The sequence below is a fragment of the Dendropsophus ebraccatus genome, chromosome 9 (assembly GCF_027789765.1).
Source record: "Dendropsophus ebraccatus isolate aDenEbr1 chromosome 9, aDenEbr1.pat, whole genome shotgun sequence".
NCBI lineage: Eukaryota > Metazoa > Chordata > Amphibia > Anura > Hylidae > Dendropsophus > Dendropsophus ebraccatus.
The window spans coordinates 112,978,280-113,104,397 of NC_091462.1; the positions used below are offsets into that span (position 1 = coordinate 112,978,280).

Genomic DNA, 126,118 nt, shown 5'->3' on the forward strand with positions numbered 1-126,118 from the left:
GTCCCCTGTGCGCTCTTCCCCAGTAGTATATAGCCCCCCTGTGTGCTCCCCCTCCCATACAGCATATAAAATAAAAAAACAAACACTTATACTCACCTGGGTCTGGGCGTCTCTTCTTTTCCTTTCTGGGGCCGCACTGCAGCAGTCACTAGAGGCCGCACTCCCCTTGCCATAGTTACTGTTAGTAACACTAAACACAACTATAGAAATATAATCGACCCCCCCCCCCCTTCCCAACTGTTATATATGTGACCTTATTACTTTTTGAATTTTTATCTGGGGAGTCATTTCACTAATCAGCAAATTTGAACTTGGCAAGATTGGGAATGTGATCATTTTATAGTTCTGACAATAACACTTCAGATAACATGGTATGCTGGGGGGGTAGTAGTTATGCACTGTTTCAGCTGTTGGGGTATGCTGGGGGCAGTAGTTATGCACTGTTTCAGCTATGAGGGATGCTGGGACATGGATAGGAGATGGAGGACAGGATAGGATCCTGGGAGGATGCACACGGCTGGGCAGGTCACCTCACTGATGGGGAAGCACGGAGAAAGCCGCCGCAGCTGACACACACACACACACACACACACACACACACACACACACACACACACACACACACACACACACACACACACACACACACACACACACACACACACACACACACACACAGCAGACTGATTCATGTCTGGATGACCTGTCCGGCACACAGTTCAGCAGTTTCTCTTCACAGACCCTGCTTCCCTGTCAATGCGGTAAGAATCGCATGTTACCCTTAGTATGACTGATCTCCGCACCGGCAGGGTCCTGACAGTCCTGGCCTCCCCCACTTCACAGCTGCATCCCCTCCCCCGCTCTCTGCACGTCCATCCTTCTCCAGAGATCTCCTCTCCCAGCCGCCCCGCTCTTCCTCTTCTCTCACGGCAGTCGGGGTCCGGACAGCTGGCCTCCGCGGTCCGCCAGTTGAGGACCCCTGATATAATGTATAGGGATCTGCTGACCAGTTATTAGGATGAAGAACTGTATAGGAGCGCTGGAATTACTGATGCTTTCCTGATACACATCAGTAATTCGTCCGGAATTGGTTGAGAACGCTCCAGACCACAGCGGAGCTACTTGCCACTGTACTGACAGCAACCCCCCCCCCCCCCAAGGGCCCTGGTCGCCTGCCACCCGAACCCCACCCCCGGGACCTCGCCAGCACTACCAGGGTCCCGAAATAGGGGACAAGTTCATTTTTCTTGGAATACCCCTTTTTAAGCATAATTTTCGTTTTAACCTACAAAATTACAAAGAAAAGAGAGGTACGGCCAAGGGGAGCACTTTTGCTCGAAGTTCTGCAAACCTGTTTGTGGGGATTTTGAAAATAAGATCATTTCCTCATATCCCCTTTTCTCTAAGTGTACATTATATCGTCGCTATATAGACAACATTCTTATTAGACACAGGAAGAATTCAAGAGATTTGTAAACGACATAAACACCAATAAATTAATAACTTAAATCTGCCGTCTAACCTTGGGTGCTTATCAAGGAAACCTGGATAGGAAGTGGCTTCGCGAAGAGGCAAGATGGATCTTTCGTCTCCACATTGGGCCCCAATTAAGACATTTTATATACTGCAGTTCCGTAAATAGTAATTTTTGGATGTCATGTTAATGATACCTTTTTTAATATGTGTCTTTTATAACTGGTTTATAGTTTGATATTAGGTACGTGATTTTTAACCTCATGCCCTATGACGGCACCCCTGAAGAGCACCTCCCACTGCAGGACAGGAAACCTGAGAAGACAAGCTTCACCCACCTCTCCAAATCTCAGTTCAGGTTTCCTGTCCTGTGGATAGGAGGCCCGGGAACAGTCCTCCTGTGAAACTGTGGATGAAGAGCATACCTCTCCGGGGCTGCAGGTCCTCCGTTTGCACGCGGCACAGTGGGGCTCTCTGTCCTCCTTGGAGCAGCCGGGAAACCTGGTGGGGGAGCTAATCGGAAGCTGCGGGGCTGCGTTCTGGGCGTCATTTTGGTGACTGGGGCCGCAGGGAAGTCAGGCATTTGTGCGCGTCTATTCTGGCTTGCGTCCTCTGACGTCGGGTGCGCATGCGTTTGCTTACTGGTGACTAGAGATGAGTGGACTTCTCAAAAGTTCATTCCGACCAGATTTTTTTTTTTTTTTTTAAAGTTCGGACCGACCGAATTTCGGATTTCTTTAGATTTCATAGTTTAAAGCATCTATATGATACTGGGGTAGTGTATTTGGTTGAATTTAGGGCTCTACATGTCAGTAACATCGTTATCTTTTCAATATCTCAGTCAATTTTTTTTTTTTATTTTTTTTTTTTAAGACTTCATTATTCACCATTACAGGGTCTATGCAGGAAAAAGGTCACAAATGCAGTGGAGGTCCAGCAATAGTCATTGGAGGCCAGTACAGGAGCAGCAATAGTCATTGGAGTCCAGTGGAGGTCCAGCAATAGTCATTTGAGCCCATTACAGGAGCAGCAATAGTCATTGGAGGCCAGTGGAGGTCCAGCAATAGTCATTGGAGCCCAGTACAGGAGCAGCAATAGTCATTGGAGGCCAGTGGAGGTCCAGCAATAGTCATTTGAGCCCATTACAGGAGCAGCAATAGTCATTGGAGGCCAGTGGAGGTCCAGCAATAGTCATTGGAGCCCAGTACAGTAGCAGCAATAGTCATTGGAGGCCAGTGGAGGTCCAGCAATAGTCATTGGAGCCCAGTACAGAGCAGCAGTAGTCATTGAATACCAGCGAAGGACCAGCAGTGGTATTGTAGGGATCAGCTCAGCCGTGAGCAGTGATACTGTGGGGATGAGCAGATGTTTCATGGGGATAAGCAGTGGTATCGGAGGGATCCGCAGGGTCTGTTCAGCAACCTGCAGTGGTACCGTAGGGATCAGCAGGGTCAGTTCAGCGACCTGCAGTGGTACCGTAGGGATCAGCAGTGGTAGCTCAGCAATGGTATCATAGGTCTATTCAGGATCATTAGTGCTATCATAGGCTTTATCAGAAACAGCGGTAGTCACGTAGGCCTTATGATCAGCAGTGGGCAAGGAGGCCATATTAGGAACAACCGTAGTCATGGAGGGCAGTGCAGGAGCGGTAGTAGTCACAAAGGCTAGGGTAGAAGCAGCAGTAGTCAACATGGAGGCCAGGGCAGGAGTAACAGTTGTAATGGGGTGATGTGAGCAGCAGAATAATGAGGTCCATGGACAGGCGAGAGGTAGCAGGGCAGCAGCAGGAATGGTGGAATGACCAGTAACGTCTAGTTCACATATAGGCCATAATCTAAACAGAAAAGGTCCTACATCTTGGTGACAACACAACCAAATCCTACTCTGTGGAGCAGGTGTCACAAAGTCCTTATCTATCCATGTGGCGTTCATTTTGATGAAAGTCGGACGTTCCACACTATCCCAGGACAATCTGGTTCTCCTGGGACTGACAATATGACCTGCTGCGCTGAAAACTCGCTCGGATGACACACTGCTGGCCGGACAGGAGAGTATGTCCAAAGCAAATTCAGCCAGTTGTGGGCAGACATCTAATTTTCCCACTCAGTAGTCCAGGGGTTCGGGGACGTTAGGTGGCAACGTAGAGTCCAAAACCACCTGGACTTGCTGTTTGAGGTGTGCCGCCATGTCCTGCTGCTGTGCGGGTGCTCCTGTTACCCCGGCCTGTGGCTGCATGAAAGCGTGCATCATGGACATCAGGCTCAGACTGGTGCCACTGCTCATGCCACCCAAGCTGCTAGAGGAGGATGTGGAGGAGGCAGCGCTGCTGGTGTGGCCCTGGTGGGAATGGCGTGAATGAGAGCGCCGTGTTCCAAAGGCTGCCACTAACTGTGCACCCAGCTCCTCTCTATAATAATTAATTTTTTCCTCCTGTTGGGAAGGATGAATGAATTCACACAGCTTGTTGTGATACCGTGGGTCCAGTAGTGTGGCCAGCCAGAAGTCGTCCCGTTGAAGAATCCTTTGCAAGCGTGGGTCGGGCCCGAAAGCATATCTACATGCGCTTAGCCATTTCCACCAAGGAGTGGGAAGGAGTCCCAGCCTCCATCTCCACAGCATACTGCCAATGGGTACTGCCTCCATCCTCCTCATAGCCCTGCATATCCTCCTCTGACCCCCCCTCTGGTCTGGCAGGAAGGCTCATCTCCTCCTCAACTTCCTCTCCCTCCTCCTCCGCCAAGCCTTTCTCCAGCGACCCAGGCTGTGACAGTGGCAAGACCTCTTCCCCCTCGCCACTGAGTCGCATCAGCATCAGCTCCAGTACATGAAGCATGGGTATAAAGGCGCTCAGTCATGTGTCTTGCCCACTGACCAGAAGGGTGGCCTTCTCAAAGGGTCGTATCAAGCAGCAGGTGTCACGCATGACACAGGTTTAAAACATGTGCCATACACGGGGCGTGCCTCATACCTCCTCAACGCAGCGCGGAGAGAATGTTGCTCCCATTGTCACTCACCAATGTCCCATCTTTCAGATGGCGTCGATGGCCACAAGAGGATTTCCCACTCGAGCAGGCGGTGTAGCTCTTCCCCGTGTGTCTCCTTTCACCCAGGCAGGCTAGGTGAAGCACAGCATGACACCGTATGTGGAAAGAGGGACAGAAAGGAACTAGGGTAACCAGGCCAGACGCACACCAAAGATAAAGTGAAGGAAAAATAAACTTTATTGGTACCAGCTACACAAAACATGTTAAAAACATTTAAAATCCCCAAAAAGGGGGAAACATACTGCAGGACCTGTGAATAAAGGTACCACTGCACTGCTACAATGTTCCGGGCCAAAAGGGAACCCCAAGCATGGGACTCAAGAGAGAGAAAAATGACAATACAATCATAAGCAATAATCAAAAAAAAAATTCTATTTTTTTCCATGAATCAAAAACAGGTCATACCCTGAGATCGTATCACGTCCCCATGTAGCAGACAAAAGAAATACCCCACGCGTATCGCCGCTACGTTGCAGCTTCGTCAGGACAGCGTGACACCTCCGTGCTACACCCAAGTGGTAGAAGGGAGGAACACTGGCGGTTGTGGAGGCTTTGGACCTACTGGAGGAGGTGGAGGAGGACCGCAACACAGAAACCCTGCTGTGACAACGGGGTGGTGTCATCGCCCTTCCCTGGCCAAGTTGCTGGGGGTCCGCCACCCATATTACATTTACCCACTGAGCAGTAATGGACATATACTGCCCTTGCCCGTATTTACAGCTCCAGATATCTGTGGTTAAATGTACATGTCTGCTCACTGAATGGCTCAGCGAGTGAGCAACCTTTTCGCGAACATAGCTATACATGGCCGGGATAGCTGTTTTGGAAAAGTAGTGTCGGCACCTTCCACCGTGGCTCCGCACACAACATCAGTTCACGGAAAGGTGCAGAGTCGTCAACTTTAAACGGCAGAGCCTGGAGCATCAGCAACTTGGCCAGGTGGGCTTCAGCTTGACTGCTGCGGGATGGCTGGGTGCATATGTCTGCCTCCGGTATAGGGACTCCATGATGCCTGGCTGCCTACTGCTAGCAACACAGGGGCCACCAGCTGAAGAAGGGAGTGAAGCCAAATCCTTCCGTGGATCCCATGTAACATCCGATGTAACATCATCTGGTTCCAGAATGATGCTATCATCCTCATCAGGCTCCTGCCCAGCCCTCTCTTGTCTACTGCCTACTGCTCTCCTGCCAGGCCTAACATGGGCCTGCTCTGATATCGCCTCCGACACAGCTATGCCCTGCACTTGATTGTCCCCTGTCTCTTCCCCCACGTGCTCATCGTCATCAAAGAGCAGTTGGATGCTCATAGACGCCAACAGTTCCCTTGCAGGAAAAGTTGTTCAAAAGTTAGCGGGATGTTGCTGATGATGTCAGATGGAGGAGGTGGGGGAATTGCTGCGTGCCCGTGCCAAGTCAGGGTCGTGTCCGAGTTACCCACAGATACCTGGCTGCCTGTCTCACTACTCATCCTTGTGGACGTCGAAGTGTGAGCCAGCCACTCCAGGACTGTGGAATTAGACGTGTGGACACGACCCTGGTGTGACAAAGGAAGCTCCGGCCTGCCACTGGACCCTCTTCCTGCGCTACTTCCTCTTCTGCCCCTTGAGCCAGGCTCTCTGCCCTGCCCTCTGCCTGAAACACTTTGTGAGGTTTCCTGCTGCCGCTGTGCCATGACTTTATATTCCAATTATGATTTCTACACTTGGTAGATGAGAACAGTATTTTCTGTAATACAGTCTAGCAGGCGTCCCACTTTAGTACTTATATATCTGTATAGCAGTTTTTTTTTAGTTTTATTCTACAGACATGCACAAGAGATATATATTTGTGTCTCAGGAAACCACGTATGTCATATACACTCTCGCAAGTGTGTCACTATAGTACTTGGATATCTGTATAGCAGTTTTTTTGTATTTTTATTCTACAGACATGCACTAGAGGCAGGGCCGCCATCAGGGCAGTATTGGCGGTACAGCTGTCAGAGGCCCGGTGTAGCAGGCCAGATTAACCCCCGTCCAGATTATACCTGGGTATAAAATGGCCTAGGCCAGAGTATACCCCGGGGTATAAAATAGCCTAGGCCAGAGTATACCCCGGGGTATAAAATAGCCTAGGCCAGAGTATACCCCGGGGTATAAAATAACGTAGGCCAGAGTATACCCCGGGGTATAAAATAGCCTAGACCAAACTATACCCCTGTGTGTAACATAGCCTAGACCAGAGTATACCCATCCAGGCCTGAATATATCCATCTAATTTCGAACCAGGCCACAGTATACCCTGGGGGATAAACTCTATACCTGGGGGTGTAAAACAGCCTAGGCCATGCTATATCTCTCTGGGCCATACTGTTATTACCTCACTGGTTTTCTCACCCCTGGCCCAGGCCACAGTATACACCAGGGCATATATTTTCATATCCAGGGGTGTACTATAGCCTAGGCCATACTATAAACCTGGGGACAGTCTAGCCCAGGCCACAATATACCCCGCCAGACTATATCCCTCCAAGTTATTATGTCACTGTTTTTCTCAGTTCTGACCCAGGCTACAGTATAACCCAGGGTATATATTCTATACCAGGGGGTGTAAAGTAGCCTAGGCCAGAATATATCCCTCCAGGTCATAATGTTATCACTTCACTGTTTTTTTCACTTAATTTCTTGAAAAGTGCGCAGATTTTTTTGATCATACTCGGACACACAGCTGCTTCCTCTTGTTGAGAAATATAGTACAGTGCTTACATTGAACTGACAGTAGGTGGCGTTGTCCCATCATCTGCAAAATTTTACGGTTGTTGCGCAAATATCATTAGACGCAAAGTGCCTTGATACATCTTGCCAAATTTATTGCAGAATTTATGCGTTTTTTGCAGTCCGTTTTTTTTTCATCCTTTTTTGAAACAAAAAAAAAATGGATTGAAAAATTTATCTTTTTTTAGTGTACACAAAAATGCGGTCAACCACAGTATTTGTGTATGCTAAAAAAAGGATGCAAAAAACGAATGGGAAAAAAATGGACTGCAATAACACAGTGTGAACCCAGTCTAAAACAGCTTGGCTACAAAGCTATGCTAAGGTAGGATTTTGCGCAAAAAAATGAATATTTGCACCTGACAAATCTAATGAAAACTAGTTAATAGAACAACCCCCCTCCCCTTGCATACATTGAAAAAAGGTGCAGGCATTGAAAACTGATGTAAAATAGCACAAAAGCCTCAATAAGTCTTGGACAGGTATTTATGAAGTCACAAAATCTCCTTATTAGCCAAAAAAAACATAATGATAAATGTCCCCTATGGCCCCGTTCACACTGAGCAAGAATGTCGTAATTCCCGCCCTGCTCAGTGTACTGCTTTGAGTGAAGTTTAGGGCACGCGCTCCTCCGCTGCCGCCGCTCAAGGAGATGACATGTCATTTCTTTGAGCAGAGAGGGGAGTAAGGGGAACGCGCGCGTACCCTCTCCTTCACTCACAGTGAGACGCTGAGCACATCGGGATTTCACGCCGGAGCACTCCACCGCGGAATTCTGACGTTGTTGCTCAGTGTGAACGGGGCCTATGGGGGAGGCAACCAATCAGATTCCACCTTTTATTCCTCACAGACTCTTTGGAAAATGAAAGGTGAATTGGTTGCTAGGGGCAACTGAGCCAGTCTCACTTTACACCATGGGGGAGATTTATCAAAGTTGGTGTAAAGTGAAACTGGCTCTGTTGCCCCTAACAAATAATCAGATTCCACCTTTCATTTTCCAAAGAGTCTGTGAGGAATGAAAATTGGAATCTGATTGGTTGCTAGGGGCAACTGAGCCAGTTTCACTTTACACCAGGTTTGATAAATCTCCCCCATTGTGTTTAGATTTTTAAGATTTACATCAGTAGCTTCTCACTTATCTCAGCAGACAAGGCCGAATCCCCAATAAAATGTTGAAAACTTAAAGGGGTTGTCCAGGGAAATTTTTTTTCTTTTAAATCAACTGGTGTCAGAAAGTTATATGGATTTATAATTTACTTCTATTTAAAAATCTCATGTCTTCCCATACTTATTACCTCCTATATGTCCTGCAGGAAATGTTGTTTATTTATATCATAAACAGTGCTCTCTGCTGACATCTCTGGCCGAGTCAGGAACTGTCCTGAGCAGGAGAGGTTTTGTATGGGGATTTGCTCCTGTTCTGGACAGTTCCTGACTCAGCCAGAGATGGCAGCAGAGAGCACTGTTTCTGAATGTAAATAAACAACACTTCCTGCAGGACATACAGTAGCTTATAAATATGGGAAGACTTGAGATTTTTAAATGGAAGTAAATTACAAATCTATATAACTTTCTGACACCAGTTGATTTGAAAGAAATTTTTTTTGGCTGGACAACCCCTTTAAGTATTTCTTGTGTATATCACTCAATGCTACCGATTTCATGGGGGTTTAAATTGGCTGAGGGGGTATGAATTGGCCTAGGCCGAAATATACCCAGGGTATAATCTAGCCTAGGCCGTTTTAACCCTGGGTATAGTCTGGGCTGGGGATATACTCTGGCCTGTTACACCGGGCCAAAACTACAATCCATGGGGGCCCGCTGAAGCTCCTGACAGCTATACCGCACACTGCTCTTTCCTGTCATAGCTGATGGGCAGGGTCACAGGACAGAAGCAGGGCCCCCTCCTCACTCCCTCCTCACTCCCTCCCCCACCTTCTTACTAGCTTCTCTGGCTGCTTTCTATCATGTCAGGACAGAAGAGGAGGGGCCTAGAGCCGGCTGTGTGAGGAAGACCGGAAGATAAGGACACACCACATGGCCCCTGGAGTTTCCCTAAGAAGTGTGTGTGTGTGTGTGTGTGTGTGTAATTCTGCATGTTTGTGTCTCTGTGTGTTTGTGTAATTGTGCATATTACAGCTAAAAGATAATGTAAGAGGCTTATGAGGTTCTGCATGAGCTAAGATGTATGATGTTCTGCAGCAGCTGGGGTGTATGAGGAGGTTCTGCATCAGCTAAGGTGTATGATGTTCTGCAGCAGCTAAGGTGTATGAGGAGGTTCTGCATCAGCTAAGGTGAATGATGTTCTGCAGCAGCAGCTGAGGTGTATGAGGAGGTTCTGTATCAGCTAAGGTGTATGGTGAGGTTCTGCAGCAGCTGAGGTGTATGAGGAGGTTCTGCATCAGCTGAGGTGTAGTATGAGGTTCTGCAGCAGCTGAGGTGTATTATGAGGTTCTGCAGCAGCTGAGGTGTATGATGAGGTTCTGCAGCAACTGAAGTGTATGATGTTCTGCAGCAGCAGCTGGGGTGTGTGCTATGATGTTCTGCGGCAGCTGTGGTGTATAATGAAGTTCTATGTGTATCTTTATAAGCAACAGCCTCTTACCAGACAACTTTTAGCTGTAATTGTTGTAAGTTCCAGCATATAGCCCAGCTGCTGCAGAACCTCATAATACACCTCAGCTGCTGCAGAACGTCATAATACACCTCAGCTGCTGCAGAACCTCATAATACACCTTAGCTGCTGCAGAACCTCATAATACACCTCAGCTGCTGCAGAACCTCATAATACACCTCAGCTGCTGCAGAACCTCATAATACACCTCAGCTGCTGCAGAACGTCATAATACACCTCAGCTGCTGCAGAACCTCATAATACACCTTAGCTGCTGCAGAACCTCATAATACACCTTAGCTGCTGCAGAACCTCATAATACACCTCAGCTGCTGCAGAACCTCATAATACACCTCAGCTGCTGCAGAACCTCATAATACACCTTAGCTGCTGCAGAACCTCATAATACACCTCAGCTGCTGCAGAACCTCATAATACACCTCAGCTGCTGCAGAACCTTATAACACACTTCAGTTGTTTTAGAACATCATACACCTCAGCTGCTGCAGAACCTCATAATACACTTCAGCTGCTGCAGAACCTCATAATACACCTTAGCTGCTGCAGAACCTTATAACACACTTCAGTTCCTGCAGAACCTTATACTACACCTCAGCTGCTGCAGAACCTCATAATACACTTCAGCTGCTGCAGAACCTCATAATACACCTTAGCTGCTGCAGAACCTTATAACACACTTCAGTTGCTGCAGAACCTTATACTAAACCTCAGCTGCTGCAGAACCTCATAATACACTTCAGTTGCTGCAGAACCTTATTATACACCTCAGCTGCTGCAGAACCTCATAATACACTTCAGTTGCTGCAGAACCTCATAATACACCTCAGCTGCTGCAGAACATTTTAACACACTTCAGTTGCTGCAGAACCTTATAATACACCACAGCTGCTGCAGAACCTCATCATACACCTCAGCTGCTGCAGAACCTTATAACACACTTCAGTTGCTGCAGAACCTTATAATACACCTCAGCTGCTGCATAACCTCATACACCTCAGCTGCTGCAGAACCTCATAATACACACCTCAGCTGCTGCAGAACCTTATAATACACCTCAGCTGCTGCATAACCTCATACACCTCAGCTGCTGCAGAACCTCATAATACACACCTCAGCTGCTGCAGAACCTTATAATACATCTCAGCTGCTGCAGAACCTCATCATACACCTCAGCTGCTGCAGAACCTCATAATACACCACAGCTGCTGCAGAACCTCATCATACACCTCAGCTGCTGCATAACCTCATACACCTCAGCTGCTGCAGAACCTCATAATACACACCTCAGCTGCTGCAGAACCTTATAATACATCTCAGCTGCTGCAGAACCTCATCATAGACCTCAGCTGCTGCAGAACCTTATAATACAGCTCAGCTGCTGCAGAACCTCATCATAATACACCTCTGCTGCTGCAAAACCTCATCATACACCTCAGCTGCTGCAGAACCTCATCATACACCTCAGCTGCTGCAGAACCTGATCATACACCTCAGAGTCGTGTGTTAGTAGTATGGATGCAAATATATAATTTACATACGTGTATATAGCTGTTTAAAGTGTGACGGCATGTAATGTATACAGTATGTGTGTTGTGTGTATATGATGTATGTAATGTATACAGTATATGTTGTGTGTATATGATGTATGTAATGTATACAGTATGTGTGTTGTGTGTACAGTATATGATGTATGTAATGTATACAGTATGTGTGTTGTGTGTATATGATGTATGTAATGTATACAGTATGTGTGTTGTGTGTATATGATGTATGTAATGTATACAGTATGTGTGTCGTGTGTGTATATGATGTATGTAATGTATACAGTATGTGTGTTGTGTGTATATGATGTATGTAATGTATACAGTATGTGTTGTGTGTATATGATGTATGTAATGTATACAGTATGTGTGTTGTGTGTACAGTATATGATGTATGTAATGTATACAGTATGTGTGTTGTGTGTATTTGATATATGTAATGTATACAGTATGTGTGTTGTGTGTGTATATGATGTATGTAATGTATACAGTATGTGTGTTGTGTGTGTATATGATGTATGTAATGTATACAGTATGTGTGTTGTGTGTATATGATGTATGTAATGTATACAGTATGTGTGTTGTGTGTATATGATGTATGTGTGTTATTTTAATGAGGTCAAAGTGTTCGGCATGGCCTTAAAGTGTCACTGTCGTTTTAAACAACATTTGACATGTCACAGAGACATGTCAAAAGTTTTGATCGGTCCGGGTCTGAGTGTTCACACCTGTACTGGTCAAAAGAACGAGCGGGGAAAGGACTATGGGGGAGATTAACAAACATGGTGTAAAGTGAGACTGGCTCAGTTGCCCCTAGCAACCAATCAGATTCCACCTTTCATCCCTCACAGACTCTTTAAAAATGAAAGGTGGAATCTGATTGGTTGCTAGGGGAAACTGAGCCAGTCTCACTTTACACCATGTTTGATAAATCTCCTCCTATAGGTCTATGGAGCGTGTCTCTTTTTTTCTTATCAGTACAGGTGTGAACACTCAGACTCGGACAGATCAAAACTTTCGACATGCCTCTGTGACGTGTCAGTTTTTTTTTTTTTTAAAACAACAGGTACGTTTTAAAGGTTACCTGTCACAAAGTTGATGTCTCTGGAGTGATGTTCAGACGCACATCCTGCTGGGAGGTTGGGTTACTATGTTTTTTTAAAAATATGGATCGTGCATGGAACTGGTCTGGCGTGCGACGTATCCAAAGCAACCCAATCTTCTACAGACAGCTGTGTCTGCACGGCGCTCCAGTCAAAGATATGTCACAGATTTTTTGTTAATGGGGGGGCCCAGACACTTCAGGCCTGTCACTTGCGCACTTCTGTGGCTAGATAGCTGCAGTTTTTGTATTTTTATTCTACAGACATGCACTACACATATATTTGTGTCTCAGGAAACCACGTATGTCATATACAGTATTTTAGGCCTGTCACTTTAAGACTTCTCTAGCTGTAAAGCTGTTTTTTTTACTATTATACAGACATGTACAAGTGGTATATTTGACACTTAAGGGGACATTTATTAAGTCCGGCGTTTTTTACGCTGGACTTAAAAATGTCCCCGCATCTCCAGCGCTACGGGGATTTATGTAGAGGCGGACTAGAGGCATAAGACCACTTGGAAGAGACCCTGAAGGACTCCCATTAGTTTATGGGCATCACCATAGGAGAGACAAAAATAGTACTATATGTTTTATTGAAAGTTATAGATGGCGGAACAAACTTTCTGCAGATGTGGTAGGAAGATCTGCAATAACCGAAAGAAAATACTAAACAATGGGTGAGTCTGTACGGTATACATCAATATACAGCTTAGTTACAACAAAACAAATAAAAGCTTATTATCAATACCAAAACCAATATATATGTATATATATATATATATATAACAAATACCTCTCCGGATTTGATCAAAATAACCAAACCTTATTGTCTTATCACTGCATATAACAGACGTGACTCTATCATAAGGACTCTACCACTTCAGCATCATGTAGGGATTGGAAAGTCGCAACAACTAACTTTAAAAAGTTTCTGAAAAGGAAAAGTTTTGATGTGAGCAAATCTTATCTCATGGCAAAAGCAAAAATAAAAAGTTGATTGACACATAAACCAAAAACAGCACAACAGATAAATGCAATAAAATCTCCAGAATGTGACCTACTATGTAACCACTAGATTCACTTATAATAACCAATTAGTGAATTCACAATCTTCAGTACCGGATTCTCAGAATTTCCACTTCTTTTTAGTCTTTTTACTTCATTTTGTACCTAGAAAACGTCTTTCCCTTACGTCCCATTGGCATCACAACGATAGGGGGGTATTTTCGCCCCTGCGAGCCCCTGGGACGAAGGAATTTTTAATGAAAACAATAGCAAAGCTTTTATTAACCCCTCCTACAGGAAGTATAAATAAGCCCCTCCCCATAGATACATCAGTCTTTTTTCTTCGTCCTAGTGACTAGCCCCAAGGGACCTTGCTCCCTCCTTCTATTGTGTATTTTACTATTCTATCCTTCTTTAGGTTACCTTAGGTTGCAGGACCTGTGTGCAGGATCCTGCATAGCAATTCCGGGTCTCCGATGTCCGGACCGGTGGTTTCAGGTAAGCTGGACCCTTCTGAGGTGCAGGAGACCGGGTTTGCGGGCGCCATCTTGGCGCGTCATCATTCGGAGACAGGTGGACGTCTGCGCATGCGCATGCGCATGCGTTCCACATGCGTTCCAGCGCCGCCATTTTCTTCGGGCGAGTATTAGTGACGTCATCAGAGCGCCGGAAGTGCGCGCGCGGACGGCAGCGGCGTCGGCCTCGCTGTCAGCCTCCGGCTCATTTAAAGGAGAGCCTCTCTACAGGTAGGACTAGGTCTGACTTCCTGAAGTCCTACCTAGGAGCTGTATAGTACCTTCACCTGTACTCTGCACGCTGTGTCATACCAGGCTTCTGCTGTATACTTAAATGTAAGTAGGACTCTACTGCCATCCAGTGGTCTGGTTTTAGTATGACACTGCATAATTCAGGCTAGGCCTGTTCATATATATGGAGACTTATTATGTTCATGGAACTTTTTTTATTAGATGTCCGCCATGGAAACCAGCCCATCGGGGAAGAGAACTGCCAAGCGTAAACATCTAGCTTGTGTGGATTGCGAGAATCCGTTACCGGATGGATATGAATATCGTACGACTATCTAGCAATTATAAGGTTCAATTTTCTTAATAAGTTTCATATATTTATTATCATTATATATATATTACAGTACGTTGTACTTCATGCCGCCCTAAAAATTCCGGAGAACCGGATACGCAGGATGTTGTCATATGGGTGAAGGATTATGTTGAGAAATCCCTTGCCAATAGAGATTACCGCCATAAGAAGAAATCTAAACGTAGCATTTCTCCTTCTGCCTCCCATCCTGTGAGTATATAATATTTGGGTACATAGCTCAGATAGTACCCTAGCTAAGTTTATGTTTTTCTACCCTAGGGGTCAGAATTTAAAGTGATAGATGAGGTTGGTTCTTCCTCCTCGTCTGACTCATCTTCACCATCTGAGGATGAAAAAGAGAGCTTCAAGGGGTATTTCCCTATGGACAGCATTTATAAACTTAGAAGAGCTGTTCAGGCTGAAATTCACCCTGAAGAGATGGAGGATGGACCCTCCGCTTCGAGAAAGCCTAGGGCTTTTTCAATCGGTGAAACATCCATGTCCATGCTGTATACCGAGTGGAAGAAACCGGAAAAAGCTCCGGTTTTAAGCAAAAAATTCAAGACCTTGTATGTCCTCAAGGAGGATCAATGCAAGGATTGGGCTGATCCTCCCAGAGTAGATACTGCCATAGCCAAACTATCCAAGAATACGGTCTTGCCGGCTGAGGATGGGTCAAATCTCAAGGACCCAATGGATAGGAGAATTGAGGTAGCTTTTAAAAGATCATACACGGCTGCAGCTGCCCAAGGGGCAGTTGCTATATCTGCCTTTGAGGTGTCCAGGAGTCTTAGGAGATGGTTGGCTAAAGTGCAGGAGGATCTTGAGTCCGGAGTGAACCGGGACAAGGTCCTCCGTTCATTCAAAAAGATCAATATGGGTGTTGATTTTTTGTGCGATGCAGCCTCACAGGAGACTCGGTTAGCAGCCAAGAGTATGGCTCTCTCTACGGCTGGTCGCCGGGCCTTATGGTTAAGACCTTGGGCTGGTGACTCTAACTCTAAGTTCCAGCTGTGTAATTTAGAGTATCAACCAGGACGGCTGTTTGGCTCAGAATTGGATAAGATCATGGAGGAGATGTCGGACAAGAAGGGTAAGTCCCTACCCCTTTCTTATGTGAGTGGATCCTACAAGAAACCTCGGGGATCCTTTCGTAGAGGCAGATCACCTCAACGAGGAAAGAGCCGTTATCAGTCCAGAGGAAGAGGAAAATATTATAACAGAAGAGGTGCAGGCAAGCAGCAGAGGGATGCTACTAAGAAGCCGGACTTCTGACGCCAGAAGCGTACCTGTGGGGGGTCGTCTTACTCTGTTTCTTCCCGCCTGGAAGAAACTAATAAAGGATGTGTGGGTGATAAGCATTATTCAAAGTGGTTATGCGCTTCCTTTGTTTCTCCTTCCCCCCCCAAGGTTTCTGGTGTCTCATTATTTAGGTCCGGTAAAACATCCCATTATAGAAGAAGAAATTCTTCACCTGTTGAAAATCGAAGCTCTAGAAGAGGTTCCTCTGCCAGACGTCGGTCTGGGAGTATACTCTCCGACTTTTCTCGTGCCAAAGCCGTCCGGAAAGTGGAGACTTATTATCGATCTGCGATACTTGAACGGATTCATGGTAAGAAAGAAATTTCGTATGTAAAGTATCAAATCCGTAAAGACCGTCCTCCAGGAGGGCGACTTTATGGTATCCATAGACCTCCAGGACGCATATCTGCACATTCCCATTCTGCCAGAGCACAGGAAATATCTGCGGATCGCCATTCAGCTGCAGGGGAAGGTAAGACATCTTCAATTCAAGGTCCTTCCCTTCGGCATAACTTCGGCCCCCTTTGTGTTCACAAAGGTGGTGTCGGCAATGATGGTTGTCTTCAGACTTCAGGGAATAAAGATCATTCCCTATCTAGACGACTGGTTGATTATGGCTCAGACTCAGACTCTTCTGAGCTCTCAGCTGAAGTATGTCTTGGACATTCTTCAGCAGTTAGGGTGGCTAATCAACCAAGAGAAGTCGGAATTGGTACCATCCACAACAAGAACCTTTTTGGGGTTCGTCATAGATTCCAAGTGGATGAAATTGTTCCTCTCAACACCCAGGCTGTTACGCATACAGAGGGGAGCCCAGTTTCTCATTCCTCCTCGTCAAGTGTCTCTTCGGACACTAATGAGATTCCTGGGACTCCTTTCATCATCTGCAGAAGCAGTCCCGTGGGCACTATGGCACATGAGGTACCTCCAGAGAGAAGTCCTGATGACTTGGAACCGGAGTCTAGAGGATCTAGAAACATTACATATCTTGTCGACAGAAACCCGACAGTCCCTAACTTGGTGGAGACGGGTGAAGCATGGAGCCCTCATAGCCGAACCCCAGTGGATCACAATCACCACAGACGCTTCAGGTTCGGGATGGGGGGCGCATCTAGAAGAGAGCATGGTGTCAGGGACATGGAACACTCAAGAATCATCTCTTCCATCAAATGCACGGGAACTCAGGGCTATTTACCTAGCCCTTTTACACTTCGGTCCGAGATTATTACAGAAAGCGGTAAAGATCAGGACGGACAATATCGCTTGTGTTGCCTACATCAACAAGCAAGGAGGTACCAGGTCGCCTCTACTTCTCAGAGAAGTGGAACACATCTTCGAATGGGCGGAACCCCGGATAACCAGACTAGCTGCTCTGCATATCAGAGGTATTCACAATACCCTGGCGGATCGTTTGAGCCGAGGTCTAACAGTGCCAGGGGAATGGTCGCTTTCAAGGAAAGTGTTCCTACAGTTAACCAAAAGGTGGGGGAATCCTCAGATAGATCTTATGGCATCAGCAAGCAATGCCAAACTGAGGAGGTTTTGTTCCCTATATGCAGCCGACAATCCGACGAGGGTGGATGCAATGTCAATTCCATGGAATTTTCAGATGGCTTACATATTTCCACCCATCTCGATGATCCCGAGAGTTTTGATGAAAATCAGATTGGATCAGGCATCGGTAATTATAATTACACCGTTTTGGCCGAAGAGGTCCTGGTTCACCCTGCTCATGAACATGAGCAGGGGAGAGTTCTGGAAACTGCCACTACAAGCCGACCTGATATCTCAGGGACAACATTTGTGCCAGGATCTAACCAGCCTCAATCTCACAGCCTGGAGACTGAGGGGACCCTATTAGGTCCGGAAACCTACTCTGAAAGTGTCCTCCGTACTTTGTCTCATGCACGTAGTGACTCAACAAATGCTTCATACGCGCGAGTTTGGAGAATATTTCAAGCTTGGTGTACCGATAGAGGGTTAAACCCTATTAAACCCTCTACTCCTCAACTTTTAGAGTTCTTTCAAAACGGGTTTGACAGAGGCCTCTCGCCTGGATCCATCAAGGTCCAAATAGCAGCCCTTTCTGCGCATCTGAATTACAGACTATTCCAGATCATAGAAGTAAAGAATTTCATCAAGGCTATTACGAGATTGAGGCCTAGGGTAGACAGGCATGTCGACTCCTGGGATCTCTCCTTTGTGCTCAGATGTTTGTGTTTACAACCATTTGAACCCTTAGAGGAAGTAGAATTGAAATTCCTTACCTTAAAGTGTACACTCCTTTTGGCTCTTACCTCTGCCAAGCGCGTCGGAGAGCTTCAGGCCTTAGGATCGACTGCTCCATACATCATCTTTTCCGAGGATAAAGTGATTTTAAGATTCTTGCCGGGGTTTCTTCCCAAAGTTGCCTCATTTGTAAATATTAATGAGCCTATTGTGTTGCCAGTATTTTCTCCTTCAGATTCGTCTCATCAGGATGTTGATTTTTCTTTTCTAGATATATCTAGAACTTTAAGGATCTATCTAAATAGAACAAGTTCTTTTAGGAAGGAGGAAAATTTGTTGATCCTTTTCTCAGGGAAGAGCAAGGGCAAGAAAGCTTCTAAGCCTTCCATATCAAGATGGATATGTGAAGCCATTGAATTATGTTACTCTACGGCTGGGAAATCACCTCCTTTATTTACCAGGGCACATTCCACTAGAGCGGTCGCTTCTAGTTGGGCGGAACGGTCCTCGGTGTCCCTGGAGAATATATGTCAAGCTGCGTCTTGGTCATCCTTATCTACTTTTGTTAAACACTATAGAATAGATGCTAACCTTTCTGCTAGAACGGCCTTTGCTAGGTCGGTTCTCAATGCAGCGGTGTCAGAAAACCCACCCTCTGGGGATATTACTTGCTAGTTCCCCTATCGTTGTGATGCCAATGGGACGTAAGGGAAGCGAAAATTATTATGTTAATTTGTTTTCCCTAAGTACCATTGGCATCACAAGTCTCCCTCCCTGTTGTTTTCTTGTAAATGACTGATGTATCTATGGGGAGGGGCTTATTTATACTTCCTGTAGGAGGGGTTAATAAAAGCTTTGCTATTGTTTTCATTAAAAATTCCTTCGTCCCAGGGGCTCGCAGGGGCGAAAATACCCCCCTATCGTTGTGATGCCAATGGTACTTAGGGAAAACAAATTAACATAATAATTTTCGCTTATGATTAGATCACACAGGACTAATGACTGGTCACATGGTCACATCTCTTCCTGTACATAATCATATACTGTAATACATAGACCAATAATATGAAGTAACTGGGCGCCTATTACCGATATAATATTTGGATCCTACTGAATTGTCTCTTTTTTTAACTGAGATCATCACATATTACACATAAAATAACCACCATAGAAATAAAAGCAAAGTGTATACTATACATCATCTAAAGTTTCAAACTTTTTTTTTTTTTATGAGAATAATATATCACATGATCCTTTTTGTAATGGTTAGTAGCATTGGTATGGAACCTTAAACTTATCTTTTGACTGACAGGACTCTTTACAGACACTTCGGCTCTTGGCCTCAGTTATAAAGCTTCTTTTAAGGCCACTAGTATCACCTCAGACATTGGCTTTGTTCTCTCCCATAGCTTTGGCTGACCTGTAAAGAAGACACCAGTACAGACAAGGACATACCTATATATACCACCTGTAAGGACACACCTATATAGGCCACCTGTAAGGACATACCTATATAGGCCCCCTGTAAGGACATACCTATATAGGCCACCTGTAAGGACACACCTATATAGGCCACCTGTAAGGACACACCTATATAGACCACCTGTAAGGACATACCTATATGGGCCACCTGTAAGGACACACCTATATAGACCACCTGTAAGGACAAACCTATATAGACCACCTGTAAGGACATACCTATATAGGCCACCTGTAAGGACATATCTATATAGGCCACCTGTAAGGACACACCTATATAGACCACCTGTAAGGACATACCTATATAGGCCACCTGTAAGGACACACCTATATAGACCACCTGTAAGGACATACCTATATAGGCCACCTGTAAGGACATATCTATATAGGCCACCTGTAAGGACATACCTATATAGGCCACCTGTAAGGACATACCTATATAGACCACCTGTAAGGACATACCTATATAGGCCACCTGTAAGGACATACCTATATAGGCCACCTGTAGCAGTTGGATGACGTCCACTTACATTCCCTGAAACAGGCAGGAAGATGACAGACTATGCAGACAGGCACTTTACGGTGTTACTTACAGTAGGTTATGGCAGGTGTAGATAATACAGCCGTACACAACCCTCTCTGCTATATTTGTTGTCCCCTGGGCCGCCCAATGTGAGGATACTACATCACATTACACATGGCTTCCTTCTGCTGGTTTTGTCAGATAACTTACAGTGAGATACAAGGCAGGCGGCAAATACAGTTACTTACTGTCTGACGCCATCTTCACCCTGTACCTTCTCTCCATCCGCTGGTCTCACAGCTTGTCGCTGATTGTCTCTGGAAAAGACTTAAAACAAACAGATCCACATCTCCCCCTCCACCTGTATACTATGTACGGTTACCTCAGGAAGAGACCGGAAACATCTCCCCATCCCCCTGTACACTATGTACGGTTACCTCAGGAAGAGACCGGAAACATCTCCCCCTCCACCTGTATACTATGTACGGTTACCTCAGGAAGAGACCGGACACATCTCCCCATCCCCCTGTACACTATGTACGGTTACCTTAGGAAGAGACCGGAAACATCTCCCCATCCCCCTGTACACTATGTACGGTTACCTCAGGAAGAGACCGGAAACATCTCCCCCTCCACCTGTACACTATGTACGGTTACCTCAGGAAGAGACCGGAAACATCTCCCCATCCACCTGTATACTATGTACGGTTACCTCAGGAAGAGACCGGAAACATCTCCCCCTCCACCTGTATACTATGTACGGTTACCTCAGGAAGAGACCGGAAACATCTCCCCCTCCACCTGTACACTATGTACGGTTACCTCAGGAAGAGACCGGAAACATCTCCCCATCCCCCTGTATACTATGTACGGTTACCTCAGAAAGAGACCGGAAACATCTCCCCATCCACCTGTATACTATGTACGGTTACCTCAGGAAGAGACCGGAAACATCTCCCCATCCCCCTGTACACTATGTACGGTTACCTCAGGAAGAGACCGGAAACATCTCCCCCTCCACCTGTACACTATGTACGGTTACCTCAGGAAGAGACCGGAAACATCTCCCCATCCCCCTGTACACTATGTACGGTTACCTCAGGAAGAGACCAGAAACATCTCCCCCTCCACCTGTACACTATGTACTGTTACCTCAGGAAGAGACCGGAAACATCTCCCCATCCCCCTGTACACTATGTACGGTTACCTCAGGAAGAGACCGGAAACATCTCCCCATCCCCCTGTACACTATGTACGGTTACCTCAGGAAGGGACCGGAAACATCTCCCCATCCCCCTGTACACTATGTACGGTTACCTCAGGAAGAGACCGGAAACATCTCCCCATTCCCTTGTACACTATGTACAGTTACCTCAGGAAGAGACCGGAAACATCTCCCCCTCCACCTGTACACTATGTACAGTTACCTTAGGAAGAGACTGGAAACATCTACCCATTTCCTTGAACGCTTTGTACGGTTACCTTGGGAAGAGCACAGAAACCACAGCATCGGCAGCTTCATCCATCATACGTCACCCTTTTGGCTTCAGGGTTTGTCTGCGTGAATGTTGCGTCAGCCGCTCTATGGCAGCTTTTCTTCTTCTTTGAACAGTTTTTTTTTTTTTTTTTTTTCCTACAAGTGTTTTTGGTAAGCCCGGGGACCAAACAAATCTCTAATTTGCCAATTAACCCATAATGGTGGGCTTCATATACACATCTGCACAGTTACCTTCAACCATCTTACATGTCTCAGTGATTGTCCTCACCTCCAGCTTATGGCAGGAGCGGTTTCTGCAGTGGAACGTCACGCTGCATGGCGGTCACCATATATCCATCCATCTTTGAAAAGTCTGGGATAATCTACAATGAAAACTTTTAAACTTTCATCAATATTTGGGCTTTCAATTACATTTTCATCTAGATTTAAAATATCAAACACCATAAGTAACAGAAATATCTTTATTCAAGAAGAAAAAGTTTGTACGGTGTTTAAAACTTTAAAAAAAATCTAAATGGGCTACTCCCATTTACCTCTATCCCCTCCCCCATTTGAATCTACATCAAGAGGCAACAGAGATGCTGGATTCAATGCACCTAGCAAAAAGAAAAATGTATATATATATTGGGGGGCATAAGGCGTGCAGACTGGAGCCATGGATATGGGTTCGGCTTTACTAGGGATAAAACAATATATATACAGTATATAGTCATGAACTAGTTTGCTATAATCATCACAAAACTGTTAACCGTAAAAATAAAAAAATAATAATACATATTACCATGGCTAGTCCCATTTAACCTTCTTTTGGATTGAATCAAATAAAACACACCTTAAGGATGAAATGTAAAACATACAGTATATAGAATAATTCTTTGTATGTGTCAGAACCTTCCGCTTCCCTGTACAGTTTGTAATAAAAATCTGTGGCTGCAATACATGTTTCCAGGGAAAAAAAAATGTAATAAATTAGCTGAAATGAATCCATTCCTTCAATCCGCTGCTCTTATCAGTAAGCACAATGCTCTGTGCCTCGCTTCTAACCTTGAGCAGTAAAATCATAGATACAAGAGTTAAAACTTCTTGGAAGAAAAAATTTTTTTTCCAAACATCCTTGAAGTTACAGAAGATATCAGCGCTGTGCTCTTATACATCAGACTGCGCAGCTCTGAGCAACCCCCGGTCTGTCCCATCTCACAGGTAACCTTGGACAGTGACACACATACTTAACCCCTTAACGACAAAGGGCGTATAGGTACGCCCTATTGCCGGTAAGGGCGTTCAGAGCGGGGTCGCCTGTGAACCGCGGCGGTCCCGGGTGCCGCTTGTAGCCCGGGACCGTAGGTATTAGCGGGCACGGTCCGATCGCCGTGCCCGCTAATACAGTAATCAGATGCAGCTGTCAAACATGACAGCTGCATCCGATTACCAGATCCAGCGTCTCCCTGGTGTCTAGTGGCGGAGATCGCTCCTCCGGGATGTTATCCCGGAGAAGCGATCTCCGTTTCTGAAGCCGGCCGGGGACCGCTCCAAGATGGCGCCGTCCCCTACTCGGCACTCGTTTACTTCCGGCTGCAGCAGCCGGAAGTAAACGAGTGCCTATCTCAGAGATCTGAATGAGAGATCAAAGTGTATATACTAGAAGTCCCCTAGGGAGGAATAACCCTAACCCCAGGGGGGCTTCTAGTATATGTGTAAAAAAAAAATATATAGTGTTGTTGTCAATAAAAAGCCCCCTCCCCTAATAAAAGTCAGAATCACCCCCCTTTTCCCAGGTTATAAATAAAAGTAAACAAATAAATACATAAACAAACATGTTTGCTATCGCCGCGTGCGTAATCGCCCAAACTATTAATTAATCACATTCCTGATCTCGTACGGTGAACGGCGTCAGCGCAAAAAAATCCCAAAGTGCAAAATTGCGCATTTTTGGTCGCATCAAATCCAGAAAAATTGTAATAAAAAGCGATCAAAAAGTCGTATATGCGCAATCAAGGTACCGATAGAAAGAACACATCATGGCGCAAAGAATGACACCTGACACAGCCCCATAGACCAAAGGATAAAAGCGCTATAATCCTGGGAATGGAGCGGTTTTAAATGACGTATATTTGTTGACAATTGTTTGAATTTTTTACAGGCCATCAGATACAATATAAGTTATACATGTTACATATCGTTTTAATCGTAACGACTTGAGGAACATGCATAACAAGTCAATTTTACCCCAGGGCGAGTGGCGTAAAAACACATTTCCCCCAAATAAACAAAATGCGTTTTTTTTTTCAATTTCACTACACTTTGAATTTTTTTCTGGTTTCGCAGTGTACTTTATGCAAAAATTCAGCCTGTCATTGCAAAGTACAATTAGTGACGCAAAAAATAAGGGCTCATGTGGGTTTCTAGGTGGAAAAATGCAAGTGCTATGGCCTTAGATGCACAAGGAGGAAAAAACGAAAACGCAAAAATCAAAATTGGCTCTGTCTTTAAGGGGTTAAACTTAGTAGGAAAAAAAAATATAATAATTTGCGTAGAACTTATTAGGATAGATGTGTACACACCCTGTTCTTAGACCCTGTTCTTTCTAACAGTCTCATTGCTTTTCCTTTCAACAAACCTTTGTCTAAATTTCCTAACCATCAGGTAATAACATTCATTAATAAATGTGCAAAACAGTTTTTAAACTCTATCGGAGAATCCTGTGCCCGCCCCCCTCAGTGACACTAAGCAGTATGGGCGGGGGACAGAAATGCCAGGAGTTAAAATGGCCACCGGACTAGATATCGGGATGTAGGGGTGTTGGCTTAGGGCGTGATTTTGAGACGTCACAATTATAATACAGAGGTGGATGATATGGGGGAGTGGTTGGCTTTCAGTCGCCATCTTTGGTTACAGAAAAGTGGCGTACAAAGATAAATACATGTTTTATGATCGGGACAACAGAAAATTTTCAACATTTTGTAACACATAACATACTACTTCTAAAGGGGACACCAATTTAGTAAAACTGGCTGCAATACAACAGTATATAGTGTGGGAGAGGACATTAACAGCTCTGATTCCTTTTTTTGTTTTTTTCTCTAACTCTGCTTGCATGTGATCTGCAGCCCTCAGAGCTGGTTGATGACCTTGTCCAAAACATAACAAATAACACACACAAAAAAACTTTGTATGCTGCTTCACTATGCAGCATTAATTAACCTATTCAGCTCTCTCAGTACTACAGTATATCTAGCAATGAGCTGGACTGTTCTCCTCGTCCATCTCCACTTACATGGCACTGTACACTATTTAAATTTAGGCTGCCCACCTCCACAAAGGCATCACTACTATCAGGTTAGGGGCACTTTAAATCAAAGTAACTACTTCAACAGCTGACCAAGGGGAAGATTCCTGCAGAACAAAGGGTCTATACGCCACCATTGGAGGTAGGTTGGCTTTTTGCAGGGTCTGGAGTTTGTATACACATATAAACTGGGTACAATGGCGTAACATAATGATGTGGCTTGGGTCTGCCACACACACTACAATATTCTACTCCATCTAGATTTTGTTGGCCACCGGCACATGTCCACCCAGCTGGACCTGTGCTTCCCACCCATTATCCTAAATGTTTTCCTTCTGTTTGACCCTCTGGCTCTCATCTCTCTATCTACTCCACACCCTCCCCTCTTAGAACTCTAATCCTTGATTACGCCTTAGTTGTCTAACATCTTCTACCCCACTAGGGATAGTACTTCGATTGACCCTTAAGGTTCTTGGAAATTCCAAGGACCCATTTGCCCTGCATATTATATGTAGGTCTGGTTACCTACCCACAAGGCAAAAATAAGTGTGCACAGGAGTGTGAGGAGTTTCCCAGGTGTTGGTCAGAAAGCCAGAGGTTGGTGGTAGGGATGGTCCAAACCTGCCGAGGTTCAGGTTCGTATGAACCCGAACGCTCGGCAGCAGATTCCCGCTGTCTGCCCGCTCTGTGGAGCGGGCGGGTACAGCGGGAGTAATGCCTGGAAAACTGGGATACAGCCTATGGCTATGGCTGTATCCCAGTTTTCCAGGCGGTCCTCCCGCTGGATCCGCCCGCTCCACGGAGCGGGCAGACAGCGGGAATCATTACCGAGGGTTCGGGTTTGTACGAACCCGAACCGAACTCAGTTCGGACCATCTCTAGTTGGTGGGGCTAAGGCATGTATCTGCCTTCATATCAAACCTCCTCAAGATCTGTTCTAGGTCTTGCACTGCATCTTCTCATATGCATCTTCTCATGCCCGTCACTAACTATATCTTATGTTATGCTATGATATAATGTTATCTTGATGTTTATATCGTCTGGAATTCCGGATTGGTTGACAGCGCCCCAGACCACAGCGGAGCTACTTTCCACTGTACTGACACACACACCCCCCCCCCCCCCCAGCTGAACCTCAGCACCTGCATGCTGGACGCCCGACCACTGCTAACACGAAACCAAAGCCAGTAATGGATTTGAAAAGAAGAAAAATCTCAGGCTTTCCTTTATGACCTGATCCGTTTATAGTCCATTCCCAGCTTTGGCTTCAAATCTTTGGCAGATAATCTTTCTGTGTAAATGGACCCTAACCTTGGGTACTTATCAAGGCAACTTGGATAAGAAGTTGCTGCAAGAAGAGGCAAGATGGATCTTTCATCTCTCCTCATTGAGACCCAGTGAAGGCTTTTCATATGCTGCAGTTCTGTAAATAGTTATTTTAGGATGTTATGTTAATGGAACCTTTTTAAAGTATGTGTCCTTTATAACTGGCTTATAGTTTGATATTAGGTACGTGACTTTTCTGGCTGCATTGTATTTGCTGCCAACATTGTCCTATGATGTATGGGCAATATTGTGAATAACATTGTTCGGACATGACAGGCGTTCTGTATAGCCTATGAAATCTTCATTGTTCTCCCCTTTGGTGTAGTGAGGACATATGTATCTAAGTTCATTGGTGGTGGTTAGTGATGAGCGAGTAGTAAAATGCTCGGGTGCTCGTTACTCGAAACAAATATCTCCCAATACTCGAGTGCTCGGTTCGAATAACGAACCCCATTGAAGTCAATGGGAGACTCGAGCATTTTGCAGGAGACTCAAGTTCGGTAGAGGGAAGGTTGTGTGAAAACCTGTCAACCTCAGAAATTGATGGAAACACAACGGAAACGGACAGGAAACAGCAGGGGCAGCATGTATGCATGCCTCGGAGGCTGCCTAATGGCACCATTATGCCTAATTCTGTGCAACAGCCTGGTTAAAACAGAGGTAGGCATATCGACCACCCAAAAACTCAGCCTGACACAGCATGGCAGTGAGAACACAGGGAACCATTAAAACAGAGGTAGCATATCATAAACCAGTCAAAAATTCAGCCTGACACAGCATGGCGGTGAGTGAACAAGGTAGAAGAGGTAGGCAGTCAGCCTTCCAAAAATTATACCAGACCTAGCATTGCAGTGAGCACACAAAGAACCATTAAAAGTGAGTGAGGAAGCAAGTGAGCCTCCCAAAAATTATACCAGACACAGCATGGCAGTGAACACACAGAGAACCATTAAAAGTGAGTGAGGAAGCAAGTGAGCCTCCCCAAAAATTGGAGTGAGTCCAGGGGCTGGGATATTTAGTGGATACAAACCCGGGGGCTGACAGTTAACTGGCTAGGCCAGCTGTCAGTCACAATCAAGGGTACACCTGATGCCTCTCGACCGGGGGATGGTGAGGCTCCGGTCACGGCTAGACAAAAAAATAAAATAAAACAGCTGGCTGGTTGGCGAGGGCAACCAGTCCCGCTCCTCCGCAGACGCAGTGTCACGTCAGAGCATGGCAGTGAGGACACAGAGAACAATAAAGTCTTCTTAAGAGGCCCCGGAATTTGAACAAATACACTTTCAATCCTTTAAAGAGTCTCTAAGAGACGGCAAGTGTGGTAGCCTGTGTATTAAAAAGACCTGGTCAATCCTGCCTTCAAAAAGGCTACTACAACATCCAAGGAAGGAAAGAAGATACTGGTAAAAGGCCTGGTCAATCCTGCCTTCAAAACGGCTAAAACATCCAAGGAAGGTAGAAAGTGCTGTTCAGCAGTTTGAGCACCGCCAGTTGGCGCTTACCCACGACAGTGCTGCTGTCCCTAAAACTAAAATAGCCGGATTATGGCTAGATTTAGCCTCACAACCTCATGCAGTTGTGCATGAGAGGCATCTCTTTGGAGGTAGGGACGAAGAATAACAATACAGTCTTCTTAAGAGGCCCCGAGCTAAAAAAATTAAAGGACGGCAGAAAACACCCGCAAGTTGACATCCACAGATTGTCTGGTACGAAATGGACAACACAAAGATGTTAAATTAGGATCCACCATTATCATTGTCTGTTCCTTTGAACAGTGGCGTGTATCTTGGAGATACAATAGATGACCAGACCGCCCTGCAAAATAGCACTTGAATTGAAGTCGATTTGATTTTAAAATTTAAATTGAAGGTTAGAAAAAAAAAACATAAAGTGGCCATTACTGGCCTTTAGATGAGGCAGGCGTGGAACCTCACAAAAAGTAGGCCTGACACAGTAGAGTAAGAGTAAAAAAAAAAAAAAACAGCTGGCTGGTTGGCGGGGGCGCGATCGGCGGGCCCCCGGCAACCAGTCCCGCTCCTCCGCAGACGTAGTGTCAATCCTGCCTTCAAAAAGGCTACTACAACATCCAAGGAAGGATAGAAGCTACTGGTGAAAGGCCTGGTCAATCCTGCCTTCAAAATGGCTACAACATCGAAAAAAGGTAGAAGGTACTGGTGAAAGGATGGCAGAAGACACCCCTAAGATAAGATGACATCCACAGATAATATGGTTCGAAATGGACAAGACAAGGAAGGTAAATTGAATTTGACTATGAATTTGACTCTAGCAGTTGGGGTAACATTCCCTGCATCATGTGACTCCCTACTTCTCCCCCCCACCTTTGTTTTGAGTTTGAATTTGACTGTAGCAGTTGGGGTTAGGCCCCGTTCCCACTGAGCAAAGCTAGCAGAATTCCGCGACGGAATTGTCCGCCCCGGAATGCTGTTAGCCTCCCGCTCATAATGGGAGTCTATGGGAGGCGCGCGCTGCTGCTCTGTACGCGCTGAAGAATGAACATGTTCATTCTTCAGCGCGTACAGAGCAGGACCGCGCGCCTCTCATAGACTCCCATTATGAGCAGGAGGCTAACGGCATTCCGCGGCGGACAATTCCGTCGCGGAATTCCGCTAGCTTTGCTCAGTGGGAACGGGGCCTTAGTTTAACTGGTTGACTTGCGGAAATGCGCACAGATGCGGTGCACCTTGGTGAGCAAGTCATCCACATTGGGGTAAGTTTTAAGAAACCGCAGCAACCCTAGGTTGAAGACGTGGGCCAGGCATGGTACATGTGTGAGGCTGCCGAGTTGCAGAGCCGCCACCAAGTTCCGCCCCTTGTCACACGCAACCAAGCTCACTGCTAATTACACACGAACCTGGGATGCCAGTTAAGGCCCAGCAGTAGCCAACAAGGAGGCAAGGGCAGGAACACCAGTAGTCAAAATGGATGCCAGTTAAGGCCCAGCAGTAGCTAACAAGGAGGCAAGGGCAGGCACACCAGTAGTCAAAATGGATGCCAGTTAAGGCCCAGCAACAAGGAGGCAAGGGCAGGCACACCAGTAGTCGACATGGATGCCAGTTAAGGCCCAGCAGTAGCCAACAAGGAGGCAAGGGCAGGCACACCAGTAGTCAACATGGATGCCAGTTAAGGCCCAGCAGTAGCCAACAAGGAGGCAAGGGCAGGCACACCAGTAGTCAAAATGGATGCCAGTTGAGGCCCAGCAACAAGGAGGCAAGGGCAGGCACACCAGTAGTCAACATGGATGCCAGTTAAGGCCCAGCAACAAGGAGGCAAGGGCAGGCACACCAGTAGTCAACATGGATGCCAGTTAAGGCCCAGCAGTAGCCAACAAGTAGCCTTCTACCTCCAGCACCCTTTCGATTTTCAATTTGACTGCAGCAGTTGGGGTAACATTCCCTGCATAATGTGACTCACCTCTCCCCCCACCGCTGTTTTGATTTTGAATTTGACTTTGATCCTTGAGAATTTGGCAATTGTCTCATGCAAAGGGATCATCACTTGAGGGGGAGTGTACTACAAATCCCAGCAATACAGTGTAGTACCCACTAGTTTAGGGGGGGCTGTACAGTACAATCTGGTAGTGGCTGGACCTAGATACACGCTGTGACACCCCCTTACAATGAGCAGTGAAGTTCTATGCAGGTGTACTACAAATCCCAGCAATCCAATGTAGTACAGCAGTACCACCAGCCCCAAAATAAAAAAAGAGTACACTGAGCACTTCTTAGGGGTGTGTATGCAACACCTAATGTCCCCTTTCTGCCAGCAGCCGATCACCACAGTGTGTTGCTGAAATCGTAGTAGCAGCACTGCAAGTCCCAGCCAGCAGTCTGTAGTAATACTATTAAAAACAATTTGAAGCCCTGAAAAGGTCTGTGTGTTTGTATTGCTAGTATATACCCTGCCTACTGGAACGCTAAATCCTACACTGACACTCTCCCTGACCAGCAGCAGCTCTGTCCCTGATCTCTCACAGCATGCGTCTGAAGCGAGCTGCCGGCTGCGCGTTTTATATGGCAGGGTCATCTGATCTGGCCAACCAATCGCTGCTATCGACATGTATGGGTCCCACGTGATCGCAGGATGTACCAAAGAGTCTCCTGCATGTTTATTGGCTGAGAAATAGCGCCCAAACTTACAGGAAACGGATGATGAGATTTTCCCCAGTATCGCAAGATGCTCGTCCGAGTAACGAGTACCATCAAGTACCCTAATACTTGATCGAGTACCAAGCTCGGACGAGCATGCCCACTTATGACTAGTGGTGATGATGATATCATACATAGACTCAGGAGAGCTATTTACTTCTGGTGTACTGATAGTAATTTAAGGACTATGTACTTGTGTCAGCAATGTCCAATCCTAGTGGACTATAGGGGTCTATGCCTCTCTATGAAATGAGCGTGTCCATATTCTAAACCTGGTGACATTGCCTTTATAGGAGAGCTAGATGCCGTCTTACATATAGAGAGGATAGTAACAGGGGCGTAGCTAGGGGTTCAGCCTAGGGGGGGCGAGTGAGTCTGAGTGGGCCCCCAACCAACCTTACCCATAGGGAACCTCAGCAGGTGACAAGGCTTTCTGAATAAAGGGTATATTCTTTTACATTACTTATAGTGAATAAGGATAAAGAGCAGTGTAAAAGGCTTCTCAAATTTCACATATAGAACCACAAAACAATTAAAGGGCTTATCAAAGATTAGGAAAATATAGCTGTCTTCTTTCAGAAACAGTACTTTTGTCCTCAGTTTGGGTGTGGTATTGCCACTCAGTTCCACTGAAGTGAATGAAGCCAAGTTGTAATACCACACACAACCTAAGGGCAGGGGTAGCAATGATTTTGGAAGAAAGCAACTGTGCTTTTTTTATTTTTATTTATTCTGGAGAACCCTTTTAACCAGATTATCTTTGCCTATAAATAATAGCGGTAGAAGTAATGAGCTTTTAGACATTAAAAGGGGTCAACTGGTTGTAATCATCCATGTATGTACAATTCAAGATATGTGATGAGCTATCTATCTATCTAGCATTGACTGATCTAGAACTAAGCGAACTACAGTGATGATTTAACGTACAGTAAGTTGTGGTTCACACATATTTAAACCCTGATGGTTGGATGAAATGGATGCATAGGTTACATCCATTTTCTCCAGCCACTGGGATTCAAATAGAGTGTTTGGGTTCATGTGAACCTGAACTTACTGTAAGTTTGCTCACCTTTAGCAGTGACCAAATAAAGGTAGAGATCCAGCTATACAAAGGATCTACAAACCTTATAAGTGATTATAGTGCAGTTACATCCAGTAACTCACCGCGGGTGTCTTCTCTACATAAATCATAAGTGATGTTTTTGGTGTCCGAAGCTGTCTGTTTTCCCTTTTCTTCTTTCCTTTCCATCTGGCTCAGCCCATCATGCAGATTTCTTCAGCCATGACTTCTGTCTCCACAGGATCTGCCAGACAAACATGTTAGGCTCCTTGCTCTACAATCATCTTAAACTTATTCGTCATCATAACCTTATATTCCCCATGTGTACTGCTTCACACAGTAATAGTGTCCCCTCTGTGCCCCCATATGAGCAGTAAGGACCCAATATGTGCCACCAAATAGTAGAAAAAGTAGTGTGCCAATATAGAATTAGACCCACTCTATGCTGGGTCACCATGTAGTATTAGGCCACTCTTCCATGCTCCCCTATAGTAGGCTCCCCTGTGCAGAAGTCCCGTTTACTATAGGTCCCACTGTGCAGCAGTGCCTGAGCAGCCTGCAAATACTATAGCCCCCCAAGCAGCCCTGCATAATATAGATTTCCTGATCGTCCTTCGGCAGCACACCAAGGGTTAACTGGATCTCATCCACCCGGATAGAAGAGTAATTATTCCTAGCAATACAAGGAGAATAATTAATTATCCAATTAGAATAGACCCTGCCCTATAAGGGTTAGCTAGGACCTCAGATATACGTATTTTTTTCTCTTCTCAGGATAGAAGGGCTGCCACTTTGTGGCAGAACAGATTTATTGATTTATTTATTTATTTAAGTATATGTATATTTTTACCCTTTTCCTGTCTTCACAGGTAAATTGTGGGGTTTTGTTAGTGGCTATAGACCAGGTGTTTGGTCCGGACCAGTTTTCCCTCTGCCCTGCTGACACGGGGTTAAGGAATAGACTTATAACAGCCTGCGGAAAGTGCCCTTGTGCTTGTTCCCATGGTTGCCGTGGTGAACGCACTGTGTGGGCTCAGGTCCGCCACCTCGGAATTTAACTCGCTGTGGTGAGCGCTAGATTCCCCCCACCACCAGATTTCACGTCCGGCTTACCCGCTCGCTCCGCGACACACACACAGGCTTGCCTCCTCCAAGATGGCGGCTCCGGACGATGCATGACGCCGGCGCCGGAAGTCACGTCATCCGGGCGCCGGAAGTGACGGAACCCGAGCGCCGGAAGTGACGCGACGCCATCGAGCCGCGCTGACCGGCAGAGGAGAGAGGATAAGATCCGGCGTGCACGTCTGGGGGGCTGCTCTTACCTGGGCAGCTGATCCCTCAGGCGTGCAGGGTGAGTAATGGCCTCCAGAATGGTCATTGTATCCGTTCAGTACGGTGTGTGTGTGTCTGAGGTGCAATACTTAGGGAGTTGTATGTCTGCTCTTTTTTTAGATGTCGAGCCCTCCTTCTAAACGAAAACGTAAAGCAAGGCATGCTATTTGCTCATCATGTCAGCAACCCCTACCAGATGAATGTCAGCAGGATATATGTGATGCTTGTAGAGTGCAAGATCAACCACCGCAATCAGAAACCAGTCAGTTCTTATCCTGGTTTAAATGTCAATTACTGGATACTTTTGCTGAGGTTAAAACCTCTATTAAGCAAGGTCATTCTCGCTCCCAACCTAATCAGTTATCGCCTGTCTCCTCGGCGGATGAAGTGCCTTTCTCTCACTCTGATAACGAGGAAATAGTAATAGACAGAGATGATGATATATATCTGTTTAATAGAGACAAAGTTCCTAAATTAATTTCTGCAGTTAAAAACACCCTGGAAACAGATGCGGACGTTTCGGGTCACTCCAAAAGGCAGCAGCTGTTCACATTTGCTCCCAGTACAAGTAAGACGTTTCCTTCTCACCCCATCATAAAGGATTGGCTACAGAAGGATTGGAATAAGCCAGAAAGGAGATTTGAACAAGGTTCTAAATTCAAATCAATATATAATCTAGAGCCTGATTATTATAAGGACTGGGATCAAACACCAAAGATAGATTTACCTGTGGCTCGTTTGACTAAAAAATCTATTTATCCCGCAGATGACTCCTCACTTCTTCCTGATCCCATGGAGCGGAAAGCAGACACCATGTTGAAACGCACATTTACCTCTGCAGCATCTGGGGCCAAGGTAGCTTCAGCCTCGATTCCAGTGGCCAGGGCTCTCAGGATTTGGCTGAGTCAGTTAACGGAAGATATTCAATCAAAAGTGAGTAGAAATGATCTTCTGGAAAATGTCTATTTAATGAAATTAGCCACAGATTTTTTGTGTGATAGCAATATGGACAGTCTCAAATTCTCCTCGAGGGTCATGGCCTCATCAAATGTAGCCAGACGAGCCATTTGGTTGAAGCAGTGGGGCGGAGACGCAAGCTCCAAGCATAATTTTTGTTCATTACCATTCAACCCATCTTCCTTGTTTGGACCTGAGCTGAAGGATATCCTTAAATCTCTCAATGAGGATAAGGGGATAAATTTTCCCGCGGCAAATAAAAAGAAACCCACTAGAACTTACCAGAGTAGAGGGAGAAGTTCACCCCGCAGACAGCGTACTTTTCGCCCCTACAATAGACAAAATCGTTACAAGAGCAAGAAGGAGCAAAACACCTCCAGGAAGAAGCCCTTTAATGGCAAGGGCTCCGATCTCTGACGCCACATCCACTTCTCCGGTCGGGGCAAGACTTCTAAGTTTTGCCAATCTCTGGTCAGTAACATCAAAAGATGCTTGGGTGACATCAACAGTGACCAGAGGATATTCCATAGAATTTCAGAACATGCCTCCAAATCGTTTCATGGTGAACAGAAACGTCAGGCCTGTGATCTTGGACTTACTACACCAGTTCATACAGAAACAGGCTCTGGAAGAAGTTCCAACATCCCAGAGGGGCAGGGGGGTTTACTCCCCAATTTTTGCAGTTCCGAAAACCGGAGGAGATTGGCGTCTAGTTGTCGATTTGACCTACCTAAATCACTACATACTAAAAAGACACTTCAAGATGGAGTCTATTCTGTCGGCCACAATGTCCATACAGCAGGGGGACGTTCTAGCAAAGATAGATCTAAGAGATGCATACTTGCATATCCCGATTCTCCAGTCACACAGGAAGTTCCTGCGAATAGCGGTTCAAACTCATCAGGGAGTGATTCATCTGCAATTTACGTGCCTACCATTCGGCATCAGTTCAGCACCCCGGGTGTTCACCAAGGTGACAGTAGTACTAGCAGCGGCTCTGAGACTGAAGGGAATTTTCGTTACACCCTACCTAGACGACTGGCTACTCAGAGCCCCCTCCAGCGAGATTCTTTCTCAACATCTTCAGACTACCATACAGTGTCTGACTACACACGGCTTTCTAATAAACTACAAGAAGTCGTCACTAATACCATCACCAAGGATACAGTTCCTAGGCTACATCATAGACACCAGGAACATGACTCTGCGGTTGTCAGAAGAAAGAGTATTGAGGATCACACAAGCAGTACAATACTTAGAAAACAACACTGTGTGCAAAGTGAGAGTGGCGATGAAGATCCTAGGACTCTTGACTTCATCAATAGAGGCGGTCCCATGGGCCAGAGCCCATTTCAGAGTTCTACAGAACCACATTCTTCATTTCTGGAACAAGTCTCCATTTGGTCTGGATCACCGGATGCCCATATTTCCAGCCCTCAAGAGCAGTCTCCATTGGTGGCGTTCCTCTCACCACGTACGCCAGGGCAGGACTCTCCTTCATCATCTTCCGATGGTGATCACGACGGATGCGTCCGATTGGGGCTGGGGTGCCCATGTAGAGACAAATTGGGTACAACGCAGATGGTCCACAGAAGAGACCCGGCTGTCGTCCAATTTAAAGGAACTCAGAGCAGTCAGATTAGCCTTACTTTACTTCAGTCATCTTCTCAAAGACCAATATGTTCAGGTACAATCGGACAACCTAGCAGCTGTTTATTATATAAACAAGCAAGGGGGCACAAGGAGTCCGCAGCTGCAGACAGAGTGTGCCCTTCTAATGTCATGGGCAGAGAACAATGTTCAATCGATCTCAGCCATCCATATAAAAGGCTCTTCAAATCTCCAAGCGGATTGGTTGAGCAGACATCTCATGTTGCCAGGGGAGTGGGAGCTAAACACCAAGGTGTTCAGACTGATCTCAAGACGCTGGGGTACACCAACGATAGACGTGATGGCGACCCACAAGAACACCAAACTGCCACGGTTCTGCTCCCTCTTCAGGCAAGGGAATCCGGTAGCCATAGACGGCCTCTCGATCAGTTGGAAGGGAGAATTTGTGTACGCCTTCCCTCCATTTCCGATGATTCCCAGGATCCTGAAGAAGATCCAGCAGGAGAAGGTAGACGCGATCCTTGTCCTACCCCACTGGCCCAGACGAGCGTGGTTTCCGCTCGCATTGAAGTTATCGAAAGGCGAATATTGGAAACTTCCACAGTTCAACGATCTACTACTTCAAGCGGGCATGACATATCCCAGAGTGAGCAACCTCCAGCTAACCGCATGGAGGATGAGAGGTCCTCCCTAAGACGAAGAGGCTTATCAGAAGAGGTAGTCAATACTATTTTGGCCTCTAGAAAGCCTAGTACTGTAAAAGTATATTCCAGGGTCTGGTCACTGTATTCCTCGTGGTGTAGAGACTCTTCAAGATCCACTACCGAAGTAGGCTCTCTTCTCCAATTTCTTCAAAATGGTTACGACAAAGGGCTTAAGCTAAACACCCTGAAGGTACACCTCACAGCGATAAATGCTCATCTTGAAGGTATCTTCACAGGAGTACCCTTAGTCTCACGCTTCCTAAGGGCCATTGCAAAGTTAAGACCATGTTTTCATAACCCAGTACCATCTTGGGACTTATCTTTGATCTTAAAAGTTCTATGTCTATCACCATTCGAACCATTGGAGTCAGCAGATATTAAGTTTTTATCTTGGAAAACCTTGTTCCTTATAGCCATTACGTCCGCCAGAAGAGTTTCTGAGCTTCAGGCTCTTTCTTGCAAGGAACCATATCTGCGTGTATTGGAAGACGCTGTCATACTGCGGACTATGCCAGGCTTCCTCCCTAAAGTTTCCTCGACGGTCAACTTAAATCAGGAGATTGTTCTACCAGTTCTAAAGGAAGACTCGAATCTACACCTATTAGATGTAAAACGTGCTATTTCTGTTTACTTAGAAAAGACAGCGACCTGTAGAAAATCTGAGGCGCTCTTTGTCCAATTTGCGGCCGCTAACCAGGGTGCGAAAGCTAGTAAACCAACACTATCCAGGTGGATTAAAGATCTGATTAAATTTGCCTATGCTACAGAAGAATTGGAGTGTCCACTATCCATTAGAGCACACTCTACAAGATCTACAGCAACCTCCTGGGCAGAACGAGCCAACATCCCATTGGAAGAAATTTGCAAAGCTGCCACTTGGTCTTCAACTACTACATTTATGAAACACTACAGGCTCGACACATTTGCTGCTGAGGGATCAGCCTTTGGTAAAGGAGTGATCCAAAGTGCAGCATCCGTGTGACCCACCTCTATGTCATTGCTGTGCATTCCCTTGGTGTGCTGCCGAAGGACGATCAGGAAGTTGAAAATTTCTCACCTGTAATTTTCATTTCCTGGAGTCCGGAGGCAGCACAATAATCCCCCCCATGATGTCATTGCTACAAACTGTACGTATATCTGAGGTCCTAGCTAACCCTTATAGGGCAGGGTCTATTCTAATTGGATAATTAATTATTCTCCTTGTATTGCTAGGAATAATTACTCTTCTATCCGGGTGGATGAGATCCAGTTAACCCTTGGTGTGCTGCCTCCGGACTCCAGGAAATGAAAATTACAGGTGAGAAATTTTCAACTTCCTGTGCAGTCCCCCATAGTGTAGCCCCACATATTTTAGGCCCCCCTCTGTGTAGCTCCCAAATAGAATAGCAGCCCCTACATATTAAAAGACCCCCTCTGTAGTTCAACTTAATATAGCCCCACATAGTATAGCTTGCCCTCTGTAGCCCACATAATATAGGCCCCCTGTATAGCCCCAGTGTAGTCCACACAGAAAATGGCCCTGTGCAGCCCCCACATAGTATTGTCCCCCTTTGCCCCACTCCCTCTGTAACCCCAACATAGTTTAGGCCCCATGTGTAGCTCGCACTGTGAAGAAAAAAAAAGTATACTCACCTCTGGTGGATCCAGCAGCGTCTCTCTGTTCCCCTCTGGTCGCTGCTTCTCTCTGGTCCATCAGCTGCTCTTACACGTTCCGGGACAGGGCTTGTAAGAGACAGGCAGCGTGATGCACTCTGCCACGGAGGCTTACAGCTCCACTCCGGCAGCGCCAGCACTTCTCTCCTCTACTGCTCGGATGAGACGGGTAACGGCTCACGACGAACAGGGCTCACAACGAACAGGGCTGCAGCCGAACAAGAGAGGAGAGAAGCACTGGCGCTGCCGGAGTGGAGCTGTAAGCCTCCATGGCAGAGTGCATCACGCTGCCTGTCAGCCGTGCTTTCAAAGAGGCAGAGAGGCCGCAGAAAGCGCCGGCGGCCGCAGGGAAGTGGGGGGCGGAGTCTGTGAGGCCGTGGCGGCCGGGGTCGCGGACTTGGGGAATGTTTCAGGGGGCCCTGGCAGCATGGCAGGCGGCCCTCGGACTGATAATCTGGCCGGCCGGCATTTGCCTGCTGTGCCAGATTATCAGTCCTGTCATGGTCTGAGACCTCAGTGGGCCCCTGCCTGAGTGGGCCCGGGGGCGACCGCCCCCCTTGCCCCCTACTAAATTTCGCTACTGGATAGTAACATTATATTACCAGATTGTGCCCATAGCAATTCAGACAGAAAATGTATGTTATCTATGGATGTACCAGCATATTTACCTTATTCTATAGGTCTCCTCCGATTTGCTCTATAGACTATGCCCAAGATAGTAATAGGTCATTCTAAGTCTTCTCCCCTGCAAACATAGATCTGATGTGATATTAAAATAGACCACTAGATGGTGCTAGAACAGCAAAGTGGTCTAACACGCTCAGGAATAACATGTAACGGTGATCAAATGAAAACACTGTTTAGAACACTAATATAATAGTACAGAGATCATGGAATATTCATATTGGCAGACATTATTAAATAGTCTAGTAGGAAATTATACTCTGTATTGTTGACTTATGGTTCGATGCTGGCAAGTTTCCCCAAGATATGTAAGACCGCAGGGACATTTTAACAGGTAAACTACAGAGTTACAGGTGTGATAGCCTCGAACTGTAGGGACTCCACAGCCTGTTGGTTCTTAGTTCTTGGTTCTTTGTTTCCTGGTAGTTTTAGAGGTTCTTTGAAATTCCGCTAGATATTGGATTGTGCTGTCCTTGTCCTGTGGGCACGATGTGGAAAGTTATGGTGCTTTTAGACGGAGCGATAATTCGCCCGATCGCACGATTAATGATTTTGAATGAACAATGTGTTTTTTATAACGATCAGCCTTTAGACGGAACGATACATCGTACGGAAAAATCGTTTTGCGATCGCTTAAGCCTATCTCACACATAGGGTAAATCGGTGAACGACTGTTTACACGGAACGATCTGCAAATTTTTTGCAAACGACCAATGACAATTTAGGAACATGTTGAAAGATCAAAATGAACGATTTATCGCTTGTCGCTTGATCGTTCGCAGCGTTTACACGTATGATTATCGTTCGAATCCGATCGTTATCGTGCAAATTTGAACGATAATCGTTCCGTCTAAAAGCACCATTACTCTTTAAAGGGGAACTCCGCATAAGAAAAACTTGTTTTCTATTAAAAGTACATTAAAAATTATATAGATGTGTCTATACAATGTATTACTGTATCTGTACGGTTCTGCCACCCTGGTAGCTGATAGAAATCCAGGAAGTGAAAAAAAATTGCCTCTGTGCCGATCCACATTGTCTCCTGCTCTTTCTGCTGTCCCCCTTAGGAGACAAATATCCCAGGCCTCTGTGTCACATTGTGCGTGTCTGCTAGTCTCAGTCTGCTTGTCTCAGCAGGTGTTTCAGCTTTCGCTGATTGTGCAAAACTCTACAGAGAAATTAGGGCTGTGTTCACACATGTTGGAGTGTCATTGCAGTACTGCAGCATCTGCACAAAAATGATGCAGTAACACAATTAGATAATGCTAAACAGCAGAGAGGATAAGAGCCGGCACTGCCAATCCCACCTGCACAAAAAACAAGGCATAAACAGTATATGCCATGTAAGATAATATCGGATAATTTCCTTATTGTGGGAATCAACTTTAAAGATAAAAGATGCCTGATCATAATATGTGTGTGGAGAAAAAAAAAAGAAAAAATTAAATTTAAAAAGTTCTTTGCTTTATTCCAATATCAGCATTACAGGTAGAGAATACAGCGCTGTGCGAGTGGGACCACAATGAAATGATAAAGTACTGCAAATAATTCAGTAACACAATGAAACTGCAATGTGTAAACACAGCCTAGATGTTCTGCAACAGCTTTGGGCGGGGAATGTGCAGGGTGGGGGGCTGTGAGGGAAAGCATTGCATTCTGGAACCTGTAGTACTGAGTACATCTGCTCAACCAGGAAATACAGAAACACAAAACAGAACAAACCCCCCCAAAACAAATGGATTTTTGGTAGTTTCATAGCTGGGATAGATAGGTAAGTATTGTTATATGCTTCTGCAGAAGTTTCATTTTTTTAACCTCTACCCGGAGTTCCCCTTTAATGGAGTTTACCTGGTTCATCAGATCTGTAATGGAAACTTGTAATGGTGCGTTTACACAGACAGATTTATCTGACAGATCTTTGAAGCCAAAACCAGGAGCAGACTATAAACAGGGATCAGGTCATAAAGGAAAGACTGGGATCTATCCTATTCCTAAATCCATTCCTGGCTTTGGCTTCCAAAATCTGTCAGATAAATCTTTCTGTGTAAACGCACCCTAAGAATTCAATAGTCAAATGAGCTTTTATTGAGGATGTTCTCAGACTGAGAGCAATAGTCCTTATACTGCACTCCTGTTAGGGGTGGTGCTATTTGATAAGGTAGATACTTTATGAGAAATTGTCAACTGCGCACACAAAATTTTGTAATGCATTGTGTATGTATGAGGTAAGCATGTCGGAGTCTAATGGTCCTTTTACACAGAGAGATAATTTGCCCTACTGAACGTTTAACGATTTTGAGGCAACAATTTTAGTTTTATAAAGATCAGCGTTTAGACGAAGAGCTAAATTGTTTGAAAAAATTGTTATTGTGATCGTTTCAAGATAGCTTAAAGGGGTACTCCAGGCTGTGGGGCTTTTTTGCCTATGACTGGGGAGGAGGTGGATGAGGGCAAAGACGTCCCCTTAACTCCCCGGTCCCAGTATCGGGTCCCGGATCACACCGCTCCGGTCTGCGCTGCCCGGCCACTTCCTGGTCTTTGCAGGAGTTCGAGACGTGACGTTTCACGTCCACTCAGCCAGTTAGTGGCAGAGGCGGGATCCTGCTGACTGACTGACTGAGCGGACTTGAAACGTCGGACTTGAAAAGCCAGCGTCAGAGACCAGAAAGCAGCAGCTTGGACTGGAGCGGTGCAATCCAGGACCGGGCACTGGGAGGTAAGGGGACATCGTTGCCCTCATCCACCTCCTCCGCAGTCATAGCCGAAAAAGCCCCCCAGCCCGGAATACCCCTTTAAGCCCATCTCGGGTCAATCTGTGAAAGACTGTTTACATTAAGCGATCTGCGAATTTTCAGCGAACGACCAACGATGATTTGAGAACATGTTGAAAGATTTCTCGCTTGTCGCTTGATCGTTCGCTGTATTTACATGAGCCGATTATCGGTCAAATGCGATAGTTTTCGTGAAAATTTGAACGATAATCTTTCCATGTAAAAGGACCATAAGTCCCGGTGCATGCGTGACTCACAGTAAACGCAATAGATACACCACTCAAAAAAATACAAACACAATGTAACTCCAAGTAAATCAAACTTCTGTGACATCAAAATGTCTACTTAGGGTACAAACACACTTGACGTATCCGCAGCGAGTTTCGGATCCCGTCCCTGTTTACTCAATGGCAGACAAAATCGCAGCAGGGATGTAAATCCCTGCTGTGAGTTTGTCCGCAGCCCACCCCGTTAACCCCCTGGCCGCCGGAGCTGATACTTCACCTGATGCCGGCCCCGGCTTCCTCCAGCGGTTCCCAGCACCTCCCACTCGGCCAATCAGTGCGCTGCCCTGCCACAGTGCTCTGATTGGCCGAGCGGGACATGAAGACACTGGGAGCTTCGAAGCAGGCCGGGATCAGGTGAAGTATCAGCTCCGGAGGGTTAACGGGGTGGGCTGCGGACAAACTCGCAGCAGTGATATATATCCCTGCTGTGATTTTGTCTGCCATTGAGTAAACAGGGACGGAATCCACAGCGAGTTTTGCTGCGTATTTGCAGCGAGAAACCCGCTGCGGATCCCCCAAGTGTGTTTGTAGCCTTAAGAAACAACCCGGACTGACTGTCACCTGCTGCTGCTGCTGTGCAAATGGAATAGACAACAGGTGGAAATTATTGGCAATTCACAAGAAACACTCCATAAAGGAGGGTCCTGCAGGTGGGGACCACAGACCACTTCTCACTACCTATGCCTTCTGGCTGATGTTTTGTTCACTTTTGAATGTTGTTGGTGCTTTCACACTCATGGTAGCATGAGACGGACTCTACAACCCACACAAATGGCTCAGGTAGCGCAGCTCATCCAGGATGGCACATCAATGCGAGCTGTGGCAAGAAGGTTTGCTGTATCTGTCAGCATAGTGTCCAGAGGCTGGAGGTGCTACCAGGAGACAGGCCAGTACACCAGGAGATGTGCAGGAGGCCATAGGAGGGCAACAACCCAGCAGCAGGATCGTTACCTCCACCTCTGTGCAAGGAGGAACAGGAGAAGCACTGCCAGAGCCCGGCAAAATGAGCTCCAACAGCCACAAATGTGCACGTGTCTGCACAACCGGTTAGAAACTGACTCCATGTGGATGGTATGAGGGCGCGACGTCCACAGATGGGGGTTGTGCTCACAGCCCAACACCGTGTAGGACGCTCGGCATTTGCCAGAGAACAGCAGGACTGGCCAATTCACCACTGGCGCTCCCTGTGTTCCTAACAGATGAGAGCAGGTTCACACTGAGCACATGTGACAGAGTGTGGAGACACCGTACGGAGAGCGATCTGCTGCCTGCAACATCCTTCAGTATGAGCGGTCCAGCAGTGGGTCAGTAATGGTGTGGGGCGGCATCTCTTTGGAGGTCGCCACAGCCCTCCATGCGCTGCCAGATGTAGCCCTGAGGGGAGACCCTCAGAGCCCTTGTGAGACCATATGCTGGGACGGTTGGGGTTCCTCCTAATGCAGGACAATGCTAGACCTCATGTGGCTGGAGAGTGTCAGCAGTTCAGCAGCAGTACAAGATAGAGGGAGTGAAACTATGGAGTGGCCGCCCGTTCCCTAGACCTGAAGCCCATTGAGCACATCTGGGACATCATGTCTCGCTCCATCCACCAACATTAACTACCAGGAGACAATGGCTATATGTGAGGGGGGGCTTACTACCAGAAGACAATGGCAATATGTGAGGGTGTGCTGACGTCACATAATCACGCCTGCCGCAGAGGTCCCGGAGTCCCATAGGCTGCAGGCATGTGCCAGAGGCCTATGGGAGTGAATGTAGGAGCAGGACACTGACAGGTCCTGCTCCTACATTCTGCTCAATTGAATGTTCTGCCCGCTCATCAACCCGATCGGTATATACCTAGAAGCTGCACGGCCACAGCTTCTAGGGATATTAAAGTGACGGTTTCCACCGGGATCCCGCAGCACCCCAGTTGGGAACAGCTGGACTAGAGTCTGACCACCTTCTGCCCTACAGTGTCGAGTGACTCGTCCTCCTAGGGTGATAGAAGCCCCAGCTGTGGTTACCTGGGTGAAGCTAAGCTCCCAGTGGTGTCCCAGTTACCTGCATTGCGAGATAGGATTCGTAGACCTTCTCGTAGCTTTGTCCTATCCAGACAAGTTCCTCTAGTATCAGGATACTGCCCTGCCCTTTTTAGACTGGTTCACGGCGTGGGCTAGAATGTTCCCAGACTCTTCTCCCTTTGTAGTGTTTAGCACTGCATAGTAGATATAGTAGGAATACTGAAAGAACTGAGTGTCCCTAATTGCATCTGCATACATACGTGTTTTACACTAGACTGCACTGAACCATTGTCCCGTATGAGGGTCCTGGCGTGAGCCAGGCCCTGGCTTGGCTACAGCAGGGACATTGGTTCTGTATGTCCTTCTCCCATGAGAATCTAGGTAAGAACTGACGCTACACCTGCTCCCACCAAATGACTACTTTCTACAGGGTTGAGGAGACTCTTCCGTGAGTACTCCATTAAATTTTTTGTCTCTGATCTCCCTGAGCTCAGTGATTACTGTGTTTTGTTGGTCTATTTTTCATTGCCCCTGGTAGCCAGAATCCTGCTCCACACTGACGAGGGGAAAATACCCCGAAACAGCTGTCTGTGTATGGATGCCTGGCTTTGGTAAACCCTTGTCATGTCGCAATACTTGCCACAGGGTTAGACTTTGATGCAAAAAGGGGCCACCCTGGTATTTCCCTATTTTTGTCCCAATACTTGCAACCAAGTGGGACTTAGGGGCTATGTATCAGGGTGGTTTGGTGATCTCCCCCCTTTCCTTCCAGGTGTGCTAGGAACAGAAGTGCCACAAATTTGGGGACATTCGAATCAAGAGAGGCATGGGATGTCCCCAAATTTTTGGATCACATAAATGATAACCCATGGGGCCTGAAAATGACAAGTAACATACAAACACAAGCCATGGGATTTGGATAAAGCTTCTTTAGTTACACGCTATAGTGCCCAGTATAATGACATTAGACACATAATCACAAACATCTGCCCACATTTACCGCGGCAAAAAACGCTTGTTTTTCAATGCGTTGTGCGCATTGGACGTCCATCCTCCCATTGAATTCAATGCATTGCCATTGCAGTCAGTTGATAAAGGCAAGAACGGACGTTTTTTAAAATATCAAAACTGGCCCTTTTTTTGACGTTGTGTGAACCTAGCAGCACTTCTCAAACTTTTTCTCCTGGAGCCTCACCCAACAGAGCAAAGTAATGTTGGGGCCTCACTAGCCTGACCAGGAGGATGCCAGGACCTCACCAGTCTTACCAGGAGGACACTGGGGCCTCACCAGACTGACCAGGAGGACGCTGGGGCCTAACCAGACTGACCAGGAGGACGTCGGGGCCTCGCCAGACTGACCAGGACACTGGGGCCTCCCCAGACTGACCAGGAGGACGTCGGGGCCTCGCCAGACTGACCAGGACACTGGGGCCTCCCCAGACTGACCAGGAGGACGTCGGGGCCTCAACAGACTGACCAGGAGGACGTCGGGGCCTCAACAGACTGACCAGGAGGACGTCGGGGCCTCAACAGACTGACCAGGAGGACGTCGGGGCCTCCCCAGACTGACCAGAAGGATGCAGGAGCCTCACCAGACTGACCAGGAGGATGTCAGGACCTCACCAGTCTTACCAGGAGGACACTGGGGCCTCACCAGACTGACCAGGAGGACGCTGGGGCCTCACCGCACTGACCAGGAGGAGGTCGGGGCCTCACCAGACAGACCAGAAGGTTGCAGGAGCCTCGCCAGACTGACCAGGAGGATGCCAGGGCCTCCCTAGACTGACCAGGAGGATGCTGAGGCCTCACCAGACTGACCAGGACACTGGGGCCTCCCCAGACTGACCAGAAGGATGCAGGAGCCTCGCCAGACTGACCAGGAGAATGCCGGGGCGACTCCAGACTGACCAGGAAGACGCTGGGGCCTCACCAGATCAGGAGGACGTCAGGGCCTCACCAGACTTACCAGGAGGACGCTGGGGCCTCCCCAGACTGACCAGGAGGACGCCGGGGCCTCCCCAGACTGACCAGGAGGACGCTGGGGCCTCCCCAGACTGACCAGGAGGACGCCGGGGCCTCACCATCTGTGATAGAAGTCCATGCAAATATAAAACCTATTGCTCAGTCTACCCTCCATTTCGTCTCCTAATCTCTGTATAACATAAAATAAGTACAAAATGTGTCAATAATGTTCCTAAACCAGCCAGGGACAGGACAGTGCGGATTATAGTCACTGTGTGATCCTGCCCCCTGGTAATTACTCACTGGTGAGGCCCACCTCGCTGAGTCTGAGAAGCACTGCTGTAGAGGTTGTAGCTGCGTGCTATCGGGGCATGCTGGGAGCTGTAGTTTTTTCAGTAGTTGGACAGGGGTAGGTTAGAGAACACTGCTCTAGATTAGGCTGTAGTTGTAGGATATCAGGCATGCTAGGAGTTGTAGTGCTAGTTTAGGGGATATTGCTCTAGAACACAGGTGTCAAACTCAGGCCCTCCAGCTGTTACAAAACTACAATCCCCATCATGCACTGTGGATATGTATGAAGCTAAAGCTTTGGCTGTCCAGACATGATGGGAGTTGTAGTTTTGTAACAGCTGGAGGGCCTGAGTTTGACAGCCCTGTAATCTAGAGCCATGTTCACTCACCTAGAACTACAACTCCCAGCATGACTCGATAGCCTGCAACTACAGCCTCTAGAGTAATATCCCCTAACCTAGAACTACAACTCCCAGCAAGCCTGCAGCTACAGCCTCTAAAGCAGTACAACTACATAAGGGATGGGGATCCTTCGCAAACCTTGCAAAACTACAATTCCCATCATGCCTGGACAGTCAAAGCTTTACCGTTATACATATACAAAGTGCATGATGGGAATTGTAGTTTTGTAACAGCTGGGGGGCCTGAGTTTGACATGTGTGCTCTAGAAGCTGTAGTTGCAGGGTATCAGGGCATGCTGGGAGTTGTAGTTCTAGGTTAGGGGATATTGCTCTAGAAGCTGTAGTTGCAGGGTATCAGGGCATGCTGGGAGTTGTAGTTCTAGGTGAGGGGATATTGCTCTAGAGGCTGTAGTTGCAGTGTATCAGGCCATGCTGGGAGTTGTAGTTCTAGGTTAGTGGATATATCTCCAGAAGCTGTATGTTGCTGGCTATTGGGGCATGCTGGGAGTTGTAGTTTTAGGTGAGGGGACACTGCTCTAGAGGCTGTAGTTGCAGTGTATCAGGCCATGCTGGGAGTTGTAGTTCTAGGTGAGGGGATATTGCTCTAGAGGCTGTAGTTGCAGGGTATCAGGGCATGCTGGGAGTTGTAGTTCTAGGTTAGAGGATATTTCTCCAGAAGCTGTAAGTTGCTGGCTATTGGGGCATGCTGGGAGTTGTAGTTCTAGGTGAGGGGACACTGCTCTAGAGGCTGTATTTGCTGGGTATCAGGCCATGCTGGGAGTAGTAGTTGTAGGTGAGGGGACATTGCTCTAGAAGCTGTAGGCGCGGTGTATCAGGGCATGCTGGGAGTAGTAGTTCTAGGTTAGGGGACACTGTAGTTGCAGTGTATCAGGGCATGCTGGGAGTTGTAGTTCTAGGTTAGGGGACACTGTAGTTGCAGTGTATCAGGGCATGCTGGGAGTAGTAGTTCTAGGTGAGGGGATACCACATTAGGTGATCTCATGACATACACCCCACCAGTGTTACAAGAGCCGCCATGACTGTAATGCTCTCAGCCAGTTCCCTATACAATGCAGCCATGTGCCTCCTCCTCAGCGCTGCAGTGTCGTTACTGTGTAACACTACACTCCTCCCCGCCCCCTCCAGCTGCCGCCATTGTCTGGAATGCGCCAGCAATACGAGACGCTGCCCCTTTAACAAACGAGCGCCCGGACTGTCTGCCGACAAATAAATATTTGGGCCCAGAGGGAGGAGGAGGAAGAGGCGCGACGTCCCCTTTAAGAGCCGAGCCGTTCATCAATGCAGGCGGACGAAACCATCGGCGCGCGAGGGTGGGGGGTGTCCGGTCTGAGCTGGGTAAGGAAACACAAGCGTCATTTATCCTAAAGGCTGCGGAGAGTGGTGTGTGCGGGGCCCGGGGGTGGGCGCGGGCTGGTCGGGGTCACAGCCATCGCCCTCCGCGGGCCCCGTGTGATTGAGGGCCCCATCTTCCTCCCCGGGCGCCCCTCCCTCCTCGCCTCCCCATTACACAATGCGCGGCCGCCATTTTGCGCCGCGGCTGCTGCCGTTTCCTCCCCCCTCCCCTTGTTTATCTTTAGTTCAGTCCATATCTGCAGAAAAGATACAATGTTACTAAACATTGATACTTAGGGATCCAGCAGATTGTGCGCGACCCGCGCCGCGCTTTACGACCTGCTGCAAGGCTGAGAGCCGGGATTGTTCTCTCTCTCTCTTTTTTTATAATTTTTTTTAGGCTGATTTTGGGGCTGGAAGGGGTGAAAGGTCACAGGCTGGGCTGCCATATTTTGGGTAGTAAATAATGCAGGAATAAGGAGGAGGAGGAGGAGGAGGGAGCCTTGCAGAGTTTCCATGCTGCTTCTTTCTCTGTGCAGGGAGGGGTGAGGAGCCGGGAGGGAGGAGGAGGAGGGGGCCATGATGTCACTGCAGCCCTGATCATTCTTTATTCAATGCCCTGTGTATTTTATTGGGGGTTTTTTTCTTCCCTTTTAAATCTAGAGGAAAAAAAAAATCTGCCTTTAGGGGGCAGTGATCAGCCAGAGAGCCTGAGCGAGCAGACAAGGCAGAGGAGGGAGGGGGAGCCCTGAGCGGGGGGAGCGCAGGACACCCAAATATTCACACAAAAAAACACTATTGACTTTATTATTTTTCTGCAATATGGATGCAAACTGGACCAGCTTTATATTCCAGGTAACGGGGTGTGCGGGCGGGGGATGGGGAGGCGGGCCTGCCTTGTTTGTGCATCTGGCTGCATGCATCCGTCTCTCCGGCTTTTGTCGATCCGCCAGGGCTTTAAATGGCTGCGAAAAGGGCGAAAGCAGCGGAGCCCTGGAAATTAGCATCTTCTCCTTCTGCCTTGTGAGTGTGTATTTTTTTTTGCAGGGAGGGAGGGAGAGGAGAGAGAGATGGTGTTGGGTGTTTAAATCACCACCCCTCCCTCCCATCGTTTTCCTCTCCCTCTTTCCTTTCATAGAAATAGCAAGGCTCGCTGCGAGGGATAATATTATGTGCTCCCCGCGTGGAGAGGCCCTCACCTAGCGGGCGCCCCCGGACCGTAATATCAGACGTGGAGGGCTGACATGCCATTGTGTAACGCATTAATAGGATTTGGTGCGGCGGGCAGGGTGGACGCTGCGGTGCCGGCTGCAAACGGTTAATTGCGTTTTAGTTGGTGGTTGCAGGAGGGGGTGGCAAGGATTGGGGACACTGTCAATGGAAAATATTGTGTATACATGTGCTCTGGGATATATATATGTGTGTGTATGTATATGGCACCTGACGCGTAGATCACATCTATCATCAGATTTAGCAGTAATTTGATTGTGTTCTATATGAGCGGTCTACAGAGCTCACACTTGTCTCCGTAGGCTTGTGTGAAAGTTGATGTATATGTGAGGTCTGGTCCATAGTCTAACACGTTCCTGTGCCCATGTGGTCAGGATTCCTGGTGACTGGGAGAGTGGTCTGTGCTGGCTATAGTTATGTCATCCCTGCCAAAGCTTGGGTATAGCCATAGGACGTGGATGCAGGTATGCGGAGGACCCCCTTACTGCCTGGTGCTGTTATAATGTCAAGCGATGGTGCAGCCTGTGTTCGGCAGGTTCTCCGGGAGTTCTAGCCCAGCCGCACAGGCTATGTGTTGCATCGTGTGTTGTTCACGTTGGACCTCTGCTGTGCTGACAGAACCCGACAGGAGGGACCAGATAGACCCAAGGTCTAGTGTGTGTTGGGGGTTCTATGGCACTTCCCCAATATTAAATGTGCTGTATTTTAGCTCTTCTCATTGGGACTGGTCGGGGTGAGCCGATCGTGTCTGTAGTGGAGTTAGGAGAATGAGTGTTTTCTTTCTCTCGTATGGCTGACTTTCCAGTTTATAGATATGTGAGGCACGATCACATAGGGCTCTCTAACTAGCCATAAAAACTTTTTGTAACTATCATAGTGATATTTGTTAATCTAGTAGTAGTTATAGGTATACATTACCCCTGTTTTTTTTTTCTTTTCTCTCCATCTTTAGACCCCCCCACCACCCCCAGCTGAGCCCTTACAAGTAGAACTTTTACCTGTGCTTGCAACTGTGACTGCACCGCCAGATGGATCCCTCACTTCACAAACCATGGTGCACACTATGGCACCCCAACACCCTTCTACAGTCGACACGGCTGCCCTCAAGCAAGTGGTTCCGGGTTTGTCCGTCTCACAGCAAATGGCGCCCACCCCGATTACATCTCAGCCTTCCCCGGTCTCCACTGCTCTCCCGTTACACCCGGTCATGGAACTGCCCAAGAAGTCTAAGAGCCGGGGCCCCTATATTTGTTCCTTGTGCTCAAAAGAGTTTAAGAATGGCTATAATCTACGGAGACATGAAGCGATCCACACGGGCACCAAACCTGCTCGAGCGCAGCCTGCGGTCAAGATGCCGACCATGGTTCCTCTTAGTTTGCTCAATGTTACCGGAACCCTTGCGACCGGTACAGAAACCCTGGAGGTTCCCACTTCTCCTTCTACGCTGCCTCTGCCGGGGCCGTCTCCTACGGCTAAAAAAGTTCGGAAAAACCACGCCTGTGAGATGTGCGGGAAAGCATTTCGGGATGTGTATCACCTGAATCGTCACAAGTTGTCGCACTCAGACGAGAAGCCCTACTCCTGCCACGTGTGTCAACAACGCTTCAAGCGCAAGGACCGAATGACATACCACGTCCGCTCCCACGACGGGACTGTGCACAAGCCCTACATATGTAGCCACTGTGGAAAAGGATTCTCCCGGTAAGACCTTGTGCAGCTTCTAGCCCTTCACTTTCCTTCATGCAGATCTTCTTTGCCTCGTCTAATCTTATCTTTTTGTCTCTTTCAGTCCGGATCATTTGAACAGTCACGTCAGACAAGTTCACTCTACAGAGCGTCCCTTTAAATGCCAGGTATTTACGTAATTTTTCATCACATTTTTCTCTGTCTTTTTCTTTTGGTTGTTGTTTATATTGTTGTGTTCACATTCCGCCTACAGACCTGTGAAGCCGCTTTTGCTACAAAAGACCGACTGAGGGCCCATATGGTGCGACACGAAGACAAGGTTCCATGTCATGTGTGTGGGAAGCTACTCAGCGCTGCATACATTACCGACCACATGAAGGTCCACAACCAGGGTCCCAATCACGTGTGTGAGCTGTGTAGCAAAGGTAAGTCCTCAGAGGTGTGTGTTTTTTGTTACACGTGTATCAGCCGCTTAACACCACACCACTACACGTCTGAAGTCCCCAATCTGGCATATCCCAATATCCAGCGATGCTCTTCACGGCCACGTGGTAACACGTTCTAATGGTCGGGTGGGTGGTCTTTGAGGGTCCTTAAATCATTCTTGACTATGGTCTTATTTAAGGGTGCGAGTGGTCTGTTTTATTGGTGTGCATGTCTGATGGGATGGATGGGTTCTTTAACATGGGTAAAGGATAATCTTCACGTATTTTGGAAAGAAACCAGTTATAACAAGAGTAGATGATCTGTATGGTCCTTACATTCTTTCTCATATCATGAGGACTTAAAAGTTCATGTTTAGTTTTTGCTGCAGTTACCAGAACAAAAAAAACTAAAACTTTAGAACACAAGATAAAAGTTTTGTTTATTGCAAATGGTAAAATAAGTACAAATGAGATCCTCGGGGGCAGGGTATGGGGAGGGGGAGATGCCAGACTCCTCAGGGGTGGAGCCTGGCTGTGTATATGAAGAATAAAAGGACCAGTAAACAAACTAGATTTTCATTTTTTTGAACACCTCAGTCCTACCTAGAATTGGCTCCTTCACCTTCCTGCTTTTTTCTGGTTTTATTTTTTATCTAAAATATATATTGATATTAGAGATGAGCTAACCTCGAGCATGCTGGAGTCCATCCGAACCCGAACGTTCGGCATTTGATTAGCAGTGGCTGCTGAAGTTGGATAAAGCCCTAAGGCTATGTGGAAAACATGGATATAGTCATTGGCTGTATCCATGTTTTCCAGACAACCTTAGAGCTTTATCCAAGTTCAGCAGCCCCAGCTAATCAAATGCCGAACGTTCGGGTTCGGATGGACTCCAGCATGCTCGAGGTTAGCTCATCTCTAATTGATATCTACTGTGACATTTATAGCCCCTCCCCCCTTGGTTTTCTTTACCCATACAAAGCGAACACAGAAAATGGACTAAGGAATTAAAATAAATATCTCTAACTTTGTGTTTACTGGTTCTTTGTGGGGGTAACAGCTCTTTGCAGGATGTGAGTGCATTGATGAGGGGATCACTTATTTTTTTTTAAATGATGGAGCGATGCCTGTGGCCCGGCCTTAAAGTGGCGTGTGCTTCTCCTCCCCGTGCAGGTTTTGCCACGGCCGCGTACCTGCGGGTCCACTCGGTGAAGCACCACGGTCTGGTGTGCCCACGGGCAGACAGCTTCCTCTGCAAGTTGTGCAGCGTTCACTGCAAAACCCTGGCACAGCTGAGCGGCCACATGCACACACACGCCATGTCGGGGGCCACGGGGCTTGCTGAGGGACCCCCACTGCAGTGACCACAGCTAAGGCAAGAGCCTAGTTACCTTTTCCCTTCCCTTTCCTGGGGATGTATGCATCGTTGGTAGCTGGAGGCTGTGCTGAGCATTGCTGGGTTTTGGGGTATGCCCTCTAGTCCTCCATACCTCCTCTTGTAGCATGCCTGTTATGTCATTATGTGGTTGTGTTTGGAGATAAACTTGTAGCCTCTGCTCCCTCTGCCCCCGCTCTGCTTATCTAGATGCTTCTTTGTATCTTTTAGTGGCGTATATGTTTTTTTTACATATAATTTAATCTCTAATCATTTTGACTTTGTCTCCTCCTGCATTTTGCATTTCCAAGTCTCATGCAACCCAATAATTCTTCCTCTCTGTGTCCTTTCCTTTTTTCTTTCCTTACAGGATCCTGCCAAGTCTGCCCTCTTACGGATCCGACGGCTGCCGTAACCGCTGTGCTTCCGAACGCTAGTGTTCCTGGCATGATGTCCACACAGCCCTGGTGACTGGCTCTCCTGGAGGGGGGTTCAGACAACGATACCTCTCTCTTCTGATGTGTTTGTGTACAGTGTCTGGGGATCTCTACCACCCCTGGCTCATACACACATATATTTTGAAGAGTGGTTGCATGTACCCTCCTCCCACCTTCTGATCTCCAGGCTATAAGAAGGTGACAAGGGATCTAGGAAAATGTTGATAACGACAGCTTGGCCCCTAAGGATGACTTTTGAGTACCCTGCTGCCCCCAGTTCACCGCTGGCCATTGACAAGCCGGCCCTCGCTAGAAGCCTGACTTGTGCGCTACACACCCCTGTCTCCTGGCAAGAGAAGTGTAATGTTTGTTGGACTCTATGTTCCTCGTGACTCTCCATCCCCTCCATGAGCAGAGCACCTGGCACGGAGTTCATGTAGAAGCATCTTACACAGGAACTGCTGACCCAGCAGGCATCGAGGGGTGCCACAGGCTGCAAGCTTGCACCAGGCCAGGGATCGCAAGGACAGTGAGATCAAAGTAGAGACAGGACAATGCTCTGCAGGGATGTCAGGAAGATGCAATGGTCTGCGGGTGGCATAGACTGGCAGGCTGCTCTTGTTAATGATTAGTTTTCCTTAACACTAGACGTGTGAACAGTAAATTAATTTTCCTGTGAAAAACTGGGACATTGCAGGCACTAAGCTAGTTATGTGAGATGAGTGCTGAAGTAGAGGAGGGCACGGGGAGGCAAGTGGATAGACAGAGGTACAGCGGTCATGGGACCCTGAGAGTGGTGCGTGATGGCGCTAGTAAGGGGCAGGTCCTCCCGCCATAGAGCGAGGTGAACAGTCAGGCCGTCAGTTCTGGGTGAGTTATGCCGAGAGCTGCAGAAAGGAATCTGTGCTCCTAACATCTAGTCCCCCAAAGCAATCCATGACCCCGCGTAACCCTTTTCTGCCCAGAATGTAGGATGATAACCCTTACTAGATGTAACCGTGTGGTAATGGCCTAGGCCTGGCTGCAGGACCATGGAGCATGACGGGAGGGTTTGGTATAGTGCTGCTAGGGGATGGGCTCTTAGAGAACCGCTGTGATCCTGTCGATAGTCACACGTATAGAATGCCTTCATCTGTGGCATAGCGTATGGCATATTCCTGTATGGGCAGGAACGTCCTCTATCTCTATAGTGTTTACTGCATATTCACAGCTACAGGAAAGTAGGCATGCTTGGATAGGTAAAGAAGGCTGCTGATACGCCCACCATTTTGAGAAGCATGCCCAAATTTTCAGAAACAGGAAAAATTTTGAGCCGAAAATCTGCCTCATTGCAGTCTTAGTTACATTGCCGACCCTATGTCTCCTGACCTTTTTAAGTCTCTGGTGAACAAATAGATGATGGGCTCTGAGTATAAGTCATAGGTTTTTAACCCTTTTTAGTTTTGCTATATTTTAATTTTTTTTGTTTTTTGTTTTTTTATTTCGTAAAGCTAGGATATAATATGAGATAACATGAACTAGAATTATTATAGATGGGCAGATTTAGCTTTAGAAAAGGTATACATATATATTTTTTACCTGCTACTGAGGCTCCTCTACCATGGTGCTCCCATTACTGTGAATTACAATTAAATGTATTTTCCGACAGCGCAGAAACTTGATGGCGGATGGCGTGAGCTGGAACATAAGGTGTGGCGCTATATGCGGGTCTCTGTGATAGAACTTCTTTAAATTGAATCGGACTTTGCCTTTAAAGCTTTCATACCCTCTTAGGTAGTGTTGATTGTAATATAAAGTATGTGTTCACACTGCACCCAGGCTCCTGCAGTATGTGTCGCCATTGGGTGGTGCCAAGATAGATTCCTACAGGCTACAGTGTGACTGGAGCCTTTTCCGTCTGTATGATGCAAACTACCAGGTTGGGATTAGTCTAAACTTTTTTTTTTTTTTTTTTTAATTAAGATTATGGAAGCATGCCCCAAAGAGATGATCAGTCTTTTCAGTGCAACTCTTGTCCTCCCAGGTAACCCTATTCTGCTCCATAGTGGAGAATGTTCCTTGGAGGTCTCTGCAGAAAAAAATCTAAAATAACGTTTTGCGTAGGTCATGATTTCTTGAATTCATATAAAGTCTCCTAATCTGCTGACAAACCACTCAGGAAATGAGATTAGTCCTGAAGAGACAGACGTTTACGCCTAACAAAGCCTGGGCTCATGTGCACCAATCCTATCCCTTCTTTAGATGGGCTTCCACGTGACTAAGTAATGGGAATGAGCTCCGGAGTCTTGGCTTTGTCTCCGACCCTGGGACCAATGTATTGGTTACCTACAGCTTGGATATAATGTATCTAATCCTGATTATATTCACAGTCCAATGTTGGTCGCAAACGGACATCAATGGTGCATGTTAACCCTGCTAGGGCTATGTTGGATATGGATGTTTGTTACCAAAAAATTAGTATGGATTCGATCGGTTCAAAACCTTTCTGTAATGGGGTCCAGTTCTGTAACCTATACAGATTGACCGTATAGCCTAAAGGTGAACATACATTTAGGTTAACTGTTCCACAGGAAATCCAGGGCCTCCGATATGAGAAGTAAACTGGGCTGAACAGTCAGCTGCAAGAACAGAGACATATCCTGAGGGACCCCATTGATATTAATGGAGTCTGTTATTTTTGCAGGATCCTAACTCGACTAAAGAAAATATACTGCATGCAGTGGTTTCTTTGTCCTGTTATCTAAACAGAACCTGCGACAGAAGCCTGAACAGAATTTCTGCGGAAGTGTTATACATTTGCTGCCATTCGACTTACGGCTATCTCTTCTGATTTCCCTCAGACACGTGAACGTTTAGTTACGTGTTCATCGGCTTGAGGTGAGGAGAATGGGATAAACTGTTTCCAGACTAGTGTTGAACAAATTTGCTTAACAGTCTAGATTCGGCAATGTTCTATAAACCCAAAGGCTTTGCATTTGACTCCTGGTGACTGGATGCCACCCTAGGGCTGCCAGGAAGACATGGATACGGCCTATGGCTAGGCCTAGGACTCCCAAGTGCTGCATCCAAATTTTCCAGCCGCTGGGAGTCAATTGCTGAGTGTTCGGGTTCAGAGAATGCTGCTGAACCTGGACAGTTTGCCAGATTTGCTCAACACTATTTCAGACTTCTTTAGTGGCGAACTATTTAAGAACAAGTAGATCGACTAATATAAATCCAACATGCCCAATCCATCTGACACCATATGTTGGGAAGCCACTATACACATTAGATGGCCGCCTAGTCTCTGCAGCGGTGTTCGGTTTGGCTGATCTGTGTAAGAGGTCTTAAGTCTACAGCTGTGTGAAGTGTCAACATTTCATGGTGGTTTTTTTCATTTCTTTATTGCCCCATCTATTGCTTGTAAGTCCATAAGATTTCATCTTTGCCCATCCTTGGCCTTGGTACCCATACATCCTACAGTCTGAAACCAGACGTGTTGAATTGCTTATTTTCTAACCATAGTTTCTTGCGTTGACTCGGACATGGTCACAGGTAACCCTTTGTGGTGGTGGCCACTTTTTTTTTTGTAGTAGTAGTTTTGTTTAATATTTTTTTTCCCCTTTTCATAGATTAGATTGGAGGGGCCTGATGAAGGCAGCAGTTTTCTGTACATTTATATGTGTATATAATTCCTAAAGGAATGCCTGTGTACATAACTTTATATAAACTCTGTCCATGGTCATTTCAACTCTTTGTTGTCTCCGTGGTGCCCAGCCTTGCCCTGCATGTTGTTCTGGAACCTGTATAATGGACCCTAAACTCCTAAAGGGCAAGCTGCCATCTAGCTTATAGTTAGGCCAGGATCAGCTGTTCTCTGCAATGAGGCAACGTTTCAGGGCGTCCCAGAAGTTCCTTCTATCTTTTTTGTTGGTAACACACAATGGGTATGCGTGTGCACAGATTTGATGTCGGGTGCATGAGACCTTGTGTATATAATGTGTACAGGGGGAAGGTTACAGGCTGTATATAATGTATGTGTCACATGCATCTCGCACTGTAAATACTGAAAACTGCTGGAAATCTGTCATTTTGATAACTGTTAAAACAAAAAGTAAAAAAAAAGTTTTCATAATTGTCCTCGTGGTCACAAACTCTTCTCACCTCCTCCCCCTCTGTACTTCACTCCGGACCTTCTTTTGTTCTTGATCTCCGAGTAAATAACATGTTCTTCTCCCCTATGTTCTCAGTGTCATATAATCTGTCTCCGTGTATAAAGTATTCCACCCTGTCTCACCTTTCATTGTTGCTTATGAACCATCTGAATTTTAGTAAAAATATTAAATCCCAGATTTTGTTTGGAGTTTTTATTTATTTAGTTTGGACATCAAAGAGGCAGTATTAGGTACACCTGTCCAACTGCACGTTACCACTTATTTTCTAATCAGCCAATCACATGGCGGCAACTCAGTGCAGTTAGGCATGTAGACATGGTCAAGACAATCTCCTGCAGTTCAAACCGAGCATCAGTATGGGGAAGAAAGGTGATTTGAGGGCCTTTGAACGTGGCATGGTTGTTGGTGCCAGAAGGGCTGGTCTGAGTATTTCAGAAACTGCTGATCTACTGGGATTTTCACGCACAACCATCTCTAGGGTTTACAGAGAATGGTCCGAAAAAGAAAAAACATCCAGTGAGCGGCAGTTCTGTGGGCGGAAATGCCTTGTTGATGCCAGAGGTCAGAGGAGAATGGGCAGACTGGTTCCAGCTGATAGAAAGGCAACAGTTACTCAAATAGCCAACCGTTACAACCAAGGTAGGCAGAAGAACATCTCTGAACGCACAGTACGTCGAACTTTGAGGCAGATGGGCTACAGCAGCAGAAGACCACACCGGGTGCCACTCCGCTCAGCTAAGAACAGGAAACTGAGGCTACAATTTGCACAAGCTCATCGAAATTGGACAGTAGAAGATTGGAAAAACGTCGCCTGGTCTGATGAGTCTCGATTTCTGCTGCGACATTCGGATGGTAGGGTCAGAATTTGGCGTCAACCACATGAAAGCATGGATCCATCCTGCCTTGTATCAACGGTTCAGGCTGGTGGTGGTGGTGTCATGGTGTGGGGAATATTTTCTTGGCACTCTTTGGGCCCCTTGGTACCAATTGAGCATCGTTGCATCGCCACAGCCTACCTGAGTATTGTTGCTGACCATGTCCATCCCTTTATGACCACAATGGACCCAACATCTGATGGCTACTTTCAGCAGGATAATGCGCCATGTCATAAAGCTAGAATCATCTCAGACTGGTTTCTTGAACATGAAAATGAGTTCACTGTACTCCAATGGCCTCCACAGTCACCAGATCTCAATTCAATAGAGCATCTTTGGGATGTGGTGGAACGGGAGATTCGCATCATGGATGTGCAGCCGACAAATCTGCTGCAACTGTGTGATGCCATCATGTCACTATGGACCAAAATCTCTGAGGAAGCTTCCAGCACCTTGTTAAATCTATGCCACCAAGAATTGAGGCAGTTCTGAAGGCAAAAGGGGGTCCAACCCGTTACTAGCATGGTGTACCTAATAAAGTGGCCGGTGAGTGTATATTCCTGTATATAGGGGGCAGTATTATAGCAGTTATATTCCTGTATATAGGAGCAGTATTATAGTAGTTATATTCTTGTATATAGGAGCAGTATTATAGTAGTTATATACTTGTATATAGGGGCAGTATTATAGTAGTTATATTCTTGTATATAGGAGCAGTATTATAGTAGTTATATTCCTGTATATTGGAGCAGTATTATAGTAGTTATATTCCTGTATATAGGAGCAGTATTATAGTAGTTATATTCTTGTATATAGGAGCAGTATTATAGTAGTTATATTCCTGTATATAGGAGCGGTATTATAGTAGTTATATTCCTGTATATAGGGAGCAGTATTATAGTAGTTATATTCTTGTATATAGGAGCAGTATTATAGTAGTTATATTCTTGTATATAGGAGCAGTATTATAGTAGTTATATTCTTGTATATAGGAGCAGTATTATAGTAGTTATATTCTTGTATATAGGAGCAGTATTATAGTAGTTATATTCCTGTATATAGGGAGCAGTATTATAGTACTTCTATTCCAGTATATGGGAGCAGTATTATAGTAGTTATATTCTTGTATAAAGGAATGTGCTGAATGTTCCTGTGTATGGGGAGGATAGGAGAGATAATTGAAGGCTGAATGATTGTTCACCTAACAGTTATTGAAGGTGTATGGCCATCTTTAGGGGCAATCTGATCACAGTGTACAAATATAAGAATGGACGGCACAGGGATCTTTTCTAGTGATCTACTTAGAGTACTATTACACGGAACGATAATCGTCCGAATCTGCCCAATTCGTCCGATTATCGTTCTGTGTAATAAAGACAACGATCAGCCGATCATTGTCATCGGCTGATCGTTGATATAGGTTCTGACCTATAATTGTCGACTGACTATATACATTACCTGTCCAGATTGCAGGGCTCCTCTTCCTCTGTGCTTCTCCCTGGGTCTGCACGCTCCAGCTTCAGAGTGGCCTGTCAGTTGAAAAGCCACTCAGCCAATCACTAGCAGATCGGCGCTCGTTTACATTTATTATCGGGCCCCCATCGGCCCGTCTAATAGTACCCTTACTCTTAGGCAGGTAACCATAATAAGGGGCATTCTCAATGTCTAGAGGAAAGAAGGTTTCCCCAGACGCGGATTCTTTACTGTAAGAGCAGTGAGACAGTAGAACTCTCTTCACACAATGCTTTACTTGAAAAATCTAATATTACAGGTTATGTATAGATTTCTGGAGGTGGGATGTCCATCCAGGGGTTTATGCTGAGCCAGGCTTATAGTCTGGAAAGAATTCTTGCTTTTCTGTCTTATGCTTCTGCCCTTTATGAGGGTATGGCAGGAGCTTTAGGAATAAAATGTAAGCAATTTCGGTAAAATGTCTATATGACAAAAGGAATTTTGGACAAGTTGTATCCTCTACTAACAATAGCCAGAGCTATGGAGTCATCTCTAGAAAAGCCATTTCTGCTTCCTGCCCTCCCAGCTGCCATACAAATGCTCCTGTGTGAACGGTATCCGCCTGTTTACTTGAAGACGAAATCCTTTGATATTTGTGCAGTGACGTCATGAGGTCTTTCCCCAGCAGAGGGCAGTCCCAGCTCAGGACATGGCAGATGTGCATTGGCTCTACGCTGTGTCGGCACATTACGGCTCATATACAGTGTATTACAGGCAGGTATCTTGTTTCCATGGAATCCTTCAGTGATGAGAAATGCAGATCAAACATTGCATCCTCCACAGCAAAACGGCAGATAGTGACTTCATGATCAACTCCATGGCTGCTCCTTTCTCAGTGGATATACAGGCTGAATACATGTCAGGGTAAAGGAACAGAACAGCTCCATAAAGCTTTAGGGTGGTATTACACGGAACAATTATTGTTCAACAAATCGTTAAATCATTTTGGATTTAAACGATAATCGTCTAGTGTAATAGCAGACGATTTAATGACCAACGAGAAATCGTTGGTCGTTTAAATGAATTTGGACCAACTTCATCATTGATCGTTCACAAATTGTTCGCATGTAATAAGACGTCATAGGTCGTTCCCAGTAGTGGCAACGACAGGACAAACGCAATAACAAACATCGTTCTGTGTAATTGGGTGAATGGTTTCATGTCGTTCGCCATAGCGGTCGTTTGAGTTCGTTTATCGTTGATCGTAAAAAATCGCTTTGTGTAATAGGACCCTTAGACTGGACACATCACATTAGATTTTGGGCTCCTATGCACAAACAATGATGGCTGCATTATCCTTTATATTATAAGCATGGCTGGGCACTGTGCATAGACCTTTACATTCTATTTGGTATCATATAAAGTTGTGGCACATGCCATTTCTGTCCTAGAATCATTGCTGAATATTGTTGCTAATATGGTGCCACAGGGAGCTTCATATAGTCAGGGCTTAGACTGGCTGTAAAAATAACCACAGATCACAATCTCTTCGAGGGTACAATGTCCTTTTGCACATGAAATGGCTGAAATATGTTCAGGAATTGGCAAATATAAACTTACATTTTTATAAGTTTTGATTTATTCTTCACCTACAATAGATGGTAATTCCTCAATAATAGGAAGGTGGCGGGAATCTGCTTCTAATCTTGTTCTCAAGAGCGCCCTCCATAGGCTAAGACATGAGCAGCAGCACAGGACTCTTTTGCCTTCAGTCAGCAGTTGGGGGAAAGAATTGGCCCTGACAGTGAGGGAGTGAGGAGAGGTAAGTATGAATTTATTTCTTTTTGGAGGGGGCACTTATGTACACTAGGGGGCTACTCTCTACATCCTAAAGGGCACCTCTCAACCTGTCTGTGAACATTAGAGATGAGCACAACTGGAGCATGCTTGAGTCCGATTGTTCGGCATTTTCGGTGCCACCCTAGGGAGTCTGTGAAAACATGGATACAGCCCAATGCCTATGACTGTATCCATGTTTTTTTGGACTGCCTGGGACTGCATCCAACTTCTTAAGCCATCGGTATTTAAATGCTGATCGATCAGACTCGATTGAGTTGCGCTCATCTCCAATGAACACTTATCTACCCACTGAGCGTACCTGTCTTCCTAAGGGAGAATACTACCTACTTACCTTACCAGGCACTTATCTACTTACTGGAGGGACCCATCTCTCTACTGATGGAATGTAACCACTTACCGGGGGCAGCATTACTATATGTGGGATAAAGGTGAGGCTGGTGCTGGAAAAGTGAAGAAGCTAAGGTGTTTGTCTGACAGATTCTCCAGATGCAAGTAGTGGCTGGAGGAAGTCATCATGACTGTCTACAGGAGGACTAATACTGAGAGGTATGGGGCATTGCTTAAGGGTGCGTTCACACCTACAGGATCTGCAGCAGATTTGATGCTGTGTTCAGTTATTTAAATGAGAAAATCAGCTGCAGATCCTGTAGGTGTGTGAACGCACCATAAAGGTATATTGTCATGGAGCTACATGTATAAAGTGTGTTCTTAAGAGGGGGGGGTAGGAATTTGTGTTATCTGCCCAGGGCATTAAAATACCATGTGCTGACCCTGACCCCTGACTATTGGAATGATACACACCCCAAACCATAAAGAAGCCCCGCCATGCTTGACCATGGGTTTAAGGCAGTCAACATAGTAGGATTCATCCAGGTCTAGACATGACCAAAAGGGGGGAAAACTTTTCTCATCTCCGGTGTTCATCTTTTGTTGTCTTTGTACTGTTAAACAAGCTGATGCTTTGGGGGTCATGCTGGTCTGACATATCACACCCCTAGAACAGCAAAAAATAATAAAGTTTATAAAAGATATAAGTTCTACTGCAACGTGTTAAAATAGGAGGATTCTAGTTTTTATCCGACCTCTGTATATCTGCTGGTCGGCGTAGTTCATTTTTTAAATCGCTGCCCGGTTACCACCATCTGTGCTGGTTTTGTGACCTGCAACTAGGGCCTCTCTATGCACTGGAGGTGGGCCCGGCACCCCTAGTGCTCCTATATCCCCTTTCCTGGGTGACGCAGCCACACATTCTGAGGGAGGCAGGCACCAAGGGAAGGAGATATTGGTACAATGGGAGTGTCGGACCCGTCTCCAGTGCATAGAGCGGCTTGACTTGCATGTCACAAAACTGCAGCATGAGGGGATTTAGGCAGCGATTTGAAAGGGGACCGAGCCAACCAGGTGATTTTAGGTAGCGAAGTGGTACCTTTGTTTTAATGATGCGTAATGCTTGCTCTTCTGTACAACCTACTACCCAGGGTTTTGTATAAGGTCTTATGTATAGCAATAGTCTAGATAAGGGGGGGGTCAAAAAGTCACCTTACTGAGGCATGACAAGATGTGAAAGCCATACAGTGTTGGTAGATCCTGAGGACCATGTATGGCCACCACATCTTACTGTTTCTTTTATGAGCTTTGAGGCACCCGTTCAGTCTAAAGCCTTCCTGTCTGTATACTTGATCTTTTTAACCCAAATGTTATTTTTTAACATACAATTGTGCTCATAAGTTTACATACCCCAGCAGAATTATTGCTTTCTTTCCTTTTTTTTTTTTTTTTTTTTTAGAGAGAATATGAATGATAACACAAAAACTTTTTCTCCTCATAATAGTGGTTGGGTGAAGCCATTTACTGTCACACTACTGTGTTTTTTCTTTATTAATCATAATGAAAACCAAAAACATCCAAATTAACCTGATCAAAAGTTAACATACCCCAGTTCTTAATCCTGTGTATTGCCCCCTTTAACATCAAAGACAGCTTGAAGTCTTTTGTGGTAGATGTGGATGAGGCTCTTTATTTTCTCAGGTAGTAAAGCTGCCCAAAAAGCCTCCAGTTCCTGAAAATTCCTGAGCTGTTTTGCATGAACTGTGCACTTGAGATCTCCCTAGAGTGGCTTAATGATACTGAGGTCAGGAGACACAGATGGTCACTCCAGAACCTTCACTTTGTTCTGCTGTAGCCAATGACAAGTCGACTTTTCCTTGTGTTTTAGATCATTGTCATGTTGGAAAGTCCAAGTAGTGTACATCCCATAAGTAGCTTTCTGGGCTGATAAGTGCAAACTTGCCTCTAGTATTTGCTGATAATGTGCTGCATTCATCTATCCTTCCAGTTTGACCAAGTTTCCTGAGCCTTTGTAGCTCACACATCCCCAAAACAGCGATTCCCCCTCCGTGCTTTACAGTAGGAATGGTGTTCCTTTCATCATAGGCCTTGTTGACACTTCTCCAAATGTAACTATTATAGTTGTGGTCAAAAGGTTCGATTTTGGTCTCTAAATGACATATTTTCCAGAGGTTTTGAGGCTTGTGTCTGTGCTGTTAGGTTGTACTGTTCCATTTCTTAATCACAGTTTAAACACTGCTGACTGGCATTATGAATTCTTTAGATATCAGAACAAAGTTAAGGTTCTGGAGTGGCCATCTCAGTTTCTTGACTCCAATATCATTGAGATCTCCAGCATGCAGTTCATGCAGACAGCCATGGAATTTACAGGAACTTGAGGCTTTTTGCCTGGAAGAATGGACAGCTTTACCATCTGAGAAGATAAAGAGCCTCATCCACAACTACCACAAAAGACTTTAAGTTGTTATTGATGTTAGAGTGGGCAATACATGGTATAAAGAACTGGGGATGTGATCTTTTGATCAGGGTCATTTGGATGTCTTTGGTTGTCATTATGATTCTCAGACAGTAGTCTGAGAATAAATGGCTTCACCCGACTACTAACCATTCGTGAAAAAAAAAAAGAAAGTAAAAATTCTGCCGGGGTATTTAAACTTTAGGACATAACTGTATATTCCACGAAATCTTATTTACTACACCCAGTTTCTTTTGATATCTCTTCTTCCTGCAAAACTCAGTCTCATCTGTCCTCCCTAACTCCATCATCTCACAATCAGCAACCCACTTCTATGTCGCTTCTTCTCCCCTATCACATGTCCCCCATTTCCCACCAGATCATCTTCTCCCCATGACATGTCCCCCATTTCCCACCAGATCATCTTTTCCCCCTCACATCTCTCCCCCCATTTCTCATCACACCATTTTCTCTCTGTCACATCTGTCCCCCATTTCCCATCAGATCATCTTCTCCCAATGACATGTCCCCCATTTCCCACTAGATCATCTTTTCCCCATCACATCTGTCCCTCATTTCCCATTACACCATCTTTCTCCCCATCACATCTGTCCCCCATTTTCCATCACACCTGTCCCCCATTTCCCATCCGATCCTCTTCTCCCCATCACATCTGTCCCCCATGTCCTATCCGATCATCTTCTCCCCATCACATCTGTCCCCCAATTCCCATCCGATCATCTTCTGCCCATCACATCTGTCCCCCATTTCCCATCACATCTGTCCTCCAATTCCCATTCGATCATCTTTCTCCCTCATCACATCTGTCCTCCATTTCCCATCCCATCCTCTCCCCATCACATCTGTCCCCCATTTCCCATCACACAATCTTTCTCCCCATCACATCTGTACCCCATTTCCCATCACACAATTTTTGTCCCCATGACATGTATCCCCCATTTCCCATCACACCATCTTTCTCCCTCATTACATCTGTCCCCCATTTCCCATTCGATCATCTTTCTCCCCATCACATCTGTCCCCCATTTCCCATTCGATCATCTTTCTCCCCATCACATCTGTCCACCATTTCCCATCACACCATCTTTCTCCCCCATCAAATCTGTCCCCCATTTCACATCCGATCATCTTCTCCCAATTACATCTGTCCCTCACTTCCCATCTGATCAACTTCTCCCCATCACATCTGTCCCCCATTTCCCATCCCATCATCTTCTACCATTACATCTGTCCCCCATTTCCCATCACACCATCTTTGTCCCTCATCACATCTGTCCTACATTTCCCGTCCTATCATCTTCTCCCAATTACATCAGTCCCTCATTTCCCATCTGATCAACTTCTCCCCATCACATCTGTCCCCCATTTCCCATCCGATCATCTTCTACCCATTACATCTGTCCCCCATTTCTTATCTGATCATCTTCTACCTATTACATCTGTCCCGAATTTCCCATCACACCATCTTTGTCCCTCATCACATCTGTCCCCCATTTCCCATCTGATCATCTTCTCCCCATCACATCTTTCCCCCATTTCCTGTCCTATCATCTTCTCCCCATTACATCTGCCCCCCCATTTCACATCCGATGATCTTCTCCCTATCACATCTGTCCCCCATTTCCGATTCAATCATCTTCTCCCTATTACATCTGTCCCCCATTTCCCATTTCTCTCTCTCATCCCATCCATTGGTTTTCCCATGTTGACACCTAATTGCCGCCATCTTCCAGCTCTTTCTGAGCACCCCAGTATCCTCCTGCCTCCTTTAGCGGCAGCTCTATATCTGTTACTACAATCCCCAACATGTTGCAGCCTCCCTTGTCCCTTCTCTATCCTTCCTTCACACAGCAGCACGTCCCTTCCTCTGCCAACACCCCCTTATCCCTCAGTGAAGATCTCCTGTCTTGATGTTATTTTCCTTCATCCCCCCCACCCCCCGGCTGTGATATTTCTCTGACATCCACCCTGTCACTGTTCTCGTATCTGAATGGCGCATCTCTGCTCGATTCAGGGTGTTTTCTCTGCTCAGGGAAGCCTAGATCTAAGCTTCATTGAGCAGAATCTCCTCGCTCTGTATGGTGGGGGTTAACACTGAATGTGTCCTATGGGACATCCTGCGGTCATGAATAATTCATGGGCCCAGACGTGCCTACATTATGGATGGAGAGTGAGAGATGGAGGTGTAGTGACAAACAAGTGTGAAGGGGCCGCGGTGCCACTACCCACCCACCCAGTCCTGGGTCAGATGCTGTGGATGGAGCTATGGAGGCGAAACCACCTGGACACATAGAAACGCTGAACCCGGGAAAAAACACTGAACCCCAGACTATAAGTCCAATAATTCTAAAGAGAGTCACACACAAAGAATAAATAACCAGATCATGGAGACTACTGTAATACATAGACACTGCTTGTTTCACATTATGGTGCAGACTAGAGCAGTAGTGCTGAACAGGAGCCCATCCATGCAGAGCCAGGGAAGTTGTATTTTGCAATAGACGGCGATATTCTTGGTTAGCCGGTGCACTGACACGCTGAACGTTCTCAAGAGAAACTGTTAAAGGGATTTCCACCCCCAGATATGTATAATTTATCAGCCTGTTTCATGCTACAAGTATTTTCTTTCCATCTTTCTCCTGCTCTTGCTTAACAGAGTGTATACCCCAAGGAAGAAGTGTTAAGTCCGTTGTCCCCGGACACAGATAGAAGTGTAAGAAGCAGAACAGTAATGGGATAGAAGTGTCCTGTATTATCACTAATACTACTGCCATATACTGCAGGATTATTACTCCTGGAATTACATCCATAGGATTATTACTCCTGACATTACATTCATACAGCTACGTCTGATACCACCGCCATACACTCCAGGATTATTACTCCTGCCATTACATCCAGACAGCTTCTTCTTATACCATCACCATTTTCTCCAGGAATATTACCTCTGATATCCTTGTAGAAATCCAATAAGGCTGCAGGCTGCAAGATGGGAAATATAGAAACAGAGATAGTGGTAGCTTGGTACCTTATTGTAGACAACTAGACTCCATTTCCTAGGATGATAGGCATTGTCAGCATTCCTCTTCACGCAGAGAGCAGCCACCAAATTCCCATGAACCTCCACCTAGGTGCCTTTAATATACTAGCAGACATTGAGGTACTAAAGGCCAAGCAGATATTGGCAGAAGACTTCATTCATAGACTGTCTTGAAAGGTGATTTACTGGAGGACTTGGAGACATGGTTGTTGGCAAATTGCTGAAGATAAGAGGTAACTGCCTGAAGAGGACAAATTCCTGGATGTCCCGAGTACGATCAGGTCACCAAGAAAAGTGAGAAAGGAATCCCCAACTCTGGAATGACCAGGCAAGTGGGATCATTGTGCGCAGAATAATTGCAGGGTGATCACTAAAGATTTTGACATCATTTCTTCAGAGGGATCTTCATCAGCAGTAACTCACGATCCCCACTGGAGAAGTTCTTCTTGGCCGGAGCGAACCTCTCAGAGAAGAACCCATGGAAAGCACTTGTTCCTTTAAGACTGCTCGGAGACTATCGCACACAAACTAATCGATGAATTTCAGACCTGGATGATAGAATTTGGAGCAGGAAAGAAGCAGGAATTGAGCAATTGTTAGGACATGTACCACAGAATTAGGATGATCTTAGGTGTTTGCTCCTTTGTCAGTGAGCGCAGAGAAGGGGGCAACAAACTATAGCTGAAGAAGGGTAATTGTGGTTACTCGCATTTACACTTCACCAGAGGACGGGGTCGATGGGTCTTTAGATACTTGGAATAGATCAAGATATTATGATATTTGTTCCTGAATTGTAAGGGCACACATCACCAGACACCGATAGTAATCATCACAGGTATTCCAGGTTTCCAATAGTTCCCCTCTTGAATCTGGTGAAGTAACAGGACCCATTTGGGTGCTTCAGCCGTTCTTTGCTCTCCTTAGTGATCACAAGAGTCAATGCCCTGTCTTAGTGATCCATCTTATTTAAGATGGGTTCACATCTGTATTAGGGGTTCCAAAATCTAGGACAAAATAATGCAGCATGCTGATCCGTTGCTTGCAGGCCACCAATGGCACCTGAGAGGCCCCATTGAAGTCAATAGTATCTGTCAGGCAATGATGGTGTCCAGCAGGCAGTGAATTTGCCAGCATCGTTTTCCACTGTTCTGCTCCAATTAAAAGATCAGAATATGGTAAAGAAAAATGCTGCTTAGAACCTGGTCTTACAAAAAGAATACGACCCCTGTAGGAGATGATTTCTGGATGAATCCTCCTTATTGTAGACTGGCATCATTCTGGTTTAGAAGGAATGCAGTGTCACAATCATAGGAAAGGTTTTTTTCTTACAGAAGACATCCAAGCAGTCTGAAATTGTAGTGTTAGGCGAGCCAGAGAAGTAAGTGATCTCAGTGGAAGTTGGCACACTAGATGAAGTTCACACCAGGTCTTGATGATAGAGTGGGAAGCAGAGGAGACCCCAGCAGGTAACCTGAGGAAAGGACAAGTCAATGAACCTAGAATATTGACTAAGCAAGGTTAGCCCTAAAGACTGGACCACTTAAATGCTAAAGGACTCTGACCTAAAGAAAGCCTGGAGCCATAGGGTGACTGGCCCGTCCTCATGAGATAGGGATGAAGCGGCACAGGAAAAGTCAATGAAGTTCTTGTGAGTCCACAAAAGACGGACATGAAGCTCATGAAGACAAGAAGCAACCAGGCAATAAACCTCCATGGACTGGGTCAGTTGTAGCCTTGTGCCTCTTTGCATTGCAGCATTTTATGTTTCATGTACTGTAGCGGTATGAGACCTGATTTTTTGCAAGTACATTAGCCGTTGTACTAATAATATAATTAGAAGCATGCGCAGAGAAACATCTCTACAAGTCGCTTCTCCTAGAGATGATTCTGTCTGTATGCTTTTAACAACATGGAATAAAAGATGGTGAATGGGCCTTAGCAAAAGCCAGAACCTGGAACAGGAACAGGAGGATCAGGCCGGATCTGAGAGTAGCAGCATCTGCCTGCGGTGCGGGAGAAGGGTGAAGTGAGTAACACATTATCACTCCTCTATAATGTGTATGTGCTTCGTTCTCTAGGGCATAAACCAGGAATGGTCCATTTCAGAAAGTATTTTCTATGATCTACCAGGATCATTACTCTAAAATACTTTTGTATCTTACTCTAAGATTTTTTAATAATTATTATTTCCTACAACTCTCCAAATACTGGAAGTAAGTTACTCTCAGCTATTCCAGAACATGAATAGTGTTATTGTATGACGGTGCCCTATTGCTGTCACTTTGAATTATATATTTAAGTAACTTACAATAAGACAATTTACTTCACTAGACATCGTCGCCCACCAACCCTAATGGGTATCAGCCCTCCCAAGACTTTGATCCTTACAATTTCCCCCCCCCCCCAAAAGATTTAATGAAAACGTGCATTATAGGATGACTGTAGAAAACTACAACAAAACCAACAATTGAATTCAATTAAAGATTCAATATGCGAAGACACGGCTCTGGCCACAGACGTTAACATGTGGCACAACTCTTCGGTTTTGTCACAGTCACTGAAGTGATTTGTATTGTGGGTGATTATTGGTGTTATTCTGGACACAGAGGGTACAATGAGTTCTCAAAACAACACAAAGACCTTTCATAGTTTTCGTGTATTCCAATATGACTAAGTTGGTTCTTGGCATCCGGATGGGTCTGGGGTGAGTACTCTGGATTGTTTACTGGTGGGGTCTGAGGTGAGTACTTTGGATTGGTTACTGGTGGGGTCTGAGGTTAGTACTTTGGATTGGTTACTGGTGGGGTCTGAGGTTAGTACTTTGGATTGGTTACTGGTGGGGTCTGAGGTTAGTACTTTGGATTGGTTACTGGTGGGGTCTGAGGTTAGTACTTTGGATTGGTTACTGGTGGGGTCTGAGGTTAGTACTTTGGATTGGTTACTGGTGGGGTCTGAGGTGAGTACTTTGGAATGGTTACTGGTGGGGTCTGACGTTAGTACTTTGGATTGGTTACTGGTGGGGTCTGAGGTAAGTACTCTGGATTGGTTACTGGTGGGTGCTGAGGTTAGTACTTTGGATTGGTTACTGGTGGGTGCTGAGGTTAGTACTTTGGATTGGTTACTGGTGGGATCTGAGGTGAGTACTCTGGATTGGTTACTGGTGGAGTCTGAGGTGAGTACTCTGGATTGGTTACTTTGGAGGAGACTCTGGTTAAGTTAGTTGTCTACCTTAGTGGGGAGAGCTAATTTGCATTCTTATTTTTCCCATGGAGCATTGCCTGACAGTAGGGTCTCCTCAATAAGAATCAATAGCTCTCGAATGACATAATAAGCTTATGGTTAGAAAACCACTTGATTTCCGAACATCATCTCTGCAGGACGTCAATGCAGCATTGTAAAGTCCATGATAAGGGTGTGATCAGTGTCAGGGGATGTGTGACAGACACCATGGCTTGTCCTGGAGCGTAGGAGGTGCCGGGTGACCATTCGGTGCAGCCATTCGGCACCAGGACAGGGACAGCAGAGGGTGCTTGTTAGGGTTAGCATTAGGGAGGTGCTGAGTTAGAGCCTGAGCATCCTTACAGCTGCTACAAGACAGCGAGATGGAGTGAAAGTGGGAGGGAGGCAGAAAGAGGGGGAAAGGAGCGAAAGTGGGAGGGGGAGAGAGAGACACAGACACAGTATCCTCACTACCAGACACACGCTGCTTGCTTTGTGTCGGGGGGTGGGTGGGTGACGGACCCCTCTAGGGTTGACCTGTGAGGTTTAGTGTCCTGTGTCCCCCCCATTTCCTAAATTCACCCCAGGAGACTGCTGGAGAGAGGACAGAAGGAGAGAGAGGAGGTGAGTTGCTCACAAATAGGTGTGTCGGGAGGGGCTGTGTGCAGCACCATCGCTGGGCATTTTTACGCATGTAACTAGCGTGCATGTGGTCATATGTATAATGTGTTTGGGGGAGGACGGGTGCAGGGTGCTGGCGGGGGGCAGGTGTGAGGGGATCGGGATTTTACACGCTATGCGTTTTTTTTGGGTGCAGGGTGCGATAGGATGATGTATCATTATATACTGGCACTGCTGTTAGTATAGGGAAGCCAGGGGGGAGGAGAAGGGATGGCTATGGAGTGATATGCTTACTATACAAGATTCCAAACACATGCTGCGTAGGCATGGATGAGCACACATGTACACAGCACGCCAAGGAGGCAAGTAAGAGCGCACCTGGCACATGATGGTGTGTGTGTACCACAGGGCAGCCGCCGACACACACACAGTTAACATCTCATTCATCGCTTGTCCAGGTGAAGAGCTGACTCTGCTCTGCATCTTCATCCTCATCGTCCCCCTCCCCCCTCCCCTGCATCTCATCTACATTCACATCTAATAGGTCCAGAAGCTGCAGAGAGGAGACAGTGCGGGCTCCCCATGTGTTGGTGCACAGCGGCTCCCTGCTGTATACTGTACAATATCAGGGTGGTGGTTTATGTATATAGTACTGGGGGGGGCTCAGGTGGGTGCAGTGGCAGGTGAAGCTTTTATATTGTAAATTGTTTCTAGTGAAGGAGACAGCCCAATAGCTGTGAGTATAAATAGTAGATATACAGAGACGGGGCGCAAGGAGGGGGAACAGGGACAGGTGGAGTTACAGGTGAATTACTACAGAGGAGAAGTCACAGCGCTGTGATATCCCAGGGCTTATACAGGGTATATATGAGACGTAATATGTGTAATAGGAGGAGATATGGGGAGATGGTATGTGGTGTAATAGGAGGAGGTATAGGGAGATGGTATATGGTGTAATAGGAGGAGGTATAGGGAGATGGTATATGGTGTAATAGGAGGAGATATAGGGAGATGGTATATGGTGTAATAGGAGGAGATATAGGGAGATGGTATATGGTGTAATAGGAGGAGATATAGGGAGATGGTATATGGTGTAATAGGAGGAGATATAGGGAGATGGTATATGGTGTAATAGGAGGAGATATAGGGAGATGGTATATGGTGTAATAGGAGGAGATATAGGGAGATGGTTTATGGTGTAATAGGAGGAGATATAGGGAGATGGTATATGGTGTAATAGGAGGAGATATAGGGAGATGGTTTATGGTGTAATAGGAGGAGATATAGATGGTATATGGTGTAATAAGAGGGATATAGGGAGATGGTTTATGGTGTAATAGGAGGGATATAGGGAGATGGTATATGGCGTAATAGGAGGAGATATAGATGGTATATGGCGTAATAGGAGGAGATATAGATGGTATATGGTGTAATAGGAGGAGATATAGATGGTATATGGTGTAATAGAAGGAGATATAGGGAGATGGTATATGGTGTAATAGGAGGAGATATAGGGAGATGGTTTATGGTGTAATAGGAGGAGATATAGATGGTATATGGTGTAATAGGAGGAGATATAGATGGTATATGGTGTAATAGAAGGAGATATAGGGAGATGGTATATGGTGTAATAGGAGGGATATGGGGAGATGGTATATGGTGTAATAGGAGGGATATAGATGGTATATGGTGTAATAGGAGGAGATATAAGGAGATGGTATATGGTGTAATAGGAGGAGATATAGGGAGATGGTATATGGTGTAATAGGAGGAGATATAGGGAGATGGTATATGGTGTAATAGGAGGGATATAGATGGTATATGGTGTAATAGGAGGAGATGTAGGGAGATGGTATATGGTGTAATAGGAGGAGATATAGGGAGATGGTATATGGTGTAATAGGAGGAGATATAGATGGTATATGGTTAATAGGAGGAGATATAGGGAGATGGTATATGGTGTAATAGGAGGAGATATAGATGGTATATGGTTAATAGGAGGAGATATAGGGAGATGGTATATGGTGTAATAGGAGGGATATGGGGAGATGGTATATGGTGTAATAGGAGGGATATGGGGAGATGGTATATGGTGTAATAGGAGGAGATATAGGGAGATTGTATATGGTGTAATAGGAGGAGATATAGATGGTATATGGTGTAATAGGAGGAGATATAGGGAGATGGTATATAGTGTAATAGGAGGAGATATAGATGGTATATGGTGTAATAGGAGGAGATATAGATGGTATATGGTGTAATAGGAGGAGATATAGGGAGATGGTATATAGTGTAATAGGAGGAGATATAGATGGTATATGGTGTAATAGGAGGGATATAAGGAAATGGTATATGGTGTAATAGGAGGGATATAGGGAGATGGTATATGGTGTAATAGGAGGAGATATAGATGGTATATGGTGTAATAGGAGGATATAGGGAGATGGTATATGGTGTAATAGGAGGGATATAGATGGTATATGGTGTAATAGGAGGAGATATAGGGAGATGGTATATGGTGTAATAGGAGGAGATATAGGGAGATGGTATATGGTGTAATAGGAGGAGATATAGGGAGATGGTATATGGTGTAATAGGAGGAGATATAGATGGTATATGGTGTAATAGGAGGAGATATAGGGAGATAGTATATGGTGTAATAGGAGGAGATATATATGGTATATGGTGTAATAGGAGGGATATAGGTAGATGGTATATAGTGTAATAGGAGGAGATATAAGGAGATGGTATATGGTGTAATAGGAGGAGATATAGGGAGATAGTATATGGTGTAATAGGAGGAGATATAGGGAGATAGTATATGGTGTAATAGGAGGAGATATAGGGAGATGGTATATGGTGTAATAGGAGGGATATAGGTAGATGGTATATAGTGTAATAGGAGGAGATATAAGGAGATGGTATATGGTGTAATAGGAGGAGATATAGGGAGATAGTATATGGTGTAATAGGAGGAGATATAGGGAGATGGTATATGGTGTAATAGGAGGAGATATAGGGAGATGGTATATGGTGTAATAGGAGGAGATATAGATGGTATATGGTGTAATAGGAGGAGATATAGGGAGATAGTATATGGTGTAATAGGAGGAGATATAGATGGTATATAGTGTAATAGGAGGGATATAGGTAGATGGTATATAGTGTAATAGGAGGAGATATAAGGAGATGGTATATGGTGTAATAGGAGGAGATATAGGGAGATGGTATATGGTGTAATAGGAGGAGATATAGGGAGATGGTATATGGTGTAATAGGAGGAGATATAGGGAGATAGTATATGGTGTAATAGGAGGAGATATAGGGAGATGGTATATGGTGTAATAGGAGGGATATAGGTAGATGGTATATAGTGTAATAGGAGGAGATATAAGGAGATGGTATATGGTGTAATAGGAGGAGATATAGGGAGATAGTATATGGTGTAATAGGAGGAGATATAGGGAGATGGTATATGGTGTAATAGGAGGGATATAGGTAGATGGTATATAGTGTAATAGGAGGAGATATAAGGAGATGGTATATGGTGTAATAGGAGGAGATATAGGGAGATAGTATATGGTGTAATAGGAGGAGATATAGGGAGATGGTATATGGTGTAATAGGAGGGATATAGGTAGATGGTATATAGTGTAATAGGAGGAGATATAGGGAGATGGTATATGGTGTAATTGAGAAGTGGGAGGAGTTATAGTTAGATGTTATAAAGTAAGTATTTATGACTTAAAGGTAAATTCCCATCTCAGCTAATATACTTGTAGTTCTCGTCAAGTTAAATACTTTTGCAAATACAATCATTTAGCAAACTTGTCTCCTCCTGATAGGCTGCTCTTTCCCTCTAATTGTTCACTGTAGCTCGTTGCCTAGGTTACCAACCACCCTACTACTCTAAAAGCACTGGCCTGGCTATGGTACATACAGCTATAATGTAGATAGTATAATATTTAGTGTATATACTGTATGATATATACCAAATCTATATATATATATATATATATATATATATATATATATATATATATATATATATATACATATATATATATATATATATATATATATATATATATATATATATATATACCAGCCAGGCCACTGCTTTTAGAGCAGAGTGGTGGTCGGTAAATTAGACAATGAGCTGTCAACAATAAGAGGGAAGGAGCAGCGTATCAGGAGGAGACAAGTTTTCTAAGTAAATGTATTTGCAAAAGTATTCAACTTGTTGAGTCCTACAGGTATAACTATATTAGCTTAGATGGGAATACAGCTCTAACAGGAGGAGTTACAGAAAAGTGGGGGGAGTTATAGAGAAGTGGGAGGGGTTATAGAGAAATAGGTGTTATAGAGAAATGGGAGGAGTTATAGAGAAGTGGGAGGAGTTATAATATAAGTGGGAGAAGTTATATGGAGATGGCACAAAAACTAAGAAAAGGAAAACGTGGTGTGAACAGGGGAAAAACAAGCTAGTTTGCCTTGACAAATTTTACACAAGGAAATAAGTAGGGATGGTCCTAACCTGCTGAGGTTCGGCTTCGTACGAACCCGAACTCTCGGCAATGATTCCCGCTGTCTTACACCTCCGTGGAGAGGGTGGATACAGTGGGAGGACCGCCTGGAAAACTGGGATACAGCCATAGCCATACGAACCCGAACCTCGGCAGGTTCGGACCATCCTTAGAAATAAGCATTGCACAAAATCCATTATTAGCCAAAAAATTGGGCAAACATGTAGGTACATGTCCCCCATCCAATGCATTACATAGCATATATAGCGTAGTAGGAGGAGTTATAAAAATAAGTGGGAGGAGTTACAAGAAGAAAAAGGTTGAGTGTTATATATTGTAACAGGAGGGGTAATGGGAAGATGTTACATGGTGTCATAATAAACAGTAGTGGGAGGAGTTATAGGAAGGACTTATATAGTATAATGGGAGGAGTTATAGGAGGATGTTATATAGTGTAATAGGAGGGGCTATAGAGAGTAAGAGGAGCTGTATGGAGAGAAGTAATGGGAGGAGTTATATAGAATAGTAGGAGGAGTTACAAGGAGTAAGAGGAGCTGTATGGAGAGATGTAATAGGAGGAGTTATGTAGAATAGTAGGAGGAGTTACAAGGAGTAAGAGGAGCTGTATAGAGAGATGTAATGGGAGGAGTTATATAGAATAGTAGGAGTTACAAGGAGTAAGAGGAGCTGTATGGAGAGATGTAATAGGAGGAGTTATGTAGAATAATAGTAGGGGTTACAGGGAGTAAGAGGATTTGTATGGAGAGGTGTAATAGGAGGAGTTATATAGAATAGTAGGACGAGATATAGAGAGTAAGAGGAGCTGTATGGAGAGGTGTAATGGAAGGAGTTATATAGAATAGTAGGAGGAGTTACAAGGAGTAAGAGGAGCTGTATGGAGATGTAATAGGAGGAGTTATATAGAATAATAGGAGGAGTTACAGGGAGTAAGAGGATTTGTATGGAGAGGTGTAATAGGAGGAGTTATATAGAATAGTAGGACGAGATATAGAGAGTAAGAGGAGCTGTATGGACAGATGTAATAGGAGGAGTTATATAGAATAGTAGGAAGAGATATAGAGAGTAAGAGGAGCTGTATGGAGAGGTGTAATGGGAGCAGTTATATAGAATAGTAGGAGGAGTTACAATGAGTGAGAGGAGCTGTATGGAGAGGTGTAATGGGAGGAGTTATATAGAATAGTAGGAGGAGTTACAGGGAGTAAGAGGAGCTGTATGGAGAGGTGTAATGGGAGAAGTTATATAGAACAGTAGGAGGGGTTACACACAGTAATAGCAGTTGTACTGAGAACGTCTGTGGTAAAATAAAATGGAGCAACAGGGGAATGGGATGAATGGTGAGTTGTAAGGAAAGCTAGAAAGTTTATAAGAGGAGCTTAAAGGAGTAACATCATAAATAATAGCAAAAGAGTTGTATGGAGAAGTGATGTGGTGTAATATGAGGGGATATACAGGGCAGGTGGGACTTATATGGAGCAATAGGGAGATTTATAGTAACTATAAAGAATAGTGGGAGGGGCTGTATGAAGTGGTTCTATAGATGTATTGGAGTTATAATGAATAGTGAGAGGGGCTGTAGAAAGTGCTACTATAGATTTATAGGAAATATAAAGAATAGTGGGAGGAGCTATATGAAGTGCTTCTATACATTTATTGGAGTTATAAACAATAGTGGGAGGAGCTATATGAAGTGCTTCTATAGGTTTATAGGAAATATAAAGAATAGTGCGAGGAGCTATATGAAGTGCTTCTATAGGTTTACAGGAGTTATATAAAAAATGGAGGAGTGGATACAATGAATGGTAAAGGGGTTAAAAATAATAGTGGAAGAAGTTATTAAAAATAGTAGCGGTTATAAAGAATAGAGGCAGAAGTTATAAAAAAAAACTGGGGGAGGATATAGTGAATGATAAAGGGGTTATAAAGAATAGTGGGAGGGGTTATAAAGAATGATGGAGTTATAATGAATAGTGGGAGGTGTTAGTTGTTAGGTGTTAAGTTACTCTGAGGAGTTATATGGAGTAACAGAAGAGATTATACTAATAGAGCTGATATGGTTTTAGGAGAAGGGGGAGACACATAAGGAATTTGTGGACCACATACTGGAGGTATTGGGGGTACAGGTGATATGAGGACAAAGCTCTATATAGAGGGACTTGCCTTACGCCAGTTTTCCTTTGGGCTACAATTAAAATCTTGCACCAGATGGAATGAAATAATTGTGTTTTTTCGCCGACGTCTCTATTAATAAGTACCTTATGTGGACGTACCCACCCACTCTATGATTCTTCTTTGCTTCAACCATTTTAGAATCCAGCTCTTGCTTTCCTTCTTGACGTCTCACTTCTGGGCCCATCACTCTTTCATTGCCTTCTTCTCCACTGGCTCCTTTACCCATGGCAACGCCTCCTGCAGACACGGGACCTCCACCCGAGGTTGAGACTACTCCGGCAGAGCCCGCTGAACCAGTATGCTCTACCACGGTGGTGGTGGTAGAAGAGCCCGAGCCTGCTCAAGAAGCCACTGCCTCAGAAGTGGAACCATCTGTCACCATCCAATCAAGATCTTCATCTCTAAATGACCTGAAGGCCCAGCCAGCAGCCAATGGAGCAACTCGCGCCCCTAGTCTGACCGGCTCTGAAGGCCGACTGGCTCACCCCACTTCCAATTCCCCTCGGCCAAGTCTCTGTCGACAAGGGTCTACTGCCACTACCAGCGCTGTGGAGGCAGAAAAGCCAAAGGACTATCTGTTTATTGCCATCCTGTCATGTTTTTGCCCAATGTGGCCAGTCAACATAGTTGGCTTTGTGTATTCTATCATGGTAAGGAAAACGTTCACTGTCTGTCTCATTTGTAGAGATGAGCAAGCTTGAGTCTGTCCGAACCCGGAGGTCTCAGCATTTGATTACCAGTGGCTGAAGAAGTTGGATGTAGCGTTTAGGCTGCCTGGAAAACATGGATTCAGCCAAAGGCCATATCCATGTTTTCCAGGACTTTCTAGAGCTGCAATTAACTTCTTCAGCCACTGGTAATCAAATGCAGAGACTTCCAGGCCCCGAAGGACTCAAGCATGCTCGAGTTGCACTCATCTCTAGCTGTTTGTGTATATCAAACATCGTTCATGGGTCCTCTACATTATATTTCTCTGTAGTGCGTCAGGAATGCATTCAGTCACCTACCCGTGAAACATGCCACATGTATGCTAAGCAGATATGAACAAAACAATCCGGCACAAATCCAATCTGTCCTGAAATCTTAGTTAAACCTGATGTCCAAATCTAATGAATCACGAGTGAAATAATCTTTGAGAAATTTGCTCATCTTGAATACTAAGGGCGCTATTCCACCGGACGATTATCGTTCAGATTATCGTTAAATCGTTCGATTGTTTGAAATGCAGTTAACGATTAACGACCGAACGAGAAATCGTTGATCGTTTTATAAGACCTGGACCTATTTTTATCGTTGCTCGTTCGCAAAAAACGTTCGCAAATCGTTCGCATTGAATAAGACATCGTTCGGTCGTTCGCAATAGATACGAACGCAATAGCGAATAAATACCGAAGAAAAACTATCGCAATTACGATCATAAGTAACGATTATCGTTCCATGGAAATGAGTTAACGTTTTCAGGTCTTTCGCATTAGCGGTCGTTTGAGATCGTTAATCGTTAACGATTATGCACACGATAATCTTCCGGTGGAATAGGGCCCTAAGGTGTATCTTCTAGTGTGTAGGATGAGTGTACAGATGGCGGGCAGTTACAGTTTGCTTCATGTATGTCGGCGATCACTTCCTTGCATATTTGGGCCGTTAATGTTAACCATATTATATTAGGACTTGTATATTGCACTGGTTGTTCTTGTCTATGTTTCCTTTATGCGGATGGGTGTAGATGCTGAGTGTAGGACAAACAATGTGTACATATGAACAGATGCTACGTGAGACCTGCAGAGAATGAATTCAGCCAAGAGTACAGTGAATCTTGGACAACAGGAGATGAATTGGAAGGAATTACATGTTGCGAGGCTTTTTGCACATTAGGGAGTTGGCAGAATGGAAGAGAAAAGGAATATAGGGACTGAGGGAAATTAGACTGCGAGTCACTGACAGGGGAAGGCGTGAAGGAAAATATCAGACGGTGTAGGGTGGAAATATGCAGGCGAAATATCGAGAGAAAGGAAATCTCAATGAGGACAGAAAATTAATGGACATTTCTAAGAAATCTTGTTAAGTAAGATGGATTTAATTCAAATAAAAGCAATGAATATTAAACACTATTTTAGATATTGGAATGGTGAGGAATACATAGCAAGAGGTGGACCACGTCTTCTCTAAGTAATATTACAATGGGAAGATGATTGAATGTGGAGGTAATATAAAAAATAGGAAGAAGGGAATACGGAGCAGTGGGAATATAGCAACATGTCTGGAGGAGGAAGGAGAAAAGTAGAGCAGATCGAGGTGGGTGGTCTGTGAATGCTGCTGCATGAGATGATGAAGAAGAATGAAGGATCTGGACAATGGTTGAGATGACAGTCTGAGAGGGACTTTGATGGTTTGTACATAGGGGATATGTAGATGATCGGAGAGAAAGGTAAAAAGTCGGGTGAAGTCTTCATCAAGGGACTAGCAATGCTGGTGGACATTCAGGGTGGAGATGCTGATCTCTGTAGGATGACATAAGAGGAGGGTCAGTGCGAGGTGATCAGGACTGATGACTGACGTAGAATGTTTATGAATGTTGATAGGCATAACGTGTAGAGAGAATGACATGTACAGATGGATGATGAGTGATGTGGTGGAGTTGGGTAACATGAAGATGGTGGTGATGTGTATGGATGGATGATATAGTACAGACCTTCTCAAACTTTCTTTTCTTTTACCCTAGTCCCGTAACAGCCTTCAACAAGGCGATGTGGACGGGGCCCTCAGACTGGGCCGTGTGGCCAAGCTGTTAAGTATTGTGGCATTGGTGGGAGGACTCCTCATCATCACTGTGTCCTGTGTCCTTAACTTTGGAGGTAGGTGACAAGAATCGTACAACCCAATACAAATAGGACATAAATTGCTATTCATTACTGAGATGATGGTTATGTGTGTGTATATAGATTATGGCACTGACACTCAACATGCTATTCAACCACAAGAGGAATATGAGAGATAGATAGATAGAAAAAAGATAGATAGATAAAAGATAGATAGATAGATAGTAGATAGTAGACAGATAGATAGGAGATAGATATAGTCCGCGGATGTTGCTTCTGTGGTTATTGGTCACAACCTATCTACAGGCACCCACCACACTTGTACAAGGAGTGCAGCTACATTATTCTGAATCTAGATAGATACATACATACATAGGTAGATAGATAGATTGGAGACCCTTCCTCCATTAATCACACTCAGTACGGCGCTCCCTCTTAGTGGTGACAGTCTCGGCTCCAGTAGAGCAGGGTGCAGGCTTGGCTGCCGGTGGCAGGCTCCAGCGAAGCGTGACAGACAGAGACATACACAGGACACGCTATCTCTCTTGTAATTTCACTTTCCATCAATCTCTCTTCCTTCCATTCAGCCTTTTCAGGTCTCACCTCCCATCCTGGTCCCATCTCTTCCTCTCATTATATTTCCTCTGGGCCTTATATTTAATGCACTATGGTGGTGTATATTCTGTCAGATCCAGGCGGCTTTCTGAACTGCTCATTAATTCACAGTAAATTGACAGGAGTTGTTCCCATCACTATTCATGGAGCTCAGTACATGGTGGCCCTCAGGGTGTGTAGACCACAGGGGCCCTTTAACAAGACCCCAAACATCCTCAGTAAGCGTGACGGTATCCAATCTTCTTACTGTTGCCTGGCAATATCCCAAATGACTGTATTGCTATATGATCTCATAGATGGGACATACCTGAGCCCTGTTCTGTATGTGGTGACTTCTACACAAGGCTTTCAGTGGCATACTCACATCTTGTCCCCATCCATCGTGTTGCCTCCTTTTTCTCCACCTTCTTCCATAATTTCCTATTCTCATGATGTGTCCAGAATAAGAAGCTTCTGGAAGTGTCATTTGGAAGGTTTGGATGCTTTGGGTCAAGCATCTTTGTTTTCTTGCTGTCCACACTATTCTTTTCCAAGACCATTTCCTACCTAATTCTCCACCTTTCTAAGGATTTCTGTAGATGATTCTGCTGTTTCTAGGAATCATTACATGTAATAATCTGCTCAGGACTCTGCTCTATTCACTGTCTTTTTGACTTCTGAAGATAGGCGAGTACAGGGCCCCCTCCATACACCTTTTTACAGGACTCCCCTACATTCACTGTCTATGGGACTTCTGAAGATTGCAGAACAGAGTCCCCCTCCATGCACTGTCTATGGGACACCTGAAGATAGCTGAGTACAGAACTCTGCTCCATTCACTGTCTATGTGACTTTTCAAGATAGCAGAGTAGAGGACTCCACTCCATTCACTGTCTTCAGGACTTCTGAAGATAGCCAAGTACAGGGCCCCCTCCATACACTTTCTACAGGACTCCACTCCATTCACTATCTATGGGACTTCTGAAGATAGCTGAGTACAGGACTCCGCTCCATTCACAGTGAAGAAGGGATCTCAGTTCGACTGATCACTTATCAGTTTTGATCTTGGGATAACTTTTTGAATCAAAGCGGTTGGCCGGCGTTAGACAACGTTTATTATAGTGCTGCTGTTATATAGAAAACAAAAAAAGAGCCTATGCTTACTCAACTCATCATATCCGCCTGCACTTCCGAGACAGACTCATCTCAGGAAAGACAGATGCTCATCCAATCACTGGCCGTGGTGCTGTCCCATCTTAATCAGTCATTGGCCGAGCGGGCTGTCACTCCCAAGATGAGATTGTCTTGGAAGTGGAGGCAGTTGCAATCAATCCCTGTCTTTATACTGTTGCTTCCTCTTGTCTTATGTTAGGAGTATTTGAAGGAGTGCTATACCTCTCATCCACCAGTGTTCCTCAGCTAATCTGCATATTACTTTTCATGGAGCATCACTGTAAGTCTCCATACACCAGCTGAGTCTCTTCAAAAACATCCAATACTTCTAGTGTTGTATCTCAGGCATCTGTCTAGCTAGCTGATTCCCTGTTCTGTACTGATCAGGAGAAGAACCCCAAAACGGGGCCCAGATGAGGACAATTACTTTACCTGTCACTTTAAAAAGTTTGAATGTTAGAAACATAGAAGATTGTCAGAAGAAAAAGCCCCCTGCTCCATCTAGTCTGCCTTTTTAGTATTTCTCTTCTTATTATCTTAGGATAGATATATGTATATAGCAGGCAGGTTACATTGTGTTATTGTAGATTTACCTACCACATCTGCTGGAAGTTTGTTCCAAGCATCTACTACTCTTTCAATACAGTAATATTTTCCCACGTTGCTTCTGATCTTTCCCCCAGTAACTTCTCACTGTCTCCTCTTGTTCTTGAGTTCAGTTTGTTTCTAAAAAAACTTCCCTCCAGAACCTTATTTAGTCTTTAACATATTGAAAAGATTTGATTATGTCCCCCCTTTCCTCCAGACTATACAGATTCAAATCCTTAAAGTGACACTGTCGCCCCCTTTGTGCATTCTGACATCTCTACACAGGTGTAAAGGGTAAATTAAGCGTTTTTCATACCTTATTTCATATCATACGTCATGGTGTGTGTTCAAGTAAAAAGTGTCCTATTATCAACTGCAGATTGTATTAAGTGGGCGCGGCCTTGCGATATTAGCGCCACTTAGCCCCGCCCACAACAGCACAGTTGGTCCCGCCCCCTTGACGCCCATTGGTTGGCCGACGTAAAGGGGGTGGGGTCTAGACCTTTCGGCCAGCCTGTTCCAATGGCCGGCGAGGGGCGGGGCCAACTGTGTCGTTGTGGGCGGAGCTAAGTGGTGCTAATGCCGCGAGGCCACGCCCACTTAATACAATCTGCAGTTGATAAAAAAACACTTTTTACGTGAACAAACACCATGACGTATGATATGAAATAAGGTATGAAAAACGCTAAATTTACCCTTTACACCTGTGTAGAGAAGTCAGAATGCAAAAAAGAGGTGACAGTGTCACTTTAAGTCTTGTCAAAAGAATCATGAAAGGTTTTGATTAAGTGGGTCTGATTGTTCATGAGAACAAACTGGGAGAGGCGCACGTCTGAGCGCTTTTCTCCCATGTGCCGGTGACATCGATGGCCCAATAGACTTACATTAGTAGTCCATCTCAGTCATGTAGGACAGAGCCAGAAGACAACACACTTCTCCCGACTCATTCTAGTAATCGGTCAGGATCAATGTCTGATATTTAAGTAAAAAAGCTTTGAGTATACAGCTCTCCAGTGTGTTTCCATGGTTACAGACTACAAACTGTGTAGTCGGATTGTGCACTAGTGTTCTCTTGTATCTTCTACCTCTTTTTACTAATGTACTGAATATTTGTTAGTAAGAAGTCGGGGACAGGTGGAGGGGAGTTATGGATAACTGCAGGGTCAGACGACACACAGCCTTTGTAGTCTGTTACCATGGAAACACATAAGTCTGAATAGGAGCTGTGCATGCAAAACAATATAGTTTATTTTAAAGGCCTTTTAGCAATGCTTGTTACGGTGGAGACTGTGTAAAACTCGGGAACTGCAATAACTCCTTCAGATTCTTGCACTTAACCCGTGCGGTTTAGTCTTGTTGGGAAGAAAGATATTAAATGCTTCATTTCTGTTTAATATTTAATCTGAGGATATTCTCCCTTCCTCCCTGGTTTCCTGTGGGTCGTGGGCTTTGATGGTGTTGTCAGCTAGATTGTGAACGGCCGTGGCCTGGTATTACATAGCTCGGACTGACAGATGGAGCCCATGTTATATGTAAGCAATATAGCGGGCTCGGCATTTGGCGCTGCTCTGGGCAGCCAGCCAGGCGGTGTTATAGATCTCTACGCCTTGGCTGAGAAGCTGACGGTATAGGAGATGAAGGAACGGGCTCTGCTAGAGGACACTGGAGGCTTCGTCTAGACAGCTGTGAAGTGGAGCCCAGAGGAGGAGAAGGGAAGATTGCCTCCTCTGTGGTTTATACCGAGAGGAGAGAGAAAAAGGAGAGAATACTAAACACCAGGGACACAGGAAGGGACTGCTGCAGGAAGTGCTACTGGGCACAGGGAAGTGATACTGGGCACAACACACAGCGACACTTCCTACACACTGAGATGGAAGGAAGGACTGTAGCAAATAATATCTGTGTCATCCTGCTGAGTCTCTGTATCTAATCCTATTATGTGGTACTACTTCCTGTGCTTCTGTATCTAACCCTATCATGAGTGATACTGTCTACTGAGCTTCTGTATCTAATTCCTACCATGTGTGATACTGTTCGCTGAGCTTCTGTATCTAATCCTATAGGGTGATACTGTACCCTGAGGTTTTTGTATCTAATCCTATAGTGTGATACTGTTTGCCGAGCTACTGTATCTAATCCTATTGTGAGATACTGTCCACTGAGGTTTTGTATCTAACCCTATTATGTGTGATATTGTCAGCTGAGCTTCTGTATCTAATTCTATAGTGTGATACTGTCTACTGAGGTTCTGTATCTAATCCTATAGTGTGATACTGTCTGCTGAGCTTCTGTATCTAATTCTATATTGTGATACTGTCTACTGAGGTTCTGTATCTAATCCTATAGTGTGATACTGTCTGCTGAGCTTCTGTATCTAATCCTATAGTGTGATACTGTCTATTGAGGTTCTGTATCTAATCCTATAGTGTGATACTGTCTGCTGAGCTTCTGTATCTAATTCTATATTGTGATACTGTCTACTGAGGTTCTGTATCTAATCCTATAGTGTGATACTGTCTGCTGAGCTTCTGTATCTAATGCTTTCATCCTGACATCTCTTCTCTTTCTTCTCTTGCAGTCTTGTGAATTGGTGCCACTCCGTCCCCCTCTGCGGACACCACGGGGCGAGCGGACCCCAACGTTTCATTGAAAACCCTTCACATTCCCACAGAGACACCAGCCAGGGATATGAGCGAGACCCCGGAGTGAGTGGCAGAGAATGTGAGTGTGAGTGTGAGCCGGGTGACTGCTTATGTGTCAGAGTGTCTCCTCATCTCATTGCCATCCATACACGTCCCTCAGCTGTATAACCCTGTCCTCCTAATAATGGCAGGAAATAAAAGCACATCCCACTCCACACACTCCATTCCCATGCTGCTCATGTACACACCGTCCTATCTCTTACGGTGCAGTGGTGGCCTCCAGTGGTCACTGTATGTATAGCAGGTGCATGTATTATTAATATGCTCACCTACTGGTGCTCCAGAGCGCCAATCTATTAACCCTTTGCCCCCTCATCTGACCAGAGGCCTGCCTGTCATCAGACGTCACCAAATGTTTACCAGAAGCTCTGCAGAACCTCACTCACTATTCTGCAGAGCATCGCGCCTTCATTCTCCCATATGCACTAACCATCCACGCAGGCCGTCACGTTATCACTCACCCTTTTCCCTTTGTACACGGGTCACATGGAGGAGCTGGCTGGGTGGATTTAACCCTTCATTCTTCCACATCAGGGAAGGAATCCTGTGCAGAGCATTTCAGTTGACTCCCGGTCTCCTTCGACCTGACTATCTATCCGTCTACTATCTGATGACTGTTACCTGTACTACTCACCTATGGTCCTGCATGATGCTTGTATTACATGCACGCAGGGGAGGGCTCGTCACCCCTCTTTCTTCTATGGTGGAGAGAGGGACGGTGATGGAAACGGGGTGAAAGTATTTTCCTAGAGAAGAGAGAGACACTTGTATGCTTCTTCCTTTTCTCCGACTTCCTGGGACTTGCAGTTGCACAGCCAAGAAGCTGCATTGGGGCCCAGAGGATGGATACATGAAATCCTGCCCCTGTCCGGTGTTGCCGGTTGAGAGGCACATAGCAACCAATGTACCTGAATTTGACGGCATAGGGTATACTATGGTTTCCTTCACCATCTGAGGGTAATGCACTTGTTTTATATTTTTTTGATACCTTCACGTGATCCGGGTTGTTGGTCGCAGCTTATGGCAATGACCACCGTACATCTGTCTCTCTCTTCTGCCTCTCTTCTTTATATACCTGTTGTGGGGTGGGCATCGGGGGGTATTGAGAATGTATTTTTATTATATCATGTTCTTGCAGGAAAACTGACTAGTATACAAGGAGCATGTCACGTGAACCAGCGATGTTTGTATATTCTGCACATTTTTGTATGAACTCAGCATGACATGAAATAAAATATTTATGCATGAAGCTGCCATTGCCCGGTGTCGTCTGCAAGTCACATAGGCCGCCGCCGCCAGTCTTCATTGTGGAGAGTATCTCGTCTGCATCTTTTGGAGATGAATAAATCTGGGGAGCAAACACGGGCTCATGTGATAGTCTGCACAATGCCCTGAGGGCTCCTACAGCGGCAGGTGAATGGACCACGTGAGACTGAAGAAGACGGGAGACGACAAAATCCAAGGCACTGCGGAAGCCGGGATGTCTACGGTTTACTAAAAGAAGACCCCTGTGTGCTGTCCCCAGTAGTATATACCCCTGTGTGCTGTCCCCAGTAGTATATACCCCTTGTGCACTGCTCCCAGTAGTATATACCCCTTGTGCGCTGCTCCCAGTAGTATATACCCCTTGTACGCTGCCCCCAGTAGTATATACCCCTTGTGCGCTGCTCCCAGTAGTATATACCCCTTGTGCGCTGCTCCCAGTAGTATATACCCCTTGTGCGCTGCTCCCAGTAGTATATACCCCTTGTGTGCTGCCTCCAGTAGTATATAGACTTCCTGTATGCTCCCCCAGTGTACTATATAGAACCCCTGAGTGCTCTCTCTCTTGTATAGTATATAACACAAAAAAACAAACACTTATACTCAACTGGGTCTGGGCGTCTCCTCTTCTCTTCACTCTTGTGGCCGCGGGCAGTGTCTTGCCTGTGGTCACAAGAGATCGCTCTTTCCTTGTCCTGGCGCTCCAGTGACATCACTCGTGCGCTGGCGCAAGATTCTGCCTGTGGCCACAACAGTGTCTGACAGGAAGGGAGCCAAGGGCTACAGTTCAGAGCGGGTGAGCAGCGGCCCTGTCTGGTGGTCTTGGGTACCAGAGCAGGGCGTGGGGGGCCCCCTGGATGTCGGATGTGGAGTCAGAAAACCACAGCTCTGACTCCTGATTTTTATCATGGACCGACTCCCAACTCCAGCCCCTTCATAAATGGCCAGTCAGACCCCAGGGGAGTTATTTATCACACTGGTAAAGTAGAAATGGCTCACAAGCTTCAGTATAATGGCCTACAGGATCCTGGGGCGACTTCTGAGAAAATAAGGCAGAAATAAATCAGATTCTCCTGGGCGCGTGTGTGTGTGTGTGTGTGTGTGTGTGTGTGTGTGTGTGTGCAGCGGTTGCAGGTAGTCTCCAGCCACTATCTCCTGAAGAACTCAGTACAAACTATACTCACAAAATATTCACTATACACAAAGAAAACCTGTTAACAATGCCAGATACCTGTGATATAGAGGACGGACACAGGTCCAGATTTATCAGCTGTCAGCATCTGTGCTCCTGAATCATCTTGCCCCTACAGGAATTACCCGCTCAGCCAGTCAGTGACTGCAACTGTGCTCCACCTCACTCACTGATTGGCTGAGCGGGCATTTTTGAGTGGGGCCGCAACATCACAGGATCTGGGGCCCAGCGGGGGACCATGAGCTGTCACACTGCACTGGGGGAGGCCACAAAAAAAGGTAAATAGGACCTATAATAATCCCAACACCCCCTCCCACCCTGGATTTTTCACTGTTTCCCAGAATAGCCCTTTAATTTCTGCCTTTCTTTCTCTCTCTTGGCCGTGATTTACACACTAAAACATATTGATGGCCTAAAACATATTGATGAGGAACATTTATAAAATTCATATGAAAACTCAATTATAAAATTTTGAAAGATTCTTTTTAAAGCTGCTGTTGGAGTCGGCGCATCTTTTCTGACTCCAACTCCAAAACTAGCTCCGACTCCCACAAATTCTACATACAGACCAGGTGTCAGTGAATTGTGACTGCATCTTGGCACAACTTGTGTGGGCTGTTGCTGTTACTGTTACTGTGTCTTGTTACTAGGGCCTAGAACGCAACACTATTCTAACAATATTCATTTATAGCATTAGGACGCCACATCTATCATGAGAATGGGTTTCTTGTGTCTACTATTATGCATAGGAACACATGGTTCTTCAGTCCATAAGACGAGGAGAACCACACTTGGCCATAACACAGAACTGACTTGTGATTATATACCTTTACTCATGAATTAAGAAATAAAGTTTCTATAAGTTGAGAGGTTTGTAACTGGCTTTAGATGACAACTTCAGAATTTAAAGTCATAGTTAGTAGGCAACAAATCAGATATGAAGCGGAAATGTGAAAATCTGGATAAAAAGTGGAATCTGGCAGAAGCTTACCTCTCCTGTCTCCTTTCACTTCACGTAAATGCTCGGAGGAGTCATGTGTATGGGGTGAACAGGAGACATAGCTGTTGCATGAACTAATAGTTACCTCTTCAGTGGTATCTGGTGTTCAAGTTCCGGAAAAGACCTAGAGAAAGTTTAGAAACAGCCTGTAAGGGTCAGTTGTCTGTATTTGTTTCTGTTCATCTTCCGCTTCTCCTGACTGCCAACACCTTTATTCATTTGTGTCGTCATCTCTATTTCCTGTCATCTATTCTTGTTACCTGCCGGTATCAGTGAATGCTTGTATATATTTCTTGTGACTGCCTGCTTGTCATACCATTCAGCTCTACTGTCATACCATTCAGCTCTAAGGGCCCTATTCCACCGGACGATTATCGTTTGAATAATCGTTAACGATAAACGATCCAAACGACCGCTATTACGAAAGACCTGAAATCGTTCGCCCATTTACATGGAAAGATAATCGTTACTTATGATCGTTCTTGCGGTCGTCTTGTCGTCGCTTTTGCGTTCGTCACTACTGCGAATGACCGAACGACTTCTTATTCAATGCGAACGATTTGCGAACGAGCAACGATAAAAATAGGTCCAGGTCTTATTAAACGATCAACGATTTCTCGTTCGGTCGTTAGTCGTTAACTGCTATTCAAACAAACGATTATCGTTTAGATTCGAACGATTTAACGATAATCTGAACGATAGTCGTCCGGTGGAAAAGGGCCCTAAGTCCTAGGGGTATCAGAGATCTGGATCCCTCCATTAGGACTCACAAAAGGCACCTGCTATAGGTGAAGTCCAGTGCTGCCATCCAGTAACCAGCCAGGGGCTTCACAAATGAACTCAATAGTCTTTTCTCAAAGGGAAAACTATTTTTTGGGTTGGAGGACATATTATTTACTGAGCATAGTAAAAAAATAAATAAATAAAAAAACTTAAATAAAATTGAAAAAGATATCTCAACTCATGACGTTGCAAAGCACATTGTGGCTTCTTTATACCAAAATTTATTTCTTAGCCAGGTTTTAAATACGTATATATAAGTATTCAGGAAAAAAACAAGCCATGGAAGGTTCCGGGAGATAGGGATGAGAGAAGGGGAAAAAGAAGGGAGAGGAAAAGTGAAGAAGAGACGTCAAACCACCATGGTAAGATATAGAAATGAAGCCCTAGATACTGAGGTAAGTCCTGTAATAATCCCAGGAATTACAAACTGAGTAGAATGTAGATGGAGTATTATTAATACTGGCAGGCAGGTATTCCATAGTCCGCACATTGTGAATCCTAGCTAATAAGTCATGAGGGAGGACGGATCTGTATCCAATGTAATGCTATTAAGCATTTAGCAGCTGTCAGAGTATGGAAAAGCATCTGGGAGCCGATCTTACTCAACCCCTTGACAGGTAAAGAGCGTCAGAGGGAACAATACCGAGAACTCCTAGGATTAGTTAGCATATTGTAGACGGATGGGGAGTGAGGAGGGGGCATTCCCAGAAGGTATGGAATAATGAACCAGGCGCACTACCTCCAGCAGATATCTGACAGCGCACAGATCTTCAGAGAGAAAGAGATGAGAATACTTGACAAATCTGTAAAAAAGGTTGCCTATTAATAGAGAATGGAGAAGGGTCAGACATTATTATTATTTATATATAAAGACGAGGGAAGGATAAATTCAGGAAGTTCAAATGCGAATATGAAAGTGGCGAAGGCCAAATGGGTTACTGAAGGACGCCATCAAAGCTAACAGAGATGTTTGGGAATAAGTTTGGATGGACATCATTGAAGCTAACAGAGACGTTTGGGAATACGTTTGGGAATGAGTTTGGTTGACAGCCCAAAGGAGCACATTGGGATGGATAGGAGCAACCTGAACCTTCTTGATTTTTGCCCATTTCTTACATGCCACCACTATAGAGGGGAACTAACAGGTGAGCAGCATAGTAATACTTAGATATGTCTGGGAAGAAAAGTCTGTATATGCCCCAAGACACAGCTAGGGAGTGTAAGTGGTGAAAAAAAAAAAAAAAAAAAGAGTAGCAGAAGTGCCTTGAAACAACTGGGGAAAAGGTAACGATAGGAGTGGAGTGAGAAATATTCGTGAGCTATTTAAGATTTTTAGTGAATTGTGAGAGAACATGGAGGTGGGAAGTTTCATCAGGAGAGCGTTATCAGTCTGAGAGGTGTTGATTTTATACCAATAGTCACGTATCAGGGTGTGAACACACAGGAAGGGAGTCAAAGGCTTCGTGAGTGTGAACAGTATATCATGCAATTTTATTGCAAAGAGAAGGAGGAGAGGCAGCAGCCGTGATGTGGACCATTACAAATAGTAAAGGAGGAGGAAGTGGTGAGAATAAATCTTAACAGAGTTCAGTAGTAACTTGAGCAGTAAAATTGTAATAATTTGAAATATGTGACTAAAGCAGAGACAAGAGTATTGGGTCTCTCTTAAGGAATGATAGATGTAAAAACAATACATCCATAATACCTTATGCCACCAGTAAGTAGACCCATCCGCTCAAGATTTACCATTTAAATGTTCTCTAACCATATCTGCCAAGTCCTCAACAGTCATATGATCCAGAGCTTCAAAGTCAATGCGGGCAGAGGAAGAGTAGATAGAAAATTCTAGGCAATGTGTACAGTCAGAAAACAGAAAAACGATGCCACAATGGTCATAACATGAGGCACATCAGATTTTGTTTGGACAGTTTGGGCTTGTCTCTGAGCTGCTTGGTAAGAAGATAAAAGAATTTGTTACCACTCATCTTATATTGTTTTGAAAACTTTTTTTTTTCAATCTTTCGAAAGATAACTTCTTAAGTTTGAAACATGCCGTATTCAATTTACTGAGATTGAACACAGACGGGTGGGAGGTCATCAACTCTTCCAAATAGGAAATGGTGCGGCGGAGCTCGACAATTGCAGATGACCTGTTTTTCTTTAAATGAGTAGCCAAAGAAATACAATGTCCCCGCATGACTGATTCATGCGCTCCCAGAGGGAACAGAAGAATGAGCTGAATATTCATTTACAAAGAGATACGTCACTAATTGTTGTTTCCCCATGTTCCCCATGTTCACGATGCCAATGGCACAGTTGAGCATTGAACTGGGAGAGATGAGGGTCCAGAAGGAGGGGGCTATTATAAAAATCTATAAATAAGAGCATGATTTCCATAGTCTGGGTTTGCCTTTTGATTGTGTTGTGTGGATACGGGGTTAAATCAATTTGGTTTTGGATCAAAATTTAAGCCATGGATCCATCTGTTGTAAAGCATCATTCACACCACAAAAGCCATCCTATTCTTTTAGATCATTGACATTTTTAGGACTTCACTATTTACTCAAGTGGAAGGATTCACTGGGAATAATCTATAGTCCATCCACTAGGTAAAATCAATATTGGAACTGATTTTGACTTAAAAGTTTTTAAGAAAGGTAGAGAATTCCACATATCCAGAGTATAAGATCACTTGGCTTAATATCCAAACTCAGTCCATCTACAATGTGATATCAAGTTGAAAACTTTATATAAATTTAAAATCTCATTGATGGATCGGAGTCTACTACTGCAGAGTCTGTATGTTATATACAATTCCTATTTGGATTGATGAACATTACAATGATTAAAAATAAAGAAAATAGCGCACCAAGAACTGGGCAACTGGAACTAAAAAGAGGCCCTGGTTCACAGACCCCCCCCCCGCCCCCACCAGGCCACAAACTATAGCACCTCCCACCATGTATAGTACCACTAAAAAAAGGAAACGTTGCTTTGTGCTATGTTCCCATTTTGGATTTACTCAGTATTTTTTGAAAAACAGCATTTTCACCCAGAAATGATTGAAATGAATAAAACATGGTCATTTTTCTGTGAATATGGCCATACATTGGTCACTTCTTTTGACACTTCTTTGAATTAATAATGTATTGGAGAAAATTTTTATTAAAGTATTGTTTTACCCCCCAAAAGTTATACAAATCCCCAATATACACTTATTAAGGGAAATGCTTATAAAGTGCTTTTTTCCCTGGACTTACTACTGCATCAAGGCTTCACTTCCTGGATAACATGGTGATGTCACTTCCTGAATAACATAGGGATGTCACTCCCTGGATAACATGGTGATGTCACTTCCTGGCTAACATGGTGATGTCACTTCCTGGATAACATGGTGATCGCACTTCCTGGATAAAATGGTGATGTCACGCCCGACTCCCAGAGCTTTGCAGGCTGTGGCTGCTGGAGAGGATGATGGCAGGGGGACACCGAGGGACATTGAACATCTCTCTGCCATCATCCTCTCCAGCAGCCACAGCCCGCACAGCTCTGGGAGTCGGGTCATGAAATCACCATGTTATCCAGGAAGTGACATCACCATGTTATCCAGGAAGTGAAGCCTTGATGCAGTATGCAGTAGTATGTGCAGGGGAAAAAAGTACTTTATAAGCAATAATTGTATATTGGTGATCTGTATAACTTTTGGGGGGCAATACAATACTTTAGGGTGCCTTCACGCCTACCGACTCGCAGCATTAATAACGCTGCAAGTCGGCTAGGTCCTGGCAGATCACTGTCATTACATACACGCAGCGGTCTGAACGACCGCTGCGTGTATGTAAATCTGCCGGCCGCTTAACCCCTTCTGATGCCGGCCGCCTCCCGCTCCGCTTTGTATACATTACCTCCTCGCTCACATTACCTCCAACACACTGATTGGCCGGGCGGGAGAGCAGGACGCCGAGACCCTGTGGAGCGAGGAGGTAATGTATACAGAGCGGAGCGGGAGGCGGACGGCATCAGAAGGGGTTAAGAAGGCGTTCAGACCGCTGCGTGTATGTAATGACAGTGATCTGCGAGGACCTAGCCGACTTGCAGCGTTATTAACGCTGCGAGTCGGTAGGTGTGAAGGCACCCTTAATAAAAATGTTTTACCGGAATTCCCCTATAACTGGGCTATGATGTAGCCAGAGCAGGAGCTAAGAAGAAACACGTCTGGGGCCCAGGAGTGGGAGGTGAATATTGTTTCTTTTTTATATTCCCTCTACCCCCAGCCCTGAATAATTTTTTTTGCCCTGCACTGGACTTCTTCTTTAAGTCCACTGTAGAAACATGTCTAGAAGTCACTGATCTCTCAATGAGCGGTACACTGTCCAAAAGTAGCCTCTGAGAGCCTTTCTATATAGGACAGTGGGAGAAACATCTGCTTGGGGCAAGGCCCATTGTCTGATCAGATGTCACCCATAACCATTACATATCTACCAGGACGGGTTGTGGAGCAATCCTACATTTCTGCCTGGGTGCAGTATTCTTTTGTCAGTCAGTGTATGGGTATATATGTGCTAGTTGTCTGATTTTTCATCACATTTGGATAGGCAGAATGAAGTTTCATGTAGCTAACCCTGTATATAAGATAAAGGATGAATCCAACCTCATTTATATACATTGGCACTGCGTAACACTTCACAGACAACGGCAAGGGGCTGCGTATAAAACAGCTTTACCATACAGACATACCTCTCAATCCAGCCCAGTGTGTTTCAGGGAATACACCTAGATTAAAAGGGGCAAATTTCCATAATTTGGCTATATCTAAGCTATAGTATTTGCAGTATATATAATGTTTGTATTTGATGACATAACCAATAGAGCGGCCTACGGGCAGGCATCTCATCTTTTTGGAGGAGAATCCAGTTAGTCATGTTTTAAAGGCTCTTGCACACTGTCTCCAATAGGTGGCACTAGAGGGGCAGTTTTTCTCTTTCTGGAGGAAGGGGGCTTATTTATATACTGCACCTTTCTTCCTGGTGTCTCTTGTAGCAGTGTTCCCTCCCTTTTGCGCACAGGACAGAGAAGTGAGCCTATTTTCCCTGCTCCCCAGTAAATGAGTAGTGCAACCATAATACCGCACACGGTAGTTTTACTATAATACTAAGTCTTAGCAAGCAATGACTACGGTGCTTACGTGAGCAGAGAGCTTTCTGCACATCCTGTCCCTCCTCTCACTAATCTCGGAATGTGCATATACACAGCATACATACTGTATATAGGGTTAGTGTCCCTTTAAGAAGAGAAAACAGCATGTTAGTCCCTCCCATGGAGGAGTGCTGGGGGACATTACTAGAGCAATACTACATCCTCTTTCAGAGAAAGGAACTGCATCGGCTGTAGTATAAGGACATAACGCAAGGAGACTAAGCAGGTGACACATAAATGGCGGGATAGTGAGCACCGCTGCATCTGGTCCACCACACAGGACATGTAACCTTCACCGCTGTCAGTAAGGATGTGAGTAAATCTAGCTCACTTAGAGTGTTTTTTATGTTCTTTGCTGTAAGTGCAATGTGGCAGAATATACAGTAGGGATGGGGAACCTTTGACCCTCCAGCTGTTGCAAAATTACATTCCCGGCTTCGCTTTGGCTTTCCAGGCATGATGGGAATTGTAGTTTTGCAACAGCTGGATTGCTGCGGGTTTCCCCATGCCTGATATACAGTATTACAGTACCAGTCCTGGATCCAGCAGGACAGTCCCTGATTTCAGGTGTTCTCCTGCATGTCCCATTACACCCCCTCGCTTCCTTATCCCTACCCTGCCAGGGTGAGCATATATTCCGAGCTATCCGCGCCCTGCAGTTGCCCTCTGTATAGGTTGAAGATGGGGCTCTGTTATGATGGAGGACGGATAGTCAGTGCTGCCTTGTTATAATTCCATGTTATTTTATACAGCATACTTGTACTGGAGTCAGAGGCTGCTTACACACCACCATAATAAACAATCTGTATACCATCCACAATTGTAGATAGTGTCATTCTATCGTAAGGGTCCATGCACATGACCCTGGATACCATGGTTCATGCATTTACCAAGAGCCTGGACCACAAAAAATATGTCCTTATACAGTCCAGATTTGTGGCTCTTATACTGCTACTATGGGGTTATATACGGTGTGTGACTAGGGGGCAGCCCACAGATGACACTCCATAGACGGTCCTTGCCAACTGATCAGTGGTCTTCAGGTCAGAAAAAAACACTACATTGATGTGCAGGAGGCCTAACTGTAAGAGTCTCGCTCAAACTACTGCTCTGTTATCTCCTATGCTTTACACTATAGCGCCACATTTTCCATAATAGTACAAAGTGGTTAATAAGTTAAACATGGCTCATGGGAGAATGTGCAGGGAAACCATGGGGCACAACTACTCGGATAACCACGTGATTAGTCCTGTGCCATTTGGTGCATGTGCCAGGAGTGATAGTCACTGCAGTCACCTTTACACCAGTCTATGCCCAGTAATGGCCACAGGGATTACTAATACTGTACAGATAACTAGTGCTACATAAAAATACAGTTTACATGTATATGTACATGCATACACTGTATATATATATATATATATATATATATATATATATATATATATATGATGTATATTATATTACTATAGTATCATTGTAAATAGAATTGAAGTATACAGCTCATTGATTGCTGTAGATGCTGCAGTTGGTGTGTCTAGTGTAAGTGCTGCCCCTATGTTAGTGCACAGTCTAGTGTATATGCTGGCCCCATGTTAGTGCACAGTCTAGTGTATATGCTGCCCCCATGTTAGTGCACAGTCTAGTGTAAGTGCTGCCCCCCCCCCCCCCCTAGTCAGTGCAAAGTCTAGTATAGCCAGTACCGGTTGTCAGTGCACAGTCTAGTATGAACACTTGCTTTTTATAATTTAACATTATTATATGAGGCTAAGTATTTTTATTATGACCACTGTATGTGTCTTCCTCCTATAATGCAAAACCATTTCCATTTTCCAGGATGGCGGCTGCTGAGCAGAGGGACAAGCTGACCTGTCCCATATGCCTGGACCTCTATACAGATCCAGTAACCCTGTGGCCATGTGGACACAACTTCTGTGACGTGTGTATTGTGAGGAAGCTGAATGCACAGGAGGGGTCTGGAAGTTACTCCTGTCCTGAATGTACAGCACGTTTTCTGGAGAAGCCGCCACTGCAGAGGAACACAAGTCTGTGTGGTCTAGTGGAATATTTCTTGTCTATTCAACCGCACAAGGAGGAGGTCACCGCCATCTGCTGTGCTTACTGTGTGGACTCTCCTGTACCGGCTGTTAAAACCTGCCTGAAGTGTGAGGCTTCTCTGTGTGATAAACACCTGAGAGTTCACAGCAAGTCAGAAGAACACGTCCTCATAGATCCCAGAGGTTCCCTGGATAGCAGGAAATGTCCCGTCCACAAGAAGATCCTGGAATATTACTGCACCAAGGACGCTGCATATATTTGTACATCCTGCACCCTGAGCGGAATACACAGGGGACACCCGATAATGATGCTGGATGTGGTTTCTAAGAAAAAGAAGGTGAAATTAAGAGATGTTCTGGAAAATCTGACCAAGGAGAGAGATGGGACTGAGGAAATTATCCAGAGTCTCAAGGAGCGCAAGAGAAAAGTGCAAGAAACCGCAGCTGGAGAAGCTGAGAGAGTCACTGGGCTGGTTCTAGACATCCGGAGACGGCTGGACGACCTGGAGAAGACAGTCCTGAGCGAGATCTCCAGGCAGGAAGAGCAGCTGTCTCTGTTACTGACTGATGCCACCCAGAACCTGGAAATGAAGAAGGACGAGCTGTCAAGGAAGATGAGGCACAAGGAGAAGCTGTGTAACACGACCGATCCACTGACTGTCTTACAAGACCTGGACATACACAGCGACGAATTTTATGAAGCAATAGATTATGAAGAACTGAATAATCTGCTTCCTCCAGATACGGGTTTCATCTCACCTCACTTTAGTGGACATTTGTCTTCCATCCTGACAGGTAAAACACATGAAGTCTTTTAAAGCGGTACTGTCAATTGAATGTTGACATGTCCTCTGTTACTGATCACACAGGGTCTCATCCTGAGATACAGCCAGGTGGAGTGTGCGGCAACATGCTTCACTCCCCAGCTGTCAATGCCAGTCTATGGAGCGAAGGAGTCGGATGTTTGCCGGCTGGGTACCACACACTTCTCACAGCTGTATCTCAGGATTGCAGGTCTCACAGGTAAAACCCAACACCATCCGTAACGCTTTAACTACAAACATTGTTACAACTATTACAGTCAAGGGTTAATAGAGAAGTCCCTGTCCAGAAACACTGATGCTTCAGCATTCTGCTAGGAATAAACTACGGCTGTCACAACATAATACATCTTGACTGTCACAGGTTCAGAGTTTGGAAACCTGCCCTGATCTGGTCCTACTCACACAACTCTAGTTCAGTACAATGGATCAGAGCTGTCCGCCAGAAGACCTTTGTTAAGACCATTGGGGATAATCAGTCAGATAGCCGGACAAGGTCGATCTTCAATGGCGTTATCTCAAAGTCCCAGAGGAGTCATAAGTTTATGTGTATGAACTTTTAGTTTTTTTGGTGCCAAATAATCACAAGTCATGATACTGCATGTATTACTGCCTTTAGCCTAAAATTTCATGGCCTCCTCTAATACAGCACCACGTCAGACATCTCCCGTCTAAGCTTTATTTATACTGGATGAGCCTTTAAACCCCAAATTATGACCTCCTTACCTGATGGTAAATAACACTGTAAGGGTGCCTTCACATCTACCGGATCCGCAGCGGATCTCACTTCTGCGGATTCGCAGCGAGATCTGCTGCGGATCCAGTATCATTCACCCCTATGATAGCACATACTCGCAGCGGGATGTCAATCCCGCTGCGAGTATGTGCTATCATAGGGGTGAATGATACTGGATCCGCAGCTGATCTCGCTGCGAATCCGCAGAAGTGAGATCCGCTGCGGATCCGGTAGGTGTGAAGGCACCCTAATACAGACTGATTCAATCTGGACGGTGCAGAAGTCTCAGTCCATAGCGAAAGTTACATCATAAAAAGTCAGCAAAACGTTCAGAAAAAATCTGATAAATGTGTTGCGTATAGAAATTGCATTTCCACCACTGGGTGTTTATATCATTGGAAAAGTGCTAAAGACGGTGAGCGAGATTAGAGCCGTGTGAGAGCGTAATCCCAGGAAGTGTCTCATGAGAGCGTTTGGGTTGTGAGCCATACAGAACTCCATCAGGAGCTGAAACCAGAAAAAAAAAAAATGAAACGCCATGATTTTAGACTTGTAGGGCCAAATGGAAGATTATAAATTCAGTGACAGGCTGGTGTTCGGCCATAAAGCGAACTTTCACAAACAGCTGTGGTGCAAAGGTTTCTTTGACACAAGCGCAGTTTGTATAATTCAAGTGTACACTTAGGGCCATATTAGATGGCCTGATCAGTACAGTTACTAAGCCCAGTACATGGCTCGACTATTGTGCAACAAGGGCTATATACACTCACCGGCCACTTTATTAGGTACACCATGCTAGTAACAAGTGGTCTTCTGCTGCTGTAGCCCATCTGCCTCAAAGTTGGAGGTACTGTGCGTTCAGAGATGCTCTTTTGCCTACCTTGGTTGTAACTGTTGGCTATTTGAGTCACTGTTGCCTTTCTATCAGCTCGAACCAGTCTGCCCATTCTCCTCTGACCTCTGGCATCAACAAGGCATTTCCCCCACAGAACTGCCGCTCACTGGATGTTTTTTCTTTTTCGGACCATTTTCTGTAAACCCTAGAGATGGTTGTGCGTGAAAATCCCAGTAGATCAGCAGTTTCTGAAATACTCAGACCAGCCCTTCTGGCACCAACAACCATACCACGTTCAAAGGCACTCAAATCACCTTTCTTCCCCATACTGATGCTCGGTTTGAACTGCAGGAGATTGTCTTGACCATGTCTACATGCCTAAATGCACTGAGTTGCCGCCATGTGATTGGCTGATTAGAAATTAAGTGGTAACGTGCAGTTGGACAGGTGTACCTAATAAAGCGGCCGGTGAGTGTATATATATTGTTAGCGATGTCCATGCAGCCCTTGCCTTAAAGCGAATGTGCCACAGAGCCGATGCACGGAAGCTGGTGCCGTGGTCCTTTTTTTTAAACCGTGGCGCCGTACCTAGGCACAGCGCCAGTCTATTACTGGGCACCGGCCAAGGCCGAAGCACTGGAGGTGGGCCGGCCCGCCCACAGTTGGAGGAGACCCCGCCCCTCTATGACACGGCTCCATTGATTCGCTTGGTACATTCGCTTTAAAATGTACGTGGAGCAGGGAGAAGCCAGGAAGACACTGGGGAGCATGGACAGGTATGTATGAACTTATTTCTCTACAGATTCATCAACCGTCGGCTGCACATCACTATTACATGTAGCGATGCACAGTCGGTGGCTGATGATTTTAGGTTGGGAACAAAAGAGACGACCATCTGATTTTCGTTGTCATCAGCTGATCATTGTCTTTATTACATGAAGCCAAATCAGGCCGATTTGGCAGATTATCGTTCCATGTAATAGGGCCCTTACTCAACCTAAGCCCTGTATACTGTACATATAACCAACTGCCTGCGCTAATAGAAATACTGCAGATATCGGCTTGTAGAATAATGATATATTATCACATTCATCTGTTGTGTTTCAGACTTGAAAAAAATCCAGATAAACTTTCCCCATAACTACAGTCGGCAGACAGATGGACAGAGAAGCCCCGTCAGCATTCAGGAGGTGAGTCGTGTAAGTCACAAAAAAGATTATTGTAAGAAGAACAGTGTAGATAAGTATGGCACATTCATCAGCACGGCCGATTCAGAAATCTGCGGGGAACAGAAAAATAAAACACAGGGCTAGGGCAGCAAAGTTAATATTTGACTGAGGTGAAAGTCTAGCTAACGCTCTTTTCCTCATTCTGAACATTTTACAGCCATGACCATAAGACAGTAATGCAATCAATGTTATACATCGGTGCTGTAGTGTACTGTACGATCCAACATACGTTCAAATGCCCTAGTGCCACTAAAAGTGTTAACAAAAAGTTTTAAATGCACGTTGCATAGTTTTGTGCATAATTGTGGATCCGCTGTCTGTGGATTTAGGGCCCATTGATATCAATTCGGCTGTTCGCATTGTTTGTTGTTTATAGATCTGTAATCCGCAAAAAATTGCTGGTGTAAAATTCATTCATTCATAATTCTTAAGTCAGAAACATCTGTAATGTCCGCAAATCCATAAAAAATATGGATGACTAATCATTTTAAACCATTCTAACTTTTTTACCTATCCCCTTCCCCTCCTTGGCTGATCTGCAAAAATATGGATTACGGAGGCATTAGGGACAGATTTTTTTGTGGATTGCGTCACGATTGCAGACATCATATACAGTCCCAAAAAACTACTGAACGTGTGATCGTAGCCTTAAAGGGGTTGTTCACTAAAAATGTTTTTCTTTCAAATCAACTAGTGCCACTAGTGTCTACTAAAAAATCTCCAGTCTTCCAGAATTTATGGGCTGCTGTATGTCTTGCCAAAATTGTTAAGTATTCTTTCCTCTCTGACACCGTGCTCTCTGCTGCCACCTCTGTCCATGTCAGGAACTGTCCAGAGCAGGAGAGGATTTCTATGGGGATTTGCTGCTGCTTTGGACAGAGGTGGCAGCAGAGAGCACTGTGTGACACTGGAGAGAATACACTACTTCCTGCAGGACATACAGAAGCTGATAAGTACTGGAAGACTTGAGATTTTTTAATAGAAGTAAAATACAAATCTCTGCCACTTTCTGGCACCAGTTGATTTGAAATATTTTTTTTTTGTTGGACAACCCCTTTAATCGGTAATTGATAATCACCTCACAAAAATGTGGATTAATCCTTCAAAGGGAAACTAACACCATTAGATTCCCAAAGGAGAGGAGACACTGAGGGAGAAGATAGGTGCCAGGACTTGGGGCAATAATACGGATGTAAAAATGCCAGATAACAGCGGTATCAACTGAGAAACATACTCTGCACACCTGCCCCATATAATCTCCTCTGCACACCTGCTCTCATACTCTCCAGGATACTTATACGGAGATCAGGAATGAACTTCACCATGTTTGTCAACCTCCCCAGACGACTCCTATGGACATGGACAGCAGTGAATATATTATGCAGGGATCATACAGGACAGAGATAGAGCTTGAGGTAAGACCAACGGGGTAACTATAGGGGTGCAGCCATGTTTGACAGCGACAGTGATGCTATAAATGTGTCAGGAGAAATAATGTCTCCCGTGCAGGTTTTTTCTTAAATGCCAAGGCCCTGATCTTCTCTGACATGTGCTAAAGGGGTTTCGTGGGACTAAGTTTTTCCCTTATAAATACACTTATACTTTCAATTTAAAGGGAATCTGTCAGCACCCAGACTCTACCTTTCATTTTCGTGCCGCTGCTGTCTAGGGCTGCACATGTAGTCCAGACAGTTCACACATGCGCCGGTGAGATGCGCTTCCTGTCTTTGGTGGTGCGACACTAGCGCTTCCCCACGACTCCTCTCTGGGACTTGATTACAGTACAAGAAATGGAATTGTGCAGCGTCCCCTCCACTAACACCCAATGCAAAGGTAACCTGCTAGTGAGCTGTCACTTATAGCACAATGTCAGCACTTTAGATAGGGACCGGGTGCAGACAAATTCCCTTTAAGATATCCTTATGGTTTTGTATTTTTTTAAAAAACATCTGAACATCTAGCTTGTGATTTTCCCCTTCTGAATGTGCTATAACCACTTACATACGTAGGCTGCCCAACACCACATGCACATACTTTATGACCCACCATTAAGAATCAGTGGGGACTGCAAAAGTATTGTATTCTGGAAACTTCAGTGTGGAGATGAGCTTATTTATGCAGAAACCCTTGAAGGTGGAAGTTCCAAATCTGTACAAGTAGTGTGAACTGGGAGGTTTAGGGTCCGAAAAAATAATAAAATCCAATCTTAGTATTATGGGGAATTTTCGCCTCCCCTGAACCCAGGTAAGTTACCTGTATTTCCTTTATAGGACATCAATACGGATATTCAGCTGAGTATAACAGATAAGGACACCGGAATTATGATCTGGTCACGTTCTCTGCAGAGAGGTAAGAAAGCATAAGGTTACAGACAGGGACGTTTTTACACATTGGTTCCCATGAGTGCCCCTCCAAAATTCTAACCTATTTAGAGGCAGTTTTTTCGACATTTTAGCAGAGTTGCACGGGGAGTTGAAAAGTGTGGGAAGTGGGGAGTCTTAACTGTTCTGCTCCCCGGCGCTGCCTTCTGGTGCCAGTTGTGATCATTGCGGGAAGACGAAACTACGACCACACGCAATGTCCAATAGCTGCCCGGCTCAGTGTGGGGTGATAAAAGGAAAAACATATACTCACCTGCTGCCAATAGTCTGTCCTGCTGGTTTCCACTGCTTAACACTTCCTGCTCTCCCCTCAACACTAAGGCAATGGCCACCAAACCAATCACTGGCTGTAGGGGTGAACTGCTCCAGTGCAGGAAGTGCTCAGCAGCAGAGTCTGGCATCGGTAAGAGATCAGCAGCAGGTGAGTATTTTTTTTTTTTTTTTTTTAAATCATCCCATTCTGACCTATTATAAGTACATTATAAATCTGGACTACACATTCAATTAATGCATTAATAAAATATTTTGAATATTTTTTTAAAAATTGTCTCTTAGGCCCGATTCACACATCTGTAACAAACTCCGTAGTTGTGGACAGGATTTAGGATGTGTATCCATAACAGTCTGCATTTGTACGCACCCATTAATTTAAAAAGGCGATAGGTGCCGCAACTACAGACCGTACAATGACTTGTCTGTTGCAGCAGAAATCACAGCATTGGCGCATACAAAGGCCATGGAAATCAATGGTTCTGCATTCGGTCCACATTAAACGGCTGTGTGAAAGGGGCTTAACTATCACATCTCTAGACCAGTCACTCAGATTTCACTGTGTTCTCTTTTTACTGTACTACTATACCTTACTATACTACTTTCTATTTTACTGCATGTCAGTGGGACAAGCACCCTGGTAAGATTCATCTTTATTTTTTTCACTTCCCAGTATTTATTTCTTATCACGTTCCATGTTCTTCTTCTGTTTTAGACAATATGGCCCCGTTCACACTGAGCAAATCCCACCGTGCTCAGTGTCCTGCTGTGAATGAATGAGAGGGCGCACGCATGTCCACTTCTTCCCCTCTCCTATCAACAGCGGAGGAGCGCGTGCCCTCTCATTCACTCCCATCGGGACACTGAGCACGGTGGAGAGCTCCGCCACGGAATTCCGCTGTGTTTGCTCAGTGTGAAGATATAATAATGCTCTCCATTGAAGTCAATGGGTAATTGTCCGTCAGTGCACACACTGTATAGAATAAGGACTGTAATTAATAATGACCGTCCAAATAATGAACATGTTATTATTTACCACCTGCTTTTCCCCAAAAATTACCTTTTTTTGTTCATGTTTACACAGTTTTATTTTCACTCAAAATTGTGGTGGTATTTTATTGTGTTTAAGGGCTCGTTCCCACTGAGCAAAAGCAGCTGAATTTCTGCGCTGAATCAGCGCTGAAATTTCAGCCGTTAAAATAGGTGCGGAGCTAATTTCCATTGTGTTGAATGGAAATTCTGCTCTGCAGTTCACACAGTGGAATTTCCGCACTGAACTAATCCGCTTTCCGCCAGAAGAATGAACATGTTCATTCTTCCGCTAGCGGAAGCCTATACAAATCAATGGGGCTCTGATTTTCTGTTTCAGCGCGGAATACAAGCGTATTCAGCGCGGAATACAAGCGTAACATAAGCGGAAATTACTCGCTGAATCAGCGCGGAAATGGGGAAAAGGGGGGGAGGAGGAATCTAGTATATGTTCTGGTATAGTCTAGTTTACTCACCAAATACTCGCTGAATTTCAGCGCTGAATGCATGCGGATTCAGCGCGGATTCCTCGAGTATTCCGCGCTGAATTTGTCAAGAGCTGATTACGAGCTGAACACTTTCCTAGCAGAATACGCAGGGATTCTGCTTACATTCTGCTTATATTCTGCTCGGAATTCAGCGTCAGTTGATTTCAGGCGGAAATATTTCCTTGCGTAATCCGCTCATTTTGCTCTGTGTGAACGTAGCCTAAAAGTGTATTTACTCATTTATAGTCTGTATGTTAGTGGTGTTTCCTTTTTATATGGTGCATGTAACTTTCCTCTGTTGGTCTTTCCATAAGAATATCTTGATAAACTCAGGACAATCATCACTGAGTCCACAAGTAGAAGACTGGAACAACCACCTGTCTCAGGTAACCTCCGCAGTCACTGCCAGGAAGCACAAAATCTACAGCAGAACATAGGAATACAGAGTATTTATAGTATATTTCTATAGAAGTAGCTGCAACTTTCTCTGGTAAAGGATAGCTATCATTTCATCAAACTTTTACTATGTCATAGTGACACATCAGATGGCCTTACCTCTTCATGTCAGAAATCTGTATATATACGTTCCTACTGTCGATGCCCCATGCAGCAGGAATATATATATGTTCCCGATGTGAAGACGCTTACATTTGTGCGGGGCCGCTTTAATGTGATCAGCCGCGCACATATTAGTGTCCCTGCAGCAGGCCATAATGACAGGCAGCCGCAATCACGCAGCTGCCTGTCATTAACCCCTTAAGCTCCACTATCCTTAGCAATCATGGTGTTTAAGGAAGTCAGACAGTTAGTTAAGGAGAAGTACCTGTCATTGACTGATCGGAACCCAATCACTTTCCCGATTACTTACCCTGACAGGAGGAGGTGAAATACTTACCTCCATCCTGTTGGATCGGCTTTCTTCTGCCCTTCTGGCTCCTCTCCACAGCCGCCACTGACATTTCTGAGACATTTTTGAAGTGACAAGCTGTTCAGCCAATCACAGGACAGAGCCATGGTCAGTGATTGGCTGAGCGGCTTGTCACTGCAGAGACGTTATGCAGTATGTTCACTTTATGTTGGTATCATTTGATAAGTGTCCCTAAATTTATAGGATCCCGTAAACCACTTGCTCAGCTGAGAAGAGACAATCAGTCCTGACTAATGAAAACCTCTCACTATGACATGGCAGAAGTCTGCTGAAAGTCTGCTAAGATTGTTTTTTATTTTTCAGAGGCAAAACATTTCGTGCAGAAGAATTATGAAAGCCTGTGTAGAAGGCTGGGGTTCCTGTCACCCATACTGCTGTCCTTACGAGCAAAGAACATCATCAATGAACACGAAGAGGAAGTGATCTCAAAGCAACTTACAAGTCTAGAAAGTAATCACGTTTTACTCGACATGATCAAAAACAAGGGAGCAGAGGAAGAATTCTATGACACCCTCCAAGAAAATGACCCTCCGCTCATAAAGGACCTGAAGCGTTCACTGCCCGACTGCAAATAAAATACTCCTGAAACGAGAATACAAGAATCCGTCACCAAGTGTAAGCCCTGGCAGAGACTACATGATGCTCTAAGAGAAAAGTATGAGCGGGTGCTCCTCCTGTACAGTCCACCGGAGATATAGAGATGTCTCTGCGAGCAGGTGCTCCTCCTGTACAGTCCACTGGAGATATGGAGATATCTCTGCGAGGGGGTGCTCCTCCTGTACAGTCCAGGGGAGATATGGAGATATCTCTGCGAGCAGGAGCCCCTCCTGTACAGTCCACAGGAGATATGGAGAGGTTTCTGCGAGCGGGTGCTCCTCCTGTACAGTCCACAGGAGATATGGAGATGTCTCTGCGAGCAGGAGCTCCTCCTGTACAGTCCACATGAGATATGGAGATGTCTCTGCGAGCAGGAGCTCCTCCTGTACAGTCCACCGGAGATATGGCGATGTCTCTGCGAGCAGGAGCTCCTCCTGTACAGTCCACAGGAGATATGGAGATGTTTCTGCGAGCGGGTGCTCCTCCTGTACAGTCCACACTGGATATGGAGATGTCTCTGCGAGCGGGTGCTCCTCCTGTACAGACCACAGGAGATATGGAGATGTCTCTGTGAGGGGGTGCTCCTCCTGTACAGTCCACACTGGATATGGAGATGTCTCTGCGAGCGGGTGCTCCTCCTGTACAGACCACAGGAGATATGGAGATGTCTCTGCGAGGGGGTGCTCCTCCTGTACAGACCACAGGAGATATGGAGATGTCTCTGCGAGGGGGTGCTCCTCCTGTACAGACCACAGGAGATATGGAGATGTCTCTGCGAGGGGGTGCTCCTCCTGTACAGTCCACAGGAGATGTCTCTGCGAGGGGGTGCTCCTGTACAGTCCACAGGAGATGTCTCTGCGAGAGGGTGCTCCTCCTGTACAGTCCACAGGAGATATGGAGATGTCTCTGCGAGCAGGTGCTCCTCCTGTACAGTCCACAGGAGATGTCTCTGCGAGGGGGTGCTCCTCCTGTACAGTCCACAGGAGATGTCTCTGCGAGAGGGTGCTCCTCCTGTACAGTCCACAGGAGATATGGAGATGTCTCTGCGAGCAGGTGCTCCTCCTGTACAGTCCACAGGAGATGTCTCTGCGAGGGGGTGCTCCTCCTGTACAGTCCACAGGAGATGTCTCTGCGAGGGGGTGCTCCTCCTGTACAGTCCACAGGAGATGTCTCTGCGAGGGGGTGCTCCTCCTGTACAGTCCACAGGAGATATGGAGATGTCTCTGAGAAGGGGTGCTCCTCCTGTACAGTCCACCTGAGATATGGAGATTAGAGATGAGCGAACCTCAGGCTCGAGTCGATCCGAACCCGAACTTTCGGCATTTGATTAGCGGTGGCTGCTGAACTTGGATAAAGCCCTAAGGCTATGTGGAAAATATGGATATAGTCATTGGCTGTATCCATGTTTTCAAGACAACCTTAGAGCTTTATCCAAGTTCAGCTGCCCCCGCTAATCAAATGCCGAACGTTCGGGTTTGGATCGACTCGAACCCGAACCTGGTTCGCTCATCTATAATGGAGATGTCTCTGTGAGCGTGTGCTCCTCCTGTACAGTCCACAGGAGATATGGAGATGTCTCTGTGAGCGTGTGCTCCTCCTGTACAGTCCACCGGAGATATGGAGATGTCTCTGTGAGCGGGTGCTCCTCCTGTACAGTCCAGGGGAGATATGGAGATGTCTCTGCGAGCGGGTGCTCCTCCTGTACAGTCCACAGGAGATATGGAGATGTCTCTGTGAGCGGATGCTCCTCCTGTACAGTCCACCGGAGATATGGAGATGTCTCTGTGAGCGGGTGCTCCTCCTGTACAGTCCACCGGAGATATGGAGATGTCTCTGAGCGGGTGCTCCTCCTGTACAGTCTCTGAAAAGATTATCCTGGCCAGCACTGCAGTACCAGCTGGATGATCTTTTCGGCCGCAGAGTACTGATGTGGGCACATCCGTGAGTGCCCACATCAGAACTCCCCGCAGCACACTATGGAGCGAGCGGCCGGAGCACTGACATGGTTTTCTGCAGCCACTATTCAATGAATAGCGGCCGCAGAAAACTGACATGTCAGTTGTTTGCGGCGCAGCTGAGCCTGGATAAAATGTGCGCTCCAGTGTAAGGGCTCTATTACACAAAGCGATAATTGGCTGAATCAGGCTGATTATCACTTTGTGTAATAAAAACAACGATCAGCCGCTGACAACGGTCATCAGCTGATCATGTCTTTTGGTCCTGACCTAAAATCATCGGTAGCCGACCATGCATCGTTACGTGTCTAAGTGATGCGCGTTGCGGGGGCAGACGACTGTATAAAAAGAAAATTTATAAATTGTATACATTACCTCGATTGTTGCCTGCACACACACGGAAAGATTAATGTTCAAATTAGAACGACATAGCGTTTTTTCGCACGATACTTGTCACGTGTAATAAGGCCCTGAGGGATCATCAGTCATCAACCAGGGACCATCAGTGACTAGCAATGGTTACCCATCAGTATTAAGGTGCACCTGTCACCTGGAAAATTAGTACCCAAGTGTTGACAATGTTAAAAAGAATACCGGCAGATCACCCGCTGCGGATTCAGCAGCTCGCGGTCGCACACATCTCCACTGGTCCCATAGGCTTCATTCTATGGTTTGGTAGATTCCTTACTTTAGCTGCGCTAACAATCTTTTTTATTTTAATAAACCTTAAAGTGTAATGGAGGATAATTGTAGAACTTTTCATTATATAATAATTGAGCTTTATTTGCTGAAAAGAGAAAACCCAGACAACCCTTCAGTCTTTGTTACTGACCATCTGACTTCTGCTTTCCTATGACTTTCCTGGACCGCTCTGTGACATGTAGCAGCTTGTGAGCCCTGTATAATCTTCTCTGTATAATTCCTTTGATACTCTCCAGACCATTGACAAGGAGATCGGGAATGAATTCTGTTATACTAGTAAAGCTCCCCAGACTAAAACTGCCTATGAAATGCAAGAATACTCTTTGCGGGGGCCAGCCTGAGCAGAGAGGTAAGACCAGCGGGGTAACTATACGGGTACAAAGGATCCACCGCAGGGCTATAAATGTTATCTAAAGGACAGATATTAAAGGGAACCTGTCACCCCCCGTACCGGGGTGACAGGCTCCCGACCCCCCGTTAGAGACCCCTATACTTACCTCATCCCGCCGGGTCCCGCTTCTGGATTCGGTCGGGTCCCGGAGATCTCAGCCGCTGCAGCCCGGCGCGCGCGCTGAGAGATGAGTCCAACACCCATAGAGAATGACAGGAGAGTCCAGCGCTCCGTCATTCTCTATGAGCGTTGGACTCATCTGTCAGCGCGCGCGCCGGGCTGCAGCGGCTGAGATCTCCGGGACCCGACCGAATCCAGAAGCGGGACCCGGCGGGATGAGGTAAGTATAGGGGTCTCTAACGGGGGGTCGGGAGCCTGTCACCCCGGCACGGGGGGTGACAGGTTCCCTTTAAACCTGCAGCCCTCCAGCTGTTGTAAAACTACAACTCCCTTCATGTCTGAATATCCAAAGCTTTGGCTGTACAGGCATTATGGGAATTGTAGTTGTGCAACATCTGGAGGGCCTGAGTTTGACATCTGTTGGTCCAGAGAGACAGTAGGGGGAATTTATCATTGCTTTAACAAGAACACTGGTGTGAAAAAGCCACAATTGTTTGCGCCAAACCCAGAAAAAGAAACTACTACCTTATTTTATAGCATAGTACAAACACTTAAAAAACCTTGATAAATTGCCACTAGTGTCTCCCAACCAGAGATGGTCTTATAGGGGTTGTCCAGTGAAATCTTTTTCTTTCAAATCAACTGCATTCAGAAAGTTCCCATACTTATTAGCTGCTGTATGTCCTGCAGGAAATGTTGTTTTATTTTCACTCTGACACAGTGCTCTCTGCTGACATCTCTGGCCAGAACAGGGGAGGTTTTATATGGGGATTTACAGAAAAACGAGACAGAGTTACTGTCTTGGCCAGAGGTGGAAGCAGAGAGCACCGTCTCAGACTGAAAAAAAAAAACACATTTCCTGCTTGAAATACAGTAGCTAATAAGTATGAGAAAAGTAAATTACTAATCTATATAACTTTCTGACACCAGTTGATTTACAAAAAAAAAAAAAGATTTTTGTTGGACAACCCCTAGATGTATTCCAGTATCAGAAGGTTGTATATCATGCCGAGATATATAACTTACTAATATAGTGCTACATAAAGAGCAGACAGGGAGTGACTGCACTATGATGGAGAGCTGAGGGATAGCTATACATTCTGGGGATTGTACAACTGAGCAACAGAGTGAATTTCCATTATGGCTGAAACCATCCTCAGCGACATCATCTGTCGTTGAAGTCTCGGTTGAGACAGGTTCTGACAATATAAAGTGTATGGGGGACCTTTACACACACATTTTTTAGCAATTTTTTTTACTTGAAAACAAAGGCGTTCTAATAGTTTAACCCCTTAAGGAGCGGGACTGAAATGGCTTTAAGCACCGGGCTTATTGTCGCTTTTGCTTTTTGTTTTTTTCCTCCTCGCCTTCTAAGACCCATAACTCTTTTATTTTTCCACCTACAGGGCCATGTGATGGCTTGTTTTTTTCAGGCATCTTTGTTTTTTTTCAGGTGCACTTTGTAATGACATCTTTCAATCTGCCATAAAATGAATAATGGAACCCCCAAAATATCATTTAAGGGGTGAATTTGGGTATTTTGGGGGTTTCAATGTTTACGTAATGCACTTTATGGTAAAACTATAATTTTTCTTTAATCTATAGGTCGGTCTGAACACAGCAATATGCAGGTTTACTAGGATTTCTAACGTTTTACTATTTTTATTAGCAGTAAAACTTTTTTTTTTGCAAATAGGTATATTTAAAATGGTGCAATTGTGACTCTTATAGCGCTTTTATTTTTTCACCTACAGGGTCGTATGGGGCGTCACTTTTTGCGCCATGATCTCTAGTTTTTTCTAGATCAGACGTATTGATCGCTTTTTGTTAATTTTTTTATTTTTTATACATAAAATGTAATTTTAAAAAAGCAATCACTGTGTTTTTTACCACTTTTTGTTCACGCCGTTCACCGTGCGGGAATAGTATTGTTTTATTTTAATAGATTGAACGATTACGCATGCTACGGTAGATTATATGTTAATTAACTTTATTATTTTTATGTGTTTTATGTATAAAATGGGAAGAGGGGGTAATTTTCACTTTTATTGGGGAGGGGCTTTGGGACATTTATTAAAACTTTTATATATATATATATATATATATATATTTTTTTTTTTTTTTTTTTTTTTAACACCTTTTAAGTCCCCTTAGGCCCCATTCACACGTCCGTGTCAGTTTTTACTGTCAGGAAATCCTGATCAGGAGACCTCAAATGTCATCAGGATAGTATCAGGATTTCCTGACAGCAATCCGTTTTTACCATCAGGAAACAATCAGGAAAAACCTTCAGGATTTCCTGATGAGAAAAAAAAAAATAGTTAATAGTTAATAGTTAATATGGTCTAGTATGCCAACATAAGGGATGATGGGAGTTGTACGTCTGCAACCTGGATGGCCACAGGCAGCAGAAGTAAAACTCCCATCATGGCCTGTCAGCAGAGGCATGATGAGAGTTGTACTTCTGCAACCTGGATGGCCACAGGCTGCAGAACTACAACTCCCATCATGGCCTGCCAGCAGAGGCATGATGAGAGTTGTACTTCTGCAACCTGGATGGCCACAGGTAGCAGAAGTACAACTCCCATCATGGCCTGCCAGCAGAAGCATGATGGGAGTCGTACTTCTGCAACCTGGATGGCCACAGGCAGCAGAAGTACAACTCCCATCATGGCCTGTCAGCAGAGGCATGATGAGAGTTGTACTTCTGCAACCTGGATGGCCACAGGCAGCAGAAGTACAACTCCCATCATGGCCTGCATGATGGGAGCTTTAGTTCTGGGGGGGGGGGGATGTTGTATCTCACCTGCCAGCGGCGGCTGGTGTTGAGTCCCGGGCGGGCCGGCGGAGGTGCAGAGAAGAGTGGCGGGCTGGATGATCGGGCGGCTGCTGTCAGGTCCGGGGGTGCAGCGAAGAGTGGTGCAGCGATGAGTTCCGGGGGGGGGCACTGGCATTGTGCGTATGCGGCCGGGTGATCCCGCGGCTGCGGTCCGGGGGGGGTTGGGTGGATGCTGTCCGGGGGAGGGGGGGGGGCGAAGCTGTCCGGTCCAGGGGGGGCGGGGTAGGTGCATGCTGTCCGGTCCGGGGGGGCGGGTAGGTGCATGCTGTCCGGTCCGGGGAGGGGGGGGGGGCTGCGGGGGTTGGAAGCTGTCTGGTCTGGGGGGGGGGGGGGGAGGGGGCGCGGAGTTGGTGGAAGCTGTCCGGGGGCGGGGGTCGTGGCGCCGGGAGGGAGGCCTGTGCTGCCGCTGCCTGTGCGGTGGGGAGGTAGGGGTGCCAGTGGTTGCGGGGGCCGGCTCTCACTTATCCGGAATCACGGGCACTTTCCTGATGTACTTCAGGAAAGTGCCCGTGATTCCAGCGCTCCCATACACTTCTATGGGAGTGTCCGGGCCGGAATTCCGGATAAAAATAGGACATGTCCTATTTTTTCCGGATCTATTTTCCGGAACGGACACCCTTCCGGAAAAATCCGTAAGGGTGTCCGTGACTAATTAAAGTGTATGGGTCCGGAAATCCGTCCGAATTTCCTGATAGGAAATCCGGATGGTTTTTCCGGACGTGTGAAGGGGGCCTTAGGGGACTTTTACATTCATACATTAGATCAGTAACACTGATCACTGCTATGCCATAGCATAGCAGGTATCAGTGTTATCAGTGATCTTCTGATACAGCCTGCCTGGAAGGACACGGTGCGGGGGTCCTGATGGGTAAGTGATTGGAGATGCTCCGTTCACTTACACTTAAACGCTGCGGCACCACGATCGCATCGTTTAAGGGGTTAATGGCGGGTGGCCAGTGAAATGGCGGGTGAATATGAAAAAATTATTTATTATTCTGAATAACATGTAAAACAGATGAAACAAACATTCAGAAAAAGCAGAATCTGTGATATTATAAGTTACTGTACAGTAATGGAGAGGATGGGAAACACAAGGGCTGACAGAGACTGAAGGGAGCAGGAAGGAATGAGCAGGACAGATGTGGGCACAGTATAGCAGCAGTCCGGGAAGAAAGGGGTTACAGCTATGAAGAGATTACCTCCACAGTCCTGTCCCCTGATGTAAGCCCTAGCCTGAAGTGGATTTGCTATGATTTGGAAGGTGAGGGAGACTTCCTGGGTCAGAGTACAGGGCTGTAGACCTCGCTATGCAGACCATACCCCTCCCCTCCTTCTCCCACCCAGTACAGGGAGCTCTTAAACCAAAGCAATGCTCTTACACCAAGTCACAATTTTGAAAAACTGTGAGCTCTTAAACCAAAACGCTCTTAACCCATGATGGGAATTGTGGTTTTGCAACAGCTGAAGAGTCGCAGTTTGGAGACCTTCGCTGTTCCCCTCCACTACCAGCGTCATTCCTCTCCACTACCTGAACCATTACACTCTGCTATCTGCGCCATTCCCCTTCATTAACTGCATCATACCCCTCCATTACCTGCACCGTTCCCCTCCGCTACCTGTGTAATTACACTCTGCTACCTGCACCATTCCCCTCCGCTACCTACAATATCCCCCTCCAGTAAATACGCAGCTCAACTCCGCTACCTGCGCCTTTCCCCTCCACTATTCCCCTCAACTACCTTCAAAATGTTCCGATTTTTGGGTGGAATCCTCACCTATATCCTGTGTGAACACTGCACTAGTATAATGCTGGATTACAGACACTGCTATACTTCAGCAGGTTATAATATCCAGCAGTATATTTACTGGAGCCATCGTGTATGGCCACAAACAATATGGAGGAGCAGAGACACCACAGATCAGATACATAAGTGATTCAGGTTACAAGAATAAGGCAGCTGAGGGGAGAGGTAATGTGTGATACATGACGAGGACCGACCTTATTATAGCTCACACAGGAATATAATATGTATATCTCTATGTAACTCCACAGCTATGAGGTAACCTCCATCACAGGACGTACAGTCAGTAATCTTCCCGCTCTCAGGTCACATGACTCTGCTCCACACACCACCAGCCGCGACATTGATCACGTGATCGGCTTGGCGGGCTTTTTGAGCGGCCCCGCTCTCCTCACACATCACCGCCGCCATCTTGTGAGATGCAGAGACAGTCACGACTAAAGCGGGAGCTGCAGCTCCTCAGCACCGAGCCGCCCTCCGGGGTAAGCTGCTGGCTGGTGGGCGATAAGATGGACGAGCTGCGGGCTCAGGTGGTGGGCGGCCCGGGAACCCCCTATGAGGGCGGGGTGTTCAGCCTGGAGGTCACCGTGCCGGACAGATACCCCTTCGAGCCCCCTCGGGTGCAGTTTGTCACCCCCATTTACCACCCGAACATAGACACCGCCGGCAGGATCTGCCTGGACATCCTGAAGCCGCCGCCTAAAGGCGCCTGGAGGCCGGCCCTGAGCCTGTCCTCCGTCCTGACCTCCATCCAGCTCCTCATGGCCGAGCCCAACCCGGAGGACCCCCTGATGGCGGACATCGCCCGGGAATACAAGTACCACAGGGCCGCGTACAGCGCCACCGCCCGGAGCTGGACGGAGAAGCACGCCAACCCCCGGGACACGAGCGCCCACAGCCTGGCGCAGAAAAGGCGCAGCGCTGACCAGGCAGAGCCCGCCAAAAAGCCCCGGCCCGGGCTACCATGATGGCACTATAGCGGACATTACAGGACAGCTGCAGTTACCGCACTCACCGCCAGGTGGCAGTCATGTTACGTGTGATGAATAAATAAGCGTGTATATACACAGAGGGGTCGGGTATCCTTCAGTGACCGGGAACCTTACAGCGTGTTTACACAATGCGGCAAAAAAAATCGCCAGCTTTACAGGGATATAGTGTAGTGCAGCTAGCATCATCTGATGGTGATACTGTCTCCTCCACTATACTAGAAGGAAGGAACAGTGGAGCGGAGTGAGTAACCTGAGCTGCATGTGATCTGTACACTGCTGCTTGGCACAATGACTGACTCTCCTACTAGGTTCCCACAGGTTAAAATCGTCTCTTACCAGCAACATCCTGCTACTAGGACGAGGCTGAAGTTGGTTTCTTATTCGGCCAGTTTCTTATTCGGGGCTGAAGTTGGTTTCTTATTCGGCAGTTTCTTATTCAGAGGATTTTTCTTTTTCCTGTTTTAGCTATTATTCTTACAGAAAATGTATAATATTCATACCCTACCGTAAGTGAGGGGCCCTGAGAGGACTGGTGATAAAAATGGCAAAAAAGATCCCACGGTTGGCATAAAAATGGGCATAATAGTAAAACGACAAAATTATTATTTAAAAATAAAATTGACTTTGGGCCACTGATCTCACATTGATAATACACAGAGAGGGATCCCCCGCATCACACCCAAGAGAGTCCAGCCTGGCCCAAAGTGGTTCTGGGTATAAAAACTGGCATCAAAGTGGGCAAATTGGCATTTTTTCCTAATTTGAATAAGTAACAGCTGTTTTCAAAGGGTTAAATGAGTTTGGGCCACTGATCTCACACTGATATTACACAGAGAGGGATGCCCCGCATCACACCCAAGAGAGTCCAGCCTGGCCCAAAGTGGTTCTGGGTATAAAAACTGGCATCAAAGTGGGCAAATTGGCATTTTTTCCTAATTTGAATAAGTAACAGCTGTTTTCAAAGGGTTAAATGAGTTTGAGCCACGGATCTCACACTGATAATACACAGAGAGGGATGCCCCGCATCAGATCCAAGAGAGTCCAGCCTGGCCCAAAGTGGTTCTGGGTATAAAAACTGGCATCAAAGTGGGCACATAGCCATATTTCATGATTTGAATAAGTAACAGCTATTTTCAAAGGGTTCAGTGAGTTTGGGCCACTGATCTCACACTACGTACACACAGATAGGCATGCCCCGCATCACATCCAAGAGAGTCCAGCCTGGCCCAAAGTGGTTCTGGGTATAAAAACTGGCATCAAAGTGGGCAGATTGGCATTTTTCCCAATTTGAATAAGTAACAGGTATTTTCAAAGGGTTAAATGAGTTTGGGCCACTGATCTCACACTGATAATACACAGAGAGGGATGCCCCGCATCACATCCAACAGAGTCCAGCCTGGCCCAAAGTGGTTCTGGGTATAAAAACTGGCATCAAAGTGGGCACATAGCCATTTTTCATGATTTGAATAAGTAACAGCTATTTTCAAAGGGTTAAATGAGTTTGGGCCACTAATCTCACATTGATATTACACAGAGAGGGATGCCCAGCATCACATCCAAGAGAGTCCAGCCTGGCCCAAAGTGGTTCTGGGTATAAAAACTGGCATCAAAGTGGGCAGATTGGCATTTTTTCCTAATTTGAATAAGTAACAGCTGTTTTCAAAGGGTTAAATGAGTTTGGGCCACTGATCTCACACTACATACACACAGATAGGCATGCCCCGCATCACATCCAAGAGAGTCCAGCCTGGCCCAAAGTGGTTCTGGGTGTAAAAACTGGCATCAAAGTGGGCACATAGCCATTTTTCATGATTTGAATAAGTAACAGCTATTTTCAAAGGGTTAAATGCGTTTGGGCCACTGATCTCACACTGATAATACACAGAGAGGGATGCCCTGCATCATACCCAAGAGAGTCCAGCCTGGCCCAAAGTGGTTCTGGGTATAAAAACTGGCATCAAAGTGGGCACATAGCCATTTTTCATGATTTGAATAAGTAACAGCTATTTTCAAAGGGTTAAATGAGTTTGGGCCACTGATCTCACACTGATAATACACAGATAGGCATGCCCCGCATTACATCCAAGAGAGTCCAGCCTGGCCCAAAGTGGTTCTGGTTATAAAAACTGGCATCAAAGTGGGCACATAGCCATTTTTCATGATTTGAATAAGTAACAGCTATTTTCAAAGGGTTAAATGAGTTTGGGCCACTGATCTCACACTACGTACACACAGATAGGCATGCCCCGCATCACATCCAAGAGAGTCCAGCCTGGCCCAAAGTGGTTCTGGGTATAAAAACTGGCATCAAAGTGGGCAGATTGGCATTTTTTCCTAATTTGAATAAGTAACAGCTGTTTTCAAAGGGTTAAATGAGTTTGGGCCACTGATCTCACACTGATATTACACAGAGAGGGATGCCCCGCATTACATCCAAGAGAGTCCAGCCTGGCCCAAAGTGGTTCTGGGTATAAAAACTGGCATCAAAGTGGGCACATAGGCATTTTTCATGATTTGAATAAGTAACAGCTGTTTTCAAAGGGTTAAATGAGTTTGGGCCACTGATCTTACACTACGTACACACAGATAGGGATCCCCCGCATCACATCCAACAGAGTGCAGCCTGGCCCAAGGTGGTTCTGGGTATAAAAACTGGCATCAAAGTGGGCAGATTGGCATTTTTTCCTAATTTGAATAAGTAACAGCTGTTTTCAAAGGGTTAAATGAGTTTGGGCCACTGATCTCACACTGATAATACACATAGAGGGATGCCCCGCATCATACCCAAGAGAGTCCAGCCTGGCCCAAAGTGGTTCTGGGTATAAAAACTGGCATCAAAGTGGGCACATAGCCATTTTTCATGATTTGAATAAGTAACAGCTATTTTCAAAGGGTTAAATGAGTTTGGGCCACTGATCTCACACTGATAATACACATAGAGGGATGCCCCGCATCATACCCAAGAGAGTCCAGCCTGGCCCAAAGTGGTTCTGGGTATAAAAACTGGCATCAAAGTGGTTCTGGGTATTTTGTGAATAAATGTTTAGCGCCGCACTATCCCTTTAAGCAAACAGGGCTAAAGTACTCAGGAGGCATTTGTCAGCATAACAGGATCCCAGAATTCGCTGTCCCATCTCTTCTTATTAAACATTTCTCGGCTAACCCTGAATACATTTCTATAATAACAATACCTGCAGCAATGTTTTCTGCTGACAGGTCTGCTTTAGGCTATGTTAGGCCTCATTCACACATCCATAGTTCAGCCAGTGAATACGGACCTGTAATGGTGGACCACACTATGAATGTGCAGTAACAGTGCTACGCAGTTTACGGAGCACTATGTAGAAGACAATGATTCGTGCCGCAAATGCAAGTCCGCACTATAATCTATCCTTTATTTTTTTGTAGCGCGGGCCGTGGACCTGAACACTTGTACAGATGTGTGAACAGGGCCATTGAAATATATTTGTCCTATGTGTTGCCTGCAATGTCAGGGTCCCCTTGTAGCCATATAGGACCCCTTTGTAGCCAGTAAGACCGCCCTTGTAGCCAGCAGAACCTGATTACGGGAGCATTGATGTCCCTGTACCCAGTGGGATTAGCAGATGCATGCTGCAATACTAATGATCGCACTGCGCACGTGTAGGAAGGCCGTTCTGGGTACGAGAGATGGCTTTGCCCCCAAGTGCTGACGTCACCATACCCAAGAAGATGAAAGGAAGTAGGACATCACTGTAAGAAAGGTTGCATCATGTGACTGGACCAGCAATCTCCGAGTAAAGCCAACAAGGAATATATAAGTTCTTTAGTTAAGGGTTAATTTTCGTTCTTTTTTTTTTCAATTTTTCCAGGATAACCCTTTAGGCTATGTTTAAACAAAGTAAAAATAAGGGCAAATAATGACCATTATTAAAGGGGAACTGTCGGCCAGTTAGATTAATCTAAACTGCTGATAGCTCCTTATTGCACCAAAAACACCATGGATAAAGGTGTGTTTTACCTTAATCCTCATTACCGTTTCAGTAAAGTTTGGCATTTGCTCCAAAGTCTGGTAAGGACCCACAGGGCATCCCTCTCTGTGTATTATCAGTGTGAGATCAGTGGCCCAAACTTATTTAACCCTTTGAAAATAGCTGTTACTTATTCAAATCAGGAAAAAATTCAAATCTGCCAACTTTGATGCCAGTTTTTATACCCAGAACCACTTTGGGCCAGGCTGGACTCTGTTGGATGTGATGCGGGGCATCCCTCTCTGTGCAATATCAATGTGAGATCAGTGGCCCAAACTCATTTAACCCTTTGAAAACACCTGTTACTTATTCAAAATAGGACAAAAATGCCAATCTGCCCACTTTGATGCCAGTTTTTATACCCAGAACCACTTTGGGCCAGGCTGGACTCTCTTGGATGTGATGTGGGGCATCCCTCTCTGTGTATTATCAGTGTGAGATCAGTGGCCCAAACTCATTTAACCCTTTGAAAACAGCTGTTACTTATTCAAATCATGAAAAATGCCTATGTGCCCACTTTGATGCCAGTTTTTATACCCAGAACCACTTTGGGCCAGGCTGGACTCTGTTGGATGTGATGCGGGGCATCCCTCTCTGTGTATTATCAGTGTGAGATCAGTGGCCCAAACTCATTTAACCCTTTGAAAACAGCTGTTACTTATTCAAATTAGGAAAAAATGCCAATCTGCCCACTTTGATGCCAGTTTTTATACCCAGAACCACTTTGGGCCAGGCTGGACTCTCTTGGATCTGATGCGGGGCATCCCTCTCTGTGTATTGTCAGTGTGAGATCAGTGGCCCAAACTCATTTAACCCTTTGAAAACAGCTGTTACTTATTCAAATCAGGAAAAAATTCCAATCTGCCAACTTTGATGCCAGTTTTTATACCCAGAACCACTTTGGGCCAGGCTGGACTCTCTTGGATGTGATGCGGGGCATCCCTCTCTGTGCAATATCAATGTGAGATCCGTGGCCCAAACTCATTTAACCCTTTGAAAACAGCTGTTACTTATTCAAATTAGGAAAAAATGCCAATCTGCCCACTTTAATGCCAGTTTTTATACCCAGAACCACTTTGGGCCAGGCTGGAGTCTCTTAGATGTGATGCCGGGCATCCCTCTCTGTGTATTATCAGTGTGAGATCAGTGGCCCAAACTCATTTAACCCTTTGAAAATAGCTGTTACTTATTCAAATCATGAAAAATGGCTATGTGCCCACTTTGATGCCAGTTTTTATACCCAGAACCACTTTGGGCCAGGCTGGACTCTCTTGGTTGTGATGCGGGGCATCCCTCTCTGTGTATTATCAGTGTGAGATCAGTGGCCCAAACTCATTTAACCCTTTGAAAATAGCTGTTACTTATTCAAATCATGAAAAATGGCTATGTGCCCACTTTGATGCCAGTTTTTATACCCAGAACCACTTTGGGCCAGGCTGGACTCTCTTGGATGTGATGCGGGGCATCCCTCTCTGTGTATTATCAGTGTGAGATCAGTGGCCCAAACTCATTTAACCCTTTGAAAACAGCTGTTACTTATTCAAATTAGGAAAAAATGCCAATCTGCCCACTTTGATGCCAGTTTTTATACCCAGAACCACTTTGGGCCAGGCTGGACTCTCTTGGATGTAATGCGGGGTATGCCTATCTGTGTGAACGTAGTGTGAGATCAGTGGCCCAAACTCACTGAACCCTTTGAAAATAGCTGTTACTTATTCAAATCATGAAATATGGCTATGTGCCCACTTTGATGCCAGTTTTTATACCCAGAACCACTTTGGGCCAGGCTGGAGTCTCTTGGATGTGATGCCGGGCATCCCTTTCTGTGTATTATCAGTGTGAGATCAGTGGCCCAAACTCATTTAACCCTTTGAAAACAGCTGTTACTTATTCAAATTAGGAAAAAATGCCAATCTGCCCACTTTGATGCCAGTTTTTATACCCAGAACCACTTTGGGCCAGGCTGGACTCTCTTGGATGTAATGCGGGGTATGCCTATCTGTGTGAACGTAGTGTGAGATCAGTGGCCCAAACTCACTGAACCCTTTGAAAATAGCTGTTACTTATTCAAATCATGAAATATGGCTATGTGCCCACTTTGATGCCAGTTTTTATACCCAGAACCACTTTGGGCCAGGCTGGAGTCTCTTGGATGTGATGCCGGGCATCCCTTTCTGTGTATTATCAGTGTGAGATCAGTGGCCCAAACTCATTTAACCCTTTGAAAATAGCTGTTACTTATTCAAATCATGAAAAATGGCTCTGTGCCCACTTTGATGCCAGTTTTTATACCCAGAACCACTTTGGGCCAGGCTGGACTCTCTTGGTTGTGATGCGGGGCATCCCTCTCTGTGTATTATCAGTGTGAGATCAGTGGCCCAAACTCATTTAACCCTTTGAAAACAGCTGTTACTTATTCAAATTAGGAAAAAATGCCAATCTGCCCACTTTGATGCCAGTTTTTATACCCAGAACCACTTTGGGCCAGGCTGGACTCTCTTGGTTATGATGCGGGGGATCCCTCTCTGTGTATTATCAGTGTGAGATCCGTGGCCCAAACTCATTTAACCCTTTGAAAACAGCTGTTACTTATTCAAATTAGGAAAAAATGCCAATCTGCCCACTTTGATGCCAGTTTTTATACCCAGAACCACTTTGGGCCAGGCTGGACTCTCTTGGGTATGATGCGGGGGATCACTCTCTGTGTATTATCAGTGTGAGATCAGTGGCCCAAAGTCAATTTTATTTTTAAATAATAATTTTGTGGTTTTACTTTCATGCCCATTTTTATGCCAACCGTGGGGTCTTTTTTGCCATTTTTATCACCAGTCCTCTCAGGGCCCCTCACTTACGGTAGGGTATGAATATTATACATTTTCTGTAAGAATAATAGCTAAAACAGGAAAAAGAAAAATCCTCTGAATAAGAAACTGCCGAATAAGAAACCAACTTCAGCCCCGAATAAGAAACTGGCCGAATAAGAAACCAACTTCAGCCTCGTGCTACTAGGCATGAGGGAATCTGCAGTGGTAGCGGAGCGCTTCGCTAGGCTCAGTGGTTGGCCTGTCAGCCTGCGGCCTCTGACCTCTGTGCCGCCTCTCTGCGGGTGCTTGGAAAAGCTGGATCTAATCCAGGGAAACCTCCTAGTTTCTCAGGACTGGATTCAGCTTTTCCAGGTACCCAGAGAGGAGCAACACAGAGTTCAGAGGCAGCAGGCTGACAGGCTGACAGGCCAACCACTGAGCCTAGCGAAGTATTTTAAATTTGCTCATTAATGGTGTACTGCAGTGGCCCCATTCATTTCAATGCCCTGAATGCGCCATGATGTGTTCTATCTATCAGTATCGTACTTGCGTAAATTTTTCTGAATTTGATGCGACCAGAAATGCGCAATTTTGCACTTACGTCGTTTACCATGCGAGATCAGGAATGTGATAAATTAATATTTCGGCCGATTACAAATATGTTTATTTTTTATTTATAAAATGGGAAAAGGGGGGTGATTTAAACTTTTATTACGGGAGGGGATTTTTTATTATTTAAAACACTTACAGTAAATATAAGCCCTCTGGGGGATTTCTATGTACACAGCACTGATCTCTCTGGGGGACTTCTATATACACAGCACTGGTCTCCCATTGAGATCAATGCTGTGTATATAATAGAGCACGATCCATCAGATCGGTGCTCTATTATAATTGTCTGCTGCAGACCATCTATAGATTGCCGAGCCGGCTCAGTTCACCGGATTCCCCCCCCCCCATCTTGTGTCCCCCTTTCCCTGGTGTCTAGTGGCTCAATCTCCCCCCCGGCGATGCAGTCACAGGGGGGATGGGGGGGGGGAGATTGAGCCACTAGACACCAGGGAAAGGGGGACACAAGACAGTTAGAGGCAGCTGTCATGTTTGACAGCTGCATCTAACTGTCCTAATTAGCTTGCGTGGCCGATCGGCGACACCCACTAATAGCCGCGGTCCCATGCTGCAGCAAGCAGCCGGGATCGTGGCAGTTCAGAGCCCTGCCCCCGTCCCACCCGCATCCTACAGCCCCCTGCGCCGGCTCGATCGCCCCCCGGGCGGTCAGCACCCCTGCCGTCCCGGCCACGAGCATACTTTACCTGCTCAGCGTAGCGGGTGTTCGAAATTCCCGGCTACCCTCTTCAGTGCATTGATTGGCGGAAGAGGGGAGACGGGAATTTCAAACAGCTCCTCTTCAGCCAATCGGTGCTGAAGAGGAGCACTGATTGGCTGAAGAGGAGCTGTTTGAAATTCCTGGCTCCCCTCTTCAGCCAATCAATGCACTGAAGAGGGTAGCCGGGAATTTCGAACATCCGCTACGCCGAGCAGGTAAGGTATGCTCGCGGCGGGGGTGGCGATCGAGCCGGCGCAGGGGGCTGTAGGATGCGTGGCCGGGCTGCGGGCGGACGGACTTTTGCAACGACCGTTTACACGAAGCGACCAGTGAAATTTTAGCAAACGACCAACGATCATTTGAGAACTTGTTCAAAGATCAAAAAGAACAATTTCTCGGTCGTCGTTTGATCGTTCGCTGCGTTTACACGTAGGATTATCGTTCGAATTCAATCGTTATCACGCAAATTCGAACGATAATCGTTACGTGTAAACGTACCATAATAGTGATGCGCAGCCGGGAACTGACGATTGCCCAAACGCTTGATACCTTACCTCTCCCTGGTCTTCTCTCCTGTGCTCTGCTGCTTCCCAGTCTCGGCGGCTGCAGCGTCTGAGCTATCCCGGTGTGTAATTGGCTGAGCTTCCTGTCAGTTGACAACGCTCCGAAACTTCTGCTGCAGGGACCGGGAAGCTGTGTAGCACAGGAGAAAAGACTGGAAGCTGGGAGAGATAAGGTATCAGGTGTGTGGGCAGGAGCTGCATGGACATCACTAACGATGTCCATGCAGCCCTTACTGGCTGATTATCGGGCTGTAGTCGGCCCTTGTAATACGGAGTGTTAATGTTTAACAAAATGCAAATCGATATTTGATGTGACCGCCCTTTGCTCTCAGCATTAGCACTTGCTTGCCTAAAGTCACAGATTTTGTTGGATTGTAGTCAGGTATATGGGTCCATTTACACAGAAAGAGTATCTGTCAAAGATTTGAAGCCAAAGCCAGGAATGGATTTGAAAAGAGAAGTTTCATGCTTTCCTTTATGACCTGATCTCTGTTTATAGTCAAGCTGGCTTTGGTTTCTATTTTTTGGCAGATAATCTTTCTGTGTAAATTGACCCTTATGCTGCGTTTACACGATTAACGTTTGAATTTTCGCAATAAGATGTCCTGTTCAAGCTGTTTTGTAGAGACACAAAGAAACGTGCAACGTTGAGGACTGGGGCATCAAAGGAAATTTTGGTATAGCAGGTAAAAGCCACATCATTCTAGATTTATTATTCTATATGGGACAATCTGGATAGAGTCCCCAATGTTTACCCCTCCTGCCGTTGCAGCCATCTGCAAATGCAAATGAGCGTAGATGAGTCCGATGTCTAGAAAATCACTGCCACAGCTCAGTTTTTGTTTTACTAAAGGAGGTTGCAGAATTAAAGCTGAGCTGAGATTGGTTGTCACAGGTAAATCAGAAGTTTGGTAAATCTGTGCCATCGTATTTCTTTTTCTTCAGAATCACATGTCCATCAGCTCAGAAATGGCAGAATCTAGTGGGGCCCAGGTAAACCCATCTATATAAGTCTGGCCAGAAGTTGTCTTCATGGAAAAAACTTTGGACATAAAGCTGGACCTTCAATGTGGATATAGGACCAAGCGACTTAACTATGCATGAAAACATAGGAACTGGGGTGCAGAAATCACAGCTGCGCTCCTGGTGGAACTATAGAGACCGGGCTGTAGCCAGTCTCTGCCACATAACCATGTAGATGCCATGGTTAGTGGCAACCGCAGCACTTACAGGGTTTACAGAGAGTGTAAAAATATGTCTTTGTCTTTAGGGCCAAAATTGGCTGCATCCTTAGGCTACGTTCACACTGCGTAAGTTTCCGGCCGTAGCGCGTTCTGTGAATAAGCGGCCGGAAACGTACGTAGTTTGCGTACAATGGAAAGTATACGATCTACGGGCGCACAGTTCATACTACGTACGAACTTAGACCCGGATCGCATGCGTCGCCGTAAAAAATGAACCAGACCATTGTTTCCGGACGGAAATGCCGTAACTTACGCCCGTAGCGTAACATGCGGTCCCGTACGTAGTGGTGATTTCTTCATTTTGCCAGCTTTTTGTTCCGATCCAAAAGGTTCTGTGGGGTGTCCGGGGCTAGGCGAAGATTTCCAAGTAAAAGACCGCTGTTAGATCGCTACGAAGAGTGCTCGGGAAGCGTAAGTACGCTACGGGCGTAAGTTCGCGGTCGGTACGTATCCGGCCGCAACTTGCGTAAAGTCCCGGCCGGAGTTTCATACGTATATGTCCGGCCGCGAAAAATATGCGGCCGGACATATACGTAGTGTGAACCTAGCCTTAAGGTGTCAAAGGAATTGTCCAGGAAAAAAATTGATAGCCTAACCATAGGAGGGTCTATCAATAGTTGATGCCAACATGGCTCCCCCACCAATCTCCTGCACTAGAGTAAGATCTGGGCTGAAAGTTGGCTCCTATAATATGGCCGCACAGATTCCTGTCACATCGTCCTGTTTGTGAAGAGAAAGAAGGATCTGGATTACGACATCCACAGAAGAGCTGGGGTTAGTTCTCCAAGATGATGAAACCTCTTAGGAGAAGATATGATGCTGAAGGCACAGGTCATACCGAAGACTGATTGGATTACATTTCTCTTCTGTTCTTTCACTCACTTTACTCAATTTACAAAATACTATATTAACCCTTGCATTTCTGAAATAATTCTTATGCTGTGTTCCCTCATGCATTAAAACGCATACCATCTGAAACCACGCCCCTTGCGCTCTCCAATGGCAAGACAGTGTTGCCAGAAGGCTAGTCTAGGTACAAAAATGGTGCGTGGCTAATCCATAAATGTTAGCGCTGCCCAAAAGACTCCAAATAGAGGCTGAATAAAGTAAAAATATTTATTAAAAGTGCACAATATTTACGTGTTTCGAGGAACAGAGGTCCTCTTCATCAGAATAGCAGTGCATACAATGGTGTGGATAGGCAGGTATTAAATAGTACAGCAATCCTTGGAATTGGTGCCAGAC

The 126,118-nt window shown here is 45.5% G+C and overlaps 4 protein-coding genes across 6 annotated transcripts; all 4 read left to right on the forward strand.

The window, feature by feature from the left end:
- Positions 1-47,362: 47,362 nt before the first annotated feature.
- MAZ (MYC associated zinc finger protein) lies at positions 47,363-57,014 on the forward strand. 3 transcript variants are annotated; one of them, XM_069984547.1, is made up of 5 exons: positions 47,363-47,535; positions 49,715-50,463; positions 50,552-50,615; positions 50,702-50,873; positions 52,619-57,014. In XM_069984547.1, the coding sequence occupies exons 1-5, from the start codon at positions 47,479-47,481 to the stop codon at positions 52,717-52,719; spliced, it is 1,143 nt and encodes a 380-aa protein (XP_069840648.1). In that variant the 5' UTR covers positions 47,363-47,478; the 3' UTR covers positions 52,720-57,014. The 3 variants fall into 3 exon arrangements, with proteins under 3 accessions (XP_069840648.1, XP_069840649.1, XP_069840650.1); XM_069984548.1 differs by having other exon boundaries at positions 47,448-48,387; XM_069984549.1 differs by lacking the exon at positions 47,363-47,535 and adding an exon at positions 48,710-48,849.
- A 20,656-nt stretch (positions 57,015-77,670) lies between these two features.
- On the forward strand, positions 77,671-85,714 carry PRRT2 (proline rich transmembrane protein 2). The gene is made up of 3 exons (XM_069984967.1): positions 77,671-78,096; positions 80,166-80,298; positions 85,196-85,714. The coding sequence occupies exons 1-3, from the start codon at positions 77,671-77,673 to the stop codon at positions 85,201-85,203; spliced, it is 567 nt and encodes a 188-aa protein (XP_069841068.1). The 3' UTR covers positions 85,204-85,714.
- Positions 85,715-94,917: 9,203 nt separating this feature from the next.
- LOC138801577 (E3 ubiquitin/ISG15 ligase TRIM25-like) lies at positions 94,918-107,430 on the forward strand. Its single transcript, XM_069984556.1, has 7 exons — positions 94,918-95,065; positions 96,590-97,605; positions 100,310-100,392; positions 101,721-101,846; positions 102,702-102,780; positions 104,914-104,985; positions 105,831-107,430. Coding segments are annotated over exons 1-7 (1,650 nt in total). The 5' UTR covers positions 94,918-95,063; the 3' UTR covers positions 106,103-107,430.
- Positions 107,431-114,259: 6,829 nt separating this feature from the next.
- LOC138801579 (ubiquitin-conjugating enzyme E2 T-like) lies at positions 114,260-115,000 on the forward strand. Its single transcript, XM_069984560.1, has one exon. The coding sequence runs from the start codon at positions 114,353-114,355 to the stop codon at positions 114,899-114,901; it is 549 nt and encodes a 182-aa protein (XP_069840661.1). The 5' UTR covers positions 114,260-114,352; the 3' UTR covers positions 114,902-115,000.
- Positions 115,001-126,118: the final 11,118 nt, after the last annotated feature.

Bases quoted from the DNA above. Each gene is read 5' to 3' on its own strand.
- MAZ (XM_069984547.1), top strand. From the start codon at position 47,479: ATGCAGGCGGACGAAACCATCGGCGCGCGAGGGTGGGGGGTGTCCGGT. The intron at 50,616-50,701 runs GTATTTACGTAA...TTCCGCCTACAG, and splicing joins AGCGTCCCTTTAAATGCCAG to ACCTGTGAAGCCGCTTTTGC. The intron at 50,874-52,618 runs GTAAGTCCTCAG...CTTTCCTTACAG, and splicing joins GTGTGAGCTGTGTAGCAAAG to GATCCTGCCAAGTCTGCCCT.
- PRRT2 (XM_069984967.1), top strand. From the start codon at position 77,671: ATGGCAACGCCTCCTGCAGACACGGGACCTCCACCCGAGGTTGAGACT. The intron at 78,097-80,165 runs GTAAGGAAAACG...CTTTTACCCTAG, and splicing joins GCTTTGTGTATTCTATCATG to TCCCGTAACAGCCTTCAACA.
- LOC138801577 (XM_069984556.1), top strand. The intron at 101,847-102,701 runs GTAAGACCAACG...TTTCCTTTATAG, and splicing joins GGACAGAGATAGAGCTTGAG to GACATCAATACGGATATTCA. The intron at 104,986-105,830 runs GTAACCTCCGCA...TTTATTTTTCAG, and splicing joins GGAACAACCACCTGTCTCAG to AGGCAAAACATTTCGTGCAG.
- LOC138801579 (XM_069984560.1), top strand. From the start codon at position 114,353: ATGCAGAGACAGTCACGACTAAAGCGGGAGCTGCAGCTCCTCAGCACC.